We start from the raw sequence: 144,179 nt of genomic DNA, 5'->3' as shown, positions 1-144,179 counted from the left end.
GGAAAATGTGACATAATGGGAAAATGATCTGTCAGATCGGATAGTATTATTTCAGAATCAGGAGACGGCATGATGTTACAAAATATGTTATCAATAAGGGTTGCAGAGCGATCTGCAATGCGAGTGGGTTTTGATATTAATGGCAAATATGAAGAAGTCAAAAATGTTTCAAGAAATTCATGGGCAGTATTGTTGCTGTCATGCTTCAATATATCGATATTAAAATCTCCTAATATAAAAACATCTTTGTTCACCAACAATGGATTTCTAACTAAGTTAGAAAGATAAAGTAAAAAATCATTGTGGTTGGAATTTGGTGGTCTATATATAACACCTACAATTATATTTTTGGAATTTAGGACATTGATTTCGATAAAAAGTGACTCTACATATTCATTCATAGTAGTGATTTCGTCATGAATTTTGTATTCATAATTGTGGGAAACATATAACGCAACACCACCGCCATGTCTATCTTTCCTGTTATTAAAAACGAAATCATATTGATCTAATGCAAATGGAATATTGGATTCATCAGTTAACCAAGTTTCTGTAAGTCCAATAATGGAAAACGAATGTCTAGATGAATTATTGTCTAAAAGCAGTTGGAACTCTTCGAAATGTTTATTTATGCTTCTTATGTTTAAATGTAATAAAGAAAAAATATCTTTGGAGAATTGTTTACTAGTGTTTTTGAATTGAAGTTCAGTGATGTATTCTGATGAAGGATTGCGAATTAAGTCATGATCAGTGTGAAAATCTAGAAGTTCTGATGATGCATTGATGTTGTTTGCTACAAAGTGGTTGTACGCCAAATTAGCCTGAGGGTTGCCATTTGAATTATGTGTATTCAAATTAATGGAGAGGTCATCATTACTCAAGGAATAAAACGGCATATCAGTTAAAGTATTCACGGAAGTACAGTTAGTGTCTCAACATTCACTACTACTTTCGGCATTGAGTTGGTAAAAGAAGAGTAATTAAAATAAAAGGTCCTGTGTGGGAACAAATAAGTAACAGAGATACATAGAAACACGAACACATAAAAACAAATAACGAATTCATAAAAGTTCGAGAGAGGGCAGCATTTAGCAGAAATCTTCGTAGGCAGAGCGGACAAACGCGTCAGAGAGCAAAGATGGTAAACATACATCATTGATAATTACTGGAGAGATGCCCAAAGAAAAAAATCAATATAAGAAATGCAAATGATGAAAAATAACGATAACCCCATACAGGTTGGCAAATAACAAGATTAAGCATATCAATATAAGCAAAATCCATATTGTGGACATGAAAAGAGGCGACAATAATTTTTGCCACGTACAATTGAAAATAGATAAAATTGTTGCTGTTGCTAATTTTGGTAAAGACATGCAAACAGGCAATTTTCTATGAAAAAAAAATATACACCAGAGCAATAAATACATAACAAAGGAGAGTACGCTATACCAGGCCAATCAATACCAATCAGCCAGTCTAAATTTTAAAATTCATGAAAACACAAGAGAAAATTGGCAATGAGCATTTTAAAAGCTTCCATGAAAGCAATGAAAAATACAAGAGCGTCGCTTAGCCAAAGACAAGCTATACTTAAACCGGTCAGGGTCGAACATTCACATTTGAATAAAGCAATCTCAATTGAGTCAAAGTATGTTTAGAGAATGCATTATTATGACATAATCGGGAAAAAGGCGTGTAACAAATGTACGATTAGAAACATGCATCAAAGTATTGAACAATGAATAACAAACAACAAAAAAAACGGAGATAAAAAAAGTCGAGGAATACCCATACTAACCAGGGTCTGGTATTCACATATGAACAAGGTACTTTCATGCTTATTAGGAATGGCATTGTTGTTCTTTTTTGTAAATGAATGTGGTAAAAGCTTACAAACAAAATTATGCAACGATCGCTTGACCAGAACCAAGCATGCAATTTTCACTACCCATAACAATTGGGATCTGGAGTTCTGGCCAAATGCATGCTTAGAGAAAGTGATCATTGTTGCCATTTTATAAGTGTGAACAACAAAGGCATGCAAACAAGGCAATGTATATCGATAAATAGGCGATGGTACATCAATAATGACATTTTATCAAAACACGCGCGGGAAATCGTTGAAAAGTCATTTCAAGAAAAAATACATTATAACATAAAGCACTGGATAACATTTTGAGGCGCTCATCCAAAACCGAGCGGCGCCCAAAACCAACCGATACTGCCTTTTACATTCAAACTTTAATTACCCCCAATTATAATGCACTGCTTAAGAATGTGGTTGTTATGAACAGGGTAAATGCATGCAAGCGAAACAATTCGTAAGTTGCAATTATATCCAAAGGGAGAATGCATGAAAACACGCGGGAAATTGTGAAACACAAAAGCATTTCCCCAAAACATGCGATAAAGCGCGAGATTGATGAAAGGAACATTATATTCCTAAGGACATTGCTCGGCCTTGGTTGACTACCTGAATATAGTCACCAAAACCGAGCAATGCCCATACCAACTGGATTCAGGTGTACATAAACAATTACCTCCATACATTCGTTGAAACAGCCCAAAACATGCAATTAAAATATATTATCGCTCAACCAAACCGAGAAATGACCATACCAGTCAAGATTAGGACTGGTGTTCGCAATATAACATCCTTCAAAACATGTTTTAGAAGAAGCGGTAATTGTCACTTTGAATAAAAGACAATGTAGAGTCATTCGAATAGATCAATCTTATGTATAATTTGGCGATGGCGCTTAAAATACTTTAAACGCGCGGGAAATTGCTTAACAAAAAAAAATCCGAAAGCATGCAATTAAAGCATTATAAAGCATCGTCCAACCAAAACCCAACGATTCCCAAACAGAGTCACGTTTTTAAAACTGAGCTATAATTATCTTTAATGGAGCCCTGAGAATGTCATCATTGTATTTGAGAAAATGAACAAGGTAATGGCATGCAGTCGAAAATACATTCCTATGTCTTGCAATTTAGTGTACATGGGTGTTTGTTTACTGGGTCGAAAATATACTATGAAAACATTGAGCATTTCCGACAAACGTATAACAAAGCATTAAACATGGTTTAGGTGCAACGCCCAACCAAAGCGACCTACGTTATTTCGCTCAGAAAAGACATTCACATTACTATATATACATACATGTTTTGTTTTTTTTAAAAGAGAAACCGAAAATTTGAATATGAACAGGGTAAAGGCATGCAAACATGTATAATTACCAATTCATCACATGCAGGAAAACGCATGGGGGCAACGCCCAACCAGAACTGAGCGAAACCCATACCATCCAAGGTTTAGCGTTCACATCTAAATTATGAATTGCCCCCCCCCCAAATCTCATCAAAGGAATGAGATAGTCGGATCACATAAAAAAATACAAACACTCAAATGTATGCATAATGAAGTACATAATAGATGGTATACTTTATTTCAACTTGGCATGTTTACACAAGATAATATTGCATCAATTTATGTGATGTTGGATGTTTAAAGGTATGCAGTGCATGAGAAGTACAAAACAAAAAGGGGGGGTCACAGTGTATGTGATGAGATGGGCAATCAGGTTAAGAGATGCTTTAACAAGCGATGTCAATACGACCCAACTGTAGGGCATGCACATTTTTTTTGAGCAAGAAAATTGCCCTATAAGGAAAAGCAATTGTGCAGATGAAAAACCAGGCATATTCATGTCAATTGACATGCAAGTTATTTCTATTTAGAATAAAGGGAGGAACTATGAAAAGTAAAGCTGAATATCAACAGTACTAAACACATCCATTATTCTCTTGTTCATTTTTTTCATGGTTATTGAGAGACGAGTTTATTATTCAATCTTATATAAAGATTAAATTGAAGAGTGTTAAAGGGAAAGCATACCCCGAAGAAAACCCTGCTGCAAAAATAGCAGAAAAAACAATAAAAAAATACTGGCGAAGGTCTGAGGAAAATCCATTAAAGAGTAAGAAATTTATTAGAGTTCAAAACTCTGGATTTGTGACGTCATAAACGAGCAGCTGCCCCATGTGTTATGTAATATAAAATGTATGAATTTCAAATTTTGTATGATTCCTGATGACTTAATTTTGTTTTCTTTTCATGATCTGGTGTGAAACGATTTGTCTATTGATATACAAAAGTTACAGTGAAAACCATTTTCAATTTTTTGAGAAAATGACATTTCATTGATTTTTTACCATTCGCTATGTAGGAATGCTGCTCGCACATGACGTCACAAACGAAATACTTGAAATTCTAATAACTTTTTAATTATTTGATGATTTTTTCCCAAACCCCCGGCAATACCCCTCACTATTCCCTCCGCCATCCCCACAACAAACCTTTTGTCAGGGCGAACCTCCCCTTTAAACCCAATTGTGAGGTTTAGTGCCCAGTGAAACATAATTTATAAAATAAGCATAAAAAACATGTAGACATAAACGCTATAAGTTTCAAATTTGCATACAGCAAGCAACATTATGAAATACTTTTTTGGGTTATCATTCATTACAATGAATTTGATAGTTATCAAATTTTCTTACCATCAGTCAGACAGACCAACTAACGTTGTCAGAGACAAACATGAAAATATGTGATTTTACATACATATCAAAATGACAGGTCGACTTATGGAAGGATGAATATTTTCAGTTTAACGGGTAAAAGAGCCTGTCAAATAAACATCGTACCGTGGTCGTGCCATAAATGCAAATTAACAACAACATTCAACTGAGTTATTAGAGGAGTAAAAAACTATAACCAAGGTATCGGGAAAACAGTTAAAGTTTTGTCAATAGCATGATTAACTGAGAAATACACGAAAAAAAGAAGAAGAAAAAAAAAGAATTGGCATTCGAAAATGCAATGTTCGCTAGGCATAGCGTTTACCTTTTTGGTTGTTGTTGCAAAGTTGAGCTTTTTTGGGGGGTTGTTGTTTGCATCTACAGGCACGTTTTGCACGAGAACAAGTGAATTGATACACAGAACTTTCGTCTTGCAAAAACCAATTCAAATAGTAATTTTCTTTTTAATAACGAATATTGACGAATACATAATAAAACAAATTCAGATACATTTAAATGAGAAATTTCTGTACTAGGCCCATGCATGATATCCTTGTAATGAATATGTTCTACAGCAAACGACATCGCTTATATAAAAAAAAAGGGTTCAGTACAACAAAATGCTGGCACATTCATAGGTCTATTCGTTCCTACCAAAAAATGTGTTTTTTAATTATTTAATTGTCCTTGTTATTTTTTAACGATTTGGACGAATATTGATGATATTGGCTATTTTCCGCCGCATTTCTAAGTCGACTCCCATTCGATGCTTGTATAAGTCACTTGATTATTTCTGCCGCATTTCAAAATCAACTCCTTTTCGATGCGAGTATAAATCAGTTTCTTATGTCTGCTGCATTTTATTGAATCAACTCCTATATCACTTTATTTTTAATGCCGCTTTTCAAAGTCAACTCCTTTTAATGCTTATGTAATTTACTTTATTAAGGATCGATTATGGTAAAGATAGCGTGAAAGATAACTTGCCTTATCCTGTCCACGTATCCCAAGCGGTAGGTTGCGATCCACTGGCGGAGGCATGGCGGGTTTGGAGGATTACCTTGGATCCGACAAGACGAATTCGCGTCGAAACTTTCTCTTGCCGCCGGAGTCGATAAGCTTCTGCGGCAAGGCGTCCGCGTTCCTTCTTCAGCTTAGGGGGGAGGTCACTGCGGATGGTGACGCGAGAGAACATCGGGATACTTGTCGCCTGATGAGCTGGGTTTGGTAGATTAGACTCGGGGCCTCTCTGGCGCGGTTGAGATTCAAAGGCGCGAAGTAGGCGGTCTCTGTCAAACATCGACGAAAAACGGATGATGATCGGGCTAGGTCCGGGCTCTTGCTGGGGTTGGCCGACTAGTTGCTTAACGTTTCCGTTGCGAGGCTTGGGCAAACGATGGGCGTTTACTAGGGGTATCTTCCGGGCATCGTCTGGGGCGATCCTTAGGAAGTGGCACAAGATTTCCTGGACAGTAGAAACAATGTTTTCATTTAGCCTGTCGGGAATACCGTAAACGAGAAGATTCTGCTTCCGATGATGTATCTCGATTAGCGTTAGCCTTGTCTCAATCTCCTCCTCCTGCTTTTTTATTTTTTCCTTTAGAAGTGGGATTTCGTTCTTTTCCAGGGCAGACACTTTGTCAGTGACGAAATTCACCTTCTTATCAACTTCAGAAATTGACTTTTTGGTTTCAGCTAAATCACACTTGATGGTAACTAATTGGCTCAAAACGCTATCCAGCTTTCCTGACAAAGATGAATTCATTTCGGCCATGCTAGTAAGCACTCGATCTGAGCCCGCATCAGTAACGTCGCTCAAGTCAAACGTTGAGGCAGAGTCACTTGCCGGAGGTCCGGCCGTAGGTCTTTCACGTAACTCGGTATCAGCAAGATCAGCGGCGTTATAGGTAGCCATACCTGATACTGAAGGTTTTGAAGGTTTAGGTTGATTCTTTCCTTTGCGTTTGGTTTTAGGTTCGTTAGCTTTTCGTAGATTATAAGTAGACTTCTTCGGCGATAAATGTTTACTCATAACGATGAATTTATGTGCCACCAAAATGTAGATTACAAATGCATTTCTCAAAGTAGGTTTGAATTTAGCGGGCAAGAGCTCCCCAGAGACGCGTCCGTTCGCTACGAAGGCATGACGTATATCTATCTATCTATCTAATAATCTTCTCTGTCTCTCTCATTCTTTATCTAACATCTATCTATCTCAAATTCTCTATCTCTCTCTATCTATCCATCCATCTGTCTGTCTTTCTCTATTTCTCTCTCTCTACCTATATACCTATGTAACTACAGTATCTATCTGTTAATTTGTCGCTCTTCTCTCTCATTCTCGATCTATCTGACATCTATCTATCTCTCAAATTCTCCAGCTCTCTCTCTATCCATCTGTCTGTCTTTCTTCTATCTATTTATCTATCTATCTATGAAACTACAGTATCGGTTAATTTGTGTATCTTCTCTGTTTCTCTCATTCTTTATCTATCTAACATCTATTTATCTCTCAAATTCTCTATCTCTCTCCCTCCCTCTATCTATCCATCTGTCTGTCTTTTTCTCTATTTCTCCTTTTCTGTCCATATATCTATAACATATCTCCATCTCTCAAGTTCTCTCCCCCATCCATCTATCTATCTATCTATCTATCTTCTATCTATTTTTGTATACATTATCTATCTATCTGTTAATTTGTTGATAATCTTCCCTGTCTCATTCTTTATCTATTTAACATCTATCTATCTCTCAAATTCTCTCTATCTCTCCCTATCTATCTATCTATCCATCTGTCTGTCTTTCTCTATTTCTCTCTATCTATTTATCTATCTATTTTTATAACTTCAGTATCTATCTGTTAATTTGTTAATAATCTTCTCTGTCTCTCTCACTTTTAAATCTATTTAACATCTATCTCTCAAATTCTCTATCTATCTCTCTATCCATCTATCTATCCATCTGTCTGTCTTTCTCTATTTCTCTCTATCTATATATCTATCTATGTATCGACTACGCGACTGCAAAAGCATGTTCGGATTTCACTCCTGACTGCCACATGAAGTGCCGAGGAACTCTGGGGGCTGTTGCATGAAATGGTCTTTCGTAGAACCATTCTACGTAAGAACGAGATATCGCTCAACTGTTTCACAAAGCCGATTTGGGCGATACGAAGAATGGTCCTTGGAAAGACACCTCCAGACATGTCCTACGTAGGCATGATCTTCTTTGCACACCGCCCGCCACCGTTGGCATTGAGAGAAAATGCGTTTACGGCAAGCCACACTGACATATCACCTTTAAACATATTTTTAGGGGGTTGATGACGCATTTTATCTGGGATGGCGCCAAGTTATTTTTTATATGGGGGCTAGTTGTCATCAATTTCACGTCGACAAGACGACCAAAAACGGATGTCATTTTAACTTCTCCGGGTTATGTAGGCCAAAATATTTTTTTTTTAAATATGTTTTCTTTTATTCTCCTTCGGTCCTATCCCCACCCCTTTTCCATTAAAAAAATAAACTTGAACTATCGAAATGGGCGGCACTATCTCTCTGACCCCTCATGCTTTCTCATTACAGTTAATTAACAACATGAAACAAACTTCTTTAAAAGAAATTATGGCAGGAAAAAAACATGTTTATATAACGTTGAGCAAAAAACAAAGAAAAAAAGATACAAAACTAAGATGTTAAACATGCTAAATCATTTATTTTTATTAAGTTTTCATTATGATTATTATTTTTGATGAGATTAATTTCAATCAATGAAAATTAATTCTGGGATTTGGGATAATGTGAGATGTGAAACAGTGAAAAGAAAATCTGCAATATCAAAATAGCTAATAAACATTTAAGATACAGATTAGGCCTATATAGCTAACGAATCCATCACAATCGTTACAAATGAAGATAAGTTCATGAAATAACATATGGAAATTCCATACGAAAAGGCGCATTTTAGGCCCCTTTCGGTTATATGTCATGTTAAAAGAATCACGGTAGTCTCTATACCCCTCCCCTACTCCTTAACTTTGAAATGTTGATCATATGTATTTTTTATATTCTTAAACCTCATAAACTTCCATAAATTAAGTGATCAACTTTAAATATGACCAACGTTTATGATCGCTGTAATTTTTAGCACTATTTCTGTTAATAGTATTTTCTCCATTGCGGATTGCACAACCTTTTCTGTGTTTTAATTATTATTGCAAAGCACTACTTTATTCACTTGGCCGTGTTTGCAGCAATGTCCAGATTTTCCTTCGGTCTTCAGTTACTCATCATGCAACTGAGGTATGTTTATACTCTAAACACTTAAATTTGTATTTCTTGCCTTATATCTGACAAATAAAATAAATAAATTAGACTTTTCACACACAGCCTCTCATATTTTCCCTTTTAGTCTCATACAATCAGACCTGTTGATTTTGTTTACTCCATTCAAACCCTATTTTACCTCAACAAATAACATATTAACGCATAATTTGCAAAATTATAATTAAATATAAGTATTCTATTAAAATACAGAATAATCTTGAACGAATAAAATGTCGAAATTTCTTAGTTAAACCAATTTTTATATCGGACAGGGGTCTCTTTCGTTGAAATATCAATGAAAGGTGTCTCTAAAAGGACACCGTGTTCTAAACAAGGGAAAAGATGAAAAATTCGATTTTATTCAGTTATGTTTGTAAATCTTTAAAGTTTTTTCTCTTTTTACCTCATAAAGTAAGCTCCATACATCAATTCTACAATCAGTAATAAATAAAACATCATTTGATCTCCTTTTATTGAAATAAATGATTTTATGAAAAGTCGTCATTCCGAAATAAAAGGTTCAGGTGACGATAAAGACTAAATATTTTTCCGATACTATCGATATCAAACGATGTCGCGGACTTGGAAGACAAAATTGCCTTCGTGAAACGGAAAGCGCTGATTTGTCGCCAATCTTCCTATCTCGGAAGAATGGTCCTAGGACGTTCCTACGTATCGCTCATCTCGTCGTGCAACAGGCCCCTGTGCTCTGATCAGTAACTGTGCAAATTGCATGCGGTTGTGGACTCGCCTGTGTCGCACGCTGCATGCAACCAGCGACGTGTGTAGACTCTTCACTAGTCGCTTTTTGGCTACTTTTCCGGAAAATGCCTTCGCCAGGGTGTAAAACGGAAACGCGCGTACCGTATATGTGCCGGGGTCTGTGAAATCTAAATGTTAGATCTAACTCATAACTGTTTACGTCATCATCGCACAGTACAGGGCAGCCTGTACCACAGGTACGGTACCGGTACCGCATGTGCTTTGCACTGTCTTGTAGTTACCGCCGTGCTAACTGTGGGCTTCTAGCCGGCTGGGCATCGAGAGAAATCGGGTGTGATTTAGTTGCATCAAGGAAAAGCCCTGTTACAACCGATAATGTAGCACCAACGCATAGCGTCCGACGCATAATGTCGCAGTCCTAATGTCGTAGTTTTTCTAACGCATAATGTAGCAAAGTGTCAACGCATAATGTCACATGCCGCAACGCATAATGTCGCAGCGGTAGTTTCTTCAGGACTCGAGCCTACAGATAAGATATGAAATATGCTGTCACTAAGTATTTTGAGACACGAGAAAGAGAATTAAGTGATTTGGAAATCAGGATAAATCTTTGTATGGATATTTATCGATTTATTGCCATTTCGTCTACTGCCCTTTTCCCCATTATCGCACGGTCTGATATCATTTCGTCTACCATTAGTTAGTCAACCATCAACATAGTCCGCAACCATTTCGTCTAATTAACATCTCGTCTTATAGCCAGTTGGTCTAATAGCCGTTTTGTTTACTATCATTTAGTCTTTTTTGTATTTTTTTTCAAGTGGTCAATATCCACTTTGTCCAATATCATTACAATATACACCTTGTCCAATATCATTACCTTTTGAATAGCCAATTTGTCTAATAAGCACTTGGTCTGCTCTCATTTCGTCAATTTCAGTTCGTTCGCTATCACTTCGTCTAAACCCATTTCGGCTAACAATCATTCGGTATCGTTGCCATGGGTCCAATCACCATTAGGTCCAATCACCATTAGGTCCAATCACCGGTTCTGGGACAATTACCTCCCGGACAATCACCTTACGGACAACCACCCCCAAGGACAATTACCCCCCCCCCCCGAGGACAATGGCCCCCTGGACAAACCCCCGGACAATTACCCCTGAGGATAATTACTCCCGAGGGCAATTACCACCGGGAACATTTACCATCTCCCGGGGACAATAACCCCCTGGACTATGCGTTAGAAAAACTACGACATTATGCGTTGTCTGCGACATTATGCGTTGGTGCGACAATCCCGACCTTTCGTTTGAGGACGCGAACGCTTATTTACAACGGTAGTTGACTTTGGAAGGGACTTTTTGGGCCCGTCATCATGGTCGTAAAACTCAGTCCTGCAATGCAAATTGTGTGACACGAGATTTTTTTTTCGTTTCGCATCTGCGACGGAAACATTCAATATGCGTTTCGTGTGCAAAATTCTGGTTGCTACTATGGTAACAGCGATTTATCCGATTGAGGACGACTCTCCAAAGCCATATTTGACTCCTCCTAGAGCTCGAGAGGCCGCCCGGGGGGCCCACTTCCATTGATTAGTGGATACCAGTAGCGACCACCCGTAAAAGGGGACAGAGTGGGCAGGTACGTTACGTATATAGGCCTATGTAACGTTATAAGGGTGTCAAAACGATGTTTAAAATGCTGAAAAAGGGATATATATTCAATACTTGTAGGGTTTAAATTTCACAAGCCAAATACTTGTTAAGAGATGCATTTTCATAATCTGGAAAAGAATTGCTTCCCTTGTTTAGCATGTTTAGGGTACTTTTCGAAACCCCATGGTCGTGCCTGGTATCCACTCATCAATGGAAGTGGTCCCCCCGGAATTTGAATCTAATCCCCATTTCTGGGGAATGTAAAACATAATGCCCCTCACATCGTGTGCGAGAGGCATATCGTTTGTGTATAAGGAGTAAACAAAAGAAACAAAGAAACAAAAGAAACAAAAGGAAACGAGTTCAAAGGTATCGCATATGATGTGTACATATCAACGCATGCGAAATGTTCGGCTGGAGAGGTTGATCTTATCCATGAAATCAATTGCCAGTGATCCACCAATAATCCACATTAAATGTAATATCGATTCGATGGACTGTAATGATCTATATTTAAGCCTTCATTCAGTAAGTTTTTCCTCACTGAATATGTTCTCGATTTGTTTGAAAAACCACTTTCTTATCCATGTCATAAATCTATTTTAGGTCCTGCATTTTGAATATCTCCAGCCATCAGTCGTAATATACATGCATGTATGCGGTACGGGTGTCGCGGAAAGGGATTTTGCACACGAAAAGCAGATTTGTAGGGCCTGTAACCCCCATGTTACACAAAGCTTAGCATTGATCGTAGAGCAGTTTTCTACGTTTGATTCTATTGACTGTAATGCACAATCAATCTTAACAATCAAGTGTATGATTAAGCGTTAACTTTTGTGATAGGGGACCCTAATACTAGCGTCCGTGATGATTGCGAAAGGTCCCAATTATCGGTTGTAACCAGGGTGACCAGACATCCCGTATTTCCCGGGATCGTCCCGTATTTTGCCCCTTTGTCTCGGCGTCCCGACACACCTTCCCGGGACGCCGATTTGTCCCGTATTTCAGAATATTGAACAAAATATAGTCAATACATTTAAAAGTGACAAAGTTTCATCAAATAACCAAAATAATTATGACGAAGCAGAGACTACAATAAAATCGAGAACTGTAAACTTTTTGGAAGTTGTGCGGTAATTTTCTTAATTTAATGCATTGCAAACAAACTGGCCTTCTGCCTGTGTGTGACAGGCTACTAGCTAGGCATGTAGGACCGGAGCAGATTCTCAATGGCGCAAACAATTTCTCATGATAAACAGTTTTTCCACCAAAATAATCACAAGATCGGCGGAAAATAGTCATAATCATAATATGGATTATCAGATTACTGATGTGGAGATGTAATCAGAGGAACCAGTTTATTGAGTTTTCATAACTATAGATCTAGTTGTTTCAACTTTCGTTTTGAGTCTTGTGATCTGTGCGAATTTATTAATGGGATGGGAGAGATGCCTGTGTATGATGCCGCGATGTTTCATCTAATTATTAAGTTTGACAATGTTTCACTTTGAAATTTTATTCATTTTCAAAACAGATCAGTTTTAAAGAAACATTAAAACCCAGCAAATACCATTATGATTTTTCTTTGATAAGATTTTTTTTGGGTTTGCTTGAAAGTTGAACTTTTGTCCTCTTTCTTTCTTTTCTTTTCTATCCTTCTTTCTTCATCCTTCTATCCTTCCTGATTGCCCTTTTTTTATCTTCATTTCCTATCTTTCTTTCCTGATCCTTTATCTCTCTCTCTCTCTATTAATTTTTCTTTCTTTTATAATAATAATAATAATAATAAAGGTATATTTACCCAGGGTAGCAACTTCAGTTCCGAAAACTGTTCTCCCAGCGGGCCCTGCTATTATTACCCGGCTAAGCTAGGCTACCTTCTCGGTGCACACAGCTTTTTGAGGAATTACTTCCTGCCGGTACCCATTTACCTCACCTGGGTCGAGTGCAGCACAATGTGGATAAATTTCTTGCTGAAGGAAATTACGCCATGGCTGGGATTCGAACCCACGACCCTCTGTTTCAAAGTCCGAAGACTAATCCACTGGGCCACAACGCTCCACTTTTTTCTTCTTTCTCTTACTTTCCTTCTTTTTTAACTTTCTTTTTTTATTTCCTTTATTCTTTCTATCCTTAAACTTTTCTTTGTGTTCTCCCTTCCTCTCATTTTCTTCTTTTTCTCCTTTATTTTCTTTTTTTTCATTCTCTCCTCCATTTGCCCTCCCTCTCTTTCATCTTTTTCATTCTTTTATCTTTTCTTCTAATTACTTCCCTTATTATTTCTCTCCCTTCCTTCCCCCCTTTCGTGTTTTTCTTCGTTCTTTCTTTCCTCCTTTTATCTTCCTTTTTCCTTTCTCACCTTTATTTTTTTCTTTCACACATTTATTAATTTTTCCTTCATCTCTTTTTTCTTCCTATATTGATTTTCAAAGAATGACGGAAACCTTTTTTCTATCTTTTTTAAATATTTTTTTCATCCATCTCTTATTCTAACTTTCTTTCCTTTTTTCTTTTTTCCCCTTCATTTTCCCCTTTATTTTTTTTCTTCTCAATTCTTCTTTTTTTTTTCGTTTATTTTTTCTTTTCTTTCATTCTTTCATCTCTTCCAATTCTTTATATTTTTTTCATCTTCCCCTTTAATTTTTTTCTTCTGAATTCATCTCTTTTCTTTCGCCTATTCTTTCTCTCTTTCATTCTTTCGTTCACACTCCCTTCCAAATCTTTATATTTTTCGCAAGTCTAACATTTAGCCTTCTTTGTTGATCTACTTTTGTTAAGACCATCCGCTCATGTAGCGTGCTTTGTCGATTGTCCCGTATTTCATTTTGTGAAATCTGGTCACCCTGGGTGAATGGGAGGGTTTTGCTGTTAGGTTTGTTTTTGTTGTAATTGGTTACTTCTGATCTAGTGTTATTTAGTCGCGTGTATAGTGTTGTTTCAGTCTTTCCGGCGTATTGCATGTTGCATTTAGTGCATGTTAAGAGGTAGATGACCCATGAGGATTTGCAGTTTATGTGATCACGTATGTTGAATTTTTGTCCAGTGACTGAACTTGTGAATGTCGTTGTTTCTTTGATGTGATGGTGGAGTGAACATTTTTTGCTTTGCATTTGTAGAACCCTAGCTCTTGTGTTGACATGTCTGTAATAGAGGTGCATGTCGTGTCATTGGTGTTATGATTATGTGTTTGATTGTTTCTGTTGTGGTTTTCTGTTTCCATGTGTGGTGATTTAGCGTTTACTAGTAAGTCGCGTAGTGATCTATTTCGACGGAAGGATGTCATCGGGGCTCTGTGAAAGATGGTTTGCAGTGTGTCACTCTGTTCGATGAGTGGATAATGTTTATGGATGATGGAGGGTATTGTTGATGTGCCTGGAGTGTATGTTACAGAGAAGTGGATATTCGTAGAAGATTGTTTCTTATTTTTGATGAGGAGTTGTTCTCGAGGTATGATGGAGGCTTTTTGGATCTGATCCGTTACCAAACTGGTGTCGTACTGACAGCGTGTGAGGTGTGTCTCTAGTTTGGTCAGATGGTACTTTGTGCTGTCATCACCAGAGCAAATTCGTCTCACGCAGGTTGCTTGACTGAATGGTATACTGCGGAAGGTGTGTTTCGGGTGACAAGAAGTTGGTAGAAGATAACTGTGTGTATCTGTCGGCTTGTTGTATAGTTCTGTATGAAGTGTGCCATTTTTTAGTTGGAGTAAGTCGAGAAAGCAGACCTCTGAATTTGAGGATTCGAATGTGTATTTTATAGTGGAATGTCTAGTGTTGATGGTGTCCTGGAATTTCGCAAGAAGTCTATAAACCTATCCTCCAATTAGCCGCCTAAGAGTAATGCGGATAATTCAATAAAAATTGCGTTCATAAATTCCGAAAATAAGCCGCATTATTTTTACGAGCGCCCGTCCTGAAAAAGGCGGATAATCGCCATGACAACTGGACACGCCCCCTCCGATGCGGTTGTGTTGGAAAAGGGTGACCTTGTGACCGCACCATGGCAATTATCCGCATTATTTGGAAATGCGTTCATAAACTCAAAATCTTATCCCGATGCCGCTATTATGCGGATAATAGCAGCATCAGAGTAATGCGGATAACTCTTGTCCTCCAATTTTACGACCAAATTATGCTGCTATTAGCCGCCTAATACCCCTTTCATAAACCCAATTACTATGAATTAGGCGGCTAATAGCATAATTTGGTCGTAAAATTGGAGGAGGACAAGAGTTATCCGCATTACTCTGATGCTGCTATTATCCGCATAATAGCAGCATCGGGACAAGATTTTGAGTTTATGAACGCATTTCCAAATAATGCGGATAATTGCCATGGTGCGGTCACAAGGTCACCCTTTTCCAACACAACCGCATCGGAGGGGGCGTGTCCAGTTGTCATGGCGATTATCCGCCTATTTCAGGACGGGCGCTCGTAAAAATAATGCGGCTTATTTTCGGAGTTTATGAACGCAATTTCTATTGAATTATCCGCATTACTCTTAGGCGGCTAATTGGAGGATAGGTTTATGAAAAGGGTATAATTCATTTTAATTGGGTTTATGAAAGGGGTATAGGAGAGCCAGACCACATGAACTGTATATCGTCGATGTATCGTTTCCAGGAACCTGCAATGATAGCATGTCTTGAGTTGGTTAGTATATCCTTCTCAAGTTCGCCCACGAAGATGTTGGCATAGGATGGAGCGAGTGGTGTGCCCATTGCAGTGCCCTGGATTTGGATGTAGTGTTGTTCTTGAAATTTGAAGTTGTTGAGTGTGAGGACAAGTTCAAGAAGGCGAATGAGTTGGTCTGTAGGTGGGTGTAGGTGTTGTCTCGAATTCAGGGCGTTTTTGCATGCTTGTATTCCTTCATTGTGTGGGATGTTGGTGTAAAGTGACTTGACGTCAGCTGTTACTATTATGGTGCGGTCTGGGAGAGGGGCGTGAGATTTGTTGAGGTTGTCTATGTGGTTTAGGAAGTCTGTCGTGTCTTGGAGGTAGGAGGGTAGTCTTGTTACTAGTGGTCGGAGATGGAGGTCTAGAAGGCGAGGATTGTTGATATTAGGAATCCATTTATTTCTGCCTGGTGGACAATGTCTGTTGACTATCGCATGGAGCGTCCGTGGCTTGTGTAGGTATCATTTGTGAATGGGGGTCTTGTGTGTTATTGGAGTCTTTCGTGGGATGTGTTGTTTGGTTGTTGAGTTGATCTGCCTGTGATTGTTTGGATGAATAGTAGACTTGCAGGTACATCTTTCTTTTTAGTTCGTTGAGGTCTGCTTGTAGTTGAAAGTGGTCGATCTGTGATGGTGTTGGGCAAAAGGAGAGGCCTTTTGAGAGAAGGGAGATTTTAGCATCTGACAGGTTGTGGTCTGACAAGTTTATTACCGTTGAGGGTTGACTCTGGTCTTCTTTTGAAGATGACGTAAGGCTGGAGGCTGTATTGTTTACATGTATGTGTTAATTGTCTTCTCCGTGTTTTGTATTTCTTTCTGTTGTATCTTCGATCTGTTGACCTTTTGTTTCGTAGTGTGATTAGTAGTCTTTTGTCCAACTTCATAGCTTCCAGTTAAGTTCTTGATGTCTTTACCAATTTTTATCTCGCTTGAGTTTCCGTTCCTTGTAAGTGTTAAGATCTTTGAACTTTCTCTCGATCTTGTCTTTGATGGAGTTCATTAGACCGTGATAGTGATGTGGGGAAGTATTATAAAAAAGTTGGCTTTTCAAATGAGCGATTTCCTTTTCTTTTCCAAGGATCTGATCGGTTACGTTGTTGATTGTCATGTCCCGGAGTTCACAAGAGGCTTTCCATAGAGCTTTTGTCCATTGACGATTGAAGGCATCGCTGCACTTGAAGGATTGCGTTTTGTCCAGTAAAAGTCCTTTCGGAACAATACCTTTGTCTTTGTATATTGAAAGGTAATTTTAAGTGTCCTCGAAGACGAAAGAGGGACGCAGCTTTCCTGTGAATAGTATGTGATAATATGGAGGTATCTTCGTCGTTAAATTCCATTGTGATTGATGTTACCATTGATGATATTGGTTCCCTGACCGATCTTGATGGTTGAGGTATCTCTGCCAGCCATGCCGCCACGGATCCGGGTGAGAGGACTCACAGGATGCACACCAAGAAGAAGGATGAATATAAATGTGATCAATCAATTTTAACTTTACTGTCAACAATACACTATACTAACGGACCCTACGGTAACTATATATTATATACTGACTTACCATATTGACTTACCATTTACCTTGCATGTATAATTGATTATTATTTATGGACTATAGTTACTTATCTCCGTAATATATTACATTGCATTGTATCTACCATTGTTATTAGTAGGCCTATATTTTGTATTTTATATATTGGTTTAGATCCTGATGAAGGGCATGTGCCCGAAAGCTTGATGAAGACGGGTATTGACCTTGCTACTGCCCTCTCCATACTACTGATCTCAAATATATATATATATATATATATATATAATATATATATATATATATATATTATATGTGTGTGTGTGGGTGTTTTGTACGATCGAGCGCCTTTGGAACGTTAATGATTTTGCCCCCCCCCCCCCCAATCTGAAAAATGGATCGACGCCCCTACAAACAGTCATCACTCATTCTTGAATGATCAAAGCACAGAAAACATAAACACCTATGGCATGCAGCCCAAACTTACTTGTCACAGAAAAAGTTGGTACATATTGCAGGAGTATCAGGTGCTCCGCTGATGATTGGCAGTTTGTCTTTAACATCACTCTTGTTGCCTCCTAGGACATAACAGAGAGAGAAAAAATAATATTTTTGTGTTAAAGTTATAAATAAGAAAACAAATGTATATTGCTGTCAAAATGCAGATATTCAAGCATTTCAACCTCCATAAGTAGGTTATATCTGTTTTCAATTTCAGCTGTTGTTTGAACTCCAAATTTCAACCCTGACAATATAGAGTCAATTATTGCAATTATACTTTTCAAGCATTTCAGTTTTTCTTCTCTTTTTATTTTTTTGTTCAAGTTTTGTGCATGAGGCAAACATGTTCACGAATTTTACATAAACGATTTAGTAAGCAAAAAAACAACAAACAAATCCATGCAAATTTTCATTACAAGTTCATCATGACAAAGTCATCATAGAAACTGCCTTGAATTTCAAATACTCTTCCCTTTCTCTATTAATGCCATCTATGGCATGGGTAGAAAGAGTAAAGAATTAATTTAAGCATGCACTCAAGGACTTATGAATGACTTTTTAAAGATAAAAATTATTCTAATTTTGAAATGGAAGCTCAAGGAAATCCTGGTCATTTATTTGTCTGGATGAGACGACTTCGCACCATCCAACCTCATGGCCTGAACATCCAAGAGGGGAACGACTGATTACTCCTTCTTTTCCACTTTCCATTTGTGTACACTTATTTTCCCTCAGCTTTTTTAGATTAGTCACTTTATAGTTTCTTCCTCTACTTTCCTCCCATATCTCATACAAGCTCAGCTCCAATTTTTTCTCCCTTATTCAGGCAATATAATAATCATCATATATTTTTTTTTTCTCTCCACCCACCTCTTAGATTTACCACTTATTTATTTTGCCTTTTTCATGTTTACTTAATACACCCCCTCTCTCATACAGCATCAGCTTCTTTATTTGCTTTTACCCTTTAGGCATTTTGCTTCCCTTCCATATATACAGGTGTTTTTTTGGGGTTTTTTTCTACTATATAGTCTGCTGTTTTTCCCCCACACCCAGCGGATCACTATATCAGTTTTGTCTACCATTTGTATATACTTTATATATTTATTCACATAGATTCCTTTCTGGATATATTTACATACTTTTATACTTACAGATTTATTTTTACACTCACTTTCTTCTCTTAGTTTGTTTTTTGCTCTTTCATACATACTTATGTCTTTTGCACATGTTCAGTTGTTTCCCATTCTTTCCCCCCACTCTTTTGCACCAGTTTTTATGCCTTTCTTTGGACCTGTTTGACCCACCTCTCACTAATTCTCTTGTTATTCATCTCTTCCTCATACCCTTTATCACTGTTTTGTTCCAGATCCTGTTTGATGTTGCCTGCTCCATATCTTAATCCCTCTTGGCTTGAGGTCTTTCTTTGGCCTTACTCACACCTACTTCCCTTTGTGTCTACCTACTACTTTTCTTTCTTCCCCTTCATTAACCTGATTGGTCATCTCTTCTCACTATGCCCCTTTTGTCTCCTTGTTTCTAGTGTTGCTGTTGGATGTTTGTGGTCTATATCATGGTTGTTCCACTTTATATGTTTGTCATTTTGCCTCCGACGAAGATTCTGCTAGGATCGAAAGCTTAGGCCCCTTTTGACTCTCTAATTTACTCCATTGGCTCTTTTTTTAGATAAGCAGTTTTCAGCAGCTTCTTTTTGCATTTATTTGTTACACAGCACATCCCCCAAATGAATAACTTTAATAAGTAAATGAAGAAATACATAAACAGACAACTATCCCTGTGCCATGAGTATCTCCCCCGGAGCTTCTACATAAGGAGGGTACCAGCTCTTTGCAAATATTCATATTATTATTATAATTATTATTATTATCACTAAAAACAACTCGAGTAAATCAATAATATAGAACGTGAAAGGGCTCACCTGAGTTTTTCACAAGTAGTGATAGGGGAGATCGTCATCTTCATCAGAGTCTTTACCTGCGAGAAACTCTATGACTTTGACGCTGGCATACCAAGGCACTCCATACCAGTCCATGGTAATCATAGTTCCCTCTTGCAATGGGCCATGCCAGTCCACGTCTCCTGCCCTAACGGTGTTTGAAGAACCATCCATTGCCCATTCCACTATCATCTCCGTGTCTGGATCAATGCTAGATGATCATCAGAAAGAGATGATAAACTTATTAAATATTTGACCACCGCAAAAATGAAATAAAATTCTAATTTGTAAGAAAAAAAGGAATAACAAAAAATAAAATAAAAGGGGCAAATGAGAAGGATGAAGTACCAAAACTTGCCTTACATGTTATCAAAACAAAATTTATTTATTTTTTTTTTTTATTTTTTTTTTTTTTGGTTGCGCGCGCTGGTGGCTGCCCGCCCACTGCACATCTCTCTGATTGTGTTTGTATATTTGTCTTGTTTATATGTTTAAGATGTATTTGTTTTTGTGATATCTTACTATACCTACATCTGAGATACTACTAGTCAAATTTTGGAGCATTTAGGTCTGTATTATTGATAGATGAACCTTGCAAAGTTTTTGCACCTTTTTTGTGATTGTACCTTCATACTGTGCAGTAGAGGCCATCATTGCTTTTAGTCGATTTGACATTTTCCGAACCTAGAAATGTTCTTTCCGATGAAGTTTTTTTCTTGATTCGTGTTCCTATGGGGTCCTAGAACAAATTCAGCTTGGTTGCCAAAAGTTGCCGTTTGGGCAATTTTGCTAATTTGCATAAATCCAAAATGGCTGCCAGATGCCATCTTGAAAACCTAACTATTTTGAACCCCTGTCCACAAAATGATGAGTAATGACTCGTTTTAGGGGTTTAGAGATGTGTAGAACTGATTTCTGTAATCATTTTTGCAATATAAGGTCATCTTTAGGTCAAATCCAAGATGGCCGCCATATGCAATCTTGAAAAATTGACTTGTGTTCCCCTTGCCCCAGAATGACGAGTAATACTTCTATTTAGGGGTTTTGGGGTGTGCAGAATCCATTTCTGCTTTCTATTTTGCAATATAATGTCATCTTCAGGTCAAATCCAAGATGGCCGCCATATGACGCCATCTTGAAATATCAATTGTTGAACCCTTTGCCCCAGAATCATGAATAATAACTCTATTCATGAGTCATTAGGTATGTTGATTCAATTCATGTAGTTATTTTGCACAAAAGATAATCTTCAGATCAAATCCAAGATGGCCGCCAACCGCCATCTTGAAAAATTACTGTCTGAGGCTTATACGTGTTAGAACTAATGTAAAGGGATTTCAGTAAGAATACTCATTTCTTTTATTAATTCTCAAGTTCATTTCAACATTAATTGCTCAACTTAGAATGAATCCTCTTTAGGTTTGGGCTATCCATTTCGAGTGTATTTTTTAAGGTCTATTCATACCTTTGTACTGAAGAGGCTTTTAGGGTATATTTCAATTTGAAAGTGTTTTATCAATATTATTTTTCTAAATCAATGTGTCCAATGATTGGTAGGCATCAGTTCGCCTTAAAAGACGATGGTGTATCGCTTGGCCTTACATTTTTGAGAGTGACTATAGAGCACCACTCTAGAGTGGCAGTCTCTAGAGCAAATTTTTACAGATGAAGGAGGAGGGCGCTGAGACACGTTTATATAGAGATGCTGCCCTAGCCTTCCTCCTAGGCCTTTGGTCTGCCAATTTAGCATTCCGATTATTTTCTGACGTCTTGACCCCTGTACTTAGTAGCTCTCCATAGAATGGATGGCGACTATCATCTACACCTTCATAAGTGTTAGTGTCTATGCCGGCAAGTTTTATGTCATATTTGCATGTGTCTTTAAAACGGAGGTGTGATCTATCGATGGGGTGAGACCAATCACACAACTTACCTTACCTTGGCGAATCCAAGAAGGGATTCGCCAAGGTTTCATGGGGCAAACATGCCCCAACCACCTGAGGTGCCTTTGACTAAGGAGCGAGAATAAGCTTTTGATGCCAGCACGTACGCTGAAGGGCCTCTGTATTTTTCACTTTGTCCTGCCATTTAACGTGCATGATACGTCCGAGGCAGCTGACGTGGAAGGTGTTTAGACACTTTTCTTGGTCGGCGTACGTTTCCAGGACTTACTTCCGTGCATGAGCTTGGCCATGACTGTGACAGATTTTACAATCCTGATGCTTATATGCTTGTCCTGTGAAAGGGGACAAGAGACATATAGTCGGTCCAAGGTAGGTGAGGAGTCCACCATAACCAGACGAGTGTGTGCTGTTGATATACATATCTGGAGGACAGTCGGTGTCTTGAGTCTATCAGGATTTCTGACTGTCTCAAAGTCTGATGGATGGTCCAAACCCCTTACATGCAGTAAGACAGGCAGCTGTTATGTATGACTAGGTCTTGTACTCCCACTTCTTGAGAGGCAGGGGCGACATCGTTTCCGTAAAACATTTCACGAATGAGAACAATCCTGACCGTGGAACAGTCTTGGGGAGCCTATCTTCTTCAGGAGGCTAAAGAGTGCACTCCTGCTGACCAAGTCAATGGCTCTTGTCAGGAGGAAAAGTCCAATAATAATTATAAAGGAAGTTAATAATTAAATCAATTTTTTTGAAAAAAAAATACGGAGAAATCACTTTTTAATTCAAATAATACTTTAAAGTCATTTCACTGGAAAAGTATGGTTGCACAGAAATAAAAAAAGGGATCAAAACTCCCGAAATCATAGCCCAAACCTTGAATGGTTTAATTCTAAAGTAAGCGGTTAATGACGAAATCTATCAACCATCTGACCATCTTAGACATGACTTGACCTCAAACTAAAAATGGAGTGATTAAAAGAAATGAATCATTCTCACTGAAATCCCCTTACATGAGCTCCAATACATAACAACAACCTTATTAGGGACAGCACTTCTTCAAGGTTCAATAGTCTCGGAAGTAGTTTTTTTTTTCTTAATATGGCGTTTAGTGGTCATGTTGGATTATTTTGACCTGGAGATGATCCTACATTGCAAAATTATGAACAGAAATTGAATAAACATACCATATAACTCACGAAAAGAGGGATATTATTCATGATTCTGGGACAAAAACTTGAGAATTAATAAAAGAAATGAGTATCTTACTGAAATCCCTTTACATTAGTTCTAACACGTATAAGCCTCAGACAGTAATTTTTCAAGATGGCGGTTGGCGGCCATCTTGGATTTTATCTGAAGATTATCCTTTGTGCAAAATAACTACATGAATTGAATCAACATACCTAATGACTCATGAATCGAGTTATTATGCATGATTCTGGGGCAAAGGGTTCAAAAATTGATATTTCAAGATGGTGTCATATGGCGGCCATCTTGGATTTGACCTGAAGATGACATTATATTGCAAAATAGAAAGCAGAAATGGATTCTGCACACCCCAAAACCCCTAAGTAGAGGTATTACTCGTCATTCTTGGGCAAGGGGAACAAAAGTCAATTTTTCAAGATTGCATATGGCGGCCATCTTGGATTTGACCTGAAGATGACCTTATATTGCAAAAATGATTACAGAAATCAGTTCTACACATCTCTAAACCCCTAAAACGAGTCATTACTCATCATTTTGTGGACAGGGGTTCAAAAGTTAGGTTTTCAAGATGGCATCTGGCGGCCATTTTGGATTTATGCAAATTAGCAAAATTGCCCAAACGGCAACTTTTGGCAACCAAGCTGAATTTGTTCTAGGACCCCTTAGGAACACGAATCAAGAAAAAAACTTCATCGGAAAGAACATTTCTAGGTTGGTGTATTGAGCCTATGAGACTGTCAAATCGACTATTTATACACATGCCAGATTACATCTGGCCTGTTCACTCATGCTCAAGTCTGTGCTGCTACTGTGCTGCTATTGTGTACTACTGATCCTTTTGTTTAGTTTTGTATAGATGTTCACTGTCACTATGAATCTTACTGGCTTTTTAACTTTTATATGCCTGATGCTTGTGCTTAACTCAAGGTGTTATGCAACACAGCACTGCAATCTAGGCCGAAGTGATGTTATCGATACTCATGTACAAATTGATCATATATATATGTAAATAATGTTCATAATCGTAATAATGTATGTTCATTCGGTCCGAGCAAGAAATATATTGGTGCTCCTGTACAATGTTCTGTATCGACATTTCATATCTTGATATTGTTATCAGGTGATGTGAATTCGAACCCAGGCCCTGTCACACGTAGTAAGGCCCATTCGGATCCTGATCCTGATACAAACTGTCTTTCAGTGTCATACAAATATGACAGTAAAACACTTCACTCTCTCAATTCCTGTTCTAATTCTACACTCTGCTGTAATCAGAACAAAGAAGTTTGTAATACGATCATGTCTTTAGGGATAACTAGAGGACGAAAGACACATCGAGGTAGGAAGGGTGGCCGTGACCGTTTTAATGACAACATAAAATTTTTGTATGCTTAACTGCCGTTCTGTGCATAATAAAACTACCCCATTTCATGAATTTGTCCTCGATCACCGACTCGACTTCACATGTGTCTGCGAAACCTGGCTTACCACGTCCGATGATGCTGCAACTGCTGACCTCTGTCCACGAGGATATCTCTTCAAGCATCACCCCAGATCAACCAAGCGCGGTGGTGGAGTCGGGTTCCTCTACAAGGACAGTCTTCATGTTGATATTGGCCCAACAGGACAATTTGACACCTTCGAATCCCTGTCTGGAACTTTGTCTCATGCCGGCTCCAAGCAGGTCGACATCATCGTCGTCTACCGTCCTCCTGGATTTCAGGGATTTTCTCAGTTTCTCATTGATTTTTCAGCATTTCTTGATGAGAGACTGTGCAATCCTTCCTCTATCTTGATCACGGGGGACTTGAACATACACCTGGATAAGACTTCGTCTCCGCACACTCTTAAGTTTCTGGATCTCCAGCAAAGGTCATATTCTTGACGTTGTCCTCGTCCGGAACTCGGACAAGCTACCGATCTCCAAACCGAACATTATTCCAGGTATTTCAGACCACGCTGCTATCACCTGTGTAATTCGCTCTTGTAGATCAAATCGTGTCAATAGAGCATATACCTCACGCAACATCAAAGATATCAATAGAAAGTCTTTTATAGAAGATGTCGCGAAAAGCAATATTATTTCCCCATCCTCCGTGTCTGAGAATATCGACTCGGCTACCAACCGCTACAACACCATCCTAACCTCACTTCTCGATATTCATGCCCCTGCCAAGACCCGCAAAGTGAGAGATCACCGAGATAGCCCCTGGTACAATAGCAAGATAACCGTTGAGAAACGCAAGCGTCGACAGCTCGAGCGACGATGGCGATCTAACGGCAAGCTCTGCATAGACAGACAGATGTTCCAAGCGCAACGAGAGGTTGTGAATCGTCTTGTTGAACGCGCCAAGAAATCCTACTATGTTGGGCTAATCAACATGTGTGGTAATGATACTAAGAAACTCTACTCCACCGCTAACCGTCTCCTCAATCGTAAACAGGACTCTCTACTCCCAAGACACACCGATAGTCAAGAACTGGCCCAGAGATTCATCCACTTCTTCCACTCGAAGATACATAAAATTCAGAACAGCCTTACCCCAGATCTTACACCTGTCGATCCTGTCACATCAGCTTCCTTCGATACGATCCGGCCAACGACTCCTGACGAGATAAAGTCACTACTTCGCAGACTACCAGCCAAATCTAGCCATCTAGATCCCATCAATACTGTTCTCATCAAGGAATGCAGCTCTACATTTGCTAGTATTATTACCTATATTGTTAATCTAAGTATTGATCAGGCATGTGTACCTTCTGTCCTTAAAACGGCTCACATCCTTCCTATCCTGAAGAAACCCAATCTTGACCCCCCAATCCCTGAGTAACTATCGTCCGATTTCTAATCTTCCATTCCTTTTCAAAATATTAGAGCGAGTAGTTTTTTCACGATTATTAGACTATTGCATAGATAACAACCTCCTTGATCCCTTCCAATCTGCTTACCGCCCCCATCATAGTGTTGAAACCCTCCTCACAAATGTTTCCAATCATGTTCTCCACGAGATGGATAAGGGAAAATCACTGGTATGATACACTGTTAATCACACAGTCCTAATCAACACTCTCATATCTCTCGGTGTCAATGGTTAGGCACTTCAATGGTTTAAATCATACCTTACACTTCACTCCCAGGCTGTAAAGATAAACGGTTGCCTTTCTGATTTTTTTACCACTTAAATGCGGAGTGCCGCAAGGCTCTGTGGGCGGGCCCACCATGTTCATGTTATATCTAACAGGTCTTAGGAATATTTTCCTTCAGCACTCACTCTCTTATCATATCTATGCTGACGATATTCAAATATATACGTCATTCAAACCCAATCAGAGCGATGCAGCTAGCGCTATCCACAATCTTGAGCGATGCGTTGACGATGTCCACATCTGGTTGAACTCACATTCACTTAAATTAAGCCTTGCAAAATGTGAATTTATCATGTATGGATCCAAACCTCAATTAGAAAAGATCTCGATCAATTCAGTCACGCTCGCCGGGCATGTAGTGTCCTTATCTACTGCCTGCCGTAATCTAGGTATTTTTCTTGATTCCCAAATGACAATGTCCACACAGATTCAACGTATCTCTCAATCAGTTCGCTATCAGTTACGCAACCTAGGCTTCATCCGTAAATACCTCACCCGCAATGCCACAGAAAAAAATCACCCATGCTCTAATATCATCTCGACTAGATTTCGGAAATGCCCTAATGTTTGGTTTACCTCAAAATGCTCTTGCAAAACTTCAAAAATTACAGAATGCTGCTGCGCGTATAGTGACCCTCACCAATAAGCACAGCCACATCACACCCGTTCTGAAATCGCTACACTGGCTACCTGTTGAACAACGCGTTATTTTAAAGATTCTTTTATTACTCTTTCACGTGGATCCGCTCGTCTCTATAACATCTCCTTGATACACCAATATGCCCCTTCTAGATCTCTTCGTTCTCAAGACTCTAGTTTGATGGTCATCCCTAAAATCAAAGCAAAGTGGGGGGGGGGGGGAACGTACATTTGCCCATGCTGGGCCATCCGCATGAAATTCTCTTCCTCGGACCATTAAAGATAGTAGCTCTGTTGAAATGTATAAATCTAATCTTAAAACCTATATGTTTCATTTGACCTACAATTGATATTTGTCCCTTCTAATTGTACTCAGCACTTTTAATCTAAATACTTTTCCTTCTTTTTCATCTCTACTTTGCACTAGTGCGCCTAGAGCATTTGATATTCTTATGGATTTGGCGCCATACAAATCATATATATTATTATTATTGTTATTATTAAACATTTGAAAAAAAAATACCTTCATTCACAAATTCTATGTTGGCAAACGATTCAAGATATCTACTCACTCGGATTTTCTTCTCGCATTCGGCATGACTGGTTTCTGATGGACAATAGTCTTTGTAGATCTAGTTCATCTAAAGGGGAAAATGCAAAATTATAAAATCAATTTTCTTATGGTACAGAAAGAGACATTTCTCAAATAAGGAGCATTCATTCGTTTAACCACTTTCAAATATACACAACAAAAAAGTAAGTCCCCCTAAATCAAAATGCTGTAACTTTTGAACAGAATTATTTTGAGATATAATATTTCATGGGTAGTTTTCTACACTCATTAAGCAACTCCTGGGGAAAAATCAGATTGATCGGTTGAGTCATGCATGACTAATTAAAGATTGAATTAAAAATGACCATCTTGGAAAGTCACAAGAGTCGTTTTTCAGATTGTGCAAATACAAAGTTGGTCAAAAATTGTTTTACGTGATTTTTTTGGTGTTATGCTATTTTAATATCAATCATTGAACCACTTCAGACCAAATATTGATATCGTATGTTCATGGTTGAGTTAACACGATGTATTGCAGGGGCCGTGGAAGCGGGGGGTCGCTGGGGGGCTTCAGCCCCCACTTTTTTCCATAAGCAAGTACAAAAATGTAATACGATTGTGATTTTTGGCATGGTCAGCCCCCCCCCCCCCACTTTGGAAACTGCTGTGCGGCCCATAGTGTTTTTTGATAGTATCTTCTACAACTTGTTAGATCATGTTAAAATGTGAAAATGTTGATGGCTTCCCCGATTATAGGCCCCTCCCCCATTTCAAATTCTGGATCCACCACTGATCTGTCCATACATTCAACTGTTCCTGAGAAATTGTTAGGAAAAGAATACATTTATGCAGTATAAAGAGTATTCATTCCTAAGTTTTCGAATGTGCTCGCTCGCTCATTTTTGCACAGAATTCTGCCCATAGGTTGATAAACATTACTGCCAAACGACATTGCTAAGGACTGCCTTAAAAAAAAGTTCCACCATATTGAATAAGGGGTTACGTATGCTTAAACGTATGCACCCATAATGTACACAAGTCTATGAGAGAGGAAGTCAAAATTTTAACAAATATGAAATAATGATTTGTTTCATGGAGGATTTTGTTACTTCGGCCAACAGTTATTTCATGAAACTTCGCACATGGCTTTAGAGTAACACTATCCAAAAGGTGCACACACCAAAATAACCATTCGATACGGTACAGAGTGGGGCCAAGTCCTTGAACTTTCTTCTCATTTGCATAATTTTCGAATATTGTGTGCTCACTGATGCATTAAACATCGGGATTTTCATAAAATCAAATCAAATGAACTGTGCAAGGAGTTTTGTGACAGATATCCATAGTTCTAAATTGCATTTTTTCCAAAAACATACAACAGCGCTAATCACATTCCACATGTTCATTCAAGCGTAAATGTTTAATTTGACACCTTTTAATCATTGAAGCATGTTAATTGGTCATGAACATAACGAAAAAGTTGAGAAAAAATCATTTTCATTTACCAAAATGAAGCAATACTTGCCTACGATATTTGAAAATCGCATTTTTTGTTTCCAATAAATGTTCATTGAACCGTGAAACGATGAATATTGTTGAAGATAATCTTCCCCAAAATAACTGTCATCATATTCTAGCATTTTTATTGATAGAAATGTGTAAAAATCCTATTATAGCAAATTTGGACTTGAGTTTATTCAACCGTAAAATTTAACAAAAAAAGTTGTATCGTCTTTTAGAAAGTACCTTTTACAAACCTTCTGACTATTTTTCATGATGAGAATGTGGAATTAGTTCCAATAAAATGGAATCAAAGTCATGATATTTTGCTTGTGACTTTTGAAAAGTGACATTTTTGCCTTCCGAGTGTGGAGCGTTGTGGCCCAGTGGATTAGTCTTCGGACTTTGAAACAGAGGGTCGTGGGTTCGAATCCCAGCCATGGCGTAATTTCCTTCAGCAAGAAATTCGTCCACGTTGTGCTGCACTCGACCCAGGTGAGGTAAGTGGGTACCTGGCAGGAATTTATTCCTTGAAATGCCACCGCGCTGTAAAAGGCTGCGGGGCTAAAGCCAGGGTAATAATATCCAATGGAGCGCATAGGGACGCATTTGGCAGTGATATGCGCTATATAAGCATGTTGGTATTATTATTATTATTATTCTGACGGTGCTCACTGAAGCATGACGTAAGATACGTCCACAACATTTATTCAGAGGTTAGCTTATAAAATTACCTACACGCTCATGTAAAAATATATCAAAAACTCGCATTGGTTCGGAAATTATTGATGTTTGCTTAGGGGGGACTTACTTTTTTTGTTGTGTATAGATTCTTGAATGTCTGTTTTTTTCCTTGAAATATATATATGATATATATATTTATATATATATATTGTCATATCAGGGAGGAGAGCTTAAGAGAACACCCTTCCTGGTACGACTATCACAACAACTACATCAACAATACAAAACAGAAAAGAGACGAAAATAGAGACAAAATTTGTAAAGTAACCTTAACACTTCTTTTAATACGCAATGAGCGCCCCCATGCGCTGACAAATATCGCACATGTACATGACATACCTCCCCCCTTAAAAGAAGAAAGTTATAGCAATTTAACTTTCCTTCATTTAAAGAAGCATGTAGAAATAACATTATAACACTCAGAAGAACGAGTAATATGAAAACAAACACAATCCATCCAAGTGTATAGTCAAGACGTATCATTATAAACCTTTACAAAAAGAGATGCAGGAAACTTCAGTCAATAACAAGCTGGTTTTACCTTTGGAAGTCTAATATCACGTGAAAAAAAAACATGCCAATACAACAAGGTGACTTAACTCTGCAAGACTTTTTTTGTCTTTTTATATACATATATATAACCTTTCCATATTTTATTTATTTATTTATTATTATTATTTATATACTGCGCTTTTCCCAGAATGGCCCAAAGCGCTTACAAGAAGAAAAGGAGATTATTACAACTATACAAATGAAAACGTACAATCCTAAAAATCTGGATTGGAAAAAAGAAAGGTTTTAAGTCCCTTTTTAAATGAAGGAACAGATGGTGATTGTCTAAGAGTAAAAGGTAAGCGATTCCAATATTTTGAAGCGGTTATGGTAAAAGTCCTATCTCCAGCCAGTTTCTTAGTGATTTTATATGTGAGACGGAATGGGTCACTGGAGGCTCGTACATTCCTGCGAGGGGTGTATAGGGTCAAACAATCACGCAGATATAAAGGTGCCTGCTTATTGAGAGACTTAAAAACTAACAAAAGTAACTTAAAAACTATACGATGTCGTATGGGAAGCCAGTGTAACGATTCAAGGAGTGGTTTAGAGAAGTGAAATCTTGTTACTTGATAAATTATTCGAGCTGCCCAATTTTGAAGCCTTTGAATGCGATCTACTTGAGTAACAGGAATGTTAGAGAGAAGACCATTGCAGTAATCTAAACGGGACAGAACTAGAGAACGAATTGCATTGTTACAGGCAGATTGAGTAATATATCTTCTAATTCGAGAAATATTCCTTAAATGAAAAGTTACAGTAGTGCATATTTGAGAAACACGGTCAACCATTGACATTTCTCTTCTATAGCAGCATAAAAAATGAAATTAAGTCCTTCAATGCAAGAACTTTGATCCAGCTTCATGTTTACAAATGCAGAACCTGAAGAGAGAAAAAATAAATAAATGAAGAGAACAAGAGTTAGAATATGTAGACTTGTTAGAACAAAATGAATTGTTCCATGTAATTGATATATCGATTTTTTTTGTCATTAAAAGATAGTTATTAATAAACTATTATAGACATTCATCTCAAAACATTGCTTGACCACCTGGATAATGGAGTAAAAAGAAGAAAATCACTTTTCTTTTAAAATTATTATTATTGTTAGTGTTATTTTTTTTTATTATGTGAATACTAGTTAACGACCGGTTTGCAGCTTTCCGGTTTTTTGTTGTCGTTTTTTTTTTTTTTTTTATTGTTTTGTTTGTTGTTTCTAAGGAGGTTATTTGGCAATTGACTGTAGATTTGTCTAAACTCTAGAAAGCGCATCCGCAATAACATTGTCATTTCCTTTGATATGAGTCACGTTCAGCCCATAAGGCTGAAGAAACAGACTCCAACGGAACAGTCTCTGATTCTTGTTCCTAAACCTTTCGAGGAAGGTTAGTGGATTGTGATCCGTGAAAACGGTCACATCGGGGCAGCTACTCAAATACACATCAAAGTGTTGAACTGCCAGCACCAGACCTAGGCACTCCTTCTCTACCGTAGAGTATCTTTGCTGGTGTACATCAAGCTTCTTCGAAAAGTAGCTCACAGGTTTCATGAAACCCTCTTCATCCAACTGAAGGAGAACTGCACCAACTCCTACCTCACTTGCATCAGTGGCCAGTAGGAATGGATGCTCAAAGTTAGGAGCCTGCAACACAGGCTTTGAGATCAGAACAGCTTTCAATTTCTGAAAGGCAATCTCACAGGGTTTGGTCCAATCAAACTTAGTCCCCTTCTTGAGAAGATCTGTAAGAGGAACAACAATGTCACTGAAATTAGGAACAAACTTGCGGTAAAATCCACACATGCCCAGAAACCTCATCACCCCCTTCTTTGTGGAAGGGGCAGGGAAATCCACAATAGCTTGGACCTTTGCCTCTCGTGGGGCAACGCATCCATGCCCTACTACACGACCCAAGTAAGTAACTGTCGCCTGCGCAAATTCACACTTTGACAAATTCACAACAAGTCCTGCCTTGGTCAATCTGACAAACACATCTCTCAAGCAAGTTAGATGATCTGACCAGGTATCACTAACTACTAGAATATCATCAAGATATACTACAACATTGTCAAGTCCTGCAATTACACAATTCATGAGCCGTTGAAATGTCGCTGGAGCATTCCGCATGCCAAAGGGCATAACCCGACACTGGAATAACCCCTGCGGGGTAACAAATGCAGAGATTTCCCTTGCCCTCTCTGTTAATGGCACCTGCCAATAACCTTTCATCAGATCCAGCTTTGTGATATACCTTGCATTGCCAATCTGATCAATGCAATCCTCAATACGAGGTAGCGGAAACGAGTCAGGTTTTGTTACAGCATTAACTTTCCTGTAGTCAATGCAAAAACGCTGACTCCCATCTGGTTTTGGAACAAGAACTACAGGTGAGCTCCAACAGCTCTGACTAGGCTCAATGACACCACATGCAAGCATATACTCAAGTTCCTTCCGCACCTGGCTCTTCTTTCTTGGATTCAAACGGTAGGGATGTTGTTTAATAGGCAGATGATCGCCTACATCAACATCATGAATAGCCTCTCCGGTATATCCCAACTTATCTCCACATACTTCAGGGTAATCAAGAAGTATTTGTACTACATCCTGCTGTTCAAAATCTGATAGATGACCCAATATCTTTGAGGGATTAGCCATCACATGTGAATTATTCACCTTTCCAGACATCCCTTCACCAATCTCCGCTTCCACTGGGATTTCAAGTTCTCCAGGAATATGTTCTGCTGCCTTTTCACAAACAACAGCAACTGTCGCCACCTCGTCACGATCATAATACTTCTTCAGCATATTAATGTGGCAAACCCTTTTTGTTTTTCTCCTGTCTGGAGTACTCACAAGATAGGTTTCCTTACCCAAGTTCTTCTCTACCACATATGGCCCACTGAACTTAGCTCTGAGAGGTTCACCCTGGATGGGCAGTAACACAAGGACTTTGCTACCAGGCTCGAATGAGCGAGGTTCTGCCTTCTTATCTGCACGGGCCTTCATTACACCTTGAGACGACCTCAAATGTTCCCCCGCGAGTTCACACGCCCTCAAGAGTCTTTCGCGAAATTGTGACACATAATCTAGCACATTCCCACTCTCCACCTCAGACTCTGACAACATGTGCTCCTTCACTACCTTGAGAGGACCTCTTGGCTCATGGCCAAACACAAGCTCAAATGGGGTGAATCCTGTAGATTCATTAGGAGTATCACGAGAAGCAAATAAGAGGAAAGGAATACCCTTTTCCCAGTCTCCAGTGTTCTCAGAGCAGTAAGACTTGATCATTGTCTTTAAGGTCTGATGGTATCTCTCAAGGGCACCCTGCGACTGTGGGTGGTAAGGTGATGAGTTCACCTGCTTGATTCCTAATTGATGCATCACTTCCTGGAATACACTAGATGTGAAATTAGAACCCCTATCCGACTGGATGTCTTGAGGGAGTCCATAGCGTGTGAAAAACACCAAGAGGGCATCAATAACTGTCTTAGCCTGAATGTTCCTCAATGGAAAAGCTTCTGGAAAGCGTGTGGTTGAATCCATGACAGTAAGCAAGTACTGATAACCTGCCTTGGTTTTTGGCAATGGGCCAACACAATCTATCAATACACGGCTAAATGGTTCAGGAAAAACAGGAATTGGAATAAGTGGGGCTGGCTTGATGTGATGTTGTGGCTTGCCCACAACCTGACAGACATGACATGACTTACAATACTCAGACACACACTTCCTAAGCCCAGGCCAGTAGAAATGGGCCCTAATCCTGGCCACTGTCTTCCTCACACCTAGGTGTCCAGCAAGGGGAATATCATGAGCTAACCTTAGAATCTCTGCTCGATACTGGGGCGGGACAACAACCTGATCCACGGCCACCCAATCTTCATCAGCTGGGCGACCAGGAGGACACCATTTCCGCATCAACACACCAGACTTAATGTAATAACACTGTGAGACCTTCTCTGCCTCTCCTGCTGTCAGAGCAACATGATACAAACCTTTCAAGTCCGCAGCTGACTGTTGGGCTGCAATCAAGGCAGGCTGGCTGAAAATAGTCCTATCATCACCAGACTGACTATTCATACTCTCACTCAGATCTCTAAAAACTGTATCCCCTAAATCTATGTCACCACCATGTTCAACCTCTCTCTCATCTCGCCCTGCCATAGCCTGTGCCCTGGTAACCGCACAAGATGGAAAAATACCCGGGATAGCTGTTTTCAAAGCCTCTGTCTTGGAATCCACTACCGGCACGTCACTCAAAACAGTAGATGGCTGCACCTTACCTCCAGCCAAATCATTGCCAAGCAGCATTGTGATTCCCTTCATAGGCAATCGAGAAACAATGCCAACTGTCACTCTCCCAGAAACCAGCCCACTACAAAGTTCTACATCATACAGAGGAACAGATTTGAAACCTTCATTCACATCTTGGATCAGAGTTCTCATGCCCGTGAAACAAGATTCCAAGGATGACTCATCAGCAATCAATAACGTCTGAACAGAGCCAGTATCTCTCAAAATCACAACAGGAAATTCTTCACCATCAACAGTGAACTTCACCGTGCCATCAGAAATAAATTCCTTGTATCCTTCATCCACCCCATCATGAAACTTGTGCTTCACCCCATCAACACACACAGGGTCTCCCACACAAACCGTAGCCGGCCGAACAAAATTTACCGCTGGCCTGGACTTTATTCTGACCAGTATTCTTGTCCTTTAGTTTCTGACAGTGAGAAATAAGGTGCCCATCCTTCTTACAGTATGCACAAAACAACCTGGCCTCTGGTCTAACACCATTAGACTGGCTACCACCACTCAACTTACTCTTTGGTGACTTTGACCTCTCCACGTCCTTATGTAATGTCTCGGACCTACTCCAACCAAAACCACTCGCTAACGGACTAGGAGGTTGAAGCTGCGACGCGCTACTTCTATGTGACAATTCATACCCATCTGCCAACATTGCTGCATTTCTGACACTAACAACAGCATGATCATTCATGTATGTTTTAACATCACGGGACATGCATCTTGTGAACTCATCAATTAAAACAACCTCACGCAGTGATTCATATGTCATCTCAATTCTCAGAGACCTGATCCATCTATCAAATGCAACCTCTTTGCGACGTGCAAACTCAACACAAGTCTCTGCAGGATCCCTCTTGAGATCACGAAACATCTGACGGTATGCCTCTGGGACTAGCTCAAATGCCTGAAGGATGGCATCTTTCATTTTCCAATAATCAAAAGCATGATCATAGCTCAATGCAGTTACAACAGACTGTGCCTTGCCTGAAATGACTTGCTGAATGAGCAAAGCCCAGTCACTTTCAGGCCATTCCATTTTTCTAGCCACCCTCTCAAACAAAAGAAGGAACGAGTCTAAATCAGTCTCATCATACTGTGGAATAAGCTTTACCCTGGCAGAGAACCCAGCTTCCATCGACCTTTTCTCTCTCTCACCCAATTGCCCGCTCTGAGACACCATGTCAAATTACTATAATTCTGACCCGAAAATGAAGAAGCCTCTCTGCCTGCCCCATGAATGGGGTGCAGTGCAGGAATGAATTGGAGTAAAATCCTCTCTCCCTTTTATGCAGTTATCACTTTCCATTCACAGATGCTATTAAGCCTTGACCACAAGGCTACGTCATACAAGCTCATAGCTCTGGAATGTGATGTTTTGACCCAAAGACCATTTAGCATCACTCTTACCCAGAAAGAGAGTGAATCGTACTTCATTAAAAAGCATGAAGATTGATAAACATTTCTACTTTCTACTAATTCCTGTGAAGGCATCTATTACTTACAAACAAATGGTTAAGAGTAATAACAATATATGAATTTTCAATAAACAGTTCATTTTGACCTGTTACATATATATATGAATATATATATATATATATATATATATATATATATATATATATATATATATATATATATATATACGAATATGATGGAAATCTCTAAACTTTTAGCCAATGTAACTTATATAAATTTATGGTGGGACTTAGGATTTCGGCTAATAAATGCTTTTAAATGCAAGTTTTAAGCTGTTATAATTCAGTTCCACGTTCTCTTGACTGGAAGGATCATGACCCCTCATGACCAGGTTGGTAAGAGCCACACACATACATCTATGGTAGATATTAACATGTTAACATGGTCTTATTAGAACTTCCTAAAATGAATTAATTTAGGCCTCTCCAATTTTAAAATATGTTTTGAAGTTTGTTCCTTTTGGAGGGGGGTGGGCGATGGAGCTGGTTAAAACTGAAATTAAAATTGAAGAGTTGCAATGATTCTGATAAAATACATTTTGTGAAAAATATGCATAAGTTTAGTTTTACATTTAACCTCTGCCGGTCAAGGTATTTTTAAATTCAATTCAATATATACAAAGGCATGTTCATCTGATGTTTGATAAAAAATAGTCATATTTTATGACCACTTTATCAAGTTCAGTCCTCTTGATGGATGCTGATTGTCCACCGGGTAGTCTTGTATCCTCAAAATTCTGGTTGCTCTGGAAGATAAGCAAATGCGTATCTTCAAATTTAAGCACAATGATCAACATTATTTTGGTCTCTTAGGTAAATTGATATTTTCTTTCCATTATCTTGTTAGTACGAAATATACAATGGCTACTTTCCATTTACTGAAGGGAATTATATAGTCAATATCATCAAAAGTTAATAAAAACAAAATATTTTTCTTAACAATGACCGTCCAGTTTGAAAAATAGGTGATGTGTTGCGAGAAAGGAAAATTATAACTGATATGTCCATACCTAGTATGATGCCAAGTGGGAAAAACATGTCCTTAATTACCCTAGATTCTAAAAATACCTCAGAATCTAGTTCTAGCCTTGGATAGGAACAGACAAGCATCTTGAATCCATCAAGTAATAGTAGACTTCTACTCTAGATCTAAATCTAGATCTTCTACTAGGTCTAGACTAGGCTAGACTAGGGTAGATCTAGGTTTAGGCCTAGGAATCCTAGAAATACGTCAGAATACAGAACTTCTAGGTATAGGATAGGAACAGACAAGTATATCTATTATCTAGGCCTAGACTAAGTAGATTCTAAGTCTAGATGGCCTATCTTGACCTACCTAGATCTAGATTCTAGTCTTGATATAGATCTGTTCTACAGGTCTCGATCTACCTAAGTTAGATCTAGTTAGATCTAGACCTCCAATCTAGAAATAGATCTAGATCTACTTCTAGATCTAGATCTACTTGTATTTTCATACCCAGGGCCAAGTACTGTCCAAATGGCAAGGCCCAACTGAACTAGACCTACATCTAACAGTTAGTAGAATTATAGATCTAATTGTTAGATCTATTCTGACTTAGGCCTAGATTTAGATCTATTTCTAGGCTGGAATTGGCAACTCGATCAAGGGCCAAGCCCAAGCAGGGCCAGGGCCAGGCTTCGTATTCCGTAACACACAAAGCTTAGTGAATCATTTAGGCAAAGTTAAGGCATCATAGATGAATTTCGCCATGGCACTGATTTCTTAAATTAATCGTTAGACCCTCTCCTCTTTGTGACATGGCTCAGATCGCTCTTTGAATACCTTTTTTTTTACTAACAGGAAATTAAGTTCATGGTCCAAATTTTTGTGAGGTAAAACATACTAATGTAAGAAGCTCAAAAATTAAAAAAACAAAAATTTCAATATTTTCATTGAAAAATGGTTATCTGCCACTTAGTGATACAAGGGACGATTAAATGTCTCGATCCTAGGTTAAAATAATAATAAAATATCAGCTCACGCTTCGCGCTCGCATCATTTATTTAGTGCTATCCACATCGACGTCACAATTTCCCTATATACACAATGCTGTATATAGTGCTTAAATAACTCATTTCATATCGGAATTTCATATATGCGCTCGCATTATTGATTTTCATTATGAAAAATGAAATGTTTTCAGAATGCAGATTCTGTCTAACTCTAAAACACTCGCACGCATGTTTTTTTAGATACGCAACATGATCTTATTCAAAACGTACTAAAATTATCCAGTTTCAGATCAGAATATCAAAAATTTTATGCTCGCGTTTGCGCTCGCATTATAAAGATACCAAAAATTACCCATCCTTTTTCATGATTGACAAAACATGACAAGAGTTACATACTAATGTAAGAAGCTCAAAAATTAAAAAAACAAAAATTTCAATATTTTCATTGAAAAATGGTTATCTGCCACTTAGTGATACAAGGGACGATTAAATGTCTCGATCCTAGGTTAAAATAATAATAAAATATCAGCTCACGCTTCGCGCTCGCATCATTTATTTAGTGCTATCCACATCGACGTCACAATTTCCCTATATACACAATGCTGTATATAGTGCTTAAATAACTCATTTCATATCGGAATTTCATATATGCGCTCGCATTATTGATTTTCATTATGAAAAATGAAATGTTTTCAGAATGCAGATTCTGTCTAACTCTAAAACACTCGCACGCATGTTTTTTTTAGATACGCAACATGATCTTAATCAAAACGTACTAAAATTATCCAGTTTCAGATCAGAATATCAAAAATTTTATGCTCGCGTTTGCGCTCGCATTATAAAGATACCAAAAATTACCCATCCTTTTTCATGATTGACAAAACATGACAAGAGTCAGTGGCGGATCCAGAGGGGGGCGCCCCGGGCGCGCCCCCCCCCCCCCCCCCTATTTTCGCCGGATTTTTTTTTTTTTTTTTTTGGATGGTTATATTTACTGGATTGGTACAATGTAGTCAATTTCAAGGGCTAGATCTAGTCAAAACTATATTTTAACTTACGCTCATGGCCTTTGTGTTCGCACAAATGCACCTCTGTCATACTGTATTGCAATATGTAAATTCCGGAATTCCAGGGCGCGCAAGTCGATTGGTTGGAAAGTTGCACCACTTGTAATCGGGAGTTGCAGTGCAGTGACCAGTGTGAAGATGTTGGATTGGATATCATTTTTTCCCGAATTTTTTTTTGTAACATGCGTTTGTTCGTCTTTATGGCAAATACATGTAAATTGTAAGTAACAGATCGCGAGAGAAAGTGTCAACGATGCGAATGATAATGTCTATCCCCGAGATTATTCTTCACTCAAAGATGAAGCCCTATATCGGGCGCCACGTGCGCAGTATTATCATTCTGCCTTGGTCATGTACGTTTTCACTGAAATGTATAGGTCAGACATATTTGTATTTAATGTAAACTAACTTTTACACTTTCTGGTAGATTTAGAGGCATATTATCCAAGGCGCCCCAACTAAGTTTCGCCGAAGCAATCATTCCAACGAATTATCAAGGAGCAAAATTGTATATTCTCAATCACCAGTCGACCCCACTCCGCGTTCGCTGTGTATAGGCAGCTATTTTATGTCAGCGTAAGGAGCGAAGATTTTATGTGACGGGGGGGGGGGGGGGGGGGGGGAGAAAAAAAATACTTTCGTGCTGGGGAAAAATGTCCCGAGGACACATTGTGTATTGTTAAAAAGTAGAAATTGTGCTCTAAAAATACGACTTCTGGACATGATTTTTTGAAAAAGTCCTTGCCGTGGGAGGGGGGTATCCCCCTCCCACACCCTCCCCCCGCTCGGTCGCTTCGCTCCCTCGCCGCTGGCGCCCCCCCCCCCCCTATTTCAAAATCCTGGATCCGCCCCTGAGAGTGTCCCGTTGGGGGTTGAAATCTCATCTTTTTAGGTTAGAATATAAAAAATGTTCAGCTCGCGCTTTCCGCTCACATTATTTAATCGTTGAAATATGTATCGTCTTAATGGCTAACTGCAAAACGTCCTTAACAGCTTGGTGTTTCATAAAGCTGTTCGTAAGTTAAGAACGACAGGTGATCATTTCTTGTGGTAAGTGGTATATCGAATTGGCGATGGTTAAGCGCGTACGAAGGGTTCACTAGTCGTTCTTAAAGTCGCTCTTAACTTACGAACCGCTTTATGAAACGGCCCCAGGTCCCTTTTCGACTAGGCCAGAATGCATATTTAACACTTCTGATCGCGCTTCGCGCTCATGGTAATTATCTAGTTACATAACGCGTTCTGTTCAGGTTCAAAAGCATTGCCCAGAATTTTCAATTTTCAGGACAAAATACATAAAATTTCATTTTTTTAGCTTGCATAGGGCTTATGATAGGCCTATTATTACACATTTATGTTGTTTATAAAGTAAAGCTAGGAAATGACTGTAAGGACATGGGCGTTTCCCCCCCCCCAAAAAAAAAAAAATGAAAATAAAAGAAAAAAGAATCACGACCAAGAAAAAAAAGAGAGAAAAGGAAAGGGATTAGGATGAAATATGATATTATTTTCCAAATATTATGTCAAAATCTATCACAACCTTGTATTTTTGTAATACAAATGGCAGCATATTTGCTTGCTCGCTTCGCTCACTGGAAACTTCTTATTAATTTTATGCGATATGACATATCGAGCCCCCTCAAAATTTTTGGCTCATTACGCCACTGGAACAACCCCTTCAAAGAAAGGAAAAAAAATAAACATTGAGCGGCCGATCGGGGAAAATATGGGTGAAAAAATTCGCCCCTTCCTTATTTGCAGAAGTTGGGTCCGCCCCCGGAATTAGGCTTTCAGGATAAAATACATGAAAAAAAATCAGATTGCGCCTAGCGTTCTCATTATTTATTTAGGCCTTGTGAAATACCTCAATGTTTTTTTAAAATAAATTCCAAATATTCTTTAACTTCTACCCCCCATTTCATTTTTTTTATATTGGTGCCCTCTACAAAAGTTCAACAAGGCCTCCCCCCACCCCCCGTGCACCCATGCTGAACAAATACGCCACTAATGAGGAGAATGAGTCGATTGCTTCGAAATTGCATTATTCCAAATCATTAATATTATTGAGGCTCTTCTAAAACAACTAGTAAAGAAACTACAGCTCCCGTTTACACAATATTCTAGTAGGGCCTACTCTGGCGAGAAGTTAAACCAAACTGAAACCCCCCAAAATCGCTCGCGCTTCGCTCTCCCATTGATATTTCATTATATATTCATGGATTTTTTTTTCAAGAACACATTAAAAGAGTGGTCTTTAATTGCCTTTTTTTAATGTGATGATAAGATAATTCAAAATACATTTAAGGTACTTAAGTTAGCCTGGCTGGGATGGAGTAGGCGCCATTTTTCGAAAAGTCACATGGGCGCCAAGAATCAGGTCAAATTTGGGCACCCCTTCTCACGAAATCCTGGATCCGCGACTGGGTTATATAACAATAACCCAATTAGGGCAATCATCCAATCGTGTTTGTCCTGTGTATGTGTCGTCTTATCATCAGTTGTGTAGATATTTTGTGTAGATATCTTAAGTACAGTAGCTATGAAGTTTTGTTGTTATTGTATATATTATTTTGTTTTACAATAAAACATAAATACAAAAAAAAAATTAGGGCAATCATCCCCTGACAACTACTTCAAGGAAAATATGATCCCCATATTTTTACCGCCGGGGACTGTTACCCCCGGAAATTTACCCTCCAGACAATAACCCCGGGAATTACCCTTAGTACGGAGTCTTTGAAATGCCATCGACGTGACGACATGGCGTGATACTTTATCTTGCCATGTATAATTAATAAGCTTATTATTTCGTCATGGCGATATATTCTATCTTGTCAAGTCGGTATGTCGACGTGGCGAGATATGAAGTGTACAAGTCCTGGTGAGAATTCCGATATATCGCCATGTTGACATATAACTTGTTAGAATTCGACTTGGCAAGATAAAATATATCACCATGCATGTTGACGTATAACTTTTTATATGTGGACTTGGCAGGATAACGCATCTCGCCTTGCGGACATAATAAGCTTATTTAGTCGACATGGCAAGATAAAGCATCTCGCCATGTCGTCAAGTCAATGGCATTTGAAAGGCTCCGTACAAGGGGTAATTGGCGTCTAGAGGGTAAATTTCCGGGGGGGGGGTAACAGTCCCCTACGATAAAAATATATGGGGATAATATTTTCCTTGAAGTAGTTGTCAGGGGGCGATTGTCCTTTGGGTCATCGTTATAGAACCCCATGGACTCGTATCATTGACCTTTTGACCTCTTGATGACATTGGATCTCAGTATTACCCTGATCATAATTTTACACACATCGCGGACTATCGGACCCGCGGTCTATCGGACCCGCGGACTATCGGACCCGCTGTCTATCGGACGCGCGGTCTATCGGGCTGTAACCCTTTATTCAGTGCAATGCTCAAATAATATGTCACCCAATCCCTCTAAGTGTTTTACCTTACACATTACTTTTATGAAAAACCCATCACTCCTGAGGTTCTTGCCATTAATAACTCTGCCTTAATATGTAATGTAGAAAGTATCAAAATTCTCAGAGTTATTATACAATCTGATTTGAAATGGAATTTACATGTCAATGACTTGGTCAAAAGGTGCAATAAAAATTGTGTAGGCCTATGTTAAGGAAACTGAAAAAGTTCAATTTGCCTTCGAAGAATTTAGTGACAATATATATGGGTTATATACGACCAATTTTAGAATATTGTGCTCCAGTTTTCCATAGCAGTCTTACAGCAAAACAAAATAATACTATTGAAATAATACAACGGAGACTATGTAAAATTATCTTAGGACATAATTACATCAAATACACAAATGCATGTCAGGTAAGTAATTTACCAAGGAGAGAATACTGACACTGAGTAAAAAAAAATGCAAAATCACTTTCAACCCATCCTTTGTGTAAGACATGGCTACCTCAGAATAAACATACAAACATATCTCTTCGTCGTACAAATAACTATCAACAATTTCCAATTAGAACAACAAGATTTAAAAACAGTCCATTGCCTTTTTTGGTTGACATACTCAACAAAAGATGAATGTGTCGACTAGGATAGGCAATGCAAAATTGTCATACCCACCCCACCATACAATTATTTTTGTCATTTAAATAAGTGTCAGTCTCCTCTCCTTCAAGTCTGCCATTATCGTATTACAATAATTCATTCATTGATTGCCTTTTATGCTTATTTAAATTGTATTAACTTTTGAATGTAAAGCCTTTTTAAATGTAATTTACTATGGTTTTTACTATGTGCCAACACCAACTTGTAAACATGATTTTTCCAGCTCTTGCTGTTTTTTCATGTATGATTATTAACATGTTTGATTATCAATAAAGACCATTTTTTAATTGAAAATTGAATTGAATTGAAATAATTGTCTGCTCACGCTTCACGATCCCATTATAAATGATACCCAATTAACTATATCCTATTCATGATTTACAAAATATGAATAGTGTCCCGCTTTTAGGTCTAAAATCTCAATTTTCTTCCTCTCGCATCAATTCTTTAGTTACATGCCTATGAGCCTATCCCATTTATCAATACAAAAAGTGATCAGAATGACAGTTTTTTTTTAGGTCGGAATGTAAAAAAAAAATGCTCGCGCTTCGCACTCGCATTAACCATCTAGTTACATACGAATCTTGTTCAGGATCACAGATAACATTGCCCAGAATATTAAATTTTAAGGACAAAATACATGAAAGTAAAAAAAAAATGTTAGCGCTTCGCGCTCGCACTTTTTATAAGGCTTATGAGATTATTTCATGTTCATGTTGTTTTATAAGAATAAAACTAAGAAGCGACTGATCAGGGAAAATATAGGTGAAGATAATTTCGGGCTCCGTCCCCTATTGGCGAAAGTCGGATCCGCCCTTGTGACACATACACACACACCGGAAAAATTGTGCCCCCCTAAAAAGGCAAGGACCCCCAGTGCCCACCCCCAGGAAAAATCCTAGCTACGCCACTGGCGAGAGAGAGATTGCAATAGAGAGAGGGGAAGAGAGAAATCGAAACTTCAGAAAGCGGGGAGATTGGGATGGAGACCATTCATCTATAATATTATATGTACAAGAGTGTGCTCGTGTCCATTTAGTCTAGGAGATAGGGGGCTTTATTCAGAATTTTTGGTGGGGAAGGTTTGACACGATTATCCGGGGTAAAATTGTGCGCTGATTCCAAAAATGTCACACATTTCATTGATTTCCACAAAGAAGCTTTCAAACTTTCCCCATTTAACATCCTCACCATGTTCGATATAACCTTAATTAGCATACACAATGAGCAGGGCTGGCCGGGGGTCAAGGTGGTCAAAATGACCAAGGTAGTCTTCTTTGGAGGTGCTCAATTTTAAGGATTCATTCACCAGTGTTGGTGTCACAGCACACCCTTGTTACGATTCTGGTAACATTCGAAGTATTTTTGAATAAATTTAGCTGAATTTATTGACCATTTTGAGGGCCATAAGTGGCCAAAATGACCTTAAGCTGTTAAATGGGGTCATTAAGACTGACATATTTGGAATTAGCATCGCATTTTACATAAGATGGATTTTTGAATGCATTTCCATTTTATATGGGAAGAAGATAAAACACACTAAAGACCTCAAATTCCTGTCTATGTGCAGTTTATTACATGTATATGCAAAACTGCGTGAATGGTCTGTTATGTCTAAAAAACGCCAAATGACCCTCTTAGGTCAAAACTGATGGAATAAATTGCATGAAGTCTAAATACTTTTGAAATGTTCAATTTAAAGGATTAATACACCAATGTTAGGTGTCACAGTATGGCCTTGTATCGATTCTGGTAACATTCAAAGTATTTTTGGATAAATTGAACTGATGGCATTGGTCATTTTAAGGGCCATAAGTGGCCAAAATGATCTTGAGCTGTTAAATAGAGTCATTAAGACTGATATATTTGGAATCAGCATAAAATTCTACCCAAGAAAGACATTTGAATGTATTCTTATTTTATAAGGGAAGAAGATAAAACATGCTGAATACCTCAATTTCCTGCCTATTTGAACAGTTAATAATGCAAACTGCGCGAATGGTCAGTTATGTCTAAAATACCCAAAATGACCCTCATAGGTCAAAACTGACGAAATAAATTACATGAGGTTGATGTTTATGATCCAGCGCACATTTTGAAAATATGTGGATTTCTAAAAACATCCAGTCGTAGCTCTATTTGTAAAACATTTCGGACAAAAAAATCATGAAAATTGTAATTTTTGGCAAAATCATGGCCAAAATGACCACTGCTATTGTGATTTGGCAAATGAAACTACTTTATCTGGAATCTGGGTGCATTTTTACTTAAGATAGACCCTTTTAATTGGATGTGGCTACAAAAGCAGTCTGTTAAGGGACCATTTTCCAAAGATTTAGATTTATTTATTTCCGTTCAACAATTTTTCAAAATACAATCAAAGTAACAATGCATATTCAATATAATAGATATTGTAGGCAAAGCAATGACATTTCGTAACAAATGTTGAATATAAATTAATCAAAACTACAATTTGTTGCAGTAATTTTATCAATGAAAAGAAACAAGAAATGAACGGAGGGACTTGCCAAGAAAAGCAAAAACTTGTAAAGAAGGCAAGCCCCTAAACTTAATTTCAATGCTAATTATAAACAAACTACATGTATATATACAACTATATACAAAAATCGAGACGGACGCAGAAGACAAACTTAAAACAAGTTATCCACAAAATGTAAAAATAAAACGAATAAGCGACAAAAAATAAGAGAAAGTAGTTCAAATAATAATAATTACAGTGGTAACACACACGCAAAAAAGTACTTATAAAATTATAACAGGGAGGATAAAGTGGCAAAGAAAAGAAAGAGGGAAATAAGAGAGGTGCAAATAAAAAGTGCAAATGAAGAGAGGAAACATGGCAGGTGCACAGGTCGTAATGTATTGTATCATATTGTAGTGTTATTTATTATAAGTAATGTTTGACAAATGTATTGGTAGTTAAAGATTAAGTTATTATGTAGTTTTAGGTTATGTGTTAGCTTGACTTGTTGGTGTGGAGTATTGACAAATGAGCATCTTTTGAAGTTTGCGTTTGAAAATATTAAGGTTTGTAGATTTTTTAAAGTCGTTGGGCAGTGAATTCCAACACACAGGTCCAAAAAAGATAAAAGAGTTTTTCGCTAATATAGTACGGGTAGGGGGTAGGTGATAACAGTTACGTTGTCTCGTTGGGTAATCGTGTATAGAGGAGTTTTTACAGAACATATTTGAAAAAATTGTTGGGAGATCATCATTGTTTAGTTTATACATAAATTGGGCGAGTTGGAAAATATATAAATCGCTCACTTTAAGAATATTATTTTGGAAGAATAGTATATCTGTGTGTGATCTGAATTGGGTTTGAAAAATTATTCTAAGAGCCTTCTTCTGCAGCAACAGTATTCTTTGTAATTGTGTTTGGGTCGCACAACCCCATGCCAAAATGCCATAATTAATGTATGGTAATATTAATGTATGATACAGTGTAAGTAAAGTGTGAGATGGGAGAAAATATTTGAGTTTGTTGATAATTCCGATGTTTCTTGAAAAGAGTGGTCAAAATGGTCATTTTTGGTCAAATTGGCCAAAATGGCGTGAGTACGGTCTGTAAGAGTGACATTTTTGGAATCAGCGCACAATTTTACCCCGGATAAGCTTGTCAAACCTTCCCCACCAAAAATTCTGAATAAAGCCCCCTATCTACTAGACTAAATCCGTTTCTCCATGCGCCTGCGCACTTCATATTTTTAGCTCAATTATGAATAATTCATGATCATAGCGTTTCCATGTACGGAAAAAATATTCGAGGCCGGCCCGGCCCGCTGATCTGACGTGACGCAAGCGCCAGCTGGCCGGCCGGGGCGCGGCGCGGCCCGTGGATATTAGAACGATCGAAGAGGACATCGGTGTGTGTTTTCGAAACACATTCAGGTAAATTCTGACAATTTTTTCCCATGGTTTTACCATGTTTACTCTTCGAATTAACTGTTCTCCCAGAACTTATGGATTTCTTGTTTAATAATTTGATATGGAAGGTCGTGCCGTGTAACGTTATTGTTAATTCTGTTCATCTCATCTCAATTAGATTAAGGATTAAAATTGCAAGCAGTGTTGTTATGTTAATGCTAAACTTCGCGACTATAGTACTGTAAGGGTTTACAGACATACACAGTATACCCAGTTGTTGTGTATCCGGACGGGTTGTGTGTCCGGACGATCAATTTTAGAATGTCATTTGGAAAATTTTACAAGCGAAGTTTCATCATTTTTTAGTACAATATGTTAGGAAATATTATAAAGAACAAAATAGAAAATGATTACAAGTAATGAATTCATATTTTTAGTGTAATCCACAGACAAAAAAGAAGGCTTCAAAAAGATAAAGTGTCCGGACACCCGACCCCCCATCCTATTGTTTGCACTAGAAGCTTTCATATTACTGAGGACTGCTTGATACATGTAATGGAGGGGAGTGCGACTTTTGGGAAAGCTGCTAAAGCTATGGTCTTGGTTATGAGTTATCTGTAGAATAAAGCCTTTTTTAATGTTATTGTGTGACTCTAAAAGTAAAACTATCCAGTATCCTGTCTGAAGTCTGGTTCTTGTTCAGGTATTCTACCCCTTTCATTTGGCGTTGTCAGCAGGATTGGATGTTACTGGACAAGGAAGATTTTTATGGATTGTTTGGGCCCGACGCTCTAAGCAATAATTATACATTGTCCCACATGCGCTTATCTGTGTTGGGGATCTTCGGTGTAAACATTTTTCAGCGTAGAATTCAAGATTTCACAAAGTTCAGTTATTGTAACTGTACCAGATCTAGATCCTCGGTGATATACTGACAATTAAGCCTTGTTTTACAGACTTTCTCATGAAATCAGTGTTTACTGCAACTACTGGAATTTCTCTTTAAATTGTAATTAATGAAATAATTCACCAATTTTTTAATGTAATGTAGTTAGAACAACATAGAATCCAATCAATTTTGATAGCAACTGAAAACTCACAGAGTTTGAGCAATATGTTTTCTCAATTACGCATGTCCATTTTGCGTCGCTCCGTAATCATGATTATGAATATTCATATCTCATTAATTCAGTGGATCAAAATAATGAATTTTGTTATTTTGAAAAGTGGGTTGCATTAACTACTGTCAGGTACCATTTCTTTGCAAATAATTATTCAAATATGGGTGATATCTTTGTTTGAATGCAAAAAAGTTGTTTCTGAATGTCACTCCGTAACCATGGAACTGCCCCAATAAGGACCCACTTGACTGAATCATATAGTATTAAACAAAGCTCATTCCACATGTTCAGGGAGGAATTAATTGTTGTATCACTTGACAAGGAGGAGAAAATTAGAATATTTCATATTTCATATGAAACACAAAAGAAATACCGGTAGTGAGTAGATGACGTCATAGTCTCCTCATTTGCATACCAGCCAGGATGTCCATATAACTGTTTTGTGAAATTAAGCAAAACTTTAAAATGTCATAACTTTCTTATTTTACATCCGATTTTGATGAAATTTTCAGTGTTATGCTTGTTGGATTTTTCTCTTTTTATTCAAATCAACTTTTTGTTGGAGTGGACTTGTCCTTGGTGGGGTAAGAAAGCCTAAATGTTGAATTTTAAAATTTCATTAAGAAAAAATTGATATGCATATTTATGCTAATTTGGGGCACCTAGTATGTATAATTGGTAAAATGGGTGTTACGTATAGGACAATTATAAAAAACTCATAAAAAATATAAAATAGCTTGTGAGATTTAATTATAGGTGGGACATGGACCCCCTAACATCTTATATACGTGTATGGGGAAAAAGTGGTGTCATCTAATTATATATATGCAAATTAGGTATATATATGCAAATAAGGTCTTCTCCAAGGACGGAATGTCCCATACGTAACATTTTTAGGATGTTTTTGTCTCACCTGCATAGCAGAGTGAGACTATAGGCGCCGCTTTTCCGGTGGCGGCGGCGGCGTCAACATCAAATCTTAACCTGAGGTTAAGTTTTTGAAATGACATCATAACTTAGAAAGTATATGGACCTAGTTCATGACACTTGGCCATAAGGTTAATCAAGTATCACTGAACATCCTGCATGAGTTTCATGTCACATGACCAAGGTCAAAGGTCATTTAGGGTCAATGAACTTTGGCCGAATTGGGGGTATCTGTTGAATTCCCATCATAACTTTGAAAGTTTATGGATCTGATTCATGAAACTTAGACATAATAGTAATCAAGCATCACTGAACATTTTGTGCAAGTTTCAGGTCTCATGATTAAGGTCAAAGGTCATTTAGGGTCAATGAACTTTGGCCAAATCAGGGGTATCTGTTGAATTACCATCATAACTTTGAAAGTTTATTGGTCTAGTTCGTTAAACTTGGACATTAGAGTAATCAATTATCACTGAACATCCTGTGCACATTTCAGGTCAAATGACCAAGGTCAAAGGTCAATGAACTTTGGCCGAATTAGGTGTATTTGTTGAATTACCATCATAACTTTGAAAGTTTATGGATCTGATTCATGAAACTTGTACATTTATAAGAGTAATCAAGTACCACTGAACATCCTGTGCGAGTTTCAGGTCACATGATCAAGGTCAAAGGTCATGTAAGGTCAATGAACTTTGGCCATGTTGGGGTTTTTTGTTGAATAACCATCATATCTCTGTAAGTTTATTGGTCTAGTTCATAAAAAGTGGACATAAGAGTAACCATGTATCACTGAACATCTTGTGCGAGTTAGAGTAGTTTTCAAAGTCAGCACTGCTGCTATATTGAACTGCGCAATGCAGGTGAGAGGGCCAGAGGCATTCCACTTGTTTAAGTTATTTTTCACAATACTATACTTGTATTTTTGCATCTCTGGGAAGTTCTCTATTAAGTTTGAAAAATATAGTTTACTTTTTAGTTAAAAGTTAATTAAAAAGTTGTGACGTACATGTATGGGACATTTACACACAATGTCAATGGGGAGATTTGTGTACAAAGTGAATGGAGAAAAACAAATTTCCAGAGTTCTCTAAACACCTTTTCTTTAGTTTTAAAGCCTGATTTGTCACAAATTCTGATTAATGAAAACTATCGAAGCAGAAATATTGTGAAAATTGAACAATTTTTAAAATATAAAAAAACACTAGAATACATAAGAAATTAATGAAACCATGAAAAAACAAGAAAAAAATTGTTGTAATGGCTACATGTAATTTCTTTTTCAGTCTTATGAAATATGTCTCAATAGAACATTTTAAAGGAAAAAAAAACTTTTTGTTATTTCCATATTTTAAATTATTTCAATTTTTGAAGTTATGGGGAAAATTGTGTACGTTCTCTATGGAGACAAAATGTCCCATACGTAACATGTCATTAATTTGTTTAATTAGAGTGTTTTGGTTTGTGACATGTAGATATACTAGAGTATATTGCGACTTCTATCACACTTAGTTACAAGTTGTCAAATCAGGCCTACACGTTTATAATTTCATGGAGCTCAATAAATCGCTCTCTTTATTTTTTTTGAGTACATGTAATTGAGCTCCTCAGAATCACTCTCCGTGAGGAGCTCAAATCAATTCATTACAATACATGTATGATAAATTGTAGATTTTTCTTAACATTGTATATATGCAATAGCTGTGTTAGCTATTAATTAATCTGTGGTGAAACTAGGCCTGGGTCACGTCAATACGTTTACAAGAAGTCGTACGCACTCCTGCTAAAAAAAAATAAATTAAATAAAATGAAAAAAATGAAGAAAAAAAATGGAAAAAAAATTGCTAAAATTTCACATTTTACATCTTTAAATCCATGAAATGGCCTTCTTTTTTCCATAATTCCTTGAAATTACTTTGATATAGTTGAAAACAATCAGAAAAATGAAGAATATTCACCTCTTCCCCGACTCTGATTTGAACTTACGTCGGTAAATATTGTAGTCCCACATGTAGACTTCCATGGTGTTGCCATGAAAATCTACATATGGGACTACATGGGACTGCAATATTTACCGAGTTTGAATTAAAATCAGAGTCGGGAAAGAGATGAATATTCTTCATTTTTCTGATAGTTTTCAACTAAATCAAAGTAATTTCAAGGAATTATGGAAAAAAGAAGGCCATTTCATGGATTTAAAGATGTAAAATGTGAAATTTTTTCAATTTTTTTTTTTAGGAGCGCGATTTTTTGCTCTCCTTTTTTTTAGGAGCGCGGTAGGAGCGCCGGCACAATCGCGCTCCTCAAAAATGAAGGCCTGCAAATGATATACTTTCAGAGAATTCTCAACATGAAAAAAATGTTTTAAAAATTGTCTCTCTTCTGTGTCCCATATGTAACAACACATCCTTTCTCTCTAAAAGGTCAATCAAGCACGCAAGCCCACACGGTCATATGTCACCACTTTTTGCATGATTATTCTTCTCCTAGATGTCTACATGTACCATCATGAGGGTATTCAATCTAATCAAAGTCATTTAACAATATTTTTCAGGTCATTAAAGCCTATGAAATGTCCCATACGTAACATGTGCAAATTCTTGGACTTGCCTGTCTTTAATGTAAAGTCAATGGAATACAAAACCGATTTTTGTGACCATTTTGTGACCATTTTGAACCCTTTAAGTCTTCAACAGGCTTTAACTTCTTTGTTTTTGAGCCCTTTGAAGTAATTTAGGTATCAATGGAAAGGTGAATGAAAGCTCAATTGATGTGTAATCATGTCACTTTGTAATTTTTCTTCTTAATATATGTAAAATAATTTCTTCTATTGAATTTTGATTAATTATGCAAATTGCCCAAAATAACAATTACTTGCATCTTTTTTGGCAAATGAAGGTGATCGTGATAGATAATTTATATAATTTAGTTGGCATCAAATCAGCACGATGTAGATAATTTCCTCAATGAATTTGTTTAAAGTATTGTTTTTGTCTCACGTGCATAGCAGAGTGAGACTACAGCGCGTCCCAAAAAAAACTATACACTTTTGAAATGGCCGCCAAATAAAAAATCTAGCTCTTTGGGGAAAAAGACTCTCATATATGGATAGCCAATGAAGTCAACTTTCAAATGACACCAAAAAGTTGGAAAAATATTAATGCTTGAGCGAGCACTGCCCACTGAAACAAAGGGTATGAAAATTAGGGTGGGCTGGAATTAGCCTTCCAATTTATTTCAGTTGTTGAGAGGCAAATCATTTCGAACTTGCAAAGTTAAGGGCGTTGTGATAAATTAATGATCAACCTTGATCAGTTTTGATAGCTTAAGCAAATTTTTTAAGTTATTAAATTGAACTTTTATGCATGAGTGAACACAATTACACTTTTGGAGCAGCATTTCAGCTTTATCATTTGGATATCTTTTGGGGCAGCATTTCAACTTTATCATGGCGATCTCAGCAATGTGTTCATGGGAGTCGGCCAGTCGGGAGAATAGGGGGTGAGATAGGGCTTAAGTGGGAGAAGTAGGTTGATGGAATAAGGGTCAACAGAACATTCAGCCCCGCCCCCTCCCTCTTTCCCACCCTCCCCTCCTGTTGAGAGACTGATGGCTATTCTTATGTACGTGTGAAGTCCAGAGCAGAATGTTGGTTTAATGATTAATTCTGAAATAGGGCATCAACTTTTTCCTATCAATCATTCAATCAACAATTTATCAGTAAATTAACTCATTCAATGTGCAATGTGATCAATAAAACATTCATTTTTTTTCCAATAAATTATTTCATTAATCATAATCATTAATTTTTTTTTGGCAATCATTCAAACTGACCATCAGCCACCGGTCACTTGGCAGTTAAGTTTTGAAAAGGCTACAATCCGGGAGATGAGACAGAGAGAGAGAGGGGGGGGGGGGCTGGAAAATGGAGGTGAAGAGGGGAGGGTACCTATGACTTTTAATTTGTAAAAGGACAAAAAGAAGAGGAATGCCCTTTTAACCAAGTCTTAGCATACCTCGCCTTCTTGCTTGTAACAGGTACATGTACCATCACATTACTCTGACTCTCATGAACACACTTCTGATGTCCACAAGATGAATATGCTACACTAAAATTGCATTCCTGTTCACTCATGCAGTACATTTCAATTGAGTAATTCATGAAATTTGCCTATTAAAACCAAAACTTATCTCACTCATGAATAGCAGAACACCCTTAGCTTTGTAAGTTCCAAAGGACTAACCTCTCAAAAAACTGTATGGCTAATTCCTGCCCAGCCTAGCCAAGCTTAGTCTCCCAGGAGGAGAGAAGTGGGGGGAGGGGGTGAGATGGAGGGAGGGGTTGCTAAATGTTCTGTTGACCTTAAGCCCATCAACTTACTTCACCTACCTAAGTCATATTACCCCCTCTTCTCCTGACTGTCATGAACACATTGTTAAGATCCACATGATCCACATGATAAAGCTGCACTAAAAATTGCAATTCATGATCACTCATGCATTAAATTTCAATTTAATAACGTATGAAATTTTCACAAACAACAAACTGATAACATCTGATCTTTAACTCACCAAATAACCTTCAACTTTGCAAGTACCAAACAAAACATCTGAAAGAAATTGGAAGGCTAATTCCAGCCCACCCTTATTTGCATACCCTCTGTTTCAGTGGGCAGTGCTCGCTCAAGCATGAATAATTTTCCAACTTTTTGGTGTCATTTGAAAGTTGACTTTATTGGCTTTCCATATCTATAAGTCTTTTCCCCCAAAGTGCTACATTTTTTATTTGGCAGCCATTTCAAAAGTGTATAGTTTTTTTTGGGACGCACTGTATAGGCGCCGCTTTTCCGACGGCGGCGTCAACATCAAATCTTAACCTAAGGTTAAGTTTTTGAAATGACATCATAACTTAGAAAGTATATGGACCTAGTTCATGAAACTTGGCCATAAGGTTAATCAAGTATTACTGAACATCCTATCAGAGTTTCATGTCACATGACCAAGGTCAAAGGTCATTTAGGGTCAATGAACTTAGACCATGTTGGGGGAATCAACATCAAAATCTTAACCTGAGGTTAAGTTTTTGAAATGTCATCATAACTTAGAAAATATATAGACCTAGTTCATTAAACTTGGACATAAGGTTAATCAAGTATCACCAAACATCCTGCACGAGTTTCACGTCACATGACCAAGGTCAAAGGTCATTTAGGGTCAATGAACTTTGGCCGATTGGGGGGTATTTGTTGAATTACCATCATAACTTTGAAAGTATGTTGGTCTAGTTCATAAAACTTGGACATAAGAGTAATCAAGTATCACTGAACATCCTGTGCGCATTTTAAGTCACATGACCAAGGTCAAAGGTCAATGAACTTTGGCCATAATGGGGGTATCTGTTGAATTACCATCATAACTTTGCAAGTTTATTGATCTGACTTTTGAAACTTGGACATAAGAGTAATCAAGTAACACTGAATATCCTGTGTGAGTTTCAGGTCACATGATCAAGGTCAAAGGTCATGTGAGGTCAATGAACTTTGGCCACATTAGGGGTATTTGTTGAATTCCCATCCTATTTCTGTAAGTGTATTGGTCTAGTTCATAAAACGTGGAAATAGGAGTAACCAAGTATCACTGAACATCTTGTGCGAGTTATAGTAGTTTTCAAAGTCAGCACTGCTGCTATGGTGAATCGCGTGATGCAGGTGAGACGGCCAGAGGCATTCCACTTGTTGTATAAATTTGAATGTATTTCTTTGTTTTTCTGAAATAAATTACAAGCTCTTTTTATGAGATGTATTATGGTATCACGCTCAGTGTCCTTCCGTCTGTCTGTCCGTCCGTCCTTCTGTCTGTTAACTTTTCTTTGTAAACGCGATAACTTCAGTTTGTCTTAACCTAGGCTCATATAATTTGATGTGTATGATACTAGCATAGATCCCAGGAAGCCTTTTGATTTTGGGGTCAAAAAGTCAAAGGTCAAGATCACAGTGACATATTTTAATCTTTCCATTATGCAGTACTTGTAAATGCAATAACTTAAATTTGACGTAACCTAGGCTCCTATAATTTGGTGTGTATGATACTAGCATGGATCCCAGGAAGCCTATAGATTTTGAGGTCAAAAGGTCAAAGGTCAAGGTCACAGTGACATATTTTCATCTTACCATTCTGCAGTACTTGTAAATGCGATAACTTCAGTTTAACTTAATCTAGGCTCCTATAATTGAATGTGTATGATACTAGCATGGATCCTAAGAAGCCTAGATATTTTGAGGTCAAAAGTTTCCGACGGCGGCGGTGTCAGCACCAAATCTTAACCGAAGGTTAAGTTTTTTAGACGACAGCATAACTTAGAAAGTATATGGACCTAGATGTTGTTTGAAGGTTTGCATGGTGGCATGTACAATTGCTGATGTGGTTTACGGTACACCATGTGGAGTGTTGTAGAAACAGTGGATAAAAGAAGAGAAGAAATGGGCGAGAAAGTGGAGAGAGAGTAGAGTATTCTTCAAAGTAGTCCTGAAAAGGACTGTAAACCAGAAGGAATGTTGAGTGAGAACAGCTTGAGTAGTCGAGCTACATGTAGTAGATGCTGGCTTGCGTCGGCGAGTAGAGATGATGAGTAGTAGAGACTCGACGTTTCGGACAGGTTGACTGTTCGTCTTCAGGAGTGAGTGTTAGCTCGGCATGCGTGCGGATGTGGGGGAAAGCGCTAGGCCGGCAGTCACGGCGGGCTGACGTCCTAGGTGGCGCTCTGTGCGTGGGTCGGCGGGAAATGAGTGGGCGTGGTATGCGGACGTGGTGAGTAGACGGCGGGGTGAGTTACGGCGGCGTGTGTGTGTGTCGGCGGCGTGGTAGGTACATCAGTGGTGGCGTTCTGTGCGTGTTGGTTGGCGGACTCGTCGGGTAGGCTTCGGCGGGAGTGAGTTGGTGGCTTGGTGTACAGATGAAGTGTTGGGTCGTCGGCGGAGGTTGTAGCGAGGTGGCGGTGTGTGCATCGGCGAAGTCGCTGGTTAAGTTGGTGATGCAATCAGACTGCTGTGTTGGGTAGGAGGGCTTGGTGGGGTTACGGTGGACGGCGGGTTGCTTGGGATTGGTTGGAAGTTGGGTGGTGATGTAGGATTGAGTGCCAGATGCTGTTGATGTGAAGGCCAGGGTCTTGAGGCACGGTGTTGCGTTGATGTATCTCAATGGCTTCCCTGACCCTTCTGGTATTCCAGTGCCGGTATTCCAGAGCCACCTAATCACCAATATGTTTCTACAACACTCCACATGGTGAAACGTAAACCACATCAGCAATTATATGGACCTAGTTCATGAAACTTGGCCATAAGGTTAATCAAGTATCACTGAACATCCTGCATGAGTTTCACGTCACATGACCAAGGTCAAAGGTCATTAGGGTCAATGAACTTTGGCCGAATTGAGGGTATTTGTTGAATTACCATCATATCTCGGAAATTTTATGGATCTGATTCATAAAACTTGGACATAAGAGTAATTAGGTATCACTGAACTTTCTGTGTGAGTTTCAGGTCACATGATCAAGGTCAAAGGTCATGTGAGGTCAATGAACTTTGGCCACGTTGGGGGGTAGTGGTTGAATTGCCATCATACATACCTCTGTAAGTGTATTTGTCTAGTTCATAAAACGTGGAAATAAGAGTAACCAAGTATCACTGAACATCTTGTGCGAGTCATAGTAGTTTTCAAAGTCAGCACTGCTGCTATATTGAATCGCGTGATGCAGGTGAGACCGCCAGAGGCATTCCACTTGTCTTGCTTGACCAATAGCTCCATGTTCCACGTTACAGGTGAGCGTATTACATGTATGTGCTTGCCTTAGCGACACTCTTGTCTTAATTATAGCTTAATAAATAAGTCACTGAAGATGGTATTTTAGTACAAGTCCCTTTATGTATATATGGAAATACCCATATGTGAGATTTTAATCTCATCTGAATGTCTGTCTTAAGTGTTTCGTTGGGAGCTTATGTTGCAGGAACAAATGTCATAGAATCAAGGTCCTTTTATATTGTATCCTAACTTTGGCTACAAAGTTTCTTTACATGTACTTCTAAAGACAGAATTGTTAACTATGTCACTATGTTGAGTTGAATCTGTGATTTCAGATATTAAATGGGAAGTTCACTCTGAAGAAAAGGTTGTAAAAATTGCACAAAAATGATAAACAATATTGGTGCAGCTTTGAGGAAAATTAATTAAAGATAAAGAAAGTTATGATACTGTAATTCTAAATCTTGGATTTTTGACTTCATAAACGGGCAGCCACCCCATATTTTATGTAATATTTGTCAAGTAAACGCTCACATATCACTCCCATCTTGCACCGGCTCCCTATCAAAAACCGGATTATCTTTAAGATTTTGTTACTTGCCTTTCATAATATTTATTGGATCTGCACCACAATACAGTCTTTCATTTACCAATCACTACAGACCAGGCAGATCTTTGCACACATCCACCTCTGGCTTCCTTGTCATTCCAAAAGTTTCAAAAACTTGGGGGGGGGGGGGAGATCATTTGCTTTTGCATGCCCCACTTTGTGGAATAGCCTTCCTGAAGACATAAAAAAATGTACCTCTGTCGAAACTTTCAAAAATCTTCTAAAAACTTTATTTAACTCTTAGCTCTTTATGCGCCTTGAGCACTCTACAGAGTGGATTTGGTGCTCTACAAGTATCATTATTATTATTATTATTATTAAAGTGCTAAAATTTCCATTTTTCAATGGTTCGTGATGTTTTCTTTTTAGGGATGGGTAAGAAATGATTTGTCTATTGATATATTGAAGGTACTTTAAAACATTGTCAAATTTCAGAGAAAATAATATTTCATTGATTTATAGCATACAATTTGTTGGAAAATTTCTTGCATACAGTATGACATCAAATTATAATAACTTTTTTATTTGTTGATGGAATTTTTTAAATTAACTTTTTGTCAGGGTGAACTTTCCCTTTAACAATGTATAACGATCACTTCCTTTCTTTCTTATCTATAGCAATCAAGCCCTTGGTGTTTCAATCTACTCAGGAGTTGCCAATTTGCATAGCAAACAACCATGGGGTGTGCTTGCCTTGGATCACCTACAGATGTGAGTCACATGTATACTCATCAATCATACCCAACAGCCAACTTTCCAAGTGGAAAATATGAGAATTTAAAGGACAAGTCCACCCCAACAAAAAAGTTGCTTTGAAGAAAAAGAGAAAAATCCAACAAGCATAACACTGAAAATTATATCAAAATCGGATGTAAAATTTAAAGGTCAAAGGTCATTTTGAGGTCATTGTTAAAGTTTACGTGCAAGACTCATATGACATATATATTGTAATTCTGCAAGAGTAAGTCACTTTTCACCCAAATTGGGTTGTAGAGGTACTGAAGAGACCTGCATGTTATGCTGCAGTCTGAGGTCAAGGTCACATAGTAAGGTCAGTGGTCATTTTGAGGTCAATAATAAGATTACGTGCAAGACTATCTTATGGCAAATAACTCTGCAACCTTAAATCACTTTAAAACCAAATGTGGGTTGTAGATGTACATGTACTTATGAGACCTGCATGTCATGGTGCAGTCGGAGGTCCCATGGTAAGGTCAAAAGTCATTTTGATGTCAAATGTTAAGGTTTACATGCAAGACTCTCTTATGACACCTAACTCCGCAACCTCAAGTCACTTTTCACCAAAACTTGGATTGTCTATGTAGTTTTGAGACCTGCATGTCATGCTTCAGTCGGAGGTCACATGATAAGGTCAAAGGTCATTTTCAGGTCTACGTTAAAGTTTACCCACAAGACTCTCTTATGACTCATAACTCTTCAACCGGAAGTCACTTTTAAACCAAACATGGGTTGTAGAGGTTCTCAGAAAACCTGCATGTTATGTTGCAGTCAGAGGTCACATGGTATGGTCAAAGGCCATTTTCAGGTCAAAGTAAAAGTTTACGTGCAAGACTCTCTTATGACTCATAACTCCACAACCGTAAGCACTTTTAAAGCAAACTTGGGTTGTAAAGGTACTTAAGAGGCCTGAATATTAAAGTGCACTCAGAGGTCACATGGTAAGGTTAAAGGTCATTTTCAGGTCAATGTTAAAGTTTACCTATAAGACTCTCTTATGAATTATAATCTCTGCAACTGTAGGTCACTTTTAAACCAAACTTGGTTTGTAGATGTACTTAGCAGACATGCATATTATGCTGTAGATGGGGGTTACATGTTGAGGTCAAAGGTCATTTTGAGGTCAACATTAAAGTTTGTGTGCAAGACTCTCTTATGACAAATGTTCCATCCCAGTTCTTTCACATTGAACTTTTGATAAAATTCTGTTGTGTGCCATCGCAAATCACAATATTTCTGGCTTTTTTTCACAAGTAAGCAAGACATCGCTTTATGTCTTTTCTTAGTGTTTAGTCATGAAGGCAATGCAATGTTTCCTTTATGAGGTTGATCAAGTGTGTATGATTGTTTTCAAAGTTGATTTTCATTACATTTTTGTTCTCATGATGGAAGTTTATTGTGGGCACCCACAACTGAATTCCAGGCACTCAAAATTATAAGATCTGGGTCCATGGAGGGACCCCCTTTAGAAAGCTAATGACAAGCCCTGCATATAGAGTAATATGCACATTAATCTTACTTGATATATTTGTGTTATTGTTATTATGTAAAGGAGCCGGATTCAGGGCGTCTGAACCCGAAGAAGGAGAGACACTGCACAGACATTCTATGTATGCTCCTCTTCATTTGTTTCTGGATTGGCATGGTATGTTTTAGAGTATTTTTCATCTTGTGTTCCAAGAATAGAAGAGGGAAAATATAATTACATAACAAATTCTAAAGTGGAACTTAACAATATACATGTACACGGTGACAGCCCATGAGACTGCCTTTTTCCCTTCATTGGGTGCCTTGGTCTGGTGGTTTAAGGCGCCTTGTTGCAGCAGCGTAACAGGTGCCTGTTATCAGAGGGGGCAGAGAGGAATATTTCCCAGTAATTTCGTCAAGAATTAGTAGCATAACTAGGATTTCAGTTGAGGAAGCAGTAGTGAGCATGGGAAGATCGTTCCGGGTGAGGGGGGAGAGAAGTGCGGAAGGTCCGATTTTCCTCTGAATTGCTCCTTTTCTGCTTTCGCTCATCTTAAGCTAAATGAAAGTAGTTGCAGTAAAACACTGATTTCGTGAGAAAGTCTGTAAAACCAAGGTAAAGTATTACTATATCATCGTGGATCTAGATTTGGTATAGTTACATAAACTGAACTTTGTGAAATCATAAAATCTAAGCTGAAAAACGATCACACTGAAGATCGCCAACACAGATAGGCACACGTGGGACAGTATACTATTATTGCTGGAATAAAGACCCGACGGAAGTGACCGAATCTGCTCTTATTTTGCTTATTTCTCAGCAATTACACAATTTCTTTCAGAATCCTTTGGCACATATTTTTTATTCATACAAACAGACACTTAGGTGGTCATTATATTAAATTCTGTAAAAAGTCATTTTGAGATCGTTACCACAACTGGCATTTATCTTTAATACATCCTCTGCCTGTTATAAGAGGGTGGGGGGAAGAGCAAAAAAATTCCCGGTAACTAAGTCCAAGGTCAGTGGCTTTGCTAGGATTCCATTTTAGAGGGCGGTAGAGAGCACACGAAGTGTGCGAAACACTTAATAATGAGCATGCGAAAGGCGCTCCACATTATAAGGGGAGTTTTCCCCCTCCCGTTGGAAGCTCCAACGTTTTCTTTAAATCGTTCCTTGCCTGCTCCTGCTATTCTTACGTTATCTGCCTTTTAATGGAGAGGGGAGGGGGGAGAGAGAGAAAAATTTTGAATTGTGGAAGCTCCAATGTTTCTTGTCTGCATCCGCTCTTACGTTTTCTGCCTGATATGGGGAGGGGCACAGCAAAAAATTTCCCGTTAACTATTAAGTCTAAATTAGTGGCGAACCTAGGATTTAATTCATGGGGGGTGGTACTCAGCACGCGAAGCATGTGAAAAACTTACTGAGTGCGCAAAATGCGTTCCGAGGGAGGGAGAAGCTGTGATGATCCCTTGAACTATTCCTTGTCTGCTCTTGCTTGTCTTACATTCTCCTATTTTTTTTATTTTCTCGCTCACGTTTCCCCCTTGCTACGAGGGTGTAATCAGTTAATAAATATAATTTTTCATTTATTTATTTTTCATTTATTTATTTATTCATTCATTCATTCAACTATCCATTGATAGATTCCTTTTTTAATATATTTTGGCTCTACCCCCCCCCAAAAAAAAAAACGGGCAGAGGACGTATTAAGATGAGCTCCCACTACCTGCACCTAGTGCTGTAGCTCGGTTCCTTCAACTCGGTCCGAACCCGGCTCGTAAATCTTATCAGAATCATAGCTCGACCTGGAGAGGCCCGGTAACCCGGTCCGGCTAAAATTGATTTATGTCCATGCAAACGTACAAAGTTTTGACCTACTTGACTCTTATCTGTGACCGACATCACCTTCTGACCTTGTTCTCAAAACACCATACAAACCCCCAAAATATTTAATTCACTGTTTATATCATCCAGTAGTAATGTAGAGAGGGGATGGAGACGATACAAGGCCAACTCGCAATTCCTCACATGCTTATCACCAGTGCAGCGGTCAACAGCACAGTCTGTGCACCGCTAGTGATTTACCACGAAACATGTGCTTTGAGATAATTTTTTTTGTGTGTGTGTGTGTTTGTTAAATCAAGAGGCAGATTACAAACCACATTGTTTATTATGTTATCATTCTGGTGACCCAATTTTCAAACAGGCTCTCACAGAGATTGTTTCTGTCTATCATAGGGCAGATTTTTTTCGGAGGGGTGGAGGTGGCAGAAAGAGTTAATTTCTGAGAGTATTTCATTCTTCATATTTGCTTTGAAGCAATAGAATATTTTACTCAAACTATTTTTTGTGTATGATTTATTTTTATCTGTCTTATTCTAGCCTTCAGCTACCGGTAATAATATTTTTAATAAAAAAATGAATTAAAATACACTTTTATTTCATATTATACTTTGACAATCGGTCCAATATCATCCATTTAGTCATCTCTCACGTTTTTTTGTTTTTGTTTTTTGCTCTTGTACACATACCCCCCCTTCTCTCTCTCTCTCCCGGTAACAGCACCCTCCTCTTCTCATCCGTCTAGTCCACCCTCTTTAATGTATCCTTTAAATGGGAATTAAATTGTTTTGCACCCATTCCCAGCTAAGCTATTATATATCGGATCACAGACTTTGTGGAAAATGTCAACACAACAGGGTTTTTTGGGGGAGGGCTTTTATGGTTAGCAGAAAAAACTGGTATAAAAGATATCTCAATAAACCGGACAGATTGTTTTACCAAAAAAGAGAGAAATATTCTGCATGTCATCAGTCATAATATCAAAAGGAAAACTTCTTGAGTTATGACCATGCCTAATGGACCAACTGGCCTTTACTTGTAAACAAATTGGACATTCTCACCCAGTGAAACCATTACTCTCAGCCAATCACATGACCAGTCAGACGATATCACATGGCAGGTACTGTGTGCATGTGCGCCGTTAGCCGACTAGCTATATCATCTCGATCCCTCACACACAAGGCCATAACTCAGACAGGAGGTCCGATCATGATGGGGAAAAATGAAAATAAGGTAGGGATGGTTGGCCTTTGACCCGTCCCCTCGACCATCACACTAGGTGGATAGATTGCTTGTTAAAAATAGTTTCACAACTTTTATTGCGGTGACAAATGACACCTCAAATATTATCAAACAATCCGGGTTTATTTTCCGGGTTCGAGGGATTCAAAGTGAAACCCGTCCGGTAAAGCTCCGAGCCGGTCATTGCCAACTCGGCAGGATTCAGCCCGGTAAACAATCCGAGCTACAGCACTACCTGCACCCCCCAAGGGAGCGTGCTTCCCGTGCTCACTTCTGCCCCTAAACTGAAATCCTAGCTATGTTACGTAGATGGAGTTACCAGGAAGGTATTTGGCTCTGGCCCCCCCCCCCTCTGATAACAGGCATACGCCGCTGCAACAAGGCATCTTACACTATTCGGCACCTGATGAAGGAAAATAAAATTGAAAAAAATGTTGGTCTAGTGGGCCTTCGGTCAGGTGGTCGGACCACCATTTACACAATAAAATAAACAGCATCCAACGCTTGAGGATGACCTAAAAGAAATTATTTCTTTGTAAAGGTTATCATTTGATGTTATAAAATTCAATACAAACAAAATAGACAGCTCATACATGATAACAGTAAGAGGAAAGAATCAATATGGAAAGACATGCTTATTGCATTTGTCAGGAAACCATTAAATTATAACTTAAGGTATGATATTATGCCAATGGTAGTCTTTACTTGACAGGAAAAAGAAGAATAATTTTCAATATGCTTTTATAATTGGAGGTCCATGAATGTCACAGAAAATATTATGTGACTTCAGCACTTTGAAAAGGCCAAACCAATACAACAAGACAAAAGTAAGAAGTGCAAGTGTATCCATAATATACAAGCATGTAAACTTTTAAACAATAGGTTCTTGCAAATTCATGAGAAAAAGAGAAGAAAAGAATAGAGAGTTAGAGACAATGTAACTCTTTTAATCAAAAATCATTCTATTGTATAGAGATGACAAGTCTAAAATAACTACGTTCATGATACAAAAGAGAATTCACTCATTTTAAAACTAAAAAAATGAGTGTTTTTGTACCACTCCTATTGATTGAATATGAACAAAAATGTATTCCAAAATAGGATGTTGAAGTGAACAATATAATTTCTTTAGGATTACTGGGTTTCTAGAGCCTACATGTAAATACTGATAAATAAAGACATAAAATTCTTCCTCACAATTGAGAAAGAAAATTTAGTTTTACCTTCTGAAATGTCCATGTCAGTATTATTTTCAAAAAGATAAATAAATACGAAATGATAAAATGAGGTTATGAATAGAGTTCTCAAGAAGAGAAAAGATTACTTCATTATAGCAATGCAATGCAACAACCCTAGACCTCCTCCTTTATCTTCTGTTTCTCCTTCTGTTCCTTTTTGGCTAGCCATAATGTAGAAGTTCTCCACAAGGTCGCCCCTTTGGCAAAGGAAAAGGAAATTTTCTGTCTTGTGAAAGAAAAAAAATTAAAAGACTTAAAAATAAGTGTTCGGTTGACAAGGAAAAAATAAGTTTAAAAGTTGTTAAATCTCCATTATGCATAGAAAAAAATAGAATAACTAATACAAGAAAACGTTAAAGCAAAAAAAAAAGAATTTTGAATTCTCCAATGTTTGATTTAACCTATTTCGTGCGTCAATACTATTGATAAATGACTGCTTTTTATTTGCCTGTCCTAGACGGGACATACATGTATTATGGTATCACGCTCAGTGTCCGTCCGTCTAGCTGTATGTATGTCCATCAACTTTTCTTTGTAAATGCGATAACTTAAGTTTGACTTAACCTAGGCTTATATAATTTGGTGTTTATGATACTAGCATGGATCTCAGGAAGCCTATTGATTTTGAGGTCAAAATGTTAAAGGTCAAGTTACCACCTTTCTCTTTTCGTGCTTGACCAATAACTCCATTTTCCATGTTACAGGTGGGCGTATTATGTGCTCGCCCTAGCAACACTCTTGTTTAATTTACAAATCAGAAAAAAAGATAAATGTATCTGATGTCTACCCTAATTAGTTTGGTCAGGACATTATTTTAGGGTTCTTATCATATATGTACTTTGAAAAATTAAATCAAAAAGTTTTCCAATGTTTTTTTTTTTCAAATTTTATATTCTACATGTATTTCTTTCTTTTGCAACTTTGTTTTTTATATATTTTTTTATAGAAACTATTGGTGATACTATTTCAGTCACAATAAACCACAATAACAATTTCTTTTAATCAGTATAAGTAAAAATAATGCTATGAAATAATGCTGTGAATTTTCAGTACATACATGTACATTGTCACGCCTTATGCACCAGCTAGAAGCCTGAGATCATCACACCAGCAACTTCTTAAGACTCCCAAGACACGTGTAGCATATATGGTGTACGAGCTTTCTCTGCCTCAGCACCTTCTCTCTGGAATAATTTGCCATTAAATTTAAGAATTATACAATCACTGGAGACCTTTAAATCCAAACTGAAATCTTATCTTTTCTAACAGTATTAGTTATTGGCACTTTGACACTCATCCAAACTTTCTCATTCTTTCTTTTCTTGTGCGCCTCGGAATAGAATATATTTCTAGATAGATGGCGCTATATAAATGCCTATTATTATTATTATTATTATTACATTAGACCATTTATTGAGTTTGTATGTATGAAGACTTATTTTTGAGTCATTTTTAATTTGATATGCACTTAGGAAATTTTGCATTTCTTTGGAATTGTGAACCTGGGTGTTTAATATAATATGCTACTGCCAGATATGTCTTTGAAATAATAAAAAAAATGTCATTACCTTTTTCATTTCATTTTTCTTTTACAGTTCTTGATAGCTGGTTATGCTGTTGTATTTGGTAATGTACTAAGGGTTGTTTTTGGCTATGATAGCTATGGCAATGTTTGTGGGCAGATGAACAAACCGATAGAGAATGTAAGCTTGTCTGGAATGGACATGACAGACCGACCGTAAGTTATCATTCTCCCCACTACACATTTTTTTTTGGTGTGCCATCACAGTTGTCACTTTCATTATGATTTCCTGTTATTGTACAAGCAAAAAATCTTTCAGAAGTTTTATAGCACTTGTATGTTTCATTGACAGGAAGTCTGTTTGAGGTTATTTCCTTTAGAACAGGAAAGGAATCATTGCATTCATGTCAACCATAGCCTAATTAGACAAGAACCGTCCCTGTTTTTTTTTTTTTGGGGGGGGGGAGGTGGCGCAGGATGGGGCATTTTCAAATAAATAATAATAAATTTGAGAAGTAAAAAAAATTGATAAAAAATTATCAACCCAAATGTAAGGTCAAAATTGAGAAGCAAAAAAACAAAAAAAGAGTTATCAAAAAACATGTTTTATTTCGATTTTGAATGTTGTATTTCTTTCCATCAGAAAATAACAGAAATAGTGGGAGGGACATTTGAAATTATGTCACCCCTACTATTTTGAGTAGGGGGGATGCGTCCCCCGGATTTCCGCCCATGCTTATTATGATGATGGCGTTTTAATGATAGTATATTGGTATTAATCATCATAAGTAATATTTATAATAGTCTCACTTGAAAGGGACCACTTTATTGATGAGGTTGTATTGTTGGAATTTTTTGTTTAACTCTTTGTGTAATGACCCATAAACCCTCTGTGTGTTACATTATTTAGCAGTGAACCCTTCTACTCAATTATTTAGACAGCTATAACTTTTATCTGAACCTTGAGAAAGTAAATGTTGTGTAATAAACTTGTAATTTTGATGGGATTTCTTGTCATCTGTGAATCTATTACATCACTGTAATAAAGCATTGCAAATCATTTTTTTGTCTCACCTGCATAGCAGAGTGAGACTATAGGCGCTAACATGCCTGCCAACCTACATTAATGACAAGATTGATGTGTTTTTGTCCCTTAGATTTGTCTTCTTCATGGATGTACGATATCCCAAGGACTCCCTTGAGGTCTGTGTAAGCCAGTGTCCTAACAGGGTGCTAAACTCAACCACTGACTACAAGACTTTTGCAGAGGAAACTGATTCAAAAATCTGCAATTACCCTGTTGATTTAGCAGACTATGAAACTGCAGGAGTTGGCATCAATGGACCATGCCCCAATGTTGTCTTTGCCAGGTTTGTGTTTCTTGAAAAATTGATGTTTATTGGATAGTTTCAATCCAGATACCTGGTATAATGGACAAGTATTTTTGAGAAAAAGCTTGTTTAGTCTTAACTCTGTAAATGGGTTGGCACATCTGGGGCTCGTTGCAGGAAGAGTTGCTATTGATCGCAACTCTAACCGTGCGCAACTTGATTTTCAACCAATCAACAGCGCCTATTTGGGACTTGCGATTGACTTGCGCTTAAAGGCAACTCTTTCTGCAACGGACCCCAGATGTGTGTATGGCCAACTGTTTTAATATCCATGTGAAAAAAACTTACATTCTTGAATGAAGAATTGATATCTAGAGAGTCATTTGTGTTTAACAAATAATGGTAATTCTTGGTATCGAGATTTGAATTTCAGATATCAAGAAAAAGGATATTATGATAAATGTCTACCTACATGTAGATATACATCAACGTATGCTTGACATAAAGGTTATATGTGATAGTCCTCTTTGTTTTAGAGCAGTTAAGAGGTCAGTAGAAAAGTAAGTGATACATACATGTAGATCCTTTAATGGGAATGTCTTGCTCAGAAATGAAAGCTTCCAGAACAATTGTGTTATCTTGGCTTAGAAGAAATTTGTTATTTTTTCACAATGATCCTATGTTTTTTTTCGCAATGATCTTGGAAGTATTCCTTTCTATTTATTTCATTTTATTTTGTTTTAGTTGTTATTTATTTAAATTACATTTTTAGGTGATCTGTCAGCATGACAGATCACGTCTTAAAGAGATGCTCCGGACTGAAGATATTTTATACCTCAATAAATAGAGTTTAATTCACAGAGCAAAGTGCTGAAAATTTGATCAAAATCGGATAACAAATAACAAAGTTGAATTTTAAAAATTTGCATTATTCCGGTGAAACAGTTCTAGGCATGTCTTCATGAATATTCATCAGGTGGGCTAATGATGTCATATCCCCACTTGTACTTTTATATTTCATTACATGAAATTAGGTTTATTAAATAAAGATTTACCAAGAACAATTGGATTGACAACTGATTTGCTGCAACCTATTTCATCATACTGGAGACACATTGTTATCCATGTATGAAAAAAGTGAAACAATTATGATTTCATAATTGAAATTCAATATTTTTTCTTTGTTACCCGATTTTAATGAAATTTTCTGCATTTTGCTCTGTGAATTTTCCTCTATCTAGATATAAATATTTTCAGCCTGGAGCATCCCTTTAATTTCTTGCAGATTTTCTTTTTTGTCTCGCCCCCCAGAGGTGAAGGCGAGACTTAGGGATCCAAATGTCGTCCGTCCGTCATCCGTCTGTCGTCCATCCGTCACAAACCTTGACCCCCGCCGTTGGGAGTTCGGCTTTACGCGCGATTCGTGGACTCCTTTTTTCCATTTTCAAATGTTGGCAGGTCTGCGTCTGTCGTCCATCCGTCACGAACCTTATGACACATAACTCCGCAACTGTAAGTTACTATTCAACCAAACTTGGATTGTAGATGGACTTGGGGGACCTGCATGTTATGTTGCAGTTGGAGGTCACATGGTAAGGTCAAAGGTCATTTTCAGGTCAACGTTAAAGTTTATATGCAAGACTCTCCTATGACACCTAACTCTGCAACCGTAAGTCACTTTTCAACCAAACTTGGATGGTAGATGGACTTGGGGAACCTGCATGTTATGCTGCAGTTGGAGGTCACATGGTAAAGTCAAAGGTCATTTTCAGGTCAACGTTAAAGTTAACATGCAAGACTCTATTTCTCCGCATCCATAAGTCACTTTTCAACCACACTTGTATGGTAGATGGACTTGGGGAACCTGCATGCTAGGGTCATTGTCGCCATGATAATTGTATTTTTTGTAATATTTTTGTGTGAGCTCTATGTATCGCAATGACGGATGACACGATGAGTTCGGGGGATACATGTGCTCGGCTGCGCGACCCGCCGAGCATCTCTAGTTTTTATCATGACTTCATCAAAATCCATTTTTGTATTATGACGTTTTCATAACTTTGCAAATATAAGTCCATAAATATTGGACATTTTTCGCCCAGTTTTCGATATACAGTAGCAGAGGTTATACTTTTTCTGATTTGTCTCTTTCCTTCTCATTTTGAGAAATATATCATCATGAAAAATAGTAGTGTATATAGACATATTATTATGCCAGTCTTACACTTGCAAACTTAAATTTGAGATCATTTTTGTCTCACCTGCATTGCAGAGTGAGACTATACAGTAGTTGCTGCTTTTCCTACGGCAGCGGCGTTAACATCAAATGTTAACCGAAGCTTAAGTTTTTGAATGACAGCTTAACTTAGAAAGTATATGGTCCTAGCTCATGAAACTGGGACATAAGGTTAATCAAGTATTGGTGAATAACCTGCTTGAGTTTCAGGTCACATGACCAAGGTCAAAGGTCATTTAGGGTCAATAAACTTAGACCATGTTGGGGGAATCATCAAAATTGTAACCTAAGGTTAATTTTTTTGAAATTTCGTCATAACTTCAAAAGTATATGGACCTAGTTCATGAAACTTTTGGCCATAAGGGTTATCAAGTATTACTGAACATTCTGCCTGAGTTTCAAGTCACATGACCAATGTCAAAGGTCATTTAGGGTCAATGAACTTTGACCAAGTCGGGGGGGGGGGTGGATTTGTTGAATTACAATCATAACTTTGAAAGTTTATGGATCTGATTCATATAACTTAGAGATAAGAGTAATCAAGTATCACTGAACATCCTGTGTGAGTTTCAGGTCACATGGCTAAGGTCAATGAACTTTAGCCAAGTTGAGGGTATTTGTTGAATTACCATCATAACTTTAATAGTTTATGGATCTGAATCATAAAACTGGGACATAAGAGTAATCAAGTATCACTGAACATCCTTTTCGTGTTTTAGGTCACATGACAAAGGTCATTTAAGGTCAACAAACTTTGACCATGTTTGGGGTATTTGTTTGATAACAATGTTAGCTCTGAAAGTGTATGGATCTACATTATTTCATAAAACTTGGACATAAGGGTAATCACGTATCACTGAACATCTCGTGCAAGTTTCAGGTACCATGACCACAGTTAAAGGTCATTTAAGGTCAATGGAGTCAGGCCATGTTGGAGGTAATTATTAAATTGCTTTCATAACTTCAAAGGTTTATGGATATACATGTAGTTTATGAAATGTGGACATAAGGGTAATCAAGTATCATTGAAAAGTTTTAAGTCACATGATCAAGGTCAAATATCATTTAGGGTTTATGAACTTAGTATTGTATAATTATATGATTTTTTGTGTGAATAATTATTTTATAGTAGTTTTCAAAGTCAGCACTGCTGCTACATGTATATTGAATCGTGTAATGCAGGTGAGACTGCCAGAAGCACTCCACTTTTTCATTCTATACATTATGAGTCTATGAGAAATATTTTGGTAAAAAATATGGATAGTGCATCTGCCTTGTAAAGCAAGGGTCCTTGGTTTGAAACTCACTTGGACTTTTTTTTTCATTTTGTTAAAAAAAATTTGTGCTCACTTTGCATGTAATTTCTATTGATGCTGATATTTTCTCAAAACTGGATTCTACATTCATATATTTTGTAGGCATTATCGTCACCATATACCAAATTGGATTTAACGTTCGAAAATCAAACAATACCTTTTTACAGAATTTTCTTTCAGTACTAGTCCACTTATCATGATGATCATATTGATCAGCATGGTGATCATGATCAATGGAATCACAGACAGATCACCTTATTCATCCCCTTGATGACTTTAATTTCCAGTTTATTTCAATATTCTTTATATCTTGTTTTCTTTTTTGGAGGGGGAATTCCTTTACTCTAACCATGATCCACTAGTATTGAAGATATGTCTCAAGACAGATTTATTTTGTTATGCATTGTGTTTCTATGCTTCTCTAGGGACATTCGTCTTTAATTGTTATGTTCAATCTACTTTATATACTTTTTTCTGTGGAAGCTTAACATAGGAAATCTATTTGGGAATCAGCGTTTAATCCTCAATCAGTGCATTCCTTGGAACAAACAAGCTGTCTGAGGGGTGTTAGGCGAAGGTATAAGTGATATTTTACATAGTAAATAATTCATCACCACATTAATCAGATCATGCTCATTTGACTTGGTCTACTACATTTGCATGTTGGCATGTAAGTCTGATTACACCCTTACCATCTGCCTAATTTCCATTCATTCTTTTTTAGTAAGCCCATCATCAATCGATGTGTTCCTCAGGATCTTTTTGTCATTGCCAAGGAATACATTGAGAATATCATCTCATTCTTGAATGCCTCTGAGCTCCTATCCAAGGCATTAGTTGACCTCTACATGGCTAGATGGATCATCCTTGCTCTCTGTGCTGTATCACTTGGTAAGTAATAACATCTGTCTATAAACACCACAAGATATCTTTCTCTTGAATACATGAATAACCTTTTCCATTGGAACATGAATATGTCCATAAATGCTACTTTTCTTGTCTACTTCTGGTGGTCTTTATGTACAGGCTTCACTTTATATTTTATGTGCTGTCATACTAGATCATCAGTCAGTGTTAGTTTGTATTGATAAATGATATTTGGACTGTTAACTTTTGTCTCGCTTGCATAGCAGAGCAAGACATAAGTATCACTATTTCCGGCAGCGTCGTCAACAATTGTGTTGTACACCCAATAAATTTCTATAGCTTCGAGGTGGGATCACCAAATTCATACCAGAGGTCCATCTCCTGAAGTAGTAGACTTGTTAAGAGGTTGAACGCTGCATTTTGAGTACAAATGTCCCACTTGGCACAAATGTTCCTTGAGTCAAAAGAAAAAGATTCATCCAAAGAGACACGCTGTATCTATGCAAATAAGCAAGTAATTTGCATAAATTTGCATATTATGTCGATATAGTAAAAACAAGTAATTCAGAATATATATTTCACCAGAACTGCCCTAAAATTGGAAATAAAGACTTAGGGTAAGACAGGGAAGAAAATTGTCATGAAATAATTGGGATATCCTTGTTTATTTTTACCTAATTTACATAAATTATGCAAATTATAATTTAAAACAGAATATTTTTTCATGAATCCTGAACAGCAACTAATACACAATGTCAACATTCTACATGAAAGAGAATATATTAGCGAAAACATCGATATGCTTCATGACAGTATTAGTGTCTTAATTTGCTTAGAAAGAGGGCAAATATGTCAAAATGTATGACGTGATATTGCGCTAAAACGAGACCAAAAACAACCTCTATGTCACAGTCACACTCACGAATCGGACAATAAAGCGATCAATGGTATGTCATTCGAGATAACACAATCTCAACACAATAGCTTCCATCGGCTTCTCGTATCGCTTTTGTTGGTGTGTCTGCCACACCGTAGTCTATGCTATATACGGGCAAAATGCATTTCGGCATCATTAAAACACTATTAATTTTGTTGTATTTGTTTCTAATTTGTTTCTCTCGGGAAATTTACAGGAGACATTGCTTTGCAGGTTACTGCTTTAATGAAGCTCTGGCACATGAATCATGACAAATTTACCCCACCTCAATCCATATATTAACTTCGTTAAAATATATATCTTTTTGAGACCCCTAAGTGGCAAAACTGCATCTCCTCGGCATTCCTGCTACTTTACAAAACCAGATTGACTTGTATTATCAACTTGGAAAACACAGATGTATGAGACATCAGACAACATGATTCCTGAAAAAAAGTTTTTAATTTTTTTTTATTTAAGCCCACTGGAGCCCTCCGAATTTACCCCATCCCCTCTCCGTATTTCGACTTTAAATAAAAAATATCGTGTTTTAAAGCCATCGGCAAGGCAAATTGCGTTTTTTGGTATAATAAAGCAACTTTTATATCAATCTTTTTATATTTACATTCATCATTATTGATATTATAAATATTACTATTATTATTATTATTGTTCTGCCGTTTGTAATAGTGATCTAGCACAGCTAAGGCTATAAACCAGCAGGAGCATGCCTAGGATCAGTGTGACCAGATTTCAGAAAATGAAACACGGGACAATCGACAAAAAAATCAATAAAGAAGGCTATATACAGTGTTAGACTTGTGAAAAAATATAAAGAATCAGAAGGGAGGGTGAACGAAAGAATGAAGGAGAGAAAGAAAAGAGATGAATTGAGAAGAAAGAAAGAAAAAAACTGAAAAGGAAAATGAAGGGGAAAAGGTAAAATAGAATAAAAGAAGGATGAAAGAAAGAATAAAAGAGAGAAAAAAGGTTTCCGTCATTCTTTAAATTTAAAATTAAAGACAAAATAAAGGAGAGAAAATCAGTAAGAAAAAAGAAGGAAGAAAGAAAAAAATGAAGGAAAGTCATGTTTCCTTTATTCTTTGAAAGAAAGAAGAAAAACAGGAAGGGAGGGGGAAACAGAAACAAAGAATAAGCGAAATTATGAAATAAAGAATGAAAGAAAGGTGGAAAGAATGAAGGGAGGAGAGAATGAAAAAAAATAATAATGGAGGGAGAGAAAGAACGATAAGAAGAGGAAAGGAGAAGGAAGCAAAGAAAAGTTTAAGGAAAAAGGAATGAAGGAAATAAATAAAAAAGAACTTTAATAAAGAAGGCAAGTAAGAGAAAGAAGGAAAGAAAAATGAACAAACAGAGAAAGGATCAGAAAAGAAAGATAGGAAATAAAGATAGATGGGACAAAACAGAGCAAGCAGGAAGGATAGAAACGAAAGAGGAAAAAGTTCAAACTTCAAGCAAACAAAAACAATCCAATCATCTCACAAAAATCATGATATACGGTGTTTTTTTTTAATAAATTAAAAAAAAATGTTTTAAAAATTACTAAAATTTCAAAGTGAGACCTTGGCAACTTAAAGATTAGATGAAATATAGCTGCATCATACACATTAAGACTCAAAACAAAAGCTGAAACAACTAGATCTAGTTAATCCTCCGATTACATCTCCAAATCAGTAAACTAAGAAATATAATTGTACAAATTTTCCTCCGATTTTGTGATTATTTTGGTGGAAAAATTGGTTATCATGTCATTGTTTGCACCATTGAGAATCTACTCCGATCCTAATTGCCTATAGTACCTGTCACACACAGGCAGGAGGCCAGCTCGTTTGCAATGTATTGGGTTAGCAAGAAAATCACCGCAGAACTTGCAAAGATTTACAATGGTTTAGTTATTGAATTTATTGTTGTCTCTGCTTCGTCATCTGTTGGTTATTTGATGAAAATTTGTCACTTTTAAATGTATGAACTACATTTTGTTCAATATTCTGAAATACGGGACAAATGGGCTTCTGGGAAGGGTTTGTCAGGACGCCGGGATAAAGCAGCAAAATATGGGACGTCTGGTCACCCTGCCTAGGATACCCTTTCCTTTTTTGGTAAAAATAGTTTATTGTCTTTAGAACTCTTAAAAAGATTACTTTATTTTTATTAATAACTTGGAATAGATTGAGGAGAAAATACTCTTCAACTGACATGTAGAGGAGCTGTGGTAAATGAAGAACAGCCACACGGCCATTTATTGATTCCACTCTATGGTAAATTTAAATATTTTGAGAGCCATTCCTATTACACACAGTAAAGCCTCTTTGCGTTCTCCTCTTGAAAAAAAACCAAACAATTATAGAAGGCATTGTTTTATACCTCATAAAATAAGTTCGTGTACGTGACAGTGGCCTGAAACCGTTTATTTTGTTTTGACAATATATATTTAGAATATCATCTAAATGAAGCCTTCATCTGGAAAAGGGTACTTATTAAAGGCAGCATCTACATTATATAGAGGAGGCCTTGGTACTGGGAAGAGGGGGCTGAAGCTTGTTTAATTTATTGGGACCAAAATTTTACAGTGAACCTTTTTTGATTTTCAAATTTACATCAAGAAATTTTACAATCAAATAAACACTAGGGGGTGCTATATATAGAGAATAATACACGCAGCACACCCCCCCTCTTCCAGAAAATATTGCGGGTGCTTCAGACCCCGCTTCCAAGAAACAGGGCCTCCTCTATATAATGTAGATGCTGCCTTTAATAAGTGCCCTTTTCCAGATGAGGGCTTCAGTTAGACGATATTCTAAATATATATTGTCAAACTAAAATAAACGGTTGGGCAACTTCGACAGGCCACCGTCATATACATGTACACGAACTTATTTTATGCGATATAAAACAATGCCTTCTATGTTTTTTTAAGAGGAGAAAGTAAAGAGGCTTTACTGTGTTTTCTTCTAAATGGGCTCTGAAAATATTTAAATTTAACATAGAGTGGAAGCAATAAAGGGGTTTGAGTATTTTAGAGCTTACGTGTGGCTTTGTTTTCAATGTATTACAGCTCTTCTACATGTCAATTGTAGAGTATTTTCTCCTCAATCTATTCCAAGATAATAAAGAAATTTCATCTTTTAAGAGTTCTAAAGACAATAAACTATTTTTAATACATAAAACCAAAAGGGAAAGGTATCCTAGGCATGCTCCTGTTGGGTTATAGCATTTACTGTGCTGGAGCATTAATACAAACTGCAGAACAATAATATTAATAACATTAATAATAATATAGATAAATATAAAATATAGATATAAAAGTTGCTTTATCATACATAAACGCAATTTGCCGTGCTGGTGGCTTTTAAACACGATATTTTTTTTATTTAGTGTCGAAATACAGAGAAGGGATGGAGTAAATTCAGAGGGCTCCCGTGGACGTAGGCTTAAATAAAAAAAACTATCTTCAGGAAACATGTTAACTGGTGTCTAATACATCTGTCTTTTCCAAGTCGATAATGCAAGTCAAACTGGTTTTGTAATGTAGCGGGAATGCCGCGGGGGAATGCAGTTTTGCCACTTCGGGGTCTCCAAAAGACATATTTTAACAAAGTCAAAATATGGATTGAGGTGGGGTACATTCGTCATGATTCATGTGCCAGAGCTTCATTTAAGCAGTAACCTGCAAAGCAATGTCTCCTGTAAATTTTCCGAGAGAAACAAATTAGAAACATATAAAACAAAATTAATAGTGTTTTACCGATACCGAAATGTATTTTGCCCGTATATAGCATAGACTACGGTGTGGCAGACACACCAACAAAAGCGATACGAGAAGCTGATGGAAGCTATTGTGTTGAGATTATGTTATCTTGAATGACATACCATTGATCGCTTTATTGTTCGATTCGTGAGTGTGACTGTGACATAGAGGTTGTTTTGGTCTCGTTTTAGCGCAATATCACGTCATACATTTTGACATATTTCTAAGCAAATTAAGACACTAATACTGTCATGAAGCATATCAATGTTTTCGCTAATACAGTGTATATTCTCTTTCATGTAGAATGTCGACATTTTCATGTAGAATGTTGACATTTTGTATCAATTGCTGTTATATATAAAACAGTTCAGGATTCTTGAAAAAATATTGTTTTAAATTATAATTTGCATAATTTATGTAAATTAGGTAATAATAAACAAGGATATCCCAATTATTTCATGACAATTTTCTTCCCTGTCTTACCCTAAGTCTTCATTTCCAATTTTAGGGCAGTTCTGGTGAAATATATATTCTGAATTACTTGTTTTTACTATATCGACATAATATGCAAATTTATGCAAATTACTTTCTCTTTGGATGAATCTTTTTCTTTTGACTCAAGAAACATTTGTACCAAGTGGGACATTTGTACTCAAAAATGCAGCATTCACCACTTTTTTTTGCAGTTAACAAGTCTACTAAAGGCACAGGTCAAATTCGAATCTGAGTCTAATTTGAATAAGCTCAAATGTCAATGAACTTTCCATGTATGGCACAATTGTATTGTACACCCAATAACTTTCTATAGCTTCGATGTGGGATCACCAAATTCATACCAGAGGTCCATCTCCTGAAGGCACAGGTCAAGTTCGAATATGAGTCGAATTTGAATATGGTCAAAGGTCAATGAACTTTCCATGACTGGCACTGTGCTATGTTGTACACACAAAAACTTTCTTTATCTTCGAGTTGGGATCACCAAATTCATACCAGAGGTCCATCTCCTGAAGGCACAGCTCAAGTTCGAATATGAGTCAAATTTGAATAAGGTCAAAGGTCAATGAACTTTCCATGACTGGCACTGTGCTGTGTTGTTCACCCAATAACTTTCTATAGCTTTGAGGTGAGATCGCCAAATTCATAACAGAGGTCCATCTCTTTAAGGTGCAGGTCACATTCGAATGTGAGTTGAATTTGATTAAGGTCAAAGGTCAATGAACTTTCCATGACTGGCACTGTGCTGTGTTGTACACATAATAACTTTTTATATCTTCGAGGTAGGATTGCCAAGAAGTCCATCTCTTGAAGGTGCAGGTCAAGTTCGAATGTGAGTTGAATTTGATTAAGGTCAAAGGTCAATGAACTTTCCATGACTGGCACTATGCTGTGTTGTACACACAATAAATTTCTTTAGCTTCGAAACAGGTATTAAAGATATCTGACTGGTACTCTATGTTCAGATGCTTTTTGCATCTGTTTGTTCCACTAATGGCATGACCTTATCTGTTTGTTCCACTAATGACATGACCTATAGTTTTGACATGCAGTCACTTCATGACTGCAATATGCAGGCGAGACAACGCTTGGCGTTTGCCTTGTTAGAACAATGGAATTATATTTTTAACTTTAATTTGACACAAGCGATGTACTCTGAGAATTGGATGTACATTTATTTTGTCTTTTTTGTGAGCACTATGATCACACTTTTTGGCCTCAGCTGGTGCTTTACAAAACTTTCTTAGTTTTATTTCATGACTATCATCTCATTCTTGGGAGAACTAAAGAACTGTTCTTCACAAGACTAACTTCAAAATTTGCTCATTGATGAAAGTGTTAATGACAGTATTCTGAATAGATTTTGGGGTCACAAATTTAAAAGTCACAGAGGTCATTACATGTGTATACACTGAAACATCTTGTTCTTAGGATAATCAAAGAACTGTTTGAGAGATCAACTTCAAGCATGGCTCATCTCTGCATATAAGAGTCATGATGATATAATATTAGATTTAGGGGATCACAGAAGTTGTTTGAAAATTTCGAAGTAATTTTTTTTTATTCCTTATATAGCAATGACAAAGGCATAAAAATCAACTGGGAGTAAATGTAGATTAAAATCCATCTGCTAGTGAGTTCCCAAAATGAAAGATTTATTTTATTAAAAGTTACCCATGTGCCTCCATAATGATTTTCTGTTACAAATATGAAACAGGGGGTTGCATTTTAATCTGGTTGTGCTTGTTTTTTTCTTGTTATTTCAACAGTCCTGTCCTTTATCATGGTGGTTTTAATCCATCTAGTAGCTCAAGTCATAGTGTGGATCATCTACTTTGTTTCTGTCATCGGTTCTATCGGTAAGTTTAAAGGAAAATTAAACCCTTGAGCAATAATAATAATAGAAGGGATTTGTAATGCGCTAAATCCACTCACCAGAGTGCCCTAGGCACAGTGAAAGAAAGAAAGAACTAGAATAGTACAAATATAATAATAATAGATTCAGGAACAATAAAGAGTAGGAAGCATTGAATAGACGCATCTTACGAAGCCCGTACCCCCCATGTCTTTACAGATTTGGGAACAACTTGGAACCATATTTGGATGAATGTACTTGTAGGGACCTGACAGAAGTGTATTTGTTAATAAGCAGAACCATTAATTTCCTGGAATACTTTAACCAATGTAGAGATTTCAGAATGGATGTGATATGAACATGTTTTTTAGCTCATCGGGACCGAAGGGCAAGATGAGCTTATGCTGTGGCGTGGCATTCGTCGTCTGTCGTCCGTCCACAATTTCAAAATGCTACTTCTTCGCCAATTCAAGTCTGATTTCAATTCTGTTTGCTTTATATGATAGCACTAGGTGGGGGATTCAAAACTTCTATACAGATTTTGAAATTCATTAAATATGGTAATTTATGCGCATTTTTCAAAATTCACAAAAAATGCTTCTTTATTTGTTGACCGATTTTGAATTTTTTGCTTCCATCTGGAAGATCTTCATGAGGTTCACCAAACTTCTACACAGAATTTTGAAATTTTGACCAGAACAATTTTTATGCTAATTTATGCGAAATTAATTTATGCAAATTTTGAAAAATTCACATAAAATGCTTCTTGTTGATTTGTTGACCGAATTTGATTTTTTTTCTTCCGTCTGGTAGAGCTTCATGAGGTTCACCAATCTTCTACACAGAATTTTGAAAATTTGACTAGAACAATTTTTATGTTAATTTATGCGAAATTAATTCATGCATGTTTTGAAAAATTCACATAGAATGCTTCTTTTTCTTTATTTGTGGAACAATTTTTTTTTCTGCAACCTGTAGAGCTTCATGAGGTTCACCAATCTTCTACACAGAATTTTGAAATTTTGATTAGAACAATTTTTATGCTAATTTATGCATATTTTTAAAAATTCACATAAACTGCTTTTTCTTCTTTAATTGTTGACCGATTTTGATTTTTTTTTCTTCCATCTGGAAGAGCTTCATGAGGTTCAACAATCTTGAAATTTTGATTAGAACAATTTTTATGCTAATTTATGCATATTTTTAAAAATTCACATAAACTGCTTTTTCTTCTTTAATTGTTGACCGATTTTTACTTTTTATCTTCTTCCATTTTGTAGAACTTTATGAGGTTCACCAAACTTCTACACAGAATGACAAAGAAATGTTTTTTCTTCATTTGTTCATCAGTTTTAATTTTGTTTGCTGTATATAATAGCTCGAGGTGGTGATACAAAATTTCAACATAGAATTTTGAAACTCATTAAATATGCTAATTTATTCATATATTTTCAAAACTCACAAAAATTACCTATTTATTTGTTGATTGACTTTGGTTGTTTTTGTTCCATCTGAGAGCTACATTAGGTTCACCAAGGTTCTACACAGAGTTAAGAAACTTTGACTAGATAATTATTAATACTTAATTCATATGAAATTTATTCATAGATCACAAAAAATGCTTCTATGTCATTTCTTCATCAATTTCAATTCTATATCCTCAATTTATGTCACCAATATAATTCACTACAGTGTCAACTCGGCTGAAATTAAAATTGTGTTAAATTTTGTTGTGAGATGCCGGATGAGCTCCACATCATTGATGTGCTAGTTGTTCCATCTGAGAGCTGCATTAGGTTCACCAAGGTTCTACACAGAGTTTAGAAATTTTGACTAGAAAGTTATTTATGCTTAATTTATATGAAATTTATTCATAGATCACAAAAAATGCTATGTCATTTCTTCATCAATTTCAATTCTTTAACCTCAATTTATGTCACCAATATAATTCACTACAGTGTCAACTGGGCTGAAATTAAAATTGTGTTAAATTTCGTTGTGAGATGCCGGACGAGCTCCACATCATCGATGTGCTAGTTTTTTATATACATGTAGGTGCTGCAGTGTACTAGAGCTTTTGGAATTTAGAGAACTGGGTTTTGGGTAAATTGTAAAGCAAGGAATTCCCGAAATCAAGTCGTGAAGAAATCATTTGGATATTTGACTTCGGTTCTCAGACTTCAGAATTCTTTTTCTGAACTTTGGTTTGGTTTGGGGTTTGGCAGTGTATGACTTAATAAATTACAAAAACACAGAAAAAAGAAAGATCAATAGCCCTGAACCACATTCTGACACATTCTTGAAACTAAAAAGAATGGACTTAAAAATTGTTGCATTATTTTTTTTTTCTTTAAAAAATAGTAAAATTCCTATCTATAATCATTTCAAATTAAATAAAATTACCAAAGAATAAAAAAGAAAATGAGAGAATGAGGATAGAAAGAACAGAATATTTTTTAGATGATTATTTCATGTACATTGTGATCGATTACAATGTCATAACAAACACAGCTACCCCGATCAGAGAGTGTGATCGATTACGATGTCATAACAAACACAGCTACCCCGATCAGAGAGTGTGATCGATTACGATGTCATAACAAACACAGCTACCCCGATCGGAGAGTGTGATCGATTACGATGTCATAACAAACACAGCTACCCCGATCAGAGAGTGTGATCGAGACGATTACAATGTCATAATAAACACAGCTACCGCAATCAGAGACTTTGATCGATTACAATGTCATAACAAACACAGCTACCCCGATCGGAGAGTGTGATCGAGACGATTACAATGTCATAATAAACACAGCTACCGCAATCAGAGACTTTGATCGATTACAATGTCATAACAAACACAGCTACCCCGATCGGAGAGTGTGATCGAGACAATTACAATGTCATAATAAACACAGCTACCCCGATCAGAGAGTGTGATCGATTACAATGTCATAACAAACACAGCTACCCCGATCGGAGAGTGTGATCGAGACGATTACAATGTCATAATAAACACAGCTACCCCCATCAGAGAGTGTGATCGATTACAATGTCATAGCAAACACAGCTACCCCGATCGGAGAGTGTGATCGATTACGATGTCATAACAAACACAGCTACCCCGATCGGAGAGTGTGATCGAGACGATTACAATGTCATAATAAACACAGCTACCCCGATCGGAGAGTGTGATCGATTACAATGTCATAGCAAACACAGCTACCCCGATCAGAGAGTGTGATCGATTACAATGTCATAACAAACACAGCTACCCCGATCGGAGAGTGTGATCGATTACAATGTCATAGCAAACACAGCTACCCCGATCGGAGAGTGTGATCGATTACAATGTCATAGCAAACACAGCTACCCCGATCGGAGAGTGTGATCGATTACAATGTCATAACAAACACAGCTACCCCGATCGGAGAGTGTGATCGAGACGATTACAATGTCATAATAAACACAGCTACCCCGATCAGAGAGTGTGATCGATTACAATGTCATAGCAAACACAGCTACCCCGATCGGAGAGAGTGTGATCGATTGCAATGTCATAACAAACACAGCTACCCCGATCGGAGAGTGTGATCGATTACAATATCATAACAAACACAGCTACCCCGATCGGAGAGTGTGATCGATTACGATGTCATAACAAACACAGCTACCCCGATCAGAGAGTGTGATCGAGACGATTACAATGTCATAATAAACACAGCTACCGCAATCAGAGACTTTGATCGATTACAATGTCATAACAAACACAGCTACCCCGATCGGAGAGTGTGATCGAGACGATTACAATGTCATAATAAACACAGCTACCGCAATCAGAGACTTTGATCGATTACAATGTCATAACAAACACAGCTACCCCGATCGGAGAGTGTGATCGAGACGATTACAATGTCATAACAAACACAGCTACCCCGATCAGAGAGTGTGATCGATTACAATGTCATAGCAAACACAGCTACCCCGATCGGAGAGTGTGATCGATTACAATGTCATAACAAACACAGCTACCCCGATCGGAGAGTGTGATCGATTACAATGTCATATCAAACACAGCTACCCCGATCGGAGATTGTGATCAATACGATTACAATGTCAAAACAAACACAGCTACCCCGATCAGAGAGTGTGATCGATTACAATGTCATCACAAACACAGCTACCCCGATCGGAGAGTGTGATCGAGACGATTACAATGTCATAATAAACACAGCTACCCCGATCAGAGAGTGTGATCGATTACAATGTCATAGCAAACACAGCTACCCCGATCGGAGAGTGTGATCGATTACAATGTCATAACAAACACAGCTACCCCGATCGGAGAGTGTGATCGATTACAATGTCATATCAAACACAGCTACCCCGATCGGAGATTGTGATCAATACGATTACAATGTCAAAACAAACACAGCTACCCCGATCAGAGAGTGTGATCGATTACAATGTCATCACAAACACAGCTACCCCGATCGGAGAGTGTGATCGATTACAATGTCATAACAAACACAGCTACCCCGATCGGAGATTGTGATCGAGACGATTACAATGTCATAACAAACACAGCTACCCCGATCAGAGATTGTGATCGATTACAATGTCATAACAAACACAGCTACCTCGATATGAGATTGTGATCGATTACAATGTCATAACAAACACAACTCAACCGCTATTATACTGGTAAAATTCATATTCCCCAAAATATGAAATGTTTTCCAAAGTCTATATTTTTTTAAAGTGGTTCAATCTGGTCAATTAATTCCTCTAAATTAATTATCAGTCCATTCTTGGTCCTGAAAGAATGATGCTTAGTGACTTCAAACACATTTCCAACACAAAATGATTACATTGGACTGTACTTCGTATTTTAGTGTTGTAAAAGCACCTGGCAACGATCATTCAAGACCGAACTCATAAATTTTCGTTTTATTTTCAGTAATTGATGAGATTAAACCACTTTTTACATGCCCATCCTACGTAACGTATTATGGTATCACGCTCACTGTCCGTTCTTCTGTCTGTCCGTTAACTTTTCCTTGTAAACGCGATAAATTCAGTTTAGCTTTATATACTAAGCTTAATAAATTTGGTGTGTATGATACTAGCATGGCTCCCAGGAAGCCTATTGATTTTGAGGTGAAAAGGTCAAGGTCACAGTGACATGCATTAATCTTACCCTTCTGCAGTCTTTGTGAACGTGATAACTTCAGTTTTACTTAATCTAAGCTCATATAATTTGGTGTGTATGATACTACATTTGTAGCATGGATCCCAGGAAGCCTATTGATTTTGAGGTAAAAAGGTCACAGTGACGTGTTTTCATCTTACCCTTCTTCAGTCCTTGTAAATGCAATAACTTCAGTTTAACTTAACCTACATGTAGGGCCTTATTATTTGGTGTGGATGATACTAGCATGGATCCCAGGAAGCCTATAGATTTTCAGGTCAAAGGTCAAGTCGCCCCCTTTCACTTTTCTTCCTTGACCAATAACTCCATTTTCCATGTAACAGACGGGCGTGTTATGTGCTCGCCCTAGCGACACTAATGCTTAAGCCTTTTTGAGCAATTTTGGGTCTATCATGCGCTTACAAAATTTTGCATAATATTGGAACCCTGTACTTCGGTGTCACAAATTTGGTCTCAAGAGATGCACAAGACTTGAAAGAAAAAAGTCACCACTTGGCACGGTGAAAAATACATGAAAAAAGAGAAGTGACAAAATTTTTTGAATGTTCAATTAAAAAAAATTCAGCATTTATTTCCAAAAATAAAAGCATTGATACATTTTCAAAAATTTGAACAATACTTTGGAGGTAAGCAGAGCTTGTGATGAGTGTACCGTGACGTACACTAGTAGACTTTAAAGACATCATACATGAGAAAAATTATCCATACAAAGTACATTACATAACAAACATAACAAATAAAACTAGAATTTAATTCGTCATGCGGACGAATTAGGTGGTCTGTCATGATTTGTCATTCAGTGCCGTCTGATGTATGAAATAAATCATTTAGATATCATTGATAATCTTGATCGTAGACATCCTAAGAATAAGTTTTGACCATAACTAAATGTGATTATTGATGTGGTGATGACAATCGTCAGACATACATCTTCAAACAGATACATACAAGATAGATGATTATACCTCACGGATCAACACGGCAATGCCGGCATGATCCGGGGAGGTCCGGGATAGTTTTGCCCCAGATGACTGTGAACACGGCATCAACACGGCAGCTTCACACGGATCTACACGGATCATGCCGGCAGAGCACGTCGTCAACACGGACCAATACGTCAGCAACACGGACCACCACGTCAGCAACACGGACCTACACGTCAGCAATACGGACGAACACGTCAAATGCGTTATCCATTGAGCTAGCATATTCCCCATAGAGATTACACGTAAGCAAATTTGAGAATTTTGCAAGCGAAATACGGGCATGATCCCGGCATCTGATCAAAAAATGGAGGGCATATTTTCGAAAGCTTAGAATCTCAGCTACAACATACTAAAAGCTCAGGGAAAACTGACAAGAAACAATGGAGATATAGCTCACGAAATAGACCAATGTCGAATCTAGTTTTGAGAAAAGGTCATGTCCCATAGAGATTACACGCAAAATACATGTGATATGAAAAAAAGTAATTATAATCTGTTTTATCTTGCTAAATTTAAACTTTTATACCTTTAAATTATCATAAAGGATCATGTAAGAAGTGGCAAAAAGAAAAAAAAAAGTGAAAAAAAAAATTCATTTTGTTCACCCCAGGACTCGAACCCGCGCCCTTTAAGAAGCAGTCAAAGCCACGATATTCCCCATAGAGAATACACGTAAGCAATTTTGAGAATTATAAGTCCAATTTTGCAAGTGAAATACGGGCATGATCTCGGCATCTGATCAAAAAATGAAGGGCACACTTGCGAAAGCTTAGAATCTCAGCTACAACATACTAAAATCTCAGGGAAAGCTGACAAGAAAAAATGGAGATATGGCTCACGAAATAGAGGAATGTCGAATCTGGTTTTGAGAAAAAGTCATGTCCCATAGAGATTACACGCAAAATGAGGAAAAATGACATGCCTCTTTTCATCGCTGTTTTACGCAATGATACATTTCTCAAAACGAATATTCATGTTAACTAAGGAGAAAGAGTACATTCTAGACTACAACATATCGAAATCTGGGCGAAAAACGATATATATTCGAGAAGTTACAACCAAATTTGCATAAATTTGATGACGTCATTTTTGAAAAAATGAAATTTTTAGTTTAGGCGCCATTTTGATGACGTCACGATATAATTTAGGGACATTGATGACATGAAATCAAATCTACAACTCATACTCTATCGATATATGAAAAAAAAATTGGGGGTCAATGGACTATTTAAAGAGCTACAGTGAATTTTCAATAGGCATGTTTTTGCCCATATATGGCCTATAGTGAGAGCTCGCGCGCACACGTGCAGCAGACTTTAACGGGTGTTAATTTCGTCGTTAATGGTCGTAGAGAGCTAAATTCGGTATCAAATTGCTCAGAATTATATTATCAATGCAATGATGTAAAAAAAACGGTGTTTCTGAGTTTCGTTAAGGTGTAACGCGCGGAAACGCGCGCGCATACGTGCGCGCGCGCAAATTTTTCAAATGCTTTAAATGACCTGAAACGTACTCTCGTTTGGTAAAAAAGTGATTTTGAGCATTTTTAAATTTTGACGCGCGCGTCGTGACCTTCAGGTGAACTTTGATGACATGATTTGATGACCCTTGACCTGAACATAGTGTGATGTTAATTTGATTGATTTTTGATAATTGATGATGGAGATATGATTGATAATGTGATTTTACAAAATGGCGCCTAGATGACGTCATCATGACCTGATGACCTTGAAAAGCTTCACTGCACGTGTCCATGACAGATCCTATAAATGACATGAAATTCAATGAAATTGATCAAGTCGATTTTGAGATAACTTGGCGACAAAAAAATCGTTAAAAATAAATAAATAAAAATAAGAAAATTCTGACGAAATTAAGAGGTGATCTGTCATAAATGACAGACCACCTAATTAAAAAAGGGTCAAGCGGTCAGGGTTAAAGAGACGATGAATCAATAAGTTTGAATAATATGAAATAGATTTGTCTAGTTCGGAAAGGGCACACAATAAAAGACAACAGAGGTGCAAAGCTGGCACCTCCTTATTAAATAATGGCCAGCCATGATCAATAAGAATATTCAGAGATGTCATTCCAGCAAGGCCATGTCCTTCCCATTTTGGGCTTTTTCAGGTTATATATTGTACAGCTCATATGGGGCATTAATGCTCTAATTTTATTGTCTCACCTGCGAAGCAAAGTGAGACTATAGGCGCCGCTTTTCCGACGGCGGCGGCGGCGTCAACATCAAATCTTAACCTGAGGTTAAGTTTTTGAAATGACATCATAACTTAGAAAATATATGGACCTAGTTAATAAAACTTGGCCATAAGGTTAATCAAGTATTACTGAATATCCTAATAGAGTTTCATGTCACATGACCAAGGTCAAAGGTCATTTAGGGTCAATGAACTTAGACCATGTTGGAGGATTCAACATCGAAATCTTAACCTGAGGTTAAGTTTTTAAAATGTCATCATAACTTAGAAAATATATGGACCTAGTTCATGAAACTTGGATATAAGGTTAATCAAGTATCACTGAACATCCTGCCTGAGTTTCACGTCACATGACCAAGGTCAAAGGTCATTTAGGGTCAATGAACTTTGGCCGAATTGGGGATATCTGTTGAATTCCCATCATTACTTTGAAAGTTTATGGATCTGATTCATGAAACTTAGACATAATAGTAATCAAGCATCACTGAAAATTTTGTGCAAGTTTCAGGTCTCATGATTAAGGTCAAAGGTCATTTAGGGTCAATGAACTTTGGCCGAATCAGGGGTATCTGTTGAATTACCATCATAACTTTGAAAGTTTATTGGTCTAGTTCGTTAAACTTGGACATTAGAGTAATCAAGTATCACTGAACATCCTGTGCGCGTTTCAGGTCACATGACCAAGGTCAAAGGCCAATGAACTTCGGCCGAATTGGGTGTATCTGTTGAATAACCATCATTTATTGGTCTAGTTCATAAAAAGTGGACATAAGAGTAACCATGTATCACTGAACATCTTGTGCGAGTTAGAGTAGTATTCAAAGTCAGCACTGCTGCTATATTGACCTGCGTGATGCAGGTGAGACGGCCAGAGGCATTCCACTTGTTTTTTGTCCCAGTGAATATGACTAACTGGCATCCTTGATTATCATTTTGAATATCATTGACTTTCATATTATCCTTTTGAATTTGTTTATTTCACTGTTTCCATAGCTGGTACTGCTGTTCTGTGGTGGACTTATGTAATGAAGAAGAAAGCTTTGGATGCAGTAGAGCCTGCAATGCAGCTTGATGCAGATGTGCGAAATGTGAAGGCTTTTCTTGGTTTCTCTATTGCTGCTACTGTATTCACTGTAAGTCACATGACATACTCTCATCTAATCATATCATACCAGTTCCATGGTTTCCTGGGATAGTCATACATGACCCCCAGCCCCAAAGTGAAATTTCAAATTTTTATTACATTAAGTTTGAAAAGCAGATCCTTAACCTAAGATTGATGTATAGTGTGAGCAACAATAAACCACATAAGTCCTTGATCGAATGCAGAAGAAATTCAGTAAGATATATCCAGTGGATTAGTCTTCTGACTTTGAAACAGAGGGTCGTGGGTTCGAATCCCAGCCATGGCGTAATTTCCTTCAGCAAGAAATTCATCCACATTGTGCTGCACTCTACCCAGGTGAGATGAATGGGAACCTGTCAGGAATTTATTCCTTGGATTGAAATGCCACTGCGCTGTAAGTCTGCGGGGCTAAAGCCAGGGTAATAATATCCAAGTCCTTTGGAAGCGCATAGTGACGTTATGACATAATGTGAAATGCGCTATACAAGAACTGCGTTATTATTATTATTAAGAATAAGGTGACAACAATATAAGGATTATGGGGTTCAATCAAGCATTTGATGAGCAAACTGAGCAATCACAGATATTAATTATAGGGTTCACTCAAGCATTAGATGAGCAAACTGAGCAATCTCAGATATTAATTATGGGGTTCACTCAAGCATTAGATGAGCAAACTGAGCAATCTCAGATATTAATTATGGGGTTCACTCAAGCATTAGATGAGCAAACTGAGCAATCTCAGATATTGATTATGGGGTTCACTCAAGCATTAGATGAGCAAACTGAGCAATCTCAGATATTAATTATGGGGTTCACTCAAGCATTAGATGAGTAAACTGAGCAATCTCAGATATTGATGATGGGGTTCACTCAAGCATTAGATGAGCAAACTGAGCAATCTCAGATATTAATTATGGGGTTTACTCAAGCATTAAATGAGCAAACTGAGCAATCTCAGATATTGATTATGGGGTTCACTCAAGCATGAGATGAGCAAACTGAGCAATCTCAGATATTGATTATGGGGTTCACTCAAGCATTAGATGAGCAAACTGAGCAATCTCAGATATTAATTATGGGGTTCTCTCAAGCATGAGATGAGCAAACTGAGCAATCTCAGATATTAATTATGGGGTTCACTCAAGCATTAGATGAGCAAACTGAGCAATCTCAGATATTAATTATGGGGTTCACTCAAGCATTAGATGAGCAAACTGTGCAATCTTAGATATTAATTATGGGGTTCACTCAAGCATTAGATGAGCAAACTGAGCAATCTCAGATATTAATTATGGGGTTCACTCAAGCATTAGATGAGCAAACTGAGCAATCTCAGATATTAATTATGGGGTTTACTCAAGCATTAGATGAGCAAACTGAGCAATCACAGATATTAATTATGGGGTTCACTCAAGCATTAGATGAGCAAACTGAGCAATCTCAGATATTGATTATGGGGTTCACTTAAGCATTAGTTGAGCAAACTGAGCAATCTCAGATATTGATTATGGGGTTCACTCAAGCATTAGATGAGCAAACTGAGCAATCTCAGATATTGATTATGGGGTTCACTCAAGCATGAGATGAGCAAACTGAGCAATCTCAGATATTGATTATGGGTTCACTCAAGCATTAGTTGAGCAAACTAGGAAATCTCAGATATTGATTATGTGTTCACTCAAGCATTAGATGAGCAAACTGAGCAATCTCAGATATTGATTATGGGGTTTACTCAAGCATTAGATGAGCAAACTGAGCAATCTCAGATATTAATTATGGGGTTTACTCAAGCATTAGATGAGCAAACTGAGCAATCACAGATATTAATTATGGGGTTCACTCAAGCATTAGATGAGCAAACTGAGCAATCTCAGATATTGATTATGGGGTTCACTTAAGCATTAGTTGAGCAAACTGAGCAATCTCAGATATTGATTATGGGGTTCACTCAAGCATTAGATGAGCAAACTGAGCAATCTCAGATATTGATTATGGGGTTCACTCAAGCATGAGATGAGCAAACTGAGCAATCTCAGATATTGATTATGGGTTCACTCAAGCATTAGTTGAGCAAACTAGGAAATCTCAGATATTGATTATGTGTTCACTCAAGCATTAGATGAGCAAACTGAGCAATCTCAGATATTGATTATGGGGTTTACTCAAGCATTAGATGAGCAAACTGAGCAATCTCAGATATTAATTATGGGGTTCACTCAAGCATTAGATGAGCAAACTGAGCAATCTCAGATATTGATTATGGGGTTCACTCAAGCATTAGATGAGCAAACTGAGCAATCTCAGATATTGATTATGGGGTTCACTCAAGCATTAGTTGAGCAAACTGAGCAATCTCAGATATTAATTATGGGGTTCACTCAAGCATTAGATGAGCAAACTGAGCAATCACAGATATTAATTATGGGGTTCACTCAAGCATTAGTTGAGCAAACTGAGCAATCTCAGATATTGATTATGGGGTTCACTCAAGCATTAGATGAGCAAACTGGGTAATCTCAGATTTGGATTATGGGGTTATCTCAAGCATTAGATGAGCAATCTGAGCAATCTCAGATATTGATTATGGGGTTCACTCAAGCATTAGATGAGCAAACTGGGTAATCTCAGATTTGGATTATGGGGTTATCTCAAGCATTAGAAGTGCAAACTGAGCAATCTTGGTCCATGCAAATCTGGAGAAAATGATGTCAAAGAAACTCTTGTATATTGTGTTTTATTTATCAGTGTAGAAGCCTCATGGTGCATCATGTATTTTTCTATGGGCATATGTTTGTCTTTGCCATCTTAAGGAGGAATGTTAGGTATTACATGAAGCCTATGCACTGACTCATTCTTCGCATTAGGATCCTACAAATTATTTATTTAATTTTTCAAATTTATTTTAAACTTTTTGAACAATATGAAGGTGAAAATCTTTCAAATAAACTGAGGAAGATGGCCATAGCCATACAGGAGTGGTACGGATGATGCAAGAACATCTTTGCTTTTAATATAAAGGGATACTCTGGGCTGAAATAATATGGTGTGAACAGATAAAGAAAAATCAGATTAACAAAACACTGAAAATTTGATCAAGTTCCTACAAGGAATGACAAAGTTATTATAACTTACTTCAGTGAAACAGTTCTATACATGTCTTCATGAATGTTCAATGAGTATATTGATGGTGTCATATCCCCTCTTGTATGTATTTTATTATATGATATTATGTTTATCAAATTTTGCCCTCCAAGAATTGAAAATAATTGGGTATGTGATACATGTACATCTATGAAATCAATCTTATGATTAATTGCAAAGCTTAGAATTTATAGTAATTCTTGTGAATCCAAAGACAGAAAAATTTGGAACGGAAATGTGCAAACCCAAGAAATAAGAGAAGTTGACTTTGAGTGCTGATTATGACAATATTTATTACTTGAAGCCATTCAAAAAATTGATCAATTAGGTATGACCCTTTTTTATTTGCCTCTCAATCAAATGATTTTTCTCCTGCAATTATTGATATCCTTTTAGAATTCATATCAACCAAACAACTTTCCTCACTGAAGTATGCACTTCATTGACATGTTTATTTTTTAATGTTCTGAAATGGGATGCAATTTTGAGTGTCATATATTTTGTGTATTTTGTTTGTTTTTGTATTTGTTTTGTATTTTTAAAATCATTTTAGATCTTTTGGGGCACTGGTATATGTATACACTCTCCCTGTCATTCATTGCATGTAATAATATACATTTTGTCTATTAAAAGCTTTGTGTAAATGGGGCCCTTTAAAGGGCAAGTCCACCCCAACATAAAAATTACGGTATTTGAATTAAAAGAGAAAATAAAATGAGCATAAAACTGACGATATCATCAAAATCGAATATAAATAAAGAAAGTGAGGATGTTTTAAAGTTTTGCTTAATTTCACAAAATAGTTTGATGTTGTTTGAAGGTTTGCATGGTGGCATGTACAATTGCTGATGTGGTTTACGGTACACCATGTGGAGTGTTATAGAAACAGTGGATAGAAGAAGAGAAGAAGTGGATAGGCGAGAAAGTGGAGATTTGAGAATAGAGTATTCTTTCTTGAAAATAGTCCTGAAAAGGACTGTAAACCAGAAGGAATGTTGAGTGAGAACAGCTTGAGTAGTAGAGCTGATGAGGAGATGCTGGCTTGAGTCGGCGAGTAGAGATGATGAGTAGTAGAGAGACTCGACGTTTCGGACAGGTTGACTGTCCGTCTTCAGGAGTGAGTGTTCGCTCGGCGTGCGGCGGTACTTGTGGCGTGCGTGCGGACGTGGGGGAAAGCTCTAGGCCGGCAGTCACGGCGGGCTGATGTCGTAGGTGGCGCTCTGTGCTTGGGTCGGCGGTTTTGGCGGGAAACGAGTGGGCGTCATATGCGGACGCCCACGCGGTGAGTAGACAGCGGCGTGTGTGTGTGTTGGCGGTGTGTACATCAATGGTGGCGTTCTGTGCGTGTTGGTCGGCGGACTCGTCGGGTAAGCTTCGGCGGGAGTGAATGGGTGGCCTGGTGTACGGACTGCCGACCCACGCACAGAGCACCACCTACGACGTCAGCCCGCCGTGACCGCCGGACTAGAGCTTTCCCCCACGTCCGCACGCACGCCACAAGTACCGCCGCACGCCGAGCGAACACTCACTCCTGAAGACGGACGGTCAACCTGTCCGAAACGCACAGAACGCCACCATTGATGTACACACCGCCAACACACACACACGCCGCCGTCTACTCACCGCGTCCGCATACGACGCCCACTCGTTTCCCGCCAAAACCGCCGACCCAAGCACAGAGCGCCACCTACGACATCAGCCCGCCGTGACTGCCGGCCTAGAGCTTTCCCCCACGTCCGCACGCACGCCACAAGTACCGCCGCACGCCGAGCGAACACTCACTCCTGAAGACGGACAGTCAACCTGTCCGAAACGTCGAGTCTCTCTACTACTCATCATCTCTACTCGCCGACTCAAGCCAGCATCTCCTCATCAGCTCTACTACTCAAGCTGTTCTCACTCAACATTCCTTCTGGTTTACAGTCCTTTTCAGGACTATTTTCAAGAAAGAATACTCTATTCTCAAATCTCCACTTTCTCGCCTATCCACTTCTCTTCTTCTATCCACTGTTTCTATAACACTCCACATGGTGTACCGTAAACCACATCAGCAACAAAATAGTTTATATTCATCCTGGTTGGTATGCAAATGAGGAAAGTTGTGATGTCACCCATTTACTATTTTTGTTTTTTGTGAATGAAAAATTAAATATCTTGATTTGAGTTTAATATCATTGACTCTCATATTCATATAGCACTGTGTTGTACTATACTATTTTGTGAAAAAAAAGCAAACTTTAAAGTTATAGTGCATGATTTGTTAATTTCAGACAAGGGCAGTGAATCAATTTTAAAGATATTATATTCATTAAGTATCATTATCAATGCTCTACTTAATCACTCAATAGAAATTTGTATTATAACTCTTTGGTTTTCATGATATTTAGGGGTGAAATATATATCATTCTTTATTGGCGTTCCGAGAAAATGTTTCACGCTCCCTCTAGAAAATAAATTCATATACATGTAAGAACGCTGTTCGATTCATGCATATTCATTATGACATTGTGGATATTCATGAATATGTCATAGCGAAGATGCAGTGTCAACTAATCCCGTTTCAACAAAGTGCTACCCGTAAGATCCGAGAGTAGAGTGATGCGCCGATGGTTGCCGGCTTGCTTGCAATAGCTTGCTGCTGATACCACATGGTTGCTGTACATTACATTTACTACTGTACATGTAATTTCATATACGATAATTATTGTATTCATTTAGGACATTAGCTCTTACAGTGCATTGTCCTCCATATATAAATATAATAGCCTTGCGAAATTGTCGCAGGTCGGTCGGGGAGCTGAGGCCTATACTGAACTATAAACGGCCCCCTCAATTCATGTCGTTATCCATACAATACCCCCCCCTCCCCCTTTTCGGCGGTCACTAAAGGGAGGGGGGAGGAGAAATAACAAAGTCCTGATATTGTTTCATTTTTCAGATTATTTTCAGGGAGAGTTCTTCTACTATAACTCTGTTGCTCCACTCGCCAATTACAGAGTGGAATTTTTTTTTAAGTATTAAAAAAAAAATTAGAATTCCTGCAAACAGACGGCCGCCATCTCGCTAGAGCTGAGTATGACGGAAGGTAAAAAGTCAAAGGGCGAAGAGAAAAATTATTTTCAGGGAGGTCTTGTTGAATATAATAAAACAAAAAAGGAAGAGGAAAGTTGATAGGACACAAAGTATGGGGATGAAAGTAGGTGTACTTATACTAGAACCGAACGCAAGTTGATTATTTTTCAATCTCGGAAGATGACGAGTCCATAAGCTCGTGAAGCCCCCCAAGGTTGGGGGGGGCAGCCGGCCCTTGCTGAATCCGTCAGTGCGCATCTTGTTAATGATAATCCATGTACATATTGCTCAGAATGTTCAATTTCAGTACAAAATACAGAATTTGCGAAAAAAATTTAGCTCGTGCTCATATCATTAGGGTTTATAAGATACAAAGCTTAGAAGTAACTGATACGACTATAGATACCAACAAAAATTAGGTTTTAGCTGCCGATCGGGGAATATGTGGATGAAAATATTTTCTGGATCCGCCCCTGAATATTGTAAAAAAAAAAAACCAGGCCACGCGGTATTTGTCCTATTGTTATTAATACATAAAATGAGGCAGTAAATATTGACAAATTGAAAGAGGAAAAACATCTTTACAGGACACACAAAGCAATATAATGAAACATGGTGGCCAAGCTACTTCTATGCAAAATGATTTTTTTTCCTTTTGAAAAATGTAACATAGGCCTATTTTATTTAAACAATTAAGAAATTACAGCACATATTACAACTTGAGATAATAATGAACAAATCAAAATACAGAACCTGAAGGAAATGATAATAATTCAGTGAATTGGAAACAAAACAAATATATCTGTACATAAAATAAAACATAGGCCTTGAAGGTCTTGCTCAGATATCCCTGATGTACATGTAGGACCTATTCTCGGCGATTTGAAAAATAATGTGCATGAATAACATCACAATTGTTATGATGGTCATTTCAAGAAGCTCCTTGGTTGTTTTCAAGTTTTTTGTACATGGTCACTAGAACAAGTATTTGCATTTTGAGACCTCCAATACCTCCCTCATTATGTACACGTTTTCTAATAAATACCAGAAAAAAAGTAACCCAGAAAGAATCCCATGCTGGCTGCATGTACATAGGCAATTTATACAGACCGCGCCGTTCAAACCGTACCGCACGTGTTGCAGATCTATCTGGTCAATCGGCACTCAGAGGCGATAGATATGAATATTCCTGAGCTGGCATTGATATCATTTAGTCTCAAGGTTGCGCTTTTCATTTGTGATCTCTGCTGCAAGAAAATGCATCCAAATAAAGCTCACTTTGTAAGAGTTCCCATCTTTATATATTTTTGGAGAAACAGTTCTTTCTAGCCAATGCATTGTATGGACTCAGAACTTGTTTATCAATATTGTGGAAAGCAAAGAGTGAAATTTCTAAAAAAAAAAAAATTTCGAAATAAATCAATGTCACAATGTGAAATGTTTCCTGTTTAGCTGTATGGTAGTTTAGTTTTTCTCATTTTATTCCTATCCACCTTCTGTTAAGGTGGACTTGTCGTTTAAGGTACAATCTAGGTTTGTTCAGATATCAGTTTGGTATCCACAAATCGTACGACAGACTTGTCACAGTGTATTTACATTCTACTCAACCTTTTTACCATTCCCCCCAAAAAGGATTGTATGGATAAAAAATTTGATATTTCATTAATACAATATTTTAGAATTTGATGAGAAGCAAGGAAGAAGCGAAGAAAAAAGATTTAAAAACTTTTTTATAAAGTTTTTACCAATGACTGTACATGTAGAATGTCATGTTTCTACATGTACATGTATCTAGAACTTTTGATTTGTTAATGCATGTTCGTGAACAAATTTGGGTATTTGCTGTGTCCGCAGTTAGCACTAGGGTTTTTCACATCATATGTGAATGGGCAATTAAAACACCATGCATCTTGTTCCATCCATCCTGCTTCCATTCACATTAGGTCATATTGTTTCTCATCATCTTGGTGATGTGGAAACGGGTAGCTTTTACAGTGGAACTGTTTGGGCAGGCTGGCAAGGCCATCAGAGCCATGCCTTTCCTGCTGATCCAACCTTTCTGGACGTTCATCATTCTCATCATATTCTTTGTTTATGTCACCATCGTCTTCATTGCAATCTCGGCAACAGGTTAGGTTATTCATCTCATGAACATGCTTTTTTGATAGAGCTTGATGATGATGATGTAGATGATGATAGTTATAATGATGGTGATGATGATGATGATGATGATAATGGTGATGATGATAATTATAATGATGGTAATGATGATGATGATGGTGATGATGATGATGGTGATTATAATGATGGTGATGATCACTGATGATGATGATGATGGCCACTGATGATGATGATGATGGAGATCACTGATGATGATCACTGATGATGATGATGGTGATGATGATGATGATGGCCACTGATGATGATGATGATGATGATGATGATGATGGTGATGATGGTGATGATGATGATGATGGCCACTGATGATGATGATGATGATGATGATCACTGATGATGATGATGGTGATGATGATGATGATGGCCACTGATGATGATGATGATGATGATGATGATGATGATGGTGATGATGATGATGATTATAATGATGATGATGATGGTGATGATGATGATGATGATGATCACTGATGATGATGATGATGATGATGATCACTGATGATGATGATGATGATGATGATGATGATGATGATGATCACTGATGATGATGGTGATGATAATGATGATCACTGATGATGATGATGATGGTGATGATGATGATGATCACTGATGATGATGATGATGATGGTGATGATGATGATGATGGCCACTGATGATGATGATTATAATGATGATGATGATGGTGATGATGATGATGATGGCCACTGATGATGATGATGATGGAGATCACTGATGATGATGATGATGGTGATGATGATGATGATGGCCACTGATGATGATGATGATGATGATGATGATGATGGTGATGATAATGATGATCACTGATGATGATGATGATGGTGATGATGATCACTGATGATGATGATGATCACTGATGATGATGATGATGATGATGATCACTGATGATGATGATGATGATGATGATGATGATGATGATGATCACTGATGATGATGGTGATGATAATGATGATCACTGATGATGATGATGATGGTGATGATGATGATGATCACTGATGATGATGATGATGATGGTGATGATGATCACTGATGATGATGATGATGGTGATGATGATGATGATCACTGATGATGATGATGATGGTGATGATGATGATGATCACTGATGATGATGATGATGATGGTGATGATGATGATGATGATCACTGATGATGATGATGATGGAGATAAAGACCAGTTCGTAGTTACTTCATGGGCAATTTTGGTCAAATGGCCTGTCATTCCTTTCATTATGATAGGCAGATTTCAAAGAAAGATATGTAAGCCTGCCTTACATAGCATAAATGAAGAAATTGAATAGATCAAGTGACTAGAATATCACACCAATTAACAATCTAAGAAGGTGTTTGTTGCATTTTTACTTCGAATGAATTAGCATGTTATAATTACAACAGTGGACACATTGAAATTCAAAATATTAAAAGAATAATCAAGACATCAAAATTGGTGCTTATATCATTACATATTAAACCAGCATGTCACTTTAGTATTAATGACCTTCCTCTGACACAAATCTTCTGATCATGTGCAGAATGGAACTAGCTTATTGGCAGAAATGATATATAGCATAAACTATCTCCACTTTTCTATCAATTACTTCCACAGGCTATCCCCTAGTGACTGAACCTCATGGCTATGTGACCTACAACCCTCCACAGCCTGTACGCTATATGTGGTGGTACCATGCTATAGGGTTTATCTGGACAGCTGAATTCATTCTTGCCTGCCATCAGTTTGTCATTGCTGCATGCGTTGTTGACTGGTATTTCACAAGGTAAAACTTCTTTCACAATTTGTGCTTTTCATAATACCTGCATTCAACTTGCATCCTTCTTGTGATGTAACTTCTTATTAATTCTGAGAGATTGGTTGACAACCAACACTATGCATTAATCAACATGTTGATATTTCAAATTGATACAAACTTCATTTAAACAATACAGTTTTCATGGAATTTAATACTAATTTTATTTTTCTTCCCTGCACTGTGGATTCATTGTTAGGATTGAGTAACTTTACAAAAGCTTCATGAAACACCCACCTGGCGAGGTAGCTATCGATAATAGGGTTTCAGACACTCGGAAGCTTGTGTCGCCCTCCGTCCCTATTGAGAGAAGGTTTGATTGCGTGGATGTAAATCGCTTCTTTTGAACCTCAAAGTACTGCGGCCCCCTGTTCAGCTCTTGTACCTTGTTGATGTCCAGGTGATTCGATGTGAATGTGCTGCGATACTTCAGAAGAAATGGAGCTAGAGCGTTGATGTTCAAGGAATGTTCTGTGTCTACAATTCAAGATTCCTGACACAAACCCTTAGTTGTCTGTCCTTGACAAGGAATAAAAGAAATAGGACCAGGATATCCTCCATTTTGTCCATGGGAATGACTAAGTACTGTCCTTGATCTTATGAAAATCTCAAGGAAAAAAAAAAAATCAATGGTCATCATGGTACGCGTGTATACAACTAGTGATCATCATTTTCTACTCCCTCATTATCATCATGATCGTACTTGCCATATAATTAATTATACTCCATTGTAAATTACTGGGGAATGATAACATAGGCCTCCCCATCTGAAATATCCTCATCACCCTCAACACACTGGATTATAAGTTCTGTAATACCCAAACAATACTCTGACCCGAATCCATGTCAAAGGAGGTTAAAGTTCACTCAAATAATGACATGTCCTTTTATGTCATTCATTTAGCTCAAGAATAATTCGCACTTCACAGTGTTCATTTTTGTCTCGCCCACCAGAGGTGAAGGCGAGACTTCGGGATCCAAATGTTTTCCGTCCGTCGTCTGTCACAAACAAAATAACACATACATGTAACACCACATCTGTAAGTCGCTTTTCAACCAAACTTGGATGGTAGATTGACTTGGGGGACCTGCATGTTATGCTGCAGTTGGAGGTCACATGGTAAGGTCAAAGGTCATTTCGGGTCAACATTAAAGTTTACATGCAAGGCTCTTCTGCCAAGTGTTTTTCCATCCCAGTCATTTCACAATGAAGTTTCGATACAATTATGTTGCGTGCCCTCGCAAATCACGATATTTCTGGTTATTTTCATAAGTGGGCGAGACACAAAATCGCTTTTGCCTTGTTTTTACACCTGATTTTGATGATTTTTTTTACTAATGTGCTTGTTTAATTTTTCTCTATTGATTCAAATCAACATTTTTGGGGTGGACTTAACCTTTAAAGAGGGATATATAACAAATAATAGCAGATATTTTCTTCGAAAGCATATTAGGAATTATCAATCCTCGTTTGGACAGGCAATTACTATTTTTGCCCCTAGGGAAAAATAGTAATTGCTAGACCAGCCTTGGATAAATAATTCCCACCATACTACTTCCGTAATGCCTGATATATCTGTGTAATATACATTTGGGTAATTATATTCTGTATCCACCATGTATTACTTAAGGCCTGGTCACACCACCCAAGCATTGTTGGAGCGGTCGTGGAGCGGTAGGGAGAGAGGGTCGAATTTTGCTCACAAAATTGGGGGGAAAATCGAAAAAAAAAAAAATCGAAAATGGTGAATGGTAGTGAGTGGTGATGATTTTTTTCTCTCCACTCCACGACTGCTCGGGCGGTGTGACCAGGCCTTAAGCTACTGATTTCAGTGCTTCATCATTCTGAGTAATTCCTTCCTACCAGTACCCATTGACCTTGTCTGGGTCTAGTTAAACATAAGCAGAATCTAGTTGATCTTTGTAGGTTTGCATAGTGGAGTTTATAATGTGGAGAAGGTGTAAATCTGGATTTACAGTCCTTTTCAGGACTTCACTCACTTTTAAGAAAAGAATACCTCTAAAGTCTAATTTCCTCTTTCATCCTTTCTCGTCCTTCCATTTCAATTTTTTGTCTGCATTTCCTTTCCCTTCATATTACACATGGTTAACCATAAACCTTTTTCACGTTAAAGCAGAATCTAGTTATTACTTATAAACTCAAATTTCACCACCCCCCACCCACCAATCCTTACAATGTACCTCCTTGCCACTTTCTTACCTTTACACCTTTATCTCTCTACTTGTCTTCTATATTGCAGAGACAAGAAAAGTTTTAGTTCTCCTATCCTACGCTCTACCGGTCGATTGATCAGGTATCACATTGGTTCCATGGTGTTTGGATCCTTCATAATTTTACTTGTCAAGGTACCCCGGGCAATCCTCATGTACATCCAATACAAGTAAGTCTATATTGTACATTTCATTATACATGTTGACCCCAATTAAGTTCTGATGTCACTTGTACTTTTTGATGATGAAACATTGGTCGACTGCAGTGTATTCAACACAGTGCATAATGCTCTGTGTTTCTCTTTCAAAGTGATTGCAAACCTAAATGCCTTCAGTTGTGATCATCATTCAGATGAATATTTCATACTTGCAGCCCATTCTGTTTTGTACGTCATTGAGTGGTAAACCCACAAGCCCATCATGATAAGGAACATTGATGCTGCATTCATTATGAGCCACACTAATTGGTTCCAATGGCATATAAACAAAACAATATGGATCTCAATGACATCAGACAATATTATACCATAGTCCTACCTTGAAAAGAATGGCAAGTAACCTTAAAAAAAAGGAACTCCTGAAAATTCAGTCAGATAACATACTTTCTACCTAAACTTTAAATTTACCAAAGATTTAAAAGTAAAAATAAAATATAAAATTTACCAAAATTTGTTCAAAGATATTTGTCTCTCCTGCATAGTAAAGTGAGACTATAGGTGCCCCTTTTCTGACGGCAGTGGAGGTGTCGTTAACATTGAAATCTTAACCATGGTTATTGAAAAGTATTTGGACCTAGTTCATGAAACTTGGACATAAGGGTAATCAAGTAATACAGAACATTCTGCTTGAGTTTCAGGCCACATGACCTAGGCCAAAGGTTATTTATGGTCAATGAACTTAGGCCATGTTGGGGGTATTTGTTGAATTTGCCATCACAACTTGGATCTAGTTCATGAAATATGGACATAAGGGTAATTAAGTATCACTGATGGAAGGTTATGTATGGTTAATGAGCATAGTACATGTATGTTATTATATGAATTGTGTTTTTTGGGAAATTTTTGGAAGCATGAACAGGATAAATACCGTACAATAATTGATGCGAGCGCGATCCAAAATTTTGTGATTTTCGAACTGAAAATGTATAATGTTTTACTATAAAAAAGGTTGTTGTTTTTTTTAAAGGCCATTTTTCACTTGGAAAAAATGGCATTTTCGATTTTTTTTTTTTTTTTCTGCTTACAACCACTTTTAAATTTCAATTCTCATTTTGTCTCACCTGCATAGCAGAGTGAGACTATACATGTAGGCGCCGCTTTTCCGACAGCAGCAGGGGTGATGGTGGCATCAACAACAAATCTTGACCAAAGGTTAAGTTTTTTAAATGAGAGCATAAAATTTATGGACGTAGTTCATGAAACTTGGCCATCAGGTCAATCAAGTATTACTGAAATCCTGCCTGGGGTTCAGGTCTTATGACCAAGGTCAAAGGTCATTTAGGGTTGTTAGAGGAATCAACATCAAAACTTAATGTCATCATAACTTAAAAAAATATTAAGTATTACGGAACATCCTGTGCAAGTTTCAAGTCACATGACCAAGGTCAAAGGTCATTTAAGGTCAATGAACTTTGGTCAAGTTGGGGGTATTTGTTGAATAACCATCTTAACTTTGAACATTTATTGGTCTAGTTCACAAAACTTGGATATAAGAGTAATCAAGTATCACTGAACATCCTGTGCGAGTTTCAGGTCACATGACCAAGGTCAAAGGTCATTTAGGGTCAATGAACTTTGTCCAAGTTGGGGGTATTTGTTGAATAACCATCTTAACTTTGAACCTTTATTGGTCTAGTTCACAAAACTTGGATATAAGAGTAATCAAGTATCACTGAACATCCTGTGCGAGTTTCAGGTCACATGACCAAGGTCAATGGTCATTTAGGGTCAATGAACTTTGTCCAAGTTGGGGATATCTGTTGAATTACCATCATAGCTTTGAAAGTTTATGGATCTGATTCATGAAACACCCCCATCTTTCTTACACCCTCACATGTTTCTCCCCCTTCTCTCTCTCTCTCTCTCTTCCCATTCTTCTATCTTGTCTGTTTAGAAAATATCAGACCCCCCAAAAAAAAAATAAGAGAAGAAAGTTCCACCACCAAAAAACGAAAAAAAAGAAAGGAAAAGGAGTAAATGTGATATTATTGTCTAAACACATTGTCACAATCTTTCACAAAATTAGCTTTTTTTTATAGTAAGAGGAAATTTTTTTTGCTCGCTCGCTCGCTTCAATCGCTTTCAACTTTTTGGCAGAAATTTTGCTCTACATGTATATGCCATTTGGATATGACAAAATTACCAAATCTTTTCAGAATATCGTTGAGACTTAAAACATTCTTGTTGGCCAAAGAAAATAATACAAGGAAAGTCCTAGTGGATTAGAAATCAACGTTGTTATCATTCTTTAGAGTTAGCTATTTTTAAAGTATGAAAATTTTCAAAATTGCAGTAAGATCTGTCAGAATTATTCCTGTCATCAAATCATTATTACTGTTATCATTATTATTATTAGTATTATCAGTATCATCATTAGTCATGATTACAACACATTACCAATAAGTAATATTATCTTTCATCACTGCTGTTTTCTTTGTTACATATGTGATGATAATTCTTGATAATGGTGACAATTACAATTGACACTGCTAGTAAACTTACTAGTGCTACTGATAGCTGGTAGTATTGACCATTTGTGTCATTAGAATATACAGAACAATTAAAACATGTATAATTACTTACAAATGAAAATTCAAAATACAAAATGCCTTGAAAAAGCCCTGAATATGCCTTAAAATTTCAAGGCTAAAAATCCTCAAGGCTTTGAATAAGGCCAAGGCCAAGCATCAATACTGGTTGACACACAACATTCAGGTTTTTCTGTTAATGTATTGTTTTATTTCAATAAATGTGTTTTCTTTTCTAGATTGAAAGACAGTCAGAACCCTATAGCTCAATGCATTCTCAAGTGCCTCATATGCTGTCTATGGTGTCTAGAGAAGTTTCTCAAGTTCTTGAACGAACATGCCTACATCATTATTGGTGAGCAATTGAATAAAACAGTAATCAGAATTATTTATATTAATTTTGGTGTAAGCTAGCCCAACTGATATATGCAGAGGGTGCCGTTCACAGACAAGGTACACTTTTGACTTTTTATATGTCCGTCTCGACGGGATGTATCATGGTACCATTCTCAGTGTCTGTCCTTCCGTTCGTTGCAAACGCGATAAGTTCAGTTTAACTTAAGCTAGGCTTATATAATTTGCTGTGTATGATATTAGCATGGATCCCAAGAAGCCCTTGATTTTGAGGTCAAAAAGTTTAAGGTCAAGATCACAGTGACATGTTTTCATCTTACACTTTTGAAGTCCTTGTAAACTTGACAACTTCAGTTAGACTTAATCTACACTCATATAATTTGATGTGTATGATAATATGAATCCCAGGAAGCCTATCAATTTTGAGGTCCAAAAGTCAAGGTCAAAGTGACATGTTTTCATCTTACTCTTCTGAAGTCCTTGTAAATGCGATAACTTAAGTTTAACTTAACCTAGGCTCATATAATTTGTGTTTATGTTACTAGCATGCTCCTAGGATTCCAGGAAGCCTATTGATTTTTAGGTCAAAAGGTTAAAGGTCAAGTTCCCACCTTTTATTTTTCTTGCTTGACCAATAACTTCATTTTCTGCATTACAGGAGGGTGTATTATTTGCTCGCCCTAGCGACACTCTTGTTAGGTCATCGGGTCATAGTGGTCATGAGACTTGACAGATCACCTAATTTGTTGTCAGATGATTTGAATTTATTGTTGTTTAAAGTTTTATACCATTAATAAAGATCTTTCATGTGATATTGTTTGTCAATGCAGTTCTTGTTTTGTTCTGATTTGTTTTCTTCAGCTATTGAAGGAGATGGTTTCTGTAGTTCTGCTGCAAAGGTATGATTTTATTTCCTATGTTTATCTTCCTATTTTTCGTCATTTTGTTGACTGGAATATGAGCCAGTTTATCATGATGTTGCATTGATTTATCAAAACTAAGACTTTATAGTCTGCACTTTCCTTTAATTAGTGAATTTGTTCCTATGATGTTGTTGACTGGGGAGTTGTGAAAGCTTTTTTCCCAATGACTTCCATTGTGTACAACATTTCAACATACAGTAACAAGAGATTTCAAGTCAATAATTACAATTTAGTGTTGTCCATTGACATACACAATCAGGTTCTAGAAAGTGGATACAGTGTGGAGAATAGACAATACATGTATTTATCTTTGATTTTGAAATACAGGCCTTCACAGTTCTGTTGTCGAATGCCCTGCGTGTAGCGGCTATCAATTGCGTAGGTGACTTTGTCCTCTTCTTGGGCAAGCTGATGGTTGTTGCTATCACAGCAGCAATTGGTGTTGCCATCATGGGGGTGAGTACAGTCCTCTCAGAGTGTTGGGTGTTTACCAAAGTGTTATGTTCCAAGTATAACTAGAAGTGTGTCTTTTTTTAGGTTTGGCAAGTATTACACTGGAGAGTGCTTGCAAGTTGTATGGGTTTTTAAACGTCCATCCTAGATGGGACGTATACTGTATTATGGTATCACGCTTGGTTTCCGTCTGTCCGTTAACTTTTCCTAGTAAATGCGATGTTTAAGTGTAGCTTAACTTAGGCTCATATAATTTGATGAGTATGATACCATCATAGATTCCAGGAAGCCTATCGATTTTTAGGTCAAAAGGTGAAAGGTCAAGTTCACAGTGACATGTTTTTCTCATTCACTTCTGAAGTCCTTGTAAACACAATAACTTCAGTTTAACTTAAGCTAGGCTCATATAATTTGTTGTGTATGATACTACCGTAGATCCCAGGAAGCCTCTTAATTTTGAGGTTTATAGGTCAAAGGTCAAGGTCACAATGATATGTTTTCATCTTACCCTTCTGAAGTCCTTGTTAAAACAATAACTTCAGTTTACAGATACATGTAACTTAACTTAGGCTCATATAATTTGCTGTGTATGATACTAGCATGGATCCCAGGGAGTCTATTGAACTTAAGGTCAAAGGTCTAGGTCACAGTGACATGCTTTCATCTTAACCTTTTGAAGTCTTTGGTTAAACGCGATAACTTTAGTTTAACGTAACCTAGGCTCATATAATTTGCTGTGTATGATACTAGCATGGATCCCAGGATGCCTATTGATTTTTAGGTCAAAAGGTCAAGGTCACGGTGACTTATTTACATCTTACCTTTCTGAAGTCCTTGTAAACGTGTTAACTTTAGTTTAACTTAACCTGGCTCATGTAATTTTGTTGATACTAGCATGGATCCCAGGAAGCCTATTGAATTTTAGGTTAAAAGGTCAAAGGTCAAGTCGCATGGTAACATTGTCAAGTACTAGATTTTAAGGTGTATAGCATGTGAGGCTGGATGTGGTCGAGTGTTGCAGGGTTTTAACCCTAACTAGGCCGGCTTTTTTGGCTGTTCTGTGGCCAGGGGGGGAGGGGGTTGATTCACCCCCCCCCCCTGAGATCTCGGCCACTGATCAGAGGACTGAGAGAGGACTGCATTGATAATGAGTACATAGAGAGACTTAGTTGGGGGAAAAGTTTCCTGAATATTGTGCCCCCTTATGAATTGACTCATTTTAGAGTTCATTTGTACAGTCCGACCTCTCTTATCCGGACATGTTGGGACCAGGACCAATCCGGATAAGGGATTTATCCGGATCTGGGAGACCCAATATTAAATACACGCAGCTGCGCTGCCGGCTGCCTCCCCAGGCCACCGGCGGTAGCTACACTGCACTATTGTAGTGGGCGTACGGTAAAGACAATATTCACTGCACAGTCAGTGCAAATTATAGGCAGTGTTTTTTATTGAAATGAAATCGATAGATGGCCAAAACTCTTGGATAATTTACCTGCTAAAATGACTGAGGTATACATCGAGCATACTTCGAAAGAAAGTGAATGACTCAATGAAACCAAGTTTTAAAATTAGATCATCGCGGCGGGTATCGCAGCTTCGCAATGTCAGCCATTGTTCCACTGACTGTAGGCTCAAACATGATAGATGGTGCTGTCCGTATTGAGGCCTAAAGTTAGCTAGCAAGACATGTGTTGTTTTTTCCGCGAAGCAAAAAGAGAAACGTGAAGAAATGTTTGCGCTGCACCCTGATTTACTGGAAATTATTCCTAAAGTTCTTTTGGTGATTTGGGTGAGATATTTTCATGAAAAATATGTTTGGTGTAGGGTGACTATGTTGGGAAATATATGTAATCAGAGTGGGTTTATGTATAGGATTGAGTTTAGATTGAAATCTCATTTCCTCACGTACTTGTACTAGATTAAAAAAAAAAAAAATCTTGGCAAGTGTGCGTCCGGATAATAGAGAGATCCGGATAAGGGGAGGCCGGATAAGAGAGGTCGGACTGTATTTGATTTATATGTTGAAAACTGCATTGATTGATTCATAACACTACATGTATTATTTACAGTTTGATTCATAACACTATTATTTACAGTTAATATTCTTATATAGATTTGTGCTTTAGTTATTGATATTTGTCTATATTTGCTTTTGTGTTGGCTATGTTTTGTGGGAAGTGGATACAATTTTGTTTGTTATTTTCAAAGAAAAAATATGTATAGATTGCTGTATTCACATCATTTTTGCACAATTATCAAAGTTTGTTTTGAGCCATTTGAAAATTCAGCTTTAAATGTGTGCAATGATTTTCATCATTAAGAGTTCCAATATGAAAATAATCCTTTAAACAAAAGCAAAGATTGATCTTTTTTATCATTTTAACTCTATTATGGGATGGAAGAAAGAGACGCAATAATTTTTTTTAAATGTATTTCTTTAAGGAATTCAGAATTATCAATAATTTTCCTTCCCACGATGCATAGCGACATATCTAGTTTATTTTTATGCAATACGTATATTACTGTTTCTCAAATGTTAAAAAACAATGTTAACCTTTTTTTTGCATGCTTTAGGTTTGTTTTTGCTGTACAGTATTTTAAGACCCAGATCAGACCCAAAATCAGTTGAAAGCTTGTAAACTACTTAATACAGAAATGCAAGCTTTATTATAGTCAGATTCACCATGTTCAAATTTTTTACTAATATTTTTTTTCAAGATATGTAACATAATAAGGGTGTCAAAAACACTAAAATAATGAAAAAAGGGTATCTATTTTTGCTAAGAAGGCTTCGTGTTTAGGGTCAAATTTGCAAGGGTATAAAAAATTAAGACCAAAATGTTTTATAAAGGATGTACTTTTTGAACCCAAGAGTCAACACTACATGCTTAGAGTACGATTTTCACGAGGTGGGGCTGTACTTAACCCAATGATGTAGACAAATGTAAAGCCGGTGTCCGTGACATACATGTAGAATTGAAACATCGCTATACTTGTTTAGGGGTTCATTTCAGGGAATACATAGTATTGTTTTGTTACTTGTTAATGGTAGGTTTCACATGCCAATACTTGTTAAGGGGTGCATTTTCAGAATATGGAAATTACGTGTTTAGGGTGCTTTTTGAGACCTCATGGTTGCTCATGATATCCACTCTTCAATGGAAGTGGCCCCTCCAGGGATTGTCAATTTCTCTTTTGGGTCTGGTCTGGGTCTTAAGATTAATTTGCTTTTGCATGAAAATTAAATTTGTTTGTTTCTCTGAAATGATTTTGAATATCAATTTCCTTATTTGTTAGATTGCATGTTGCATGAAGCTTTCTAATATTAAATTTACTTTTTGAAACAATGGAAGCAACTTTGCACTATGACTGAAGAAAACATGTGAATTTAATTAGATAATTTAACTCTTTAGAAAGGCTGCTTTACAAACTTTAAAGCTTTTGTGTGTTGCTACACTTGCAAGTCATACATTGACATTTTCAATTGCTTATTATCTTATCAAATAAGTGTCAGTGTACATAATGTTATTTTTAGATTTAGGTGGATTATAAAAGTATTTAAATAAACCTGTTGGAAAACGTTTGAAGAAAAAAAAGTCAGTCTCTTCTTGATTTCAAAACTTTAAAATATTTCATTCTGCTACATACATACATGTATATCTTAAAATATCAAGCTAGTTTCACCTTTGTAGGTAACCATGAAGATGGCAATTCTTCTAAAGTTGAAAAAAATCAAAATTGCTATTAAAGAAGTAAATTTGTTACTTCACAGACTAGTTCCAATTTAAAATTGAAAATCAGCAAAAGCTAAATCATGACTTGTATACTTTATTGTCTATTCCTTATTATTAACTTCTCATTAAAATTATTGTGAATATGATATTTCTACCATGCACTGCTCAAAATAAATGATAGTTCTATGAATGTATGGATCTTTTTGATGCTCAGTGTACATTTGTCAAAAAAGGAAATTCATTGAAAGTTTGTTTGATCATAAATAAAAATTTCAAAACAATTTCATAATTTTCAATTGGATTGAAAACGAGATTTATACCGGGGAGGGGGGGGCACTCACATACATCAATGGTACGGGAATGTGCCGCTTTAGTGACCCCCTTTGTCAGACCTTGATTGATCTGTATACTCTGAATGACAGTTCAGAAACCACCCGCCCTCCTGCTCACAAGACCCCTGTTACAAAATACATGTAGCATGGTAAAGCTAGCGGCACATACAGATCCCTTTACTCTGGATCACATGCAGCTAGCGCCATGCATGGCTAGTGCCCATGTATATGCACAGCGCTAGTGTATAGCATGCACCTTACATACAGTATAGTACAGTAATGTGATCCTGTTCTGTAGACCCTGTTTTTTTTACTGCACCATATTTTCCACTTGTAGTCATTTACTTAGACCCCTATTTCTGCATTTCATAAGGCAGACCCCCATCAAAATATATTTTGAGTGCCCCCCCCCCCCCCCCCCGGATGTATGTTGACTGGAATGGACATTGCAATTTAATGCTTATGTTTATATGAGGTATTTTTGACAAGTGTCCCATTTTATGTTTTAATTCTAGGCTAATCATTTTGTTAACTGTTTCGCAGTTTGGTTTCAATAGTCTAAATAGATATCTTGTTTTTCTATCTATCTGTCATCTTTAAAAAAAATGCATCTTTCATCTGTCTTGCACGCTGCATCTTTACTCCATGTTGGGTTGAAAGCAGACCATGCAACAGCTCATGTTCTATGCTGTACCTGTGGTAGTAACCTGTATCTTTGCCTACATCATTGCTGGCTCTATGTTGAGTGTGTATGAGGTAAAACACAAACAAGTGTAATGACTGCTCACACTCTCTCTGTCTCTCAGCCTCTTCTAAACAGATAATACAACTAGTCAAACAGCAGTTTGAAATATTTAATTCTGAAGGAATTTTGTTCGAAAGTCTAAAAAAAAAGACTAGAAAAATATGTAAAAAGAATCATTGTCATAATCGATTTCATATTTTTAAGGATTGATTTAAAATGGAAGGTAAAATATTAATTGTGAACATATTCTGAAAAAAGTGACTGCACAAGTTTACAAAATATGTTGTATTTCTATTTTGAGGATTGAATGATATAAGTAAGAAATACTGGTTCTAAATATTTTCACATCTCTGCGAATGCACATAAACTGTAGGTTGAATTTGATTCATCCCCTTTTTATGTTTATTCTTTTTATCTTTTTGGATGTGGTCAGAGACAGGGAAGTGTGTGTAGCTCTGTCATACTATAGGTGATCATTATGCAGCATGGGTGAATGGCATCCTGTCAATTAGAACATTATCTGACAGATATTACTTTTGACTTCAGATATGGGATGCCTTTTTATCCAAATTGCATAAAGTCATACCATCTTACAAGAACTTCCTCAAGCATGTTGTCTCCTTGGCATTATGTCTGCGCATGCACAAAAAGACCACAAATGACTATTTCATTGATTTTTGATCAAATTTTATTCTGCTCCCCCTTCCTCCCCCAATGTATCATAGACGAACGAGAGTCTGCTCTTCTATGCCATTGCGGCATTGATAGTTGGAATATTTTCATACTTTATAGCAAGCAGCTTTTTTCTTGTTTATGAGGTGAGTAGATTGGTCTTTTCAAACGATGCTGAAGACTGAAGTAAGAATACTCACAAGTTTCTGAGATGGAGTTTTAAAAATATTCAAAAATAAATTCTGTCAGATGATATCTATGATACAGTAGCACAAGCAGAGAAAGTGACTGTTCTATTGTAATATTTCTAAAAGGAATTAAGCTGGTTCTACATGTAAGTATGAGGAAAAGGAATAATAGATGATAGGATAACCAGTCATGACTGAAGTTACATGTATATCATACTGTACTCATGAATAGTTACTGTAATTCTCACTATCACATATTGCTGTCTGAATCTGGCAGTCTGTGGCACTTTAATTCTTTTACCCCTACATGTATTTCTTTGGAGGTAAACTTCCTGTTCTGCACTCTCATTACTCACTTCTTACGCCAAAGACATCACTTACTCTGTACATTCTCCCAAATAATGAAGGTATTTCATCTCATAAAATGGGATTCTTTGTCGAATACATACAGGTAAACTATGGGAATATCCCTGAATTAAGATAATTACTTGGTTGAAATTTCAAGTGGAATAATTTAGCTGTACAAATTTGAATAGGATTTTTGGTCATAAGAGAAAAGCTCTCAACTAAGTAATGTACAGTCCTTTGATAAATATGCTATACAAAAGACTTGATACATAGCAGTCTTTCAATAATGTGGAGTGAATTGTGATGCGATACCAGGAAGATCATTCCTTGTTCAGTTAAAATATATTTGTAATATTGCTTGTTATGAAATGAGAAAATCCGCCTCTATTTCAAAACAAATTTGTATACTTTCAAAACTTCACTTAATTTCTCTAGCATTGAGAAATTTAATGGCAGTTGTAAAGAAATTTTTTACATTTTCAAAGTTTAGTATTTAATGTGGATCTTTTATTGAATATGAGTGGGAGACAATAAAGAAGAATAGGGAGTAGAATTGACGAGGAATTAAAAAAAAAGAAAGTGCATGTGGTAAAGTAATTATTTTGTTTATCCTTTAGATGGCTGTGGATACCCTATTGCTCTGTTTTTGTGAGGATGCTCGCATCAATGATGGCTCCCCTGACAAACCATACTTTATGGATAGAGATCTTATGGTGAGAAAAAATTCTCTGAGCAAAACACTCAAGATTTCAACAAAATTGGACAACAAAGCAAAGAAAAATAACAAAGTTATTTAATTTTGATCTTTAGCAATATTTTGTGAAAACAGTAATGTCCATATCATCATGTATATTTAATTGGTGGGCTTATGATGTCATGTCCCCATTTTCCATTTTCTTATGAATTATTTCATGTTTTCATACATGTATGCATGATATGTTTCCCTAGTAACAAATTAAGTTGAAGCAATGAATATCGCAGATAATGCACATTTATAAATCAGGTGTCAATCTTTTTTTTTTATTCTTGGTGGACAAAATGAAATACAAAAGAATAAGTGTGGATAAGACATCATGATCCAGTAGAACACATCAACTTTTCAGTATACACTGTAGACGTGAAGTAAGGCAATTCTCTTTCTGGAAATGATACTTGAAGGCACTAATTCAGAATCGGGTTGATGCCATTTTAGCATCCTTCAGCATTTTTTTTTTAAATTAACACTTTAAGCCATGCCGGCTTTTCAAGCTGATACTTACATAGAGTAATGCAATTTTCGTGTATACATTTCATCCATTTTATTAGCATCAAACCGAAGCTACTTGAAATTGTATATAAAAGGTTAAATATGAACAATCTGAAAACAATTGTAAGATCTTTCGATCATACAGGGTCAACTTCAAGGCTATTATAAGGTGCCCAATAACTGAAAAGCAATAAAGTAAAACATGTAATTGTTATGACCCTGGTCTAGTAAGTAGTCCAGATGTCATTGGTTCAAATCCCATCTGGTCTATCTGGGGTTTTTTTTACAGCAGCCAAGCACTACACACAGCACCCTTGGGATATCATTGAAGACAGAATGAATATCTTATTCTTGTAGACTTATCACTCAACAAATTAATTATTCCAAAGAAAAACATATCATGTTTGGTATAAAAAAAAGCATACATAATGATGAAATCAGAAAGCATTTGCAATATGTATTTCTAGGAATTCATGTTCATAGTAATGTTTGAAAAACTTAGGTCAGTAGCTTACATATAGAGGAAAGTTTGGATTACAGGTGTATCAGATACATTTAGTTAATTTTAAGTTAGATATTGATTCATATCAATAAGCACCACAAAGTTATCATGCTTTGAAAAAAAATGCATAAAAGTGGCTGCTGTTACCTACTCGTGAAACCATACAATAACTTTGACCCTTCAAACCATAGTGTAGACACCAAAATTATTTCTTACAGGTGGATAATTTACTATCAATAACTGGGATATACTCATTTGATTCATTACGATTAACTTGCACACCGAATAAAAGTACACAATTTTTCCTGCGCGCGCGCAGCATCTCCCTACGCACGCACTATCCCAAGATCATCACGCAAATAGGCGTCCATTTCCTCTTTTACTTACGCCTGCCGCCGTGATCAGACGTAGCTAAGTACACTCCCACTTGCCCCTTTTAAAGTGTCCGTTGTTGACATATTTATCTATATTTTTACTACCTATTTCAATCCTTTGCCCTTCGGCTTCTGATTGATTTCATTTTTATCTACTCTGCGTGGAGCTTTCGTGTTATTTATTCACGTTTTTCTTTCATTAAATTGTGTGAGGTCCGAACAGTCAGTTTCGTTTTCACACAGACGGTATGCTCCGCTTCCTTTTCCCATAGCTCCGCGCTCTACTGCGTGCCGCGGGCATTAATGCGACGCTTCACTTTTCTGTTTAATTCCTTGTAATTTTAATTCTTGACTTGCTCCTTTGCCTCGTCTTGAATTGAATTGATTTTATTTCCCTCTCCACAGCTTAGGCTATGCTGGACAGGTAGGAGCGTCGCCCTTTATTTGTTTCTCAAACTTGTTTTCAACTTGTTGTTGTTCTTGTTTTGAGTCGGTTGATTGTTCTCTTATGTTTCAATCAATCTTTTATTCTTAATTGATTAATTGATCAATTGTTAATTAACCTTTTGGTTAATTGTTTAATTATTAATTAATTTTAATAATTATTTTTTATTGAAATGAAATTTTTTGGGGGGACTTTTTATCTTAAAATTTTTTTTTTCTCTTAAAATTTTGGGAAGCCCTCCTGATCTTTATTAGAGTCTTTGTCATCTTTAATGCTAGGTTCACACCAACGCCGCTTTGACGGCGCTTTAAAGCGGCGTACAAAGCGGCGGCAAAGCGTAGCAAAGCTTAATTTAAGCGTAAAGACCGTAATAGAGCATGAGAAAGCTTTGAGCAATTCGGGACATTCGGCAAGAGCGCCAAATTTTTTTAAACTGTTTAAAAATTTGAGGCGATCTGTCACGGATTGCGTAAAGCGGGGAGAGCGTATTAAAGCTTATCAAAGCGTCACAAAGCTTAACAAAGTCGTAGGAAAGCTTGACAGAGTTTAAGAGAGCTTGGTTCGAAGCGGTGACCCCACTTTTGATACTTTGCCCATAGGCCCTACAGTTAAGGATTCGTTCAGCCTGATTTTTACCGCTGACAGACCTTTGCAAGAAGTATTATAATACAAAAACCACTGAATGTGATTTTGGTATTTTTGGATTAGTTACTATATGAAAAGTTGGTCTTTTCAATGAAAAAAAAAGACCAGAAGTGTACCGGGCATTTTATAATGGGACATCCTGTATGAAACATAATAAAACAGGAAAGGCAATAGAATAAAAAATAGATAAATAGAAAAACTCAAAAAGTTTTCCACAAAATTTTTTCTATTTATGTTTTATTATGTTTCAATTTTAATTCTATAATGTTCTATATTTAATTCCCTTTGTTTTATTTTCTCTTTTACAATAAGGTAATTTATCTCACATATAAAATTGATTTTCTTACTATTTTTTATTAGTAATAAAATCAATTTGTAATAATGTGTAATAATCAATTTAACAAACAAATGCGTATTTTAAAAATCTTTAATCGCGCATATCTAAATTTCGAATTCTGCAACTTGATTCCTTTAAATTTTCACTCCTGGTGTACAATAGTAGTATTATCTGATTTTTAATGGGTGGGAAATCAATAAAGTCTGTATTCATATTTTTACAAGCAGATGAAATACATAACAACAACAATAACATCTTTACAAGTACACACAATACAAAAATTATTTCGAACATGTATCAAAAATAAACGAAGTGTGCATATGGGATTATGTTCTTATTTCCAGACACAAAAGTCTTTATCTTCATCATTATTTTGCTTCTGACGATATGTGAGCCACTCCTTTCTTGACTCGATCAGGAAGTACCACCCCAGCCATTCTTTGTTGCCAGTCAACAGCACCCACTGGAGAGTATTCTCTGAGCTGACCTCTCTGATGTCTGTCATCCACATTGGCGAGGTTCCGCCTTGCAGGTGGTTGCGGAACATCTTCCCAGTGAGGTCAGCCTCTCCTGGCCCCTAGTGCGAAGCTGTGCTTTTCATCTTCGTGGTCCACCTCATTGGCTGCTAGCGCGCCACCCTCTTCCTCAGTAGGTTGTAGAGCACCACAGCTGTCCCCACCAACTCTGTGACGTTATCTACCTTCTGTTCCAGTATTCCCAACAGGCACCGGAACCTGTTGGTCATGATTCCAATTAAGGCATTCTCCACCACTCATTTCCCCCTTGAGATCCTGTAGTTGCAGATCCTCTGTTCATATGTCATCCCTCTTCTGCTGTTTATGGCTTCATCATGTAGCTCTTCAGGGCAAAAGCATCGTCACCCAGGATGAAGTAGGGAATATCAGGCTGATTTTCTCCAGGGAGGGGGCATGATGGGGGCAGCTCTATGAACCCATCTTCTAGGCATTCGAAGAGCTCAGAGTCAGACATGTGCCATTTACCTCCCAGCTCAATCCAGATGAACTTGTACTCTGCATCTACCAATGTCAGCAGTGGTATAGAGAAAAAGCCTTATAGTTGTGGTAGAGACTGTCTGTGATTGCTGGCTTCTTAATGGCTATGTGCTTTCCATCCAAGGTACCAATTGCATGGGGGATATTCTATCTCTGTTGAAACTGCTGGGCAAGGGTGCTCCATGCTTCAGGGGTAGTAGGTATGTTGAAGACATCATCTTTATACGCCTCTACAATCGCCGTGCACACTCCTGGAATCAACTCTGATATGGTTGAGATACCACATCTGAAACCATATGCCAGTGATCTGTAGTTGTCCCCAGTGGCCAGATGTCTCAAGGTGATTGCCAGTTTGAGGCCAGCTGACAAAGGGTGCCTGTAGTTAGTCTCTTGCTTCTGGATGACTGGTTCAACTGTAGCAAGGATCTCATCAAACACCTCAGGGGTTACTCTAGTGAACATTGTGAAGGCAACATGGTCCTCTAATCGCAGTTGTGTGTCTAAGAGTACTGGCCATACTGCTGTCTTCTTTCTTCAGTGACCCATGGCCTGGTACAGCAGCACCTGATGAATGGTCTTCTCCCTCCTGCTGGTAGTTCAATCTCCTCTTGTCTTTGCTGTTCTTTCTCTGCCTCGAGGGCTATCATGTAGTTATATAGCAGGGAGACAAAGGTCATGTCTACATCATAAGATGGTTCTAGTCTGGTACATATTGAACTTCCATATCTCGTTCTTCTGCCAAAGATGAAATGATTTCGTGTATCTGCTGCATCTTTATATACTCTGGATCAGAGTCGGGATGCAATCAGAATCTCGAATTTTGTCATTGCGTAACAGAGCTTGACAGACCCTATCAATGCACAAGAGATCTTGATAATCGTATCAGAGCGTTATTTAAAGCGTGATAAACGCATCAAAGCTTATCAAAGAGTAATAAAGCATATCAAAGCGTGATTTAAAGCGTAATAAATCCTGATCAATCGGCATCATAGCGTGAGAAGCCGTAGCGATTCGGGAAAAAATTTGTCGCATAAGCGGGAACGAACTTCGTATCAGAGCGCATCAGAGCTTATCAGAGTATAACATATCTGATGAGATCGTAAGATTTTTTAAAAGTTGAAAAAAAATGACGCCGAATTGATCGCCGATTTAAAGCGCGGCATTCGCCGTTGGTGTGAACTTAGCATAATTAGTTTCCGGCTTCCAGTTTAAAGGAAGTGAGTCCTTACTACTTCCTCCCAGATCAGCTTAGGGCGTCATTTTTGCCGCCTATTACTTGTTTCTTTTTTCGACCTTTGTCAAAAAAAAAAAAAATCCTTGTGTTTTTTTCTTAGCTGATCCTGCTCTTTGTCTTGGACTTAGACGTTTTCTGTTTTTAATTAATTAACGTCATGTCCAGCCCTGCCCGCTCGTGTAATTGATAAAAAAAAAAAACTTCTTAACTTTGTTCTCATAACTCATGTTTAAGAAGGTGGTCCTGTTATTTACCTGTCTTAATTTTATTATTAATAATTTCTGGAAGGGATCTTGTTTTGTCACCCTTCTTGCCCACCCACCCCTCCACCCCCTCTCTGTTTTCGCCCCTACTTTGTTCTTTCAAGTTAAGAACTTACCAGGTAGATGAGCTCTTCGACTCATCTCTTGATGACTCCAACCTGCCGCTGAGAGAGAACCAGACATGGTATTGTCCCTGTGATCAGCGGCGGTGAGTATGTGGGCAATAGAGCGAGACCCTTTGTGTTGGGCTCTATATAGGGTGGAACCGTGGTTTGCGTCCACGTGCCCTGGAAAAAGAAGGGTGGAACCGTGGAGTCACGTCCACGTGCCCAAGAGGGTGGAACCGCGTCCACGTGCCCGAGCGTTTCAGAGTGGAACCGTGGCGCGATGGCCACGTGCCTGAAGGGTGATAGCCAAGGCTCCCTTGACGGGACCTGAACTTATTTGGGGAGTGTTGTACTAGTATAGAAAACCTCACTCCTCCAGGGCTGCTTGACTCACTGGCTATCGGGTCCGACAAGTCCGGGTTAAGAGGGTGGGACTCTTTTCCTGGCACAGACTAGGCTCGATGCTTTGTCAGTCTCTGTCAGGGAGCATTAGCAAAGGGCTACCAGCCCCTAGTCGCTAGAGACACGTGAGCTCGACCCCGTCAATCTCACAATTAACTGATCAGGGTGGAACCGTGGAATCGCGTCCACGTGCCCTTTAAAGGTGGAACCATGAAATTGCGTTCATGTGCCTGAACGGCTTGATCAGATTGGGTGACTTTTCTCATGCGAGATATCACGTCCCCCTCCCTGTCTCTTGTGCCCTCTTCTGTCCCCGGGCGGGGGCCGCACAGAAGAGGAAGAAGAAGAAATTCTAGGTCGCTAATCCCGCTTTGCGGGCATACCTTTCTTTCTGATTCTTGTGTCGATGGCCAGGCGTCGTAACTTCATGTTACAACAGAACGCCCTCGAGTATCACGGATCTTTATCCTCATGCTCCCTGTCAGCTAAAACCGCCGTGTCGAGCACCGGGCAGGTCAAGCAGACATTCGCCATCTCACACCTCGGAGAGTCACCGGCAATATCATGATTCGCCGGCTCACGCACCTGCAAGGGAAATCCCCGCTAATACACAGGTGTTATCGAAATACGGGCGTCGCCCTCCATTATGTCACCAGACTTCCGATAATTGTGGGTCAGGCGTCGCTACTCTCATGTTGCTTCACACACCCATGAGCAGTGCGGGTAATTCCCCCACGCTTCATATCAGCTTCAGCCGCCTTGCTAAGCACTGTGCGGTTCAAGCAGTCACCTTCCCTCTCACACCGGGCATTTATTGAAACGCTGTTCACCTACACGTTGACCCCCATTTATATGCAGGTACTCTACGTCAAGTTTCACGTACGGCGACGGCTCTTTCAGCGGTAACTCTCCATTCTACCCCCTAAGCGGGCCTGTAGATTGGAGGTAAGAATTTCTTACATACTGCATGCCGTCCTCTCGTGAGAATGTTTGGCTGCTTTTGAGAGGGCAACCTATCACGCCCGCGGACCGTCCGCCCAGGCGACGGGACCGTCAGCTTTTGGCCTGAACCTCACTTTCTATTCGAAAGTAAGGGTGCCCTGTCTTTACTTTTAACTCCTACGCGTGTAAGGTTAGAGTCAGGGCTAGTGCAGACACCCGTCCTCCAGCGATCGCCGCTGTAGAGAGCGCGACTCCGATATTAGCACCATCACCGCTCAGCGGTATGTCTCTCTATCTCGTAGCTCTCCGAGCTTATGAGCATGAATATTGGATCTGAATGTCACGGCGATTAAAAGTTCTCCTGTGCTTAGTAATCGCTATGCCTTCACCACCCGGTGCATTATGGTTATTTCAACCTATTTGTCTCTTATTCGGGCGGCTCGTACGAGCCCTGCCCGAGCTGCCATCATCGGTCGTCCCCCCGGACACCGTCGGCAGCACCCGCACCGAACACCTGGAGGGAATCGGCTATTTATATGCTAGATATCCCTCCTGTTGACATTCACAGCTTGTTCCCCCGAGTCTTTCCCGGTCGGGTAAGCATCATCTCAGAGGAAAGAAACAGCCGTATATCTCATTAGATTGTTGGCTGTGTACGTGCGTTCAGGCTTGTTTAAAGCCCCAGGCTTTTCTGTCGGCATTTCTATGCCTACTTCCTGGGCGCATTCACTGTGCCGGGTCAGCGAGTTTACACCAAACTGTACGCCGCCAGGCCATCGGTTGAGCTCTAACAGTCTATCTTGTAGACTGCCCTCTATGTGGGTCAAGCTTGGATAGATGTATGCTTATGCCTGTCTAACCACGATCACCACGACCCGCTTTCTCTCGGGCCGATTGTGGATGAGTCACTCCATGAAAGTGATTTACTTCACTGGTGTTCTTCCTTTAGAAACTTAGATTCTCATCCCCCGCTGCTTAGGGCGTCATTTTTGCCGCCCCCCCCCCCCCCCCCGCAGTTTTCCGGAACTCCTTATCTTACCGATCTTATCGGACTGTTCCACGCTGTCGCAACCGGCGCCGGCGGTGCTTGCTCTTACAATCACCAGAGAAACCAGGCCTTGTGGCTGTTTTCATAAACAACTGGTTCTCACCGCAGACTGAGGGAAATGTTGGTGATTATTTTCCTCAAGTCGCCTTACTCCTCCGCTTGTTTCCTCAAGCGAGGACTTAGACACTCTTAGCCAGTTTCCGTCCCTTACCTTGATAGGACAGGGCCGTTGTTACCTCACTCGATTCCGTCGGAAACGTAACTGTTGAGGTATCATTTCTGGCGATGTCTGTTGGTTCAGAGCATTTTCTTGACCGGCATCTCTTTGTTTGTCGTTTACACGTAAGATCATGACAGAGACATTGTTCGCCAGCTCACCTCTGGCATACACTTGCTGCTGCTAGGGATTTCTCCGCTCAGCGGACATCCATCGCAGCCTAGCCTTACGGGCCCTCTCGGCGATGGTGGCTTCAGCCAAGCCACCTCTTCCACCGCGGGCGCTGCACCCTCGGGCGGGTGCTTTATCTAGTACGGGAGAAAGGGGATCCGGGATTCTCTCTCAATCGCTCGGTCTATCACACTTGTTATGTCGTGATGCGTGCCGCGTTTTTTCTCCGACACGCCCAGTTGAGCTGTTTTGACCAGACTGTTCTATTCTACATAGACAGCAGGTCCGTGGCATTTTCTTTTTAACAGGATGGCACTCAGTCGCTTTTCTCGACACATTGACTGCCTTACGAGTGGTTTTCTTCAACCTTACTCTCTGTCGTTCCAGGTCCTTATCGGACCGCTGGAAACGTTCTGCCACAGCTCTCTATCAGAATTCTGCAGATGTTCTGCCCTCACGCATTTGAGACAGATATCGAATTCTGGGCGCCTTCTCCCACGCGGGGGCTTCTGAGATATCTCGCATTCCTTACGTTTGCATGGTTTGCGTCTTGGTTAAATTATTAAGCCGGTGACTCGACCGTGGCTTTTATTAGCCCCGCTGTTGCCTTCTCAGATTGATTGATTGATCACTTACTGAACCGTACAAGTTTCAGTCTTCCGATCACGATTCTTGTTGAAATTTTCAACAAAATCCGAATCTTACAAACTCTTGAGTTCTCAAATGTTGAGCTTATATGGCTTAGTCCGTCATGGCACCTGTCGGTCGTTCTTGATGCTTGACTAACTCCCTCTTGGGTCGGTATTCAGGGTATCTTTGGCTGTCTATCAGTCGAGTTCCCTCCTCTATCTGTTTATATGTAACCTTTTACAGTACAAAGCTTTGCATTCTTATGCATCGCTCCCGGACCATTGCCGGGATTGGCTTAGATCAGGTGTGACTTCTAACCCTGGTCTTTGTTTGCCATTCATCAGACAATTCCCAACTCTGTGCAGTTGGTTGTTTTGTTGCGCGAGCCGTTTGCGGCTTCTTGAGACATCTTTTCACTCTGGATTGTTGAAAGGATCAAGTCAGTTGGTGATGATGTTCTTCTGACACTAGGCCAAGGGCCCATGATACTATAGTATCATTCTTCTTGGGCTCCTTCTATGGAATCGTCGTTTACGACTTCTTGAGGACCGCCTATTTGACGCTCTTCTATTCCTTCACTTCCTTGCTCTTAAGGACTTTATTTTGCATGAGGCCTTATTTGCCTCCTCTGTCCTTAAGGTAGCGGCCTTCGTGTCTTCATCTTCCTATTTTACGCACTTCTTAGTCTAGACATGCCTCCCTTCACGTTGAATCCGTGTTGGTCTAGCAAATCAAATGAGTATATCCCAGTTATTGATAGTAAATTATGAAAATACTTACCATGATTTTCTTATTTACGAGATAACTGGATATACTCATTTGAACCCTCCCACCGACCCCTCGCCTTGCGTGGCAACATGTCTTGCATTCAGGCTCATAAGAGGAAATGGACGCCTATTTGCGTGATGATCTTGGGATAGTGCGTGTGTAGGGAGATGCTGCGCGTGAGCAGGAAAAATTGTGTACTTTTATTCGGTGTGCAAGTTAATCGTAATGAACTAGCAGCAAATCAATGAGTATATCCAGTTATCTCGTAAATAACAAAATCATGGTAAGTATCTTCATATTTTATGAAATATTACAATTTTAAGTGATGGAAGTCATTTTAGATGCCATTTTGGAACTTAAGACATCATTAATTTTTAGGAAAAATATACAACTGCATATCGTTGAAACCATACCCAAACTTGACCCTTGAAACCACTGTGTAGACACCATATCTCTCAGATGGATTTTTGTCTCACCTGCATAACATAGAGAGACACTGGGTGCTGCTTGTCTGACAGCGGCTGTGGCATCATCAACATTGAAATCTTAACCAAGGTTAAGTTTTTGAAATGTCACCAAAACTAAGAAAGTGTAGGAACTTGTTCAGGAAACTTGGACATAAAGGGTAATCAAGTATTATTGAACATCCTAGTTTAACTTAATCTAGGTTCATATAATTGGTTTGTATGATACGAGCATGGACCCCAGGAAGCCTATTGTATTGCATGAAACTTGGACATGTAAGGGTAATCATTCTGCACAAGTTTCAGGTCACATGATCAATGTCAAAGGTTGTTCAGGGTCAATGTATTTATGTATTTATTTTATTATCATATGAAAAGTGTTTTCTGTGAATAGTTTATTCAACTTAGTTGTTTTTCAAAGTCAGCACTGCTGCTTCATGTATCTTGAATCATGTAATGCAGGCGAGACTGCCTGAGGCATTCCATTTGTTTATGATTCTATTTTATGCAATTTGTTTTCATTATCTAGGAATTTGTGAGTAACAGTACTGATACTATCGATGGCTTGGAGAACAAAAAACGAGTAAGGGTGCCTACTGAAGATCAACCAGAAACACACTCTAAACCCCCACCGGTAAGTCCTAATTCAGGTCTGAACTGGTTTAAACAAGAAAAGTCAAACACCATTCCTCTTTCAGTTCACTCAAACTTGTACTGTTGCTGTGAAACTAATATATAGATAACTGTCGTCACCTGTTAATTCCAAGAAAATTTTTAACAAGTTTATTAAGACTGTATCGTATGAATATTCAACTTTATATCAGGTGAACACTTGGTACATGTATCTGTGACAAACACCAAAAGTTTACTTTTTTTTGCTTTCAGTAACTTAATGACCAATGCCAAAGTTCATTTAGGGTCAATGAACTTTGGCCATGTTGGGGTATTTATTGAATTGCCATCATAACTATGAAAGTTTATGGATCTAGTTCATGAAACTTTGACATAAGAATAATCAAGGATCACTGAACATCCCTTGTGAGTTTCAGGTCACATGATTACAGTCAGAGGTCATTTAAGGTCAATGAATGTTGGGGGTAATTATTGAATTGCCTAACTTTAAAAGTTTATGGATATAGTTCATGAAAAAATGTGGACATAGAGGTAATCAGGTTATCACTAATCATCTTGCACAAATGTCATTTAGGGTAAATGAACGCAGTATTAGATTGTTTAATGAATGGTGTTTTTTGTGAATAATTATTTCATTGTCAGCACTGGTGCTATATTGTTACGCCTAATGCAGGCGATACTGCCAGAGGCGCCCCACTTGTTCTGATTAGGAGAAACGTAATAAAGAGGATTCATTTTATAACTATGTTGTACAGTTGTCAGTCATTGTCATATCTCACAGTGACTTAAAGGGGAAGTTCACCCTGGTAAAAACTTTTTATAAAAGAAGAAAATTAGAGAAATATATTTGTGAAGGTTTGATGAAAATCCTTCCAAGAATAACCGAGTTATGAATGTTTTTATTTTATGCTGTCTTAGATGAGCTGCTCCTCCATGTGTGGTGTGATAAAACTTCCCCAAAATGACATAACTTTCTTAGTCTTTGATGGATCTTCATCATATCTTCAAAAGTATTTTTCTTAACTTTTTATATGCCCGTCCTACGGGATGTATCATGGTTTCCGTCTGTCTGTCTGTTCGTCCATTAATTTTACATTGTAAATGTGATAACTTCAGTTTAACTTAACCTCGGCTCATATAATTTGGTGTGTGTAATACTTACATGGATCCCAGGAAGCCTAATGATTTTGAGGTCAAAAGGTCAAAGGTCAAGGTTACACTGACATGCTTTCATCTTATCCTTCTGCAGTCCTTGTAAACGCGATAACTTTGACCACTTACTTTACATAATAAGTAATTGGATGTTAGAAAGCAGATTATATCCTGAAATTTTCAGCCCATCCCATGCTTGAAAAGGTTATATAAACAAAATAAATCTATGCAGAGAATCCAGCAGATGTATTTAGTTCATATGCTTCACACCATAGCAAGTTTGGGGCACATAGATTAATATAATCTAGTAGTGAAATTGAATAGTTCTCTGTTGCATCCACTTTGGGAAATGTACCCTTATTTAAAGCACAAAATTTTATTAAATTGATTTCCTAGTTAGATTAATTGTTCGTGTAATTGTTAGTCATTAAAGAAGTGTCATTTGGCCATCCTGTTTTTGTATGAATATTTGATTATAGTCTGTTCCTTCTGATGCTGAAGATCAACCTGATTCTGCTCAACCAGCTGTAAGTCTTCTTTTATCTATCCCTTTCCTCTCTTCCTGACTATTGGGGTGTTGCAAGAAACTTGCGATCTATTGCAAGTCTATTTTTGGTCCCTAAATCAATCATATGTCTTGAAGTTAATTGAAAATTAGTGATTGATTACTAATCTGCTCATTGAAACAAGAAGTTTAATCTGATGTGCTATAACAAACGTTGATCTATCAGTTGTAAAATTGGAACTGAATATTTACAATTGATCGCAAATATTTTCTTGCAAGACCCCCTTTATCTGTTTGTGTCTGTACCTTGCACTCACCTTTCTCCCTCTCTTGTTCTTTCTGTCTCAATCGCTCTCTCTGTATCTCTCTCCCTCCCTTTCTTTTTGTCTCGCCCACCAGAGGTGAAGGCGAGACTTAGGGATCCAAATGTCGTCCGTCGTCCGTCCGTTGTCCGTCTGTCACAAACCTGTAATGACACATAACTCCCAAACCGTACGTCGCTTTTCAACCAAACTTGGTTGGTAGATGGACTTGGGGAACCAGCATGTTATGCTGCAGTCTGAGGTCACATGGTAAGGTCAAAGGTCATTTTCAGGTCAATGTTAAAGTTTACATGCAAGACCGTAAGTCGCTTTTCAACCAAACTTGGATGGTAGATGGACTTGGGGAACCTGCATGTTATGCTGCAGTCGGAAATCACATGGTAAGGTCAAAGGTCATTTTCAGGTCAACGTTAAAGTTTACATGCAAGACTCTCTTATGACACTAACTCCGCAACCGTATGTTGCTTTTCACCCAAACTTGGATAGTAGATGGACTTGGGGGACCTGTATGTTATGCTGCAGTCGGAGGTCACATGGTAAGGTCAAAGGTCATTTTGAGGTCAACGTTAAAGTTTACATGCAAGACTCTCTTATGACACCTAACTCCGCAACCGTAAGTTACTTTTCAACAAAACTTGGATGGTAGATGAACCTAGGCGACCTGCATTTTATGCTGCAGTTGGAGGTCACATGGTAAGGTCAAAGGTCATTTTCAGGTCAACATTAAAACTTACGTGCAAAGCTCTTGTGACAAGTGTTCTTCCATCCCAGTCATTTCACAATGAAGTTTCGATATAATTCACTTGCGTGCCCTCGCAAATCACGATATTTCTGCTTATTTTCATAAGTGGGCGAGACACAAAATTGCTTTTGCCTTGTTGGCTCCTATCTTTCATTTATGCTTCTCCATTTTTATACGCCCGTCGTATGGTATCACGCATGGTGTCCGTCCATTTGTTATCTTTTCCTTGTAAATGCTATAACTTCAGTTTGACTTAACCTAGGCTTATATAATTTGGTGTGTATGATACTAGCACGATTCCCAGGAAGCCTATTGATTTTGAGGTAAAAAGTTAAAGGTGAAGGTCACAGTAAAGGCCACTGCACACCTACGACCCGACTACCATGCTGTCTGCGATTCACGCATGCGCTTTTTGCCATAGCAACTGAAAATATGCGCTTACTACTGCATACGCGCATTGTTTATCAAATACGCATCGTGCAACTCTTCTGTCTGATTGGCTGGAAATTGGATTGAGCTTGCGATCCAGTCATAATGTCAAATCCTTACGATTTTCCTTGCGACTTGTCTCTGACCATTCTGCGACTCTCAAGCTGACAAGAGCTGTGACGTCACATCTCCCCTCACTCAGTCGCAAGCCAGTGGGAGACCAGTCGCGTCGTAGGCTGTGCGGTGGCCTTAACATGTTTTCATCTTACCCTTCTGCAGTCCTTGTAAATGTAACTTCAGTTTGGTGTGTTTGATACGAGCATTGGTCCCTAGAAGCCTATCGATTTTGAAGAAGAAAAGTCAAAGGTCAAGTGACATGTTTTCATTTTACCCTTCTGAAGTCCTTGTAAATGCGATAACTTTAATTTAACCTATCCTTGGCTCATATAATTTCGCATACATTGGTAATTCCGAAGGTTCGTTATTCTGGGGGGCGTTTCATGAAAGGACTTGTCGGACGTTTTATCCGACAAGTCCCATTTTATCCGACAGTTACCATAGGAACAGTGCCTCTCAGCCAATCAAAATCATGGAAAGATGTCAGATCTGACAACTTGTCAGATGAAAATATTGATGAAACGCTCCCCTGAAGCTTTGTTATTCCGTAGGTATGTTATTTCGAAGGTTCGTATTTCCGAAGGTTCGTAATTCTAAGGTTCGTTAGCCCGAAAACGAAATGAGGTTCGTAATTTTGAAGGTTCGTTAGTCAAAAAAACGAAATGATTAACAAATCTTATTTTGTTTTCGGACTAACGAACCTCGGAACAACGAACCTTATTTCGTTTTTGGATGAACGAACCTTCGGAACAACGAACCTTATTTCGTTTTCGGATTAACGAACCTTCGGAATAACGCCACAAATGTTAGGATTAACAAACCCTTTTACGAGCATCGAGGTATAGGCAATTTACGTGCTTCGGAATTACGAACCTTCGGAATAAAGAACCTTCGGAATTACGAAGTGTAACCTATAATTTGGTGTGTATGATACTAGCATGGACCTCAGGAAGCCTATTGATTTTGAGGTCAAAGGTCAAGGTCACAGTGATGTGTTTTGATATTTCCCTTCAGTAGTCCTTGTAAATTGATAACTTTGGTTTAACTTTTCCTAGGCTCATATTATTTGGTGTGTATGATACTAGCATGGATCCCAGGAAACCTTTTGATTTTGAAGTCAAAGGTCAAGGTCACAGTGATGTGTTTTCATCTTTCCCTTCTGAAGTCCCTGTAAACTTGAGATCGGTTGCTTAAGTTTAACTTAACCTAGGTTTATATTATTTGGTGAGTATGATACTAGCATGGATCCCAGGAAGCCTATTGATTTTGAGGTCCAAAGGTCAAGGTTATCATTCTTCTATCTCCCTTCCTCCCCATTTCTAATCCGATCTCATCATTCTTATATCACCCTTCCTCCTTCCCTTTAATAATCCCATCTCATCATTCTTCTATTACCCTACCCTCCCCCCTTTAATCCCATCTCATCATTCTTCTATCACCCTTCCTCCCCCTTTAATCCCATCTCATCATTCTTCTATCACCCTTCCTCCCCCTTTAATCCCATCTCATCATTCTACTATCACCCTTCCTCCCCCCTCTAATCCCATCTCATCATTCTTCTATCACCCTTCCTCCTTCCCTTTAATGATCCATCTCATCATTCTTCTTTCACCCTTCCCCCCCCCCCCCTCTAATCCCACCTCATCATTCTTCTATCACCCTTCCTCCTTCTCCTCTAATCCTATCTCATTATTCTTCTATCACCCTTCCTCCTCCCCCTCTAATCCCATCTCATCATTCTTCTATCACCCTTCCTCCCCCTCTAATCCCATCTCATCATTCTTCTATCACCCTTCCTCCTCCCCCTCTAATCCCATCTCATCATTCTTCTATCACCCTTCCTCCCCCTCTAATCCCATCTCATCATTCTTCTATCACCCTTCCTCCTTCTCCTCTAATCCCATCTCATCATTCTTCTATCACCCTTCCTCCTTCTCTAATCCCACCTCATCATTCTTCTATCACCCTTCCTCCTTCTCTAATCCCATCTCATCATTCTTCTATCACCCTTCCCCCTTCTCTAATCCCATCTCATCATTCTTCTATCACCCTTCCCCCATTTAATCCCATCTCATTCTTCTATCACCCTTCCTCCTTCTCTAATCTCATCTGATACCTCCTCTGTCCCCCTTTTCTCTCCTTTGTAAAATGTGCATGGATTATGCAAGATCAATATTAACTTTTACTTTTTTTCATTTGATGATCACGCTTCTATAATAAGTTTTTTTTTTTATGGTGATGGTAATTCTCATGCTTGAGTAGATTACTATTTTTACTATTTTTTATATGGTGACCATTGATTTACTTGATATATTCATTTACTCTTTGATTTCAGTATTGTGCTCACTAATCTGTTATTCAAAATCATTTGTATAAAATTTGCCTTAAATTTAATCAAGTATTACTGAACATTCTGCTTGATTTTCCAGTCACGCGACCAAGGTCAAAGGTCATTTAGGGTCAATGAACTTACCACTCTCTATGTCACTGGTTGTTCTATTCAAGAAGTACGGGTAGAATATAAATTACAACTTGAATTTAATTCTATATGCAAATGGATTTCAGATAACAGATTATATCTGAATACAGAAAAAACAAAAGTCATGGTCTTAGGGAGTAAACAAAAACTTCATAGATATAGAAATCATTGTATTTACATAAACCATAATGGTGACGAGATAAGTCAATGCTCTAGTATCAAATGTCTAGGTGTTATAATTGATAGACATTTTTGTGGCATGATTAAGTAGATTCTGTTTGTAAAAAAAATATTTGCTAGACTTGCTATGTTAAAAAGAATTCGTCCTTTTGTAGAAAGTGATACCCTGAAATCATTATATATGTGCCTTATTGAATCACAAATGAATTATTGTTGTGAGATATGGGGAAATCATTTTCAGTTTCATTTTTGATCGAATTACCAAGCTCCAAAAAAAGAGCAGCTCGTTTGATCCTTAGATGTCACATATATACCCCATCTAAAGAAATGCTTTCAAATCTAGATTGGATAGCCTTCAAGTACAGAATCATCTATTTTCGATATATATTTGTTTATAAATGTGTTCATGGACACACACCAGAATACTACTCAAATTATTTTCAGGATCTAAACAAAACCCATACGAGAAATACGAGGCAGTCTGTCGGACACGATCTTGTTATTCCAAGGTGTCGATCTGATTATTGCAAACCTTTATTTTACGCCTGTCCAAAACTGTGGAATAGCTTGCCGGTCATCATACATGAATCGTCATCTTTAAATTCATTTAAATATAATCTTAAAAAGCGTTTCAATTTGATTGACTATTAAGGTTTACGCTGGCACCTGCTACTTTGTAAAATTTATGTATTTGAATGTTTGAATACCATTGAAATAATCTCTCTAATTTTGCAATGTTTATTATTGATGTCTTTGCAATTCAGCTTGTATTGCATTTTTTTTTGCATATGTTATGTTGTTTTGAATGTTTTTATCTGTAAATATTTTCTGTTTTTACATTCTTGTGTATAGGGGCCCCATGGGAGATCAACTGATGTTGAATGGGCTACCCCTTATGGAATAAACAATAAAATGTAGACAACTTCCATGGGAGAATCAACATCGAAATCTTTACTTAAGGTTAAGCTTTTAAAATGTCATCATAACTTAGAAAGTATATGGACCTGGTTTATGAAACTTTAACATAAGTTTAATCAAGTATTACTGAATATTCTGCCTGAGTTCAGATCACATGACCATGGTCAAAGTTCATTTAGGGTCAACGAACATTCACCATGTTGGTGGTATTTTTTGAATGCCATAATAACTTTAGTTTGTGGAGCTAAGTTAGGTCATGAGAATGTAACATAAGAGTAATCAAGTATCCTGTGTGTTACATGACCTATGTCAAAGGTCATAGTGTATGAAACTTGGACATAAGATTTATCAAGCATTAGTGAACATCCTGCATCTGTTTCAGTTCATTACATGTACCAAAGTCAATGAACTTTGGCCATGTTTGGGGTATCTGTGGAATTGCTATCATAATTTTAAAAGTTTATGGATAAAGTTCATGAAATGTGGACATAGGGTAATTACGTGTCTGATCATATGATCTGATCATCTTGCACAAGTCTTAGGTCACATGATCAAGGTAAAAATTAATGTCATTTAGGGTCAATTTACATACTGTAGTATTGTATTATATGAATGGTGGTTTTTGTGAATAGATGTACATGAAATCTCGTTTTCAAAGCTATATTGAAATACACCCCAATTATTCAAGTGATAATGTAGGCGTGACTGCCAGAGGTGTTCCACTTGCTATAGTTTGAATGTATGAGAGCAGCACTGTTTCCTCCTTTACTGAACAATGACTTTTAATTACATGTAGTATATTTTTTCCATTCTAACCAATGACTTTCTTGGTATGTGCTCTGTTATTTGCTTGGAAATAATCATTGTAAGCCTTCACCTACACATGTTTTGTTTTCATTTAACTAAACTAACTCATCTTTTCATACATGGCATATATAAACCAGACTGAATCACTTACATCATCGGAGCCTGCACAGCCCACCCAATCAGATAATATTGAAATTGAGGTGTAAGTCTTTCTTATTTGTGCAGTTGTTGATCTGTTTTGCATGAATTAAAGTTAGACCATGAAATTAATTTACAGCTATTCTCAGCATTTTGAATTAGATTGGGATATTTGTGAATATATTTTGTGGTATTTTTTCCCTATGAATCACCTACAGTGAAGTGCTGTATATCAACTCACAAACGTAAACAAGCATATCTGTTTGTACATGTACTGCATTGTATGTTATATAAAAGCAATTTTTTTCTGCACATTTCATTATCTCATTAACAATTTTAGTTTGCCTTTCTGCCTATCAGAAAATAAGAAAAATGATTGATGCACACATTTATTTTTTTAGATAGTTTTGTGGTTTCTACTCTTTTATAAAATCTTAATTGTTTTTATTTCTTTTTTTAAAAGTAGACACCCAAAGAATTAAAAGTATTTTATGATGATTATTGAATTTCTTCATTGTAAAGGGAAGTATTACTGATCACATATATAACTTTCCTTTTTGTCTCACCTGCGAAGCAGAGTGAGACTATAGGCGCCGCTTTTCCGACGGCGGCGGCGGCGTCAACATCAGATCTTAACCTGAGGTTAAGTTTTTGAAATGACATCATAACTTAGAAAGTATATGGACCTAGTTCATGAAACTTGGCCATAAGGTTAATCAAGTATTACTGAACATCCTATTAAAGTTTCATGTCACATGACCAAGGTCAAAGGTCATTTAGGGTCAATGAACTTAGACCATGTTGGAGGAATGAACATCGAAATCTTAACCTGAGGTTAAGTTTTTGAAATGTCATCATAACTTAGAAAATATATGGACCTAGTTCATGAAACTTGGACATAAGGTTAATCAAGTATCACTTAACATCCTGTATGAGTTTCACGTCACATGACCAAGGTCAAAGGTCATTTAGGGTCAATGAACTTTGGCCGAATTGGGGATATCTGTTGAATTCCCATCATAACTTTGAATGTTTATGGATATGATTCATGAAACTTGGACATAATAGTAATCAAGCATCACTGAATATTTTGTGCAAGTTTCAGGTCTCATGATTAAGGTCAAAGGTCATTTAGGGTCAATGAACTTTGGCCGAATCGGGGGTATCTGTTGAATTACTATCATAACTTTGAAAGTTTATTAGTCTAGTTCATTAAACTTGGACATATGAGTAATCAAATATCACTGAACATCCTGTGCGCGTTTCAGGTCACATGACCAAGGTCAAAGGTCAATGAACTTTGGCCGAATTGGGTTTATCTGTTGAATTACCATCAAAACTTTGAAAGTTTATGGATCTGATTCATGAAACTTGTACATAAGAGTAATCAAGTATCACTGAACATCCTGTGCGAGTTTCAGGTCACATGATCAAGGTCAAAGGTCATGTAAGGTCAATGAACTTTGGCCATGTTGGGTTTTTTTTGTTGAATAACCATCATATCTCTGTAAGTTTATTGGTCTCGTTCATAAAAAGTGGACATAAGAGTAAACATGTATCACTGAACATCTTGTGCGAGTTAGAGTAGTATTCAAAGTCAGCACTGCTGCTATATTGAACCGCGTGATGCAGGTGAGACAGCCAGAGGCATTCCACTTGTTATAATAGTGAATGAGGCTATGTCATCTCAGAATATCAATTTAATTTTAAGAGATAAAATAAAATATTTTAAAGATAAAATGACCTCAGAATACCGCCCCAGGGCCTGAACCTCTGCATCAATTTGTAACTTCCCCACATAGCTTGGATTACAGGCGCACGCCACAACGCCCAGTGCTGAGAAGGGTCTCTTATTGCATTTCTTGCTTTCCCTTTACGTCTATAAAAATACTTTTTTAATAGTTACCCATTTTCTAGACAAGGCCTTTCCATCCATATAAAACTTGTCTACAATTATCTCTTATGAATTTTCTTCGGGTGGCTACTTTAAAAGAAAAGGTGAATAATATGGAGCTACATATATCTTGCAGTCATTTTGGTCATACAGATTTCTTTTTTTTTTCTTTTAAGTTACAGATTAAGGCTTTAATATTTTTTTTTTAGATATACATGTAATCTCCAGAATATTCTTCAATATTTTGGATTCAATCTTCTACAATTAAGTTACATATTTGACTTTGTACAAAAAGTAATTCTAGCCAGCCTGTAATGTTTATTTTACTATATAATCCAAGGGAAAATACTCTTTTTTTTTAAATAGTGCAAAAACATTTCTTATGACGTATGAAGGATGTTGGGAAAAATCAGTGGATGAGTAAGGATGAAGAGCAAATGATTTGGATTTTGATACATTTATATGCAGGGTTGTCACCAGGGGCGGTATTCTGAACATTGTCTTTTCTCCATATTTTATCTTATCTCAGAGATATGACAAAATCGGTATTCTGGTGGATGTCATAACTTTTGTCACAAAAATTGTCATAAATTTTGTCTCTTCTCTTTAGCGCGCAGCAAAAATACGCGGCTTTAAATGCGCGTAATCCTTTTATACAAGCAAAAGATATGACAAAAGTTATGACAGGGGGTAGCAGTCATAAATTTTGTCATATCTTTTAGTACCAAATATCCCGATACCCTGTCGACTGAATGTCAAGCAAATAAATATATTATTTAGATTAGATTATGGTATTAGTTTCACTCATCTTCCATGACAATTTTCACAATTATTTCTTCATGCTACAATTACTTAGGCCCTACATATTTATTCCTCCTTTTTTTCTCTGTTTTTCTTACTTTTCTACCTCTCCTCTAAAATTCTTCACAGCTCCCTGTCTCTCTTTGTAATTAAGCGCATCAATATACGCGTCGTTGCGCGATGCCAGCAACTGGTTTGGGGATACGCCCTACCTGCCACGGGGCTTTCCTATTGGCTAGAAGGGCTCCAACTGGGAACTAACGATGATTTTGATTGGTTTGCTTCCGAATAGATGGGTGGGAACTTTGAGAGATATGACAGGGAAAAGACAATGTTCAGAATACCGATTTGTGACAATCATAGCGGTGTCACATCTCGGAGAGAAATGACAAAATTTATGACAAAAGTTATGACAAAGTTACAGAATACCACCCCAGGTTTTTAGTGGAAGCAACCTTGGCTTACACCGTGGATTTAGGGCCGAGATGGGGTAGGGGGAAGGGCAGTCAAATATATTGCTGGACACAAGTGTGACCAAAAAACGTGTTTAAAGGGGTGTATTTTCAGTTTTGGACGAGGGCCCCGCGTGCACTCGTTAAGGGTATCAAAAGACAGATTTTCAAGAAAAAGGGTGGTTTTGAATAACTAGTCAATGGTAAATCATGGGGTCATACGTTCTTAGGGTATTTTTTTGCAAAGCTTTTTTTAAAAACTAGCCAAACATGCTTAGGGTATGTTTTTCCCCCGGGGTTATATTCTGGCGACAACTTGTTTAGGGGTGAAAATATGTAAATAAAGGGGGTTATTTTGTACGGTTACACTTCGTAATTCCGAAACACGTAAATTGCCTATACCTCGATGTTCGTTAATCCGAAAACGAATAAGGGTTCGTTATTCCAAACATTTGTGGCGTTATTCCGATGTTTCGTTACTCCGAAGGTATAATAATCCGAAAACGAAATAAGGTTCGTTGTTCTGAAGGTTCGTTAATCCGAAAACGAAATAAGGTTCGTTGTTCCGAAGGTTCGTTAATCCGAAAACGAAATAAGGTTCGTTAATCCGAAAACAAAATAAGGTTCGTTAATCCGAAAAATGAAAACCGGGAAAGCAGAGGCAGAGGCAAGGGGGGGGAAAGGGGGACACTGTTGCCGTTCAATTGTTATGAGGATAGAAAGGGAAGGGCGGCCGAACGAATTTTCGTTTGGGGGGTAAAGCAAAAAAATGACACTCATACGTCAAAATGGGCACTTTGGTGATATTTTCACCTTAAGATTATCATCTGCTTGAAGTAATTGTGTGTTTGATAGTGATTAAATAGAGAAAAACTTTTTTGAAGTGACTTCTTGATATGGCAAAATGTATATTTAGGCTTTATTTTTCGGGAGAGAGTATAATGAGCAAGCGGCTTGGTAAAACAAAGTCAGAGGTAAAGTTGTAAAACGTTTTTTGGGGTCAATTATTCTTAAAATGGCATTATTGCGAGGTGTTGCAAGCGTGTATCACAAGCTAAAACTTAAGGGTATTCAAATAAAAAATGAAAATAAGTTTTTAAAAATCTGAACAGATTTCTGCTGTCGTTAAAAAGATGTGCATCTAACTAAAGAATTAACACGAGCGCAATACGCGAGCTTAAACATACTGACCAGAAAAGGAATCTGTTAAAGAAAGCATTTAGTGACCTCTTTAGGATGCATATTTCACCAATCGAATGAGAGTGCGAAGCGCAAGCTGAAAATTTGCAATATTCCAGCCTGAAAACTTAACTTAACTTGTATACTTTAAAAAGAGCAGTTTATTTCGAAAAAACATGAAAAACGGCATATTTATTTTTGAAAAAGGAACTTCCCCATTTTGGAAAATATTCATTTCCCTGTTTTTTATTTCATTTTTGGGGTGCAGGTGCCCCCTGCCTCCCTCCCGGCGGATCCAACTTTCGTCAAATAGGGGGGGGGATTTGTTTTCAGCCATATTTTCCTCAATCGGCAGCTTAAAGTTGATTTTTGTTTGTTTCTTTGAAAGGGTAGTCCTAACAGTCAATAATTAGCTTGAATAAAGTAAATATGTAATAATATGATAAACCCTTTTTAAATAATGCGAGCGCGAGCTATATTTTTTTTATATGATGGGCAATATGTTTGTGATCTTCAAAATAAGATGCCTATGTAACTAAATTTATGATACAGTAATAACTTCGAGCAAGAAGCGCGAACAGAAATTTTAAATATATAAAGCTCTGGCCTGATCTAAAGGGGACATTTAAAGAACTTTTTGCAGTTAGCCATGAAGACGATGCGTGCTTCAACCAGTGGCGGCGGAACGTATTTTCCTTGGGGGGGCAACGCCAAAAAAGGGGCCAATAGGGGCAATTTGGTGCAAATGGATGTTTTCACCATGAGATTATCATCTGTGTAAAAGGTTCTGTGTTTTGTAGTAATCAAATCGAGCAAAATTTTTTAAGTGATCACTGATTGATAAGTTATATATTTACGTTTCATTTCTGCGAGCATAGCGAGCAAGCGGTTTGGGGGAAAAAATCAAATCTGAAGATGTAAAATTCGCCTTTTTGTTCAATTACTGATAAAAGGGCATCCTTGTGAGATGTTGCAAGCGAATCACGTGCTCAAACTTTTGGAAATTTCATGTAGGCCTAGAATGATAATGATATAGATATTATTTACCCAGGGAAGCCACTTCAGTTCTGAAAACTGTTCTCCAAGCTATTATTTTTTTTTTTACAAGAATGCTTAGAATATCCAGTTTTCAGGTTGGAAAATCAGAAAAATTTGGCTCACGTTTCCCCCTCGCATCAAGTATTGTTTATTGAGGGACTCTTTCTATTCCTGGTTACAAAAAAAAGTATAAAATATCCAGTTTTCAGGTTGGAATATCACAAATTTTAAGCTTGCGGTTCGCGCTCTCATTATTTAGTTCGTGAGATATTTATTCTATTCATGAGTCACTAAATGCAGTCTTTAAAAGGTTACTTTCTGAAGCCTTTTGCATAAAACTTTGGTAAAAACTGAAAACTAAGGTTAGTCTGACATTCCACCATTGACTTTAGCACAGGGCAAAAACTCTGGTAAAAACAACCTGAGTTTTCTCAGGTAAAAAAGTTTTATGCAACGGGCCCAGGGTCATTATACAAATTACAGCTCGCCCTCACGTTAATTCTTTAGAAAGATACACATCTTTCTAACGATTACAATAAATGCTCAGAATGTTTAAGTTCACGTCTTGTTACATGAAATGTCTTCTAGTTTGAGCTTGCGATTCGCGCTTTCAACATCTCACAAGGATCATTATCAGAATAATTTATTACCAGCAGAAGCTGTTATTAAAAATGACATCCCCTCCAATTCAAATCCTATTATCTAGAGGTTACTCGCACGAGACCAACACACTTGATCTCATGCATCTTAAAAACCATTTGCTTAGGCAGCAATTGCTCAGATAAAATTGAAATTAGCCTATGCTTGATCAGGGTGCCTATTCTTAATGAAAAAAATGCTTTTGGCCACAACACACGCATGTATCATCGATCGTTATTACTATCATTGCATAATAACGTCTAATCTTGTAATGACAACACCGTTTTTGTTACCAAAATGAATTATTTTCATTTTCGGAAATCCGAACCTTATTTCGTTTTCGGATTGATGAACCTTCGGAATTACGAACCTCATTTTGTTTTCGGATTGACGAACCTTCGGAATTACGAACCTCATTTTGTTTTCGGATTAACAAACCTTCGGAATTACGAACCTTATTTCGTTTTCGGATTAACGAACCTTCGGAATTACGAACCTTATTTCGTTTTCGGATTGACGAACTTTCGCAATTATGAACCTTCGGAAATACGAACCTTCAGAATAACCGAACCTTCGGAATTACGAATGTACATCGACCGAGATTCAGGGCATCTACACCGAGTTTGTGCGACTCATGCGAAAGAGTAGACGACTGCGTAGGCTGAGCGCTGTATGCGTTTTTGTACACAGAGTAAAAACTTCAGGATTGAACATTGAAAATATCATTTTCATATCATATTTATTAATTGTCACTAGTTTGGAGATTAGTACAGGACAGATGGGTGTGATATTGCATTGATTGTAGGTTAGCAATGTCGAATTGATGGAAGACAGATTATCACTAATTATATTAATTTTCCTCTTTTGTTTTCTGTGTAGTCCTGAGGGAGACAGAGGAGGAACCTCTCCAGCTGTGGTGTAATGACTGTCTATTGCAAACTGCCTTCAACAAGCAGCTCAACTTTCTTGTTTTCATCACCCATGTTTCCTTATCTTCTGTTTCTTTGTATGGATTTGATTTTATGATTTTTTGTCTTTGATTTTAAAACTATATTTTGAAATACTGTAATGTCTTGAGAGTCAGGGGGTGATTCACGGACAGTTAAAATCAATGTTTGCAAGATGAAGACCAACCAGATATTAGATTTTATCTCATTTCAAAGTTGATTCAGTTTGTTGGTGAATTAGCCCCAGTTATACATTTTCAGTGAACCAATAATTACAGTGTGCCCCCCCCAATATAACGAAACTGTGATTGATCGATGATTTATCATTACTTAATAATAATTTCAATAGACAAATGACCTATCATTGTAGAGTCTCCTATTTCAGCTGGTATAACACAGAAGATTTATCATTGAAAGAGCAATTGATTGAATACATTGAAGAGAGGATACCAAAAAGTCACTTCGTGGGCAGTATGTGTGTTTAATAAAAAAAATCACATTTTGAAAAGTTCAATATTTGCTCTTTAATTTGATACCTCAATCACAGAAAGTGGTCCAGAAATTACACTTCTGTTTTTTAAATAAGACGTGAAGTCTGAAATATAACATGAAGAGGTTTTACAGGTAAGTTGGACAGACTATCTTGACACTCTGTTTTGTTGATGATCAGCCATGCATGAAGCCATCATAACTGTGTGTTCGATTTGATGGGAAAATGGAAAAAAAACTTTTGTTAAATGACATTATGACAATACAAGCATTGTTTCAAAGAAACAGAACTTTGTTATTTCTTAACCATTTTGTAATTGAGGTATCAAATCAAAGAGCATATATTTTATTATACTTTTCAGACGTGATTTCCTTTTTGAACCTCAGATACCACCTGCCAAGTATTCTGTTTGGTATCCTTCAAATTGTTTTGCTCACTTGTACGTGAATGAGAAATCTTCTGTTATACCAACTGAAAGAGGAGACAATAATAGGTGATTTGCCTATTGTATTTGTGATTAAGTAATGATAAATCATCAATAAATATTGTATTTGTTTTCTATAGGATGCACTTAATTATTGAAGACAAAGAATTGAATTACTATTGTACATGTAGATGTTAATATGAATTTAAAACTAAACTTTAATATGAATACTTTACAATGAAGGCAGCTGGGTGATATATGTGAACCATAATGAATTTGAAATTCTCTTAACTACTAGTACATGTATAATATTGATTTGTTAATTTTTTTTCCATGTCATGTGCTGGCAAATATGGTGGAATTAAAATTGTAATCAGCATCAGTTGAGACTGTTGCATGTTTTCCTCCAAAATAATGATTCACATGTGTGTCCACCTATTTCTGTTGCTATGGCTTTAATAACTATTTTGAACTACATAACTGTAATACTATGCCTCTTCACAAATACATATGGCCACTTAAACTCCCCTTTTGAATTTTTTTTATTCATCACTATTTATGTAATTCTCCCCAATTCTATTTGTAGGCCTACATGCTGAATGCTGATATACATGTAGATCATGAGTGAGTGAACTGAATCTGTGTTCATATATTTCCTCTATGCAGTGTAAGAAATGATAAAGAGATTTAAGTAGTTTCTTTCATTGGTAGTTTACAGGGATGTTGTAATCATTGTGTACATACACTGTATACAATTCCAGAATTCGAATGATTTTATCCAACGCATGAATTGGATTTTCTGGAGCTTACAAGTTTTGCTGTCTTCGAAAGTGGAGATGATTACAAGTGATGACATGTATGTAAAATTCAGTTTTTGTATCTTAAAACAGTATTCGTTATTGTTGATGATACTAAAAATATAGAAGCTTATATTATTCTAATAATTTCTATGATATTAAAGATGCATAGAAATAAAAGAATGCACTGATAACTCAAAAACACAACAATGAGTTGCTAAAATTAGACTAGATACTGGATCTCTGAAAGTTTACTTCTACAAGACCAGGGCACCATTTCATAAAAAGTTGCTTCTAAAGCAACTCTTGCTGGAATGTCGACTTCCATTGGAAGAGTCAATCAGGGGAGCGTTTCATCAATATTTTCATCCAACAAGTTGTCAGATCTGACATCTTTCAATGATTTTGATTGGCTGATAGGCACTGTTCCTATGGTAACTGTCGGATAAAACGTCTGACAAGTCCTTTCATGAAACGCCCCCCAGGAAGTATTCCTCTTTTTTGTTTTTTTTTTGTTTTTTGTTGTTGTTTTTTGGCACATGGAACTTTCTAAGAAAAACAAATGTCTACTGATCAAAATGGCTGCCTGTTGTCAGCCGATGCATGAATGTAGGCTCACTGATTTCGCGCATGCGTAGCTCATCTCGCAGAATCCGGTAACGAGAATTTATGAGATAAAATGATTATTTCACATTATTACAGCAATTTATATTTATGATGATAAAAGTTGTTATTCTTTGTGTGTAAACTGCCTACCGTATTTTGTTGTATTTTGAAGAAGAAAAAATCATATTCAGAAACTAAAAGACAAAGCTTGTATACAAAGTATTCATTATTTTTATTTCTTTAATAAAAAGAAGCGTATTTATCAGCGCAATGTTTGTTTGTAGACCATAGAGGCTTGATAGATTAAACTTCATGGCATGTATTTTATCCCATTAAACTACATGTATTTAAAAATAAAACTGCTAATGTCATGTTTAACTTCTTGATGTACATATTGTATCCATGTTACTTGAATAGCCATTCATTTGTCTAATTATGCAATTGACCCAGACTCAGAAATGGAAATTAGAGGGAAAATGTATGCCTCTTGTACAAGAGTAGACCAGTTCCATGCTTCACATATGTAACATGTATGATATCAGTCTTGCCTAGAGGGGATCATCACTCTGACATTTAAAACGAGATTTTAAAAACCTCAAACTCCCAATGTTGAATGTCCACCTAAACAATGTTACCTGTAAACAACAATACTATTTTAGCTGAATAATAGAGAAGATTGAATACCTTTCAAGTCATGAAAGTCTACCTTATTTTGAGTTGCTGATGTCTCTGTCTGATTTTGTATAACACATTTCATATTATGATTGTTGTAATTACTTCACATGAAATTATCTGCAAGTAATATATTTGTGTATAGATATTTTGCCTGATGCTACATGTATTTGGTTGGTATATTGTTCTATCAATGTTATTTACCGTATTGCAAATTTTGTTTACAGTAGCTTTTGCATAGAGCCACTTGTACTGCATACAAATGATTCACAGTGAAACCCAAGAAAGCCAAACAGAGTGATGATTATCAATGATATAACCTAATCAAACATACAATAGACAAATGCAGAGTGGCCAACTATATTGTACTGATTTTAAGTATTTAGTACTGAAAAATGAGAACAATATTGATGGTTTCATGCAAAATACTGATTTCTAAAGTTGTTGGTTTTATGTGTTGTCCTATGGTATTTCCTAATATAAATAATGATTTTATATTACTGACAGCTTTACCTATCATTATATAGCACCTCCTTCATCAGGTATAACTTACATGACTCACCTTTCATGTGTGAGTGAGCAAAAGCATTTTGATCATGAACAGATTGATATCAAAGGGACTGTTCAAGATCATGTGATAAAGAAATCTGCATTTTTTTTGTCTCTTTGTAAGTTCAGCAAAAATAAAAGCTCTTTGATTGTTTCAAAGAATTGAAACAGAATTTGTATGAAAAAAAATATATATATATATCATTTGTACATGTACTTTCATGGAGGTGATTTAAATTGCTATTCCAATCAAAATTTTAGTCAACTTGATTTAAATCCACCAACCCTGATTGGAGTTCAAGCATTGTAAACTTCACAATTTTCTATGATCAAGGTATCAAATTAAAGACCATATTTTGTTTTTTTTTAATTCAGACACACTTTGCCAAAGTGCTTTTTGGAATTATTCAAATTGGTTTTTACTCGTGCATAAATGATGAATTTTCTGAATTATACCATGCAGGTGAAAGAAGAGACTGTAACCTTTAAAATTTTAGGGTATTTGTCTATTGCAATTATGATTAATTTATATATCATCAATGGATAATTATCGCTTTTGTTTTCCTTGGGATGCACTGTGTAATGTAAAAATATATATATTTGAAGAGTATGGTGTATTTGTGACAACTTACTGTAGGAACAAAAATTTGATGTAGCAGTAGCAATTCAATAGAGCATGTAAATATTTGGTGAATGGAAGTAAAAAAAAAAAGAAGTGAATTCTATGATATGAAAGATAAGAAAATTAGTTTAATGTTTATTACTTTTAAAGTAAAATTAAATGCTTTATCTATCATTTTTTCTCTCAAGGGGATGTTTACCCTAATAAAAAGTTTATTGCAAAAGTAGCCAAAAAATGATTAAGAAATATTAGTAAAAGTTTGAAGAAATTCCACCAAAGATTTTAAAGTTACTAGAATTTTATTTTTTGTCTCACAGAGCAGAGCGAGACTATGTAGGCACTGCTTTGCTGACGGCGGCAGCATATGGACCTACTTCATGAATCCTGGACATTAGAGTAATCAAGTATTATTGAACATCCTGCTTGAGTTTCAGGTCACATGACCAAGGTCAAAGGTCATCTAAGGATGAACTGTGATCATCAGTGTTGTTGGGGAATCGAAATCTTTAATCAAGGTTCAGTTTTTGAAATGTCACAACTTTAAAAGAATATGGATCTAGTTTATGAACTTTGGCTATGTTGGGGTGTTTGTTGAATTGCTCTCATAAAATGTATGGATTTAGTTAATGAAACTTGGACATGAGATTAGTCAAGTATCAATAAATATCCTGTGCAAGTTTCTGGTCATATGACGAAGGTTAATCAGGGCCATGTTGGGCAATCAACAGTGAAGTTTTAAACCAAGGATAAGTTTTTGAAATATCATAGGTTGTGGATCTAGTTCATGAAATGTGGACATATGGGTAATTACGGGTCACTGATCGTCTTACAAAAGTCTTCATTCACATGATCAAGGTCAAATGTCATTTTGGGTCAATTAACTTAGAAGTTATTATCATATGAATTTTATTTGTAAATAAAATTTTGTTCAAGTCATTTTTTTTTCAAAGTCAGCACTGCTGCTATACTGAAATCATGTAATGCATGCAAGACAGCCAGAGGCATTCCACTTTTTTTTTTATTTGTAACTTCATATGTGAGTAGTTTTCCCATACAGCATATTGTGTTGTAAATAAATCAGTGAAATTTCATTTTCGAAAAAAAAAAGATTAAAATGGTTTTCGTTGTACCATCAGTGTATTAACAGACACATTTCACACCAGCCCTGAAAGAATTTTTTATTCATCGCGAACGATTTAGAAATTGAAATTTGTGCATTTTATATAATGTGCATGTGCGGAAGCTGCTCGATTTGTATGAAATCACAAATCTAAAATACGAGTAACTTTCTAACTCTTAAATGAATATTCTTCAATATTTGTAATTATTTTTTTGTGATATTTTCACAGCAAACTTCTAGTCAGGGTAAACTTTCCCTTTCATGCTCGCCTTTCGATTGTCAGTCACATATCCTATCTCTGTTTAATTATTATTATTCAATTTTGGTGCTTATTTTTTTTTTCTAGATAAACTTTTGTTTTTATTCATTTTGTCATTATGAAAGTGTGTTATCTATCCAGGGTGACAATGATGTCTGGGTAACGTTGTGCTTTCTATAGCAATTTTAGCAATTCTGTTGTATGAATATAATTCTTTTGAATGAAGGAAATCAAATTTGTATTATCACTCTTTTCCAAGTTTTATGCATTGTTACTTTTCATATACATATTTCTTACTGTACTGTGATCTTTTTCTCACTTTATATATATATTTATATATATACACTTGGTGAATGCTATCCTTATATATATATATATATATATATATATTATATATATATATATATATATATATATATATATATATATATATATACTTTTTTATGAATTTTGAGGCTTAGAGCATTTTTTTATACAATCTATATATGACTTCATGATGTGAACACATACAATAAAAAAAGAAAGGTGGGAGAAATCTAAATGTGGATGCATATTCTGGTCTAACTTTTTTATTAAAGATTGACATGAGAGAAGAGAGATGGGTAAAGGATGGAAGATAAGTCTGCATAAATCAAATATTTTTTTTTGGAAGCAAATCATTCCTCAAATCATACTTTGTAAATTATGTGACTACATAAATACATGTACTTCTTTTGAGTTGTATTTTCCCAAGTTTTATAGATATCTGTGGAGATTCGACTTACACAGATTCATCTGCAGAGGTTGATCTTCTCTTACTCGAATAATAGTCACCTATAGTAGTTGAAGTAATTTTCAAACCTGATTGTGCAAAAAAAAAAATTATAAATTGAATTTTGCTGAAGTAAAACATATTTAATCCACTACAGCAAACTTGCCAGTATGTTACCATACCCGGGGGCACTAACATTGACGAGTGCATACCATGCGCAACCAAAAAAAAAAACATAAAAAGGATGTCTTTTTCAACACAGCAATGTACAGCGATACGTGTTTCGGGTAAAATTTGCGAGGGTATGAAATATAGACTTAAATGTTCTATAAAGGATGAACTTTATGCCCCAATAGTCAACACTGCATGTGTATTAGTACTATAGGATTTTAGTTTAGAACGGATTCGCCAAAAATCCCTTCAAATTTATTACATTTATGGGTAAAGTGCATTATTACATTTGTTCATTTTGTTGGCAAAGTGTTATTACATTTGTGTGCATTATTACATTTGTGGGCGTTATTACATTTGTAGGTGCAACACCCCCCCCCCCCCCGTGAAATTTAGCTATATCAACTAGAAAGTTAAACCAACTGGAAAAGGAGATGGGGGTGGGGTTGTAGATTGAGAGTGTGAATTATGATGTTATGCTTTTCTAAAAATTCATTTCATCTATCTCTCCAACTCCACTACCAAATACGAGGACACCTTTTGTATTTTTCTCTGTTTATTCAAACCCAAAATATCAAATTTTGACACAAATATAGCGTGGATTGAAGAGAACGCATGCTACTTATTCAATGTTACATGGAAAATAAATGAATAAATGTTCATCCATATTTTTATTACTATATAAATAATAGACACCAGAAATAAAATACTCCAAAAATTTGTTTTACCCAATTGATCGTGAGCCCG

At 37.4% G+C, this 144,179-nt stretch overlaps 3 protein-coding genes across 9 annotated transcripts; 2 read left to right on the top strand and 1 right to left on the bottom strand.

Annotated features, from left to right (window-relative positions):
* Positions 1-24,448: 24,448 nt before the first annotated feature.
* On the top strand, positions 24,449-25,892 carry LOC121414775. Its single transcript, XM_041607832.1, has 2 exons — positions 24,449-24,933; positions 25,052-25,892. Exons 1-2 carry the CDS (start codon positions 24,449-24,451, stop codon positions 25,890-25,892), a joined length of 1,326 nt encoding a protein of 441 aa, XP_041463766.1.
* A 5,556-nt stretch (positions 25,893-31,448) lies between these two features.
* LOC121414774 lies at positions 31,449-34,643 on the bottom strand. Its single transcript, XM_041607831.1, has one exon. It carries the CDS (start codon positions 34,641-34,643, stop codon positions 31,449-31,451), a length of 3,195 nt encoding a protein of 1,064 aa, XP_041463765.1.
* A 12,086-nt stretch (positions 34,644-46,729) lies between these two features.
* LOC121415014 (choline transporter-like protein 1) lies at positions 46,730-142,288 on the top strand. Of its 7 annotated transcripts, none has more exons than XM_041608050.1 (20): positions 46,730-47,034; positions 58,090-58,182; positions 59,762-59,854; positions 65,598-65,740; positions 66,682-66,894; positions 71,132-71,298; positions 78,224-78,313; positions 87,717-87,856; positions 96,009-96,195; positions 97,862-98,030; positions 100,322-100,462; positions 103,278-103,393; positions 104,254-104,291; positions 104,643-104,771; positions 110,308-110,400; positions 111,408-111,503; positions 122,128-122,232; positions 123,863-123,910; positions 130,021-130,085; positions 136,904-142,288. In XM_041608050.1, the coding sequence occupies exons 2-20, from the start codon at positions 58,150-58,152 to the stop codon at positions 136,944-136,946; spliced, it is 2,109 nt and encodes a 702-aa protein (XP_041463984.1). In that variant the 5' UTR covers positions 46,730-47,034; positions 58,090-58,149; the 3' UTR covers positions 136,947-142,288. The 7 variants fall into 7 exon arrangements, with proteins under 7 accessions (XP_041463984.1, XP_041463983.1, XP_041463987.1 ...); XM_041608049.1 differs by lacking the exon at positions 110,308-110,400 and adding an exon at positions 109,501-109,593; XM_041608051.1 differs by lacking the exons at positions 46,730-47,034; positions 110,308-110,400 and adding exons at positions 47,690-47,713; positions 109,501-109,593.
* Positions 142,289-144,179: the final 1,891 nt, after the last annotated feature.

Source organism: Lytechinus variegatus, chromosome 5, assembly GCF_018143015.1.
Source record: "Lytechinus variegatus isolate NC3 chromosome 5, Lvar_3.0, whole genome shotgun sequence".
Taxonomy (NCBI): Eukaryota; Metazoa; Echinodermata; class Echinoidea; order Temnopleuroida; family Toxopneustidae; genus Lytechinus; species Lytechinus variegatus.
The sequence above is the reverse complement of the archived record's forward strand: the minus strand, read 5'-3'. Positions and strand labels throughout refer to the sequence as shown.

Excerpts from the sequence above, each read along its gene's own strand:
- LOC121415014 (XM_041608050.1), top strand. The coding sequence starts at position 58,150 with ATGGGGTGTGCTTGCCTTGGATCACCTACAGAT. Across the intron at positions 104,292-104,642 it reads TCTGTAGTTCTGCTGCAAAG|GCCTTCACAGTTCTGTTGTC; the intron begins GTATGATTTTAT and ends TTTGAAATACAG. Across the intron at positions 104,772-110,307 it reads TTGGTGTTGCCATCATGGGG|ACGAACGAGAGTCTGCTCTT; the intron begins GTGAGTACAGTC and ends AATGTATCATAG.
- LOC121414775 (XM_041607832.1), top strand. The coding sequence starts at position 24,449 with ATGCTTAACTGCCGTTCTGTGCATAATAAAACTACCCCATTTCATGAA. Across the intron at positions 24,934-25,051 it reads TTTCTGGATCTCCAGCAAAG|ATCAAATCGTGTCAATAGAG; the intron begins GTCATATTCTTG and ends TCGCTCTTGTAG.
- LOC121414774 (XM_041607831.1), bottom strand. The coding sequence starts at position 34,643 with ATGAGAACTCTGATCCAAGATGTGAATGAAGGTTTCAAATCTGTTCCT.